This window comes from Chroicocephalus ridibundus, chromosome 1 (assembly GCF_963924245.1).
Source record: "Chroicocephalus ridibundus chromosome 1, bChrRid1.1, whole genome shotgun sequence".
Lineage (NCBI taxonomy): Eukaryota > Metazoa > Chordata > Aves > Charadriiformes > Laridae > Chroicocephalus > Chroicocephalus ridibundus.
Window position 1 is genome coordinate 193,715,148 of NC_086284.1, and position 144,179 is coordinate 193,859,326.

General features: G+C 41.6%; 2 protein-coding genes across 10 annotated transcripts; one reads left to right on the forward strand and one right to left on the reverse strand.

Moving 5' to 3' along the window:
- The first annotated feature begins 13,767 nt into the window (after positions 1-13,767).
- Positions 13,768-24,363, forward strand: LSM8 (LSM8 homolog, U6 small nuclear RNA associated). Of its 2 annotated transcripts, XM_063323244.1 has the most exons (5): positions 13,768-13,777; positions 19,059-19,116; positions 20,187-20,227; positions 20,761-20,888; positions 24,109-24,363. In XM_063323244.1, the coding sequence occupies exons 2-5, from the start codon at positions 19,086-19,088 to the stop codon at positions 24,197-24,199; spliced, it is 291 nt and encodes a 96-aa protein (XP_063179314.1). In that variant the 5' UTR covers positions 13,768-13,777; positions 19,059-19,085; the 3' UTR covers positions 24,200-24,363. The 2 variants fall into 2 exon arrangements, with proteins under 2 accessions (XP_063179314.1, XP_063179313.1); XM_063323243.1 differs by lacking the exon at positions 13,768-13,777 and having other exon boundaries at positions 19,000-19,116.
- A 10,652-nt stretch (positions 24,364-35,015) lies between these two features.
- ANKRD26 (ankyrin repeat domain containing 26) lies at positions 35,016-94,466 on the reverse strand. 8 transcript variants are annotated; one of them, XM_063323246.1, is made up of 40 exons: positions 94,063-94,466; positions 89,427-89,541; positions 88,982-89,155; positions 88,764-88,870; positions 88,117-88,254; positions 87,216-87,364; positions 83,516-83,566; positions 80,725-80,758; positions 80,573-80,642; positions 79,238-79,298; positions 77,898-78,928; positions 77,024-77,174; positions 75,936-75,997; positions 75,584-75,695; positions 73,782-73,810; positions 73,611-73,677; positions 73,475-73,519; positions 69,873-69,958; positions 67,252-68,241; positions 66,183-66,415; positions 65,212-65,352; positions 64,229-64,262; positions 63,860-63,998; positions 62,171-62,384; positions 60,836-61,019; positions 60,223-60,369; positions 58,084-59,037; positions 55,506-55,658; positions 54,467-54,642; positions 54,175-54,268; positions 52,514-52,591; positions 51,229-51,363; positions 50,050-50,162; positions 49,494-49,635; positions 47,372-47,653; positions 46,481-46,716; positions 45,507-45,753; positions 40,734-40,790; positions 38,108-38,153; positions 35,016-36,617 (listed from the first exon to the last, which is right to left on the reverse strand). In XM_063323246.1, exons 1-40 carry the CDS (start codon positions 94,263-94,265, stop codon positions 36,469-36,471), a joined length of 7,629 nt encoding a protein of 2,542 aa, XP_063179316.1. In that variant the 5' UTR covers positions 94,266-94,466; the 3' UTR covers positions 35,016-36,468. The 8 variants fall into 8 exon arrangements, 7 of the variants coding, with proteins under 7 accessions (XP_063179316.1, XP_063179320.1, XP_063179315.1 ...); XM_063323250.1 differs by having other exon boundaries at positions 58,375-59,037; positions 80,573-80,645; XM_063323245.1 differs by having other exon boundaries at positions 80,573-80,645.
- Between the last annotated feature and the right edge of the window lie 49,713 nt (positions 94,467-144,179).

Below are 144,179 nucleotides of genomic sequence, written 5' to 3' on the forward strand. Positions count from 1 at the left end.
TTTTTCTGAAAGCAGACTGTTATTTTCTTTCTAATAATTCTAAATGCAAGCTTTCAGAGAAATGTTCAAATTGTTCAAACTTTAAGCACCTAAACAGCTCATCTTCTTTATTTCCCTTTACAGTCCATTAAAGTTGGTTATTTATTCTGAAGGCTTCTTGAATCAAGTACTTTTGACTCTCACCTGGACTCAACCTTTGGGAAAGTCTATTGCTTTATAGGCTATAGATGGAGCTCAGAGAGATAAGCCTTCTCATAAAGCATCTTAATCAGATGCTCCTTCTACCAAGCAGTAGCTCTAAAGGTAGAAATACTGAATACAAAAACCTACAATGTTTTAGTCAGTACTTTAACTTTCCTAATTGTCTTTAAAAGGCAGGTGAAATAAATCAGTGACTGCATTTTTAACCTGAATCTTTATCGTCATTATTATCGTAAAGATATTGTATGAATCTAGAGATGCACTTGGACAATTCTGGTATTGGAACATCTATTCTGCTCTGATCCTACTAAAAGAATTCCCACAGATGATGGACATTTATATGCAGTGCACATTGGAGAGGAAAACTTTCCTTTAAGTGAGAAATAAGTTATTTGGTTAGTTAAGTTGTTCAAAGATTAATAGAAGCGGTTTACTCCAGAAGACGGCAACCAGTCAAGCTACTAAACTGGTAGATGATCTATTGAATGTGAAACTTAACCACTCTTTTTCTGTCTCTGACTCAAGCAATAAAAGCTTTGATATAATATTTGATCAAACAGATAATACTCTTAAAATTTCCAAGGAACTTTCTATGTCCTACCTAACTTAAGAGATGTTCACTTCAGAATGCAAGTTTAAATAGATTATGATTTAAGAATTGAAACCTAGGAGACCCAAACTTGCAGAAGTGTCTACTGATCTAGGATATTTCCATTTTTACAGACTGAACTCAAGCCAGTTAAAAAGTCTGATCTTTACAGTGTACTAAGTATGCATGCATAATGTCTCAAGGCTGGTTACTTAAATCATGAACCACTCCTTAAATTCTTTTTAAAATTTTGTTCAGACTACAATTGAAGTACATTATTGTTGGAAGTTGGTATACGCAGTTTATATATGTGTATGTGTATATATACTTATTTTATATACAAAACATATATGCACATACTATATATGACCTTTTTAATATATAAATGAACAATTTCTCCAGGTGCAAGATAAATGAATTGTGAGAAGGTTCAGGTCCACCTTTCATTTCCAAGTAATGGTAGGATAGTCAGAACATTTTGAAAGACTGGTCCAAATATCACTCCTGCTGTAAGGTTGGAACTAGTAGTATAAAAGGAGAAAAACAGCCCCCAACATAAGCATTTCACCACTAGCACTCTAGCCACTGATTTGATCACGAAGTTTCTTGCTCATATTCTGATATAACCTATGCAGCACTAGTATTAATTATGCTAAGAGACAGGAAAATATCATGCAGTTATCCACAGGCTCTGGATAATAAATATTTTTGGACAAACAAGTGTGGACATAATTTTATATTAACAAAGACAGAAAAGAAAGGAATGGGAGTGCAAAGGGAGAGGCAAAAAGGAGGTCTGCAAAAGGCTGTGGTTATGCATAATTGACCTCAAGAGGCACCTTACTGATGGATGCGTCTTCTAAAGGCTCTGCAATGAACTGAGTTTCACTGAAAGCGCTTAACATGTTTCCTTTCACCGGCACTGCTACTGTAGGACTATCTTAATTCCAGCATGACCCTGCCGAAGTCACTGCCGTCAGACAGAGCTCAAAGCTCCACGGTGAGTTTTGTGGCTCTAAAGGTGAAAGCCTACACGAGAAGGAAGTAATGGTCTTGCTTGGTCTGAGCTGTAGGACAGAAAGGGCCGCATACTTTCTTGCTTACCACCTTGCCTTTGGCTTTGTTTCAAGCTGAGAAGACACCAACAGTCAGTCTCTCATGTCTTGGTCTGAAAGGAGGAGACAGATTTAACCAAACTGAAGCCTTCAGGGACCTTTGTTTCAGTTTTGTGGGCTGTGTTTCTATGAGCAGAGGAAGCCACTTACACAGCACAGAAATATAGGACAAGTGATTACCGTGTGCCAGATCTGTGGAGGGCGGGTGGGAAGTGTTCATCTGCATATGCTATAACAGTTCATTAAACACAGTAAACTGCCTGCAAAATTTGCATAGTGGAAAGAGGGCATTTCATTTTTCCCTCTCTGTTTGAGAGAAACAGACACCACTGAATACATCTCAGCAGTCATCCTCTTAAGAGGATTCTGTTCACTACAGGGGAAGTACCTGGTAACACTTCAGTGGGGGTAGGCTTTTGCCTTGTGCTCATCAGCTGCCCTCGGGCTCTTAATTCCAGACATCAAAAAAATATATTCCTAGAGTAGAAGAAAATTTCCTTCAACATTTTATGCAGCAAATCTTCACTGCTACATTGGCTCTACAGAAGTTTAACATTTGTAGAGTCATGTAAGTGCAAGAGAAAATATCAGAACAGAGACCTTCAACATGGCTATGAAAGAAATGTTTTAATTCAATTGTCAAGATGCAGGATTTCATTGTCAGACAGTATCATACAATAAAGCTTTGCCATGTAGTTTGGGTGATCCTAGGTTATCTGTCATTTAACATTTAAACTATGTCAGGAAACTGACAGACATTCATATTGCCACCAAGTTATTTCTTCCAAGAGAGTCCTTAAGTGATTTGCCTTCTCTTGCACGTATTTGCAGTATGTAATTATTTTAAAGCAGAAAGAACGCTACGCCTTTGTACATCTCCTCTTGACAGTAGTCATCTTGGATTTCAGTAGAAATTACTCAGATTGAAAGGGATGTGTTATTGTAATTGACTCCTATTTATATGCCCTAAAATATCATTCGCTGTGGGTGGCGGGGGAACCTCCACCAACATGCTGATTTGTTCTGTTACTACATGTTCTTTGAGATTCTCAACAGCCTGAAAAAATGAATCTGCCATATGTCTATACTCAGCCATTCTCGATTTGGTTGAATGTACAATTTCTATTTTATAGAGCTCTGGCTTTTACTCTCTTGAATCATGCTGAATGGAGAGACTTAGTGCTCAGGTAAATCCAATGATTTAAAGCCAAGCAGGACAATTATGATCATCCATCTGACCTTCTGCACCACATATAATTCTATCTAGTCCAAGCCCAATCAATTTGTGGTTGAAGCAGGCTATCTATTTTAGGAAGATATCCACCATTTTAGTCAGCTGCAGAGAGCCTGAAAGAGTGGGGCAGAGCATCAAACCTTTATCTAAAGAAAATGGAATCAAGCAGCAGACAGAGCTACGGAATCTCACCCATAGAAAATTACACTTTAGGGAATGCTGAGATAAATCAGTTTTCGCAGCGATGTACCAGGTTTGGAGTATATCCTTAAATACCACGCAACGCTGCTGGAGAATTTCAGGTCCTCTGTGTATCCTCTTCCTTTCTCTCTCCTGCAGTCACTCGAAGACATAGCATTTTCTATCATGTAAAGGAAGTACAAGGAAAGTGTGGCATGTCGACTAGTCTGGCGTGTCAACCGAGGGCAGTCAGATCAGCTGCCTGCAGGAGTATTTCTGGTCCATTCATTAATTTGTTGGGGAGCAGAATCCCTATAGCCAGGGTGAATACCTTTTCTGGTTTGACGTATTACATCAAGGCACAAATACAACTGTGACTTTGTTACCAACAACTACAGGATACATCACATTAACTCTATTTCCTACCAGATAAGAAAAGCTATAGCCAAGTAAGATTTGACCTGATCTCAAAACACCTGGTGGGAAGTCCAGGTTCTGGCAGCATTTCTCAGGTTTTGGTGCCGTTCTTTGATGACATGAGGTGGGAATCTCCTTTTCCACCGTTTTTTTCTCTCTTCTCTTGTATCCCATCCATCACCACATGCTATGCAGAATTAGTTTCTTCTATCAAATCAGGACTTTATCACAGTCTGCCACAGAAAACTGTCGCTTTGCAATCCCTGCTGCTCTCTATGGTGTTCAGAACCACCTCGCTCCAGTCTGTATTATCACTAGACCATTTTCATGGTAAATAATATTCTTTGTTGCATCAGCTTCTCTTCAGTTCCACAATCGTGAACTTCCTTAGCCTTCAATATTACCTGAATAGCAATTCCTGTCCTTGATTCTACAAAGTGCTTTTGTAATCCACAAAGTGCTGCAAAACCTTTCATGAATCTCCACCTACAGTAACAGACATGTGGACTGAAGGCTGCACCTTGGTATGGGCCACGAGAACAGTGTCTGCTATTTACTGGTGCAAAGTTTACCTTCAATTTTCTCCATACAAGAGACAACCAGAAGACACAAAGCAGCCTACACCAGCCCCACCAGCAGAGCTTCCTCCTGGCTGCCCAGTAATAAGATGAGGGGAGCCAGGAGCCCGGGAAGAGAGAGGCGATTCCCCTGGGGAATGCCAATGTGCACACCAAAGCACAGAAGCAGGGCTCTGCAGGGGGGGCAATGGCACCTGGAGGACAGGGAACTTGTGGGAGCAGGACTGTGGGTGCAAAGAGTCGGTCAGGCAGTGACAAGCATAAGCAAGTGACAGCTGAGTACAGGACTGTGGAGGGGAAAATTTAGAACTTCTACACCTGGATTGACTGGAGTGGAAGTAATTTTTGATGGGAAGAGGGAAGGGAAGCATTTTGGCAGAGAGCTTGAAGATAGAGAATGAAGGCTTGGTGCAGGCCAAGGCATACGTCTGTCTAAACTATCACAGCAACGTAAGAGTAAGCCAAATCTAAGGAAACTTGGGAACAGCTAGCTCAGTGAAAGGACCACAGAGTAAGACTGAACTCCAATCTTCGCTTAAATATTGATTCAATGTATTGCCTTGGGGAAGGAATCGGTTAGATGGGATTAATTATGTCTATCTACCTATTTCAAAGGGGTGCTGCAAGGATTAATTAGTCATTGTTTGTAGATTTCTTTGAAGACGAAAATGTAGAACTGTATAATGAAATGAAGGCATTAGACATAAGGTTATATGACTTTGATGTTTTAAAAAAATGCATAAATTAATACCATAACATCTACTTCCATTTTATTCTGAGGCGTATTTGTAATCCTGGATAAGGAATTAACCTGGATAAGGTGCCTGTAAAACATTCTTACACAGTGGCTACATGAATTAAATCCATTTTATAAATAAGGCTATATGAAAATTATAAAGATTAAAGCAATAAAACTTAGGTTTGTATACCAAGCTTCCTGTTGATATTCAAAGATTCAGTGAATCTGAAATAGACCACTGCTGTTTTAAAGTATTGTTTTATCTATAGAAACCAAATTTCTGGTTGCTTTCCAACACTTAGGAATTGTAGCCAATGTTCCTCACAGCAGCAGTGAAATTCCACTGGAGAGAAAGGAATTACCTATGTACACATATTAAGGATTACAGTCTAGCACTGGAGCTGTGCCTGTTGGGGTGATGTGCTAGACAATGCCCACACATTTCACTGTCTTCTCCAGGACAGGCTTGGGCCAGAATACAGGGGAAGGGTGATGGATCTTACCCACCTCCTGCTTAAATGAACTGCAAGATGGTGATATTCTAGTTGGCACACAGCTTCAGAAAGCATAAACTGTCAAAGACATACTAAATCAAAAGACATTACACAATTTTATGTCATCATTTCAGACCAAATGGGTTAATACCTAGGACAGAATCATGTCTTTGAAGTTCACTAGTTTTTTTGGTTCTGCACACCTACTCACACGAGTGTAACACAGGTTTCTGTGTCTTTTTTCACCATGATATAACACTGAGTAACTTCATACCTATGGCAGGAACAGTTTCTGGTGATAATGAAGAATTTGTCATCATAAAGTACTCTGAAACCACCATGGAAAGCTGCTGTGGAAAGTTTCTAGACTATATAAAAGACTTATTTTCCCTCTATTTTAAATGGAACTCTATTAAATGTTTCTGAAAGGACACAATAGCTCCACCACCACCCAGTTTGCTTCTTTGTAGCCGTTGCAACACAAATTAAGTTTTGTTTTGAATCGGTTGTTTTCCAATTAGCTTTTGTGCACTGATTTATTGAGCTTGGTGGGGAGGGGGTAGTGAGAAGGAGTGTTAGATTCCTTCGGGGTCCAATCATCCCACCTAATTTTTCATGGCTCCTAAGATCCATACCACCCCCTGGTAGGACCCATCTGCTGGTAGGAAATGGTGCCTAGAGCACTATATTTCCCACTTAAAGTTCCTGAATAGAAACAGAAGTCAGTAAAGTGGCTGAAATAAAAATTGACTGTGTTTGTATTTACCTATTTTTAGATCACATGCAGAAAGCTTCCTATACTCTAGTATAGTGAAACCAGTGCCTTGATCATGGAGCTCAGAATGCGGTCCTTGAGCAAGTCCGTCATATCCTGTGGAAGCGAACCTAAAGAAGACCTCAGCCAGGGAACATGTGCTTCCTCCCTCCATTACCATCTGTTTGGATTAATTCTCACCTCTACAGCCTTTTTTGCTTTGTCCTCATCTCCACCTTGACTCCTGCTCCCCATCAAGAGACTTACTGATTCTTGATTTATTTTGGAGACAATGTCAACACTCTGTCCCCAAAAATTTTCACTGCTTTCACCTCCTCAAACAGCTGGTACGACTGTTAAGGCCAGGTGCAAGCATCCCTCTCCTTCCTGCAAGCAGCGCCTGTTAATGAGGGACACTCCCCAGACTTCATTAAATGTTAAATCATTTGCACACAGTAAGGCAAAATGTTTTCTATCACTTTGTAAGGGACTGTTCAAACCTCATCATGAAGCCTTACCAAATATTGAAATTTGTATTACATACAAGCATATACATCTATCTATATGCTTTGCCACGCCTTACACAAATATCTCCATGCATTACTGGCTCTTGCTTGAGCCTGGACTTGGCAGTAATTAATCATGGGGAAGTGGTGAGGTTTGGTGTGACAGAACCCTGAATCAATCTTTGAGGGACACTGTGACAGGCTTATTATTTGCGAGACATGTCAACAGGCAGCACATATTTCATACAGCTCTTTACGAAGGGGGTTTTCCTCAGGAGCATGAGGAAAGAGCATGTAGAGTACTTCCTCCCCTCATCTGGGCTGCTTAGTTACAATTCACAGGCCTGACTGCCTAACTCAGTGCATTCACAGACACTCTCGGTCCAGAGATTTCTTGGGTAAACAACTACAGCACTTGAACTGGATGGGGTGCTGAGCATTCCGGACACCAGGTCTGGTTTTCTAGCACTCTCTACCTGTGTAGAGTGAGAACAAATGGCTGTAAAAAGCAGGAAGATCACAATTCTCTATGCACTTGCGCATCATGTGCAACCTCTGCATCTCACTCTCTACACCATCACTGCAAATATAGAGCACAGAAACACGTCTCTATGGAAGCTGAGAAAAAAGGAGGGGTAAATTGAAACACTCTGATTTTATAGGATCAGAATGAGGCCTATCCTGCATAGATGTAAATTGCCAAGAAAAATGTGAAGACTTAGCTTTAGCTGCCTTCAGTACCTGGGCTTTGACACTTGCCTCACGCATATAGAGAGAGAGAAAGAGAGAGAGAGAGAGAGGCGCGCACACACACACAAACATACATGGACACATGTCTGCTCTTTCAGTCAACCCCAGACCCTACGTGGTCTCTGCCACGTGCCCGGGACCCCTACTCCCTCCCGCAGCCAGCTCCTCCAGTTGTCTCACTCTCAGAGACATGTCCGCACACCTGGCTCTCAGGTCACTTCAGCTACTTTGCAAGCCCAGGCTGATATTCAGGAGTGATCACACACTGACTTATATACCCTGACCCACTCCAGCTGCCATGCTCCACCACAGAGACAGAGGCCCTTGTGATCCCGTGGTCCCACTCCAGTTGCTGGACTCTCAGACCTCCACACACACAGAAGAGAGCCCTGCACCCAGGAAAACAAAAATGGGGTTTAATTAGAAGACAGGAGAGACTGTGCTGATCAAGCGCAGAGCATGGCCACACATGCCTACTGACCAGCTGCCTGTTTACATTCAACTGCCCCCTTTTAGCCCCTTATTTCTCTGTTTTCCCAAGATTTTTCCTCCCCAGCCACCTCTATCCCTCCCTTTCCCTGCTTGTAGTTCTCTCCCCTAAACATTTTATGATAAGTTTTGCGCAATCCTCAAATTATCTTCCCCAGTAACACATAATGTGTCTGGTACTCCCAGGCAGGGACCCCCCTCAGTCTGTGAGGTGCTACAGAGACACACTCCCATCTTCCAGACAACACTTTCTCTCTGTGTAACACAGCAGACCCGCATCCTGACAAAACTCATCAGGAAATGTCCCTTACAGATTCCTCTGAGTATAGAGTCATCTCAACACCCAAGATGCTGTATCCATGTTCTCAGCTGCTCTAGAGCTCTTGGATCTTGCTTGCACCTGACACACAGCGATAGCTTGCTTTGCATTCCGTGGTGACCATGTAGAAGGAAAAAAGGTAAAGACATGCATGAGAAAAAAATACCCAATATGAAACAATACGCCAGGGTTTTAACCCACCCATCCCCTAAATCCAATGCACTAGCATTGTTCAAAATCTGTTTATTAGAGCATTAGCTGGCATAATCTTGTTGCCAGCTTCCTCCATGCTCTTTTTATTTCTATGTTCAAACATTTGCCTTTGGAATCCTCGCACTGTATAGAGGCCCCTTGCTGGACAATGTCTAAACCCAGAGCAGCAATTGTACCCTTCTGAACTGAGGCTTTGTTCAGCTGGAACATTACTGATTAATCATCAATTCGGCACAACAATGCTTGAAACTAAAAAACAGACCTGCTTCAGAAAACCTGGCATTATACTTGGCATTGTGTGTTGCAATATGTACACACATGGTGCCGTGACATACAGTTTTTAAAGCTGAGCATTTTCCTGGAAAAATTATAACCCTGAGATGTAAGGGATACGTGTTTCAGGAGCTTTTCCTACCTTGAGACAACTTTCATCTAGATATGTATATCCTGGACACAATGCCTCCTGAAAAAACAACTTCTCTCTGTGCAAGAGTGGTGCAGCAGATAAAAAAAGCCTGCATTCAATAAGCGTCTAAACAAATTTGCTAGCAGTGACTGGAGATAAGTTACCAGCTCTGCTTCGTCTGGAAACTGAAGATAATTACGTGTCCGTCACCAAACACATTTTCATAATACAATCATGTCACGCTTGTATTTCAAGATTTTCAGAAAGTCTGGAAATGCATTTCAAAAATCACTGCCAGGCACACTCTTTGAAAGGGATTTTCTTAACCGAGGGCAATGCGCTTCTTTATCACAATAAACGCATTTTGGATATTAACAATATGATGGAGTTTTATAAAAAGATCTCCTTTATTTACAATAGTTGCTATTCGAGTGACATTGTTCATTTCATCTAAGTAATCACAGCTCTTAGGCTGAAATTGGGGAGCAATATTATACAGCAGCTAGAGAAGAAATAGATGAGACTATATATATGTTAGAGCTTTCCAATTTAATGTCATACTTGCATTTCTAACACAATGATAATGCTCCCTAGGTACAGACTAAAAATCAGATTTAAATCACCATGGGTTTGTACATGAACATAATGAACACTAGGTATATTCTTTGAAAAATAATCATAACACCCTCTTGCCAAAAAATAGCAACACTTTTAAAAATTATTTCCTCTATAACACAGCCCCTTTTCCCTGTGCAGAACAGATCACCTCCTGTTTAAATACCACAATCGTGACTACAAAATACCAGAGTCAGCCAATACTAAAAACATTTCTGTGCTGTATATGTTCATAATAAAGAACAAAAATATGAAAGCACTTGCGAAAACAGATTGTGCACATTAGCTTCGGGGCAGCAGCGACTTGCACAATGACAGTCTTATCTTGATACTGTGCTTCGATTTGCAGCGGCCTGTTTTGCCTAGGAGACACACCTGCCTCATCACTTATCTGACATAAAAGAAGACAGACCATTTTTTGAAATATATATAAACACTGTAATATGTCATGTCAGTGTCATCAGCAATGGCAATGAATATTATTTCCATTCTAATGATCTTCTTTCAGATGTATTTAATTCTTTATTTTTCTCTTTCTCTCTTCTTTTTTTTTAATTTAAAAGACAGACAAGCAGGTGAGGCAGATGATAACAGTGCTTTACGTCATGTGTGGCATACTGCGGTCCATATCCCACTCTGGAAATTCTCCTCCTAAGGCTGAAAGAGAATGAAGGTGATTAGTAAAGTATTGGAGTCTCTGGGAAGGAGAAGAGAAGGGGCAAGATGGGGAATGCTCATACATGCTCTGTATCAAATTACATGCGGAGGTGAGAAGCAAAGGAACCTTCCTCAAGAACCAAAAGGGTGTTGTAAAATAAACTATGAAAAATTGCCTATAGTTCAGGAATCCAAATTTGGTTTCTACTGGTGGTACACAGCAGCCTTAGGCAAATCACCTTTCTTTGCATACTGTCTGTAAGACGGAGACATTAATACCTCCTTCCTTCTACACTTTCTCGTGGCTATTCACTGTCTAAATTCCTTGTAGCCAAGACTTTTTGTCTCTCTTCCCATGCTCATATAGAGGGTTTAGCATAATCAGGCCCTAATGTTGACTGATGCCTTCTGGTGTCATTGGAATACCAGAATCTAAAAATTAGCTAACTTCTATTTACAGTTCCACCACTGACTTCAAAAGAAATTCTGCTATTTCAGTGAATGTCTGTGATTCAACTTACAGATTCAGTAAATAATTAGAATAATATATACCAATCATCCTGAGATATGGCAATGCTTAACCAAGATGTACAGAACACTTTTAGTCCCTACAGTGAGTGCAGCATGCAAGTCTCCAGAACACTAGTAGTCGCAGCATATCTAGCACAACTTGAGTAAAATATAAAAAAATAGCATTATATTTGGAAATTTGGTGCTTTCAGGATGGTTTGAATATTCAATGACATACATATTTTTGCCAATGACTGTAAAGGGAGGTAGTGCTTATGAATGACACTTCACTCATTCCTCTTGCTATTCAGTTAGATGTAGCTGATATGTTAAGTGGTTTTCAGTAAGAACATAAGGGACCAGCAGGAATGGCTTTCAACAGCATTAATCAATAATGCAATAGCACAGTGGTTGATAATGAAAAGGCAGCAGTTACTAATGGTTAGCACTGTGCTCTCCAGGACACTGCTCTTCTCCCATGTGAGATACGGTGGAGTGACGGTAACCCTTCTACACCACAGCCAGGCAAGCACGCACTCCAACAGAAGGACATTTCTCAATGCCTTTTATCATTCCCCTCCCAACTACTAGAGCACTATAGAGTTACACAACTAACTTGCACTTTCAGGCATTGGATGTACCCATCCAAATAGCCCAGAAATTTCAGGGCATGAGTTTCTCTGTGACATTCATCACTCCAGAGCGGCAACTAGGCCTTGAACACATGATCTGTTAATCTAAGGAGACGAAATTTTGTCTGAGATTTAAAGGAAAAAAAAACCCTGTGAACACAATGCAACTTCTTGCTGTGAGGTACATCTGCCTCAAACGAAAAGCTTCACCCGTGGGGATACCTCTTCAAACAAGGAATACATCTTGTCATGACCCAAAGCCCTGCGTTTTTTTTCTTTACAAAGGTGTTCCCCAATTTAGACCAACAGTGCAAGCACTAAGTCAACAGAAAGACTTTCTTTTGCTGCCAATCATTCTTACTCCTATTAATCTCTATGATCGCGATCCCTCCCTCCCCTCCAGACACCCTTTTGCTGGCTGCAGCCCAGATTCCAGGGTGCAGGATAAACCGTTACCTTCTTCGCACCAAGGGCCTCAATGCTGAGCCCAGTGTTGGTGCCAGCTGCCTGCCTGAGTGAATCATGAGCTACCACAGCTGGAACAAGCTCACCAAAGCTATTTCTTCTCCCCATAAGTTGACTGACCTTGGTATCAGAACACTAACAGCTAAAAAGACTCATCGTTAGAAGGAATCTAGAGTGCCAGCAGAAATACGAACCAGAGGATGTGACGAGAGTACCTGAAAGTACCCAGTGAAAGAGCTAACACATGCTCTGATGGTAAATGAAGATGCCAGTTGCAATTATCAAGGAGATTCTGGGGGTTGTAAGAGAAAATATCCAGTTGGTGCAGTAGCTTGCAAAATCCTAGGCTAGAGATAACGACAAAACAGACAGCCCTCTTCAAGGCTGTGAAGAAAGTATAGCATCGGTCATCCTCATGTGCCCCCTCTCTTCATTGCTGTTGTTGGTGCAATTCTGTTTGCTTGTTCTTCAAGTTTTGCCTTTCACAGCATAGCCTATTGATTACAAAAAATGGCCTCCTCCTTGCCCTTTGGTCTTATGCCTTCTATTAGACAAAACAGTGCAGTGCCTGTTAAAGGAAAGGCAGATTCTCCTGTTTGTCTTCCTCTCCTGTTGATCATCTTTCATTGACATGTTTCTAACAGGAAAGATTTTGGCACCTCTTCTGGGCAGGACAGTATATTCTGTCTCCGCTTCTGCAATTGCTTTAAAGGCTCTGGTGCCAAAAGATTGCTCTGTGGTACAACGAATAACCTACTTCACAAAATAATGATGCCATGTAAGTTATAAAGCAGAATTATATTGATTTTTTAGTGCAATCTACATTACACCTGGCAGCAGGCAGCGTGTAAGTCACCTCTGAAAAGAGCCCTTTGACCATGCGCTATTCCTTTTACACGGTGATCGTGTGCTGCAGAGCAAAATGAAACAAGAAGTGGAACAGGGTCAAATGGGCATCCCTGCAGAGAGTATTAAGATAAAGGACCTTATATTTAAAACTGGAAGATCTAGTCATCTTAACACAGGCTAAAGATTAGGATCAGTGCTTTTACAGGAAGATGAATTATACTTTGAGAAGTAGGGAATCTATTAGAATGAAAAGCCTGCTTCATGAGAGCAATTTAGCAATTGCAATTTCAACTATTACTGTAAAAAATGATGAACCTGACATGCTAGTAAATGTCAGTTACACGAAGCTTATTATTCATTTTATGTACAACAGAAATGTCTTAACACTTTACTTAGAGCAGCTGAAAACAAGAATCCATTTGCTTTGTAATTCTGTAGTTGCAGGTACACGACCCATTAGCAATGACATTTTTCCTACCAATAGTTCATAACATCCCCTAGAATTATTATCTAAAAGGATAATGGTACTACACTTCTACAGCTGTTTTCAGTTTCTTATGGTAAAAAAAAAAAAAAAAAAGAAAGAGGAAAATGGAAAACAGTTTGTTTTCCTGCAAACAGAAACATGCATGTTATTTTTTATGCTAACACTTAAAATAGGGATGTAGTCATTAAGATCGCTATCGTATTTTGCACATTTTAGCAAAAATTGCTGGAAAAAATATACACTTTCTCATATAAAGGAGCTCTTTGAGTAAAATTAGTTTTTTTGTAATGTTTCCCATGATAGCAGCAGTTGCTATCATAACAAACAAAATCTACATCAGGTGTTTGTTAACACTGAGTTTCTAAAGATAAATAAAAAGCACTTGGGACTACTCATGCAACAGATTTGTTTCTAATGCATTGTAACTTATATTCAGAGTCTACAAGCAATTTTCAAGCTGTTAAACTTTTATATTTTCCAGTTGTTTCATTGCAAACCCCTGTCATTTTATATAATAATATACTACACGAAACACATCTCAACTTAGACTGCAGCTAGTCATGCATGAGGGGAGTGAGACCTTTCTACTTTTCTGCAGCTACTAGATAAAATCTGTGTCCTTGCGTTGCTGATAATGGATCCCTTGAGCCTCCACAGACCCAGAGGAACAAAGCAGAGGTGAAGGGATGTTTCTGTTTTTCCTGAATACATAAACAGAAATCAATCGTGTTTAGTTAGCTTGGGTGTGTATAAACTAAAGATGAGCTAAAGCGCGAGGCTCTTTTTACGGAGTGACATTCTGGGAAGGTAGGTAAAAATCAGAGAGATTTAAATCTTTGAGTCCCAGAAAGTATGAGAAAGGCTGTAGGAAGGATTAAGTAAATGAAATGTGTGCGATTTGGGGGTGCTTAGCTCTCTTCCGGAGTATGTACTGTCTGATTCTTCTTCTTCAGTACGTACCACTCCATTATTCCCTACCTCAGGCACTACTTTTTCTTGAGCAGCAACCAGGGGATCCAATTCTTGTGGAGCAGGCTGACAGATGTTACCAATTCTGGGGGTTTTGTTACACGAAATTTCTTATAGCTGCCATTCCAACAGTTAGGTGATCACATTAGAGTTTCAGCTTTCAAGGAAGCCTGAGGAGTAGGTCTTGAACGTTTCTCCATCTGATCTGACAGGGACATGGCTTGACATGCCACGGCACAGCAGAACTGGTCAGGCCTCTCCTCTTGCGAGAACTCCGCAGTCATTTCACCCTTCAGCATGGCTGGATCTATAACACCTGGCTACTTCTTAATAACCAAGGCAAGCAAAGCCACCAGAAGCTAGCGCGTTTTGGGAGATGTAAAACCGATAAGCAATATACAGTGACAGCAGCAACAGACCGTTCACTCATGCATTCCACCAGCCCTGGGCTAGATAACAAGTTTACACGCAGTAACTCCTTGCACATACACCCTACAACTACTACCGCAGGGTTTCCTTCCTAACCTGGCAGAAAGCAAGGAAGCAGGAAAGCGTGCAGGGACACTCCAGGGCGTGATTAGTTGGTTATATATTCTGCGGAAGGCATAACATACAGCAATACTTGCCACACCAACCTCAACGTACGGAGAATCAATTGCAGAAATAAACTGTTTTTAATTACAGAAGTACATGTCATTAGCAACTAAGCTATGTCTAGACAATGTGAAAGAAAGGGAAAGCCTTTTTAAAAAGGTGTTTTGTTTCTTCAGTTAATTGAGAGCTTAATGGGCATCATGCTCATATTCAGTTATTTAGCATATACTCACATTGTTATTTAGTGTGTCCTCACGAGCCGCTCTGCAGCAACTGAAGGGAAGAAACAGGCAAAAGGGTACCTAGCTGCAAGTTTCTGATCCTAAAAATGTTACATTGGCAACTATGGTCACGAGGAATAAAATTTGCTTGGCCTAATATACGTGTGAACCTGTGAAGTGCCCGTGTCTAGAGTGTGTCAGCCTTAGGCTTGCTTTATAGGTATTGGAGAAACAGGGACAGCGTTAGAGGAAATGCAACCTATAGTAGAAAACTAATGATTTTTCTCTGTAAAGAAGACGAGGGTGACATGCTCAGACTTTAATACTGAACTGAATTTCTACATCTAAAGTTAGGACTTAAGTGATCCTAACCAGCTACAGAGAAACGACCGGCAAGGCTGCTTATTCATTTAATCTAAAATGCCACTATATTTCTGCACTGAAAGAGACCTTGTAATAGCAACCAGAAGCTAAGATTTCCCTCTACTGGAGAAGTCGTTTAACCACAGTTTTAGACTCTTGGTGCTCTCTCTCTAGTACCAATGTTTTCTCCGCACATGCCACAGCTTCAACAAAAGGGGAAATTATGGCCCCAGGTTATAACGTAGTGTACCAAACCTTGCTACTGAGGGGGACAGGCATGCAATATCTTTTTTTTTTTTTTCCTCCTCAAAAAGATGCAGGGATTAGAGTTTCCCACTTCCTATGTGGAGGTTTAATAAATCAGAGAATAACAGCAGTGGTGGCTTCAAACAGGAGCCTGAACCTCGATTGGGACTGTGAGAAGAAGGGCACAGCTGCTTGCCTTCAGGAAAGCGCAGAGCGCAGCTGCATAGATGAAGCCAGAAATTATCTTTTCAGGGTTCATTTATATTGAAAGTGCTAACACCCATTAAGCACCTAGTTTGGAAAAGCCTGGGCACCTGACTTCTCTTTGGGTCTACTCTTTGGGTCCTAGTCCTTCTTATCAAATAAAAACAGTCCTTTGCTGCTTTGAAAGGACACTGTTAAATAAACAGGTAGATCAGAGATTCTCAGGGTATCGGATATTGAGGTAACGTTGCCATGCAAGTATTTTAAGATTTTATCCTACCTCCTTGTATCCTAATGATCTCATATTCTTGGCCTTTGAAAATGTCTATCTTTATAGAGAGAAGGAACAGTATGAAAAGGAAAATGTCAAACCACACACCAAAAAAAAAAATCTTCAGCCTCTTACATGGAATATACAATAATTACTTCCAATCCTGGTATAAGTTTTAGTGGCAGTTTTTAAGCTTTTTATAAAGAACTTAAAAGGATAGGCATTATGTAATGCCCAATTCCAAAAGTACCTTATGTTCTCTGACATCTATCTCTCGTCATGTTTTTGATAAAGGCTGAGCCATTAGACAAATTCCTGAGAGACTACTTTAGTGTAGTTACCTTCAGAGGTGCTCGGAAATGTCTATCCATTTTTTCTGGCTAATTCGTCTTTAAAAAACTTCATTTTGCTTGCTCTGTAGTTGTGATGGCTACAATGTGAAAGGAAACAACTGACACACTGGAAGGGGGTGAAAAAACAGCATTCTGCTGTCCAGAAATGGTATTCCCCACGGGAATTAAACCATGGGCTGGACACCAAGTTCCGATTTGCAACTCTTCCCAATTTGTCCCTGGAGTCTTTATTGAAATAAAAGGAAGTTGCATTAGTACTAAACTCTAAGTAGCACCTATATAGTAAAATTAAAAAAAAAAAAAAAACCAAACAAAATATTTTTACGGTTGAAAGGCAGACATGTGAAAGTCAGGGAATGCAGAACCGAGATGTTTTAAGCAGCGTCAGTTTGACCTCATTTGTGTCTTCATCTTTTGCTACATGATCTGAGACTTCTTTTTATAGGATTCCATCAGTTAAAGAGAACAAAGGCTGGTACCTCATCCCTGTTGAATTAGTCAGTGTTTCTTTTACAAAACTGGGAGTAAAGTAGATGACTTTGAATTTTCAGCTTGTATCAAACACCTGATTGTACCTTCTAGTTATTAAAAATGCATTCTCAGTATTTCAATGTATGAAGATTTATGAAGTTTACAGGTGAAAGCCCTGGAAATCAAGATAATAAGAAAAAAAATCTGAAAGTTAATTTCCTCACATTTTTTTCAAAGAATTATTTGTGAGAGCTTTCTCCTATGAAGGTCTTCTCAGTGCTTCTGCACATCTAATCTCCTGATCATACACGGATCTAATGTTATTTCAGACCATTTTATGAAGCCCATCACAATCACTTTTTTCACTCACAGACTGGAAAACTTCCCAGATATTCATTTTCTCAGTGTCATCCAAAAACTGACAGAAAGGAGAATTCCATATTCTAAGCTAATTTTCTATCTACTGAAGGTCATGAACTTACAATATTCAATCCAGAATTTATATAACATTTCATTTCATAATATGCTGGACTGGAAATGGCTCACTTTATTTTTATACTTTGAAAGAGTATTTCCCACACAGAATTCCATCTGAAAAGGTTGTCATCCAGTGCAATAAATAGCCAATACTGTCAAAAAAGTAGGTGGAAGAAAATTTATTTTAATGTGACTCCATGAAGACTATTTGAGCAGTGGTGCTGAAACAACAGCATCGAGCTTCTGCTTTGAGAAGCCTGATAGATAAGACTGTTGTAAGAGGTCATACATCTGTTTAGGTATCACCAACAGTGATATATTATTAAATACCATTAGAGGGATGCATTCATGACGTTGAATATATTGCAATGCAGAGGATGTCTGGATGTACAACACATTACAGTATGCTTCTGAAAGCCTGTTGCACAGTAACTGATTATATTATCTCCCACAAAGATGGCTAAAGCACCAGGATTAGTTTTGTAGCTTAACTTGGTTCTATTACTGAATGTCTGAACTTAATCTTCCCGAGATACTTCTTCTTGTGTGAAGTACGTCTGGCTCCCTACATGCCTGAAAATTGTCTTCCAGCACCACCATTGAATCCAGCAGATTTTATACACTCCTCTATTTCACAGGACTCTCAGGAAACACAGTGTGCATCATGTAGACTGACCAGAAGGAATAGCAGGCAGTAATAATCAGGAACCATCTGAAGAAATAATGGGCCACCAGAAGGGAAAGGGAAGAATGCTTGTGACAAGTAAAGTTGTACAATGAAAAAGCAGTTCTTCAGGACATCCCTATTTGCCATTCCCATATTTAAATGTAAACATAACGTCCAAACTTCTGCAGAACAATAATCACTTACTTAACAGTGCACATCTTTTTAAACAGATGTATAGTTCTGCTTGGATTGCATTTCCCCATTAAAAAATGGCACAACTCTCCACTTGTAGACCACAGCCAGGGCCCAAGCGGGTGGCTTGCTGCTATGCTCATTTCAGTGTGGGACCTGGGTGCAAAAAAACCACCTTCCCCAAGTCTCTCATCTCAGCCACACCCAGACACCCACTATTTCCTAGAGAAAGCGCCTCTGCTTGGGACTCCAACAGACAGCACTGCAAGTCTGGCCCCGGGCACCCACCCCACAGCTGCGCTTCGAGGCTCCCCGCTTCCAGCCAGGGCGGAGGGGCACCAGCCAGGCCTCCTTCCTGTCCGCCTCACACCGGTGGCCCGCAGGAAAACAAAGGAGGGTTGTGCAGCTCCCGCGTTAGCAAGGAAGTCGCTACGCCCGGGCAGCAAGGACTTCAAGATCCACCCTCAAGCTGGGCACGGCAACAGCCTCCCCTTCTCCCCTCCAAACATCCTCCCACCAAGATGGCGGCTGAGGGGGGGCTCTGTGAGAGGCGTCTCTATGGATGGTGCCATTTGCCGCGGGGAGGGGGGGGCCAGCATAACAACAACCACCACCACCCCCGGGCGACCCCCGGCGATGGCTACTTGGTACAGCCCACCCGCCTCTCCTCGCCGCCGCCGGCCTCTCCGCGCATGCGCAGCCTCAGCACGACCTTCCCCGCGGGGCAGCGCGTCACTGGTGCGCGCCGGAAGTGGTCGCGAAGGTCTTGCCGCCGCTTCCGTCTCCGTCTCGCGGGAGGTGGTTGTCGGCGGGGGAGTGAGGAGAAGTGAAGAGAAGTGAAGCGCGGGAGCCGTCGCCATGACCTCGGCTTTGGAGAATTACATCAACCGTATCCTTCCGTCGGGCGGAAACGTTCCGGGGCAGCCTTCGGGGCCGGGGGAACGGGCCTTCGCTCTGCTTGGCGCCCGGGGGCGTGAGGGGAGGCCGGGTGCGGCGGGCCCGGCGGGTCGGTGCCGCTGAAAGCTGGGCGGCTGCAGCATGGCGCGGGGTTGGGTGCTGCGGGCATCGGGTACCTGCGGGCCCGGCAAGGTGTGAGCTGCCAGGAGATGCCCAGCCCTAGGCCGGCTGCTGAAGGGCCTGTGAAAGCATGTCGGCCAGGGCCTCTGGCCTCCTACATCCCGCTCCCGCGGCTGGTTGTCTTGCCTGGGGCCTTCCTGCTTGGCAAATTCGGTTTATCTTTACATAAGGCTGGCTTACAGAAGTCCCCTGTAGCCTCCAGTGCTGTAAACCTGATTTTTGCTTGGATCTGTGATGAGATTCACAATGGGCCTGGCCCCTTAAATGGCTCTTAACATGTGTTTAGTTATCAGTTTTACATCATTTGCTCAAAAGCTGTGAGTTTCTGTTTGTGGAACCCTTTTCTTTTTAGTTTTTTGTACCCATAATAACCTATGGGCATTTTTAATTTTATTTACAAACAGTAAGATACTAACCCAAAACCATTCAGAATGATGTATGTATGATCATCAAATCGGGATAGTCAGACCTTCAGAGTGAGGGGATGTAGGATCCCAAACTCAGGATCCCTGCTGCTAAGCTGTTTTTAAAGAATTAGCTTGAAGTGCTTCTAAAACTGTTTATGCTGTTTCAATTTTGGGGTAGTGCGGTTAGTAATGGGAAGAGAAATGAACTCAAATCTTTAGTCTGCTTTCAGTGGTGTTCATGTTTGTGTATGACTCCCCACAATTGGGTGAAGTGAAACTTTAAAACAGATTGTCATAAAAATACTGTGTTGTTAAATGTTACTATGAACTATGCTGCGTTTTTTAAAAAAAGAAATGGTGGTAGACTTTTCTGGCTCTTAATGACTCCTAAAACTTACATTACATATAGATGTTTCATAAAATGTTAATGGTTCTATTTCAGATATCTGTAAACATTTCCTTAATGAACTATCAGGTACTGTTGCAGTAATTACTTCTGATGGAAGAATGATTGTGGTGAGACTTGTATTTTTTAAAATTTTATTTTCTCCCCTAAATATTCCCCCAAATTCCATCATGGCAGTGAAGAACTATGCTAGGATATTATCACTTACATGTTCATGTCTAAGAATGGTTTCAGTGGTTTTGACCACAAGGATCTTAATTTTTCTGTTCATTGATTGATTAATTATTTCTTTGATTTCTGGAAACTTCTGTATGAGGAAGACTAAAATAGCATAGAAATAGTAAAATTAGTTGTCTAGAGGGCCATCGTTGGTAAAAGGGAAACTTTACTTCTTTTAATGCTAAAGATTACTGTAGATTTTAGCATGAACGCTCAGTAGTAAATATAAATACTTTTCTTAAATTGATTATTGCTTTTAGAGTTTCATTCTCCAGCTGTTTGTGTTTAAGCCTGACAATAAAACCTAAAGAGACATCTGTTGTCTAGTACCTTAGTATTGCCACCTTGTTTAAGATATCCTTCATAGCAAAGATCATAAATTTAAAACATTATTGGAGTGCTTTATTTTTGTGTGTTTTTTCAGGGAACCCTCAAAGGTTTTGATCAAACCATTAACTTGATTTTGGATGAAAGCCACGAACGAGTGTTCAGTTCTTCACAAGGAGTTGAGCAAGTAGTGCTGGGATTATACATTGTAAGAGGTGATAACGTGTAAGTATAGCATATTCTTGCTTAAATCAAATTAATAAAAATTTATTGTTCGTGTATATATATGTAATGCATCTGTATACATCTTGATGGCCCCAGACATCTCATATCTCTGTGGGTAGCACTGATAGTACTGTCAAAGCTGAGGTGTATTAAATATAAATAGCAAATATCTATGTTTCTGTTACAGAAGTGATTGCATGTTAAGATTTACTGAGCTGTAAATTAACCAGCTCATGTACTGATAGCGACCTAGGAACGGTCAGTATAAAGCTCAGCATTTTCCTTTGATGAGTCTAGAGGCATCGTAGATGTTCTTTATGCGAGTCTGTGAAAGGCAGGATCCATCGATGGAGGAAAAGGTAGAAGAATGAACAAAAGATGGGACAAAACTTGTGTGCAAAAAGTCAGCAATTTGTTATATCAGGTTGACTTCTAACAGGATATTTTTTTAGATGAGATTTTCACAGAGAACACTTCATACTGTAAAACCCATGAAGATTCTGTCTTGACAGTGTAACAGCTGTTGAAGCCGATGTAGTGACAGGTTGAATGAATGAGTTGATAATTGATGAAAAATGCCCTGACAAAATAAGAGTAAAAACTCATTAAATACAGAGAAAAGTAGCTCATGTACCGAACAGTCGTGAGAGTTATAAGAGAAGTGGAAAGAAGGCTGCTAAGTAAGTGGGCCTGCTAGGAAGATCACTTTTGCAGCAGCATTCTGAAACTGATGACAAAAAAATGAGATTACTTTTTACCACAACCAGAAAAAGAGCATGTCGCAGTGACCAACATGTGAGCCTGGATAGGAATTTTAATCTTCTAATTCTACCGAATATTTCTGTACAAAGAAATGTCAAGAGTTAGATTTTTATCTAGGTGTGTTTATGTAATATCATTGAGGAAATGGATCATTTTGGAAGGCTTTCATCACTTTTGACTTAAGCTTTTAAGCGAAAATAAATTAATTGATAAATGGACAAAGGTAAGACTAAGCATGCTACTCTACCAGTAACTTTTCATTCAAATAGTACAAATCTGTCTAAAAGGCAAATAATTTACTACTACACTTTTTCACCATGCCAGGCTGCCTCATTACTCAAATACACTCAAAACGTTCTTTTATTGAAATTATTCTATTTTTTGTAACCTAACTCAGAAATGTATTCGTTAGAAGGAATAATTGTGTATTAATGCAACTCTTAATATACTGAAATTCAGCATCCTTATAGGAAGAAGATCAACGAAAGAACAGCTAAGTAACAGTAACTTCAAGATAGGGGACTCTCAGAAAGTTGAGAAGCTCTTGAAAAATAAAATAAAAGATGAAGTCATGGGATAAAATGCTTCCAGACACTCCATTGTGCATTGCTAGAAGCTTGCAGTGAATATGCAGCATCAATCAGAAAAACTCAGTATGGTTCGAAAGCAAATAAAGGTTGTTAGGAGGAAAAAGACAACTTCTGTTTTAGAAGCGTGTGGTGGATTATGAAAACCAGAAAAGATATTAGTGCTAGAAAGTTATGTGTAAAACTGTAATAAAAATGGTGAAGAAAAGCTGGTTAAAACCCCCAAACCTCTTAAATACATGTGTGTTTGTTTTGCTGTGTGAGAAGCAGAAAGCCTATCAAAGAGACATCAGGAGTGGCAGATATTGTTTGTTCCTTTTACATCTAGGAGAATGAGATCTCTGATAAAAAGCTGTATTTCTTGATGTGAACTGAAGAGAAACTTATGCTTTGATATCATAGGCAATCTTTAATCTAAGGAAGTGTTTTAAATTGAAGTGTCACTTTGAAAAAAGCTGACAAATGAAATAGTAATGAGCATCCAGGATCAAGTTCTTTTCATGCGAGAATTCTGAAGGGACTCAAATTTCAAATGGGGTTTTATGCTGGTGAATACTTGAATGTTCACTTGGCAGAAGCAGTTTACATTTGTGTTGTCTGAGCTCCTGACGTAGTGAGGATGTAGACAGTGATAGAACTAAGCAAGCTACTCAGCTGACCAGATTTCTGTGTCAGGGCAAGCTAAGTTCCTCTTTAGTTTCCACTGACTGTCATTGGAACCTAGACACCTGTATTGGGATGTCTTAAGCTCAGTGTCACCCTCGTCTCTGGCTGGTTTTTTGTTTTCTTTGGTTTTTTTTTTTTTTTTTTGTAAATAGCAATTCGCTGTGAAGGAACAATATTAGGAAGAAAGCTAAACCAGCAGACATCGTCATGTCATTGCATAAACACCTAGTATGCTACTACCTTTAGAGGGGTGCAGTATGAAAATGCATGAAGACCGCAAGTGAGAATAAGTAGAGGTATGAAATGTTTTCTGTCAAGGAAAGGCTGAATAGGCAAGGGCTCTTCAGTTTGGAAAAGCACGACTATAGTGGTTATTGGTTGCTGTGAAATCAGGAGGAGTAGAAGGAGATGGGAAGATAATTACTTCATTTAAATTCCTCTAGTTTTTTCTGTTACTGAAAATGGAAGATACTCTGACAATGAGTTATATATAAAGGTATTTCATTGCACACTGTAAAAAATAATTGTGTAACTCACTACAGCAGGATTGTAGCAAACGCAAAAACCAGAAATGTATTCAGAAAGGTATTGAGTGGATTAATATAGCATAGTTTCCGGTGGCTGTTAATTAATTTTGTGGATACAGCCACTAGCTGGCAAGTCTCTGAAGTGGTAAATAGAAGGGTATGCCTGAAGGATTAGATTCTTTGCTCTTATGTTCCCATCCTGAGCTAGTATGACTTCTGTTACCTTCATCTTCTTTTCTCTTTAAAGAAGTTCTACTGGTGACACTAGTGTTTTAGTCCAGGTAAGTCTTAACATAGCACAGGTGATGGATAAAGTAGTAATATTTTATTAGGGAGATTGCAGGAAGTTGTCTTGCTTATCTGATGCCATATGGACTTAAAAATTGCCGTGGTTAGATGTTACTCTTGAAAAGCTCTTCTCTCTAAAAGGTTTCCAGCTCTTGTTTCAGAGGCTAACTTACTGCCTAAAACAGACCAGTAGTATTTGGTTCTTATAACCTATACTTAAAAAAAACCCACCAAACTTCCTTTATACTCTACTTATAGCTATCAAAATTTGAAGGTCAAAGGACAGAGCTCTACAACTTAAAAAAAAAAAAAAGTTCACTAGTTAATTTTGTGGTTTTCTAGATTTGTACCAAGGTATTTCAACAACTGATAACCTGTTTTTTATTGCAGTGCTGTCATTGGTGAAATTGATGAAGAGACAGATTCAGCTCTTGACTTGGGGAACATTCGAGCAGAACCTTTAAACTCAGTTGTGCATTGAAAAGATGAAAATGCACAGGGACTTTGTAAATCTTTGGTTGTACAGACCTATTTAACAATGTGGACAATTTTTACAAATTGTGTTTAATTTGTTTAGTCACCAGTTTTTTATTATGAATATGTTGTAGTTTTGCATGTAAATTAAAGTTTCTACATTTTACTAAAGACGCTTTCACTGAATTTCCTTTGGGTTTCATGCTGCATAATTCCACTGTAAATTATGTACTGGTAATTGCAAGCAATATCAGTGATAGTCCTGATATTGTGTATGTATACCTTGTTCTTAAAAATAAGATCTCTTTCCTAAAGATAAACCAAGGCTTTTTATGTTAACTCAGGATTATTTGGAGGTAGATTGTGTAACAGTCAATTTAACCATCTCTAAATGTAATTCTGGCTGTAAGTAGAAAACTGTTTTTTTGTGGGCGTTTTTTGTGTAGTGTAGAAAGCAAGAATGTTAAAAGCTTTCACAGTCAAATTAATGACTTATGCATGTAATAGGGTTTTTTTTTTGTTTTTTATCAAACATTGTTCTCTAAGTCCCCAAGACTACACTGGAGGTGCAGGAGTTCTTAGTGCCTTAATGCTTGTAAACAAATTAAATTGGAGAAAGACAGACTTTTGAGCAGGAGCACAGAACCTAAACCAAATATACACATTTATTTGAAGCCCATTAAGTTCCAGACCAACTCATTCTCTAGCTTCTCTCAGCAGCTGTCAAGTTGCTCAAAATTTGTGTAGGGGTTATAGAAAGAGAATTGTGTGTTTGCTAATGTGTAACCGTTGTCTTGCTAGAGTAGTTCAGAAGACACAGGAGTACTTTAGATAGAGAAATTATTTCTTTTAAATTAAATTTGGCGTACTTTTGAACATCAGGATCACATGTAACCATAATAGGCCTCTCCTTATCAGCCACTGACAAACTAAGTGGGACAAGCTCTGTGTGGTATCCTGTGTTATAGGCCACATCCTATTTACTACCCAGCAGAAATACTGCCTTGGTGGCAGCAAGGGGGAGTTGGTACTATTGGACAAAGCTGTTTTCCTTGTCCTCTAGTGTGCCAACAGGCCCCATATAGAAGTGTGCTGTTGAAATATTCGTTTTTTTAATACTGACTTTAATATTAAGTGGGATTTGATATTTTTCATTGCAAGTATGCTGATTGGAAACAAAGTACATTGAACTGAAGGTATTTGTTCCCATGAAATCTGTCTCAATTCTTGCAGCTTCCAGCTTGTTTTCTGAGATTGTTCTTGGTGGAGCACGTGAAGCCCAGCAAACCTTTTTTGCCTTTATCCATCTTGTGACCTAGTAAAAGTAATGTCTTACAGTTTTCTGTCCACACTTCTGCAGGGAATTGCTGAGCAGACGTTGAATAAGACAAATCAGGGTTTTTCTGTAATTACTGAAAGTCAGTGAAGTCTGGCTATAATTAATTACGTCAAAAGAATTGATCAGTTTTATTAAAGAGTGAACAAAATTGTGTATAGTGAAAGGCCCTTTTGCTACTGAAACACTGATATCGGCACAAGAGAAAAGAAAGAATAGAAAGTGAATTGTATTGATAAAGAACAAATGAAGCAGATGATGTAAATTAGCTACTTTAGGGTTCAGCAGAAAAAAATGCAGAGGCAAAGAGTAGAATCAGCATGAGCTGATTTTAAATGCACTACGTGGCCTTGGCTGTATTAGGAGAGTTATAGTTGAAATACATAGGTTGGGTATTTGTAGAAGCACTGGAATGACTAAAGAAATCAGTTGCTTTATAGCTGAGGAATTATGTTTGAAGTTGAGTTATGGAACGTTAATGCATATGGAGACCATCGGCCTTGAGCACGTCGTTTCCAATGCAACTCCTTGGTCCTGTGCTTGGTTGAGGGCATAAAGTATGATGAGCTGCTGATGTTAGTTGAAACTTTTCTCTGTCCTTGAAGTGATGATTTCAGGTGCAAAACTGTGGAACCAAGGTGGTGAAGATGATCAGTAAAATCCGGGGGCTGACCAAGTGAGAATTCAGAGTAGTTCAGGAATTGTCGGAGCAGTAAAAACATGATCTGGGAAGTAGCTGTACACAGGTGTTTAAAAGAGAGATGGCAAACCCTGTCCTCTTCCCTTCAGGTGAGTGACCTCAGGTCTTGTGTGCACTTTTTCTGGACCTGTGAAATTGTGTGTGCGGGGTGGGGGGGGTTGGTTACAGCTCAAAGAAGTTAAGAAGTGTCTCTGCTGACAGGCTGACCTAAACTTCAGGTGTTCTCCAAGGGGTTGAGAAAGATAAGTTTAAACTCCCTTTCAGAAAAGAATCCTAACAAAAACTGGCTGCACAAAGCCCAAGTGGGTTGATGCCTAGTGCGCTGTCAAATGGATTCTTCTGCAATGAGGTAGGCAAAGGATGGCCAGCTCACAGGTCTGATTGGCATTGTGGGCAGTAACATCCCTGCCAAGACGTAGCCTGCTCAGAAGCAAAGTTCTGTCTAAAACCTTAAAACTGGCAGCTGTGGAGGTTGCTTACCTTCGTGCATAGACAGCCTCAATGTAAAGCTTTTCAGAGTTGTGATTTCTGGCTTACACACAAACTTTGTTTCAATTTCTGCACCAAATTTTGCTTCAATTTGATGCCATTGGTTTTGGTCTGGATTTGACCAAAGCATCTTCTGGATGCAGTCATGAAGGGATCAAAACCAGGAGAGCCAGTCAGAAAGGGTTTCTTGAAATTGAATCTAGGGCCCAGTATGCTTTTAAAAATTGTAAAACAAAATTATAGCCTTGTGAATTTATAGGACCTCTAATCTATAGTTGATAACTAGGTCCCTGTAAGTATATGGTGGAGAGAAAGCACTCAGGAAAACAGTATTTGATGCAGGAAGTTGAATTACAACCAGTCTGAAATAGCATTTTTATTGAATCAAACCTGTAGTGCAGTCCAGCTAAAAAGATAGGTCACCAATGAAAGCCAATAATTTTTTTATAACATTAATTTACTCTCATAAAATGAATCAAAGTAGGAAAAATAAATGGGATTGAAACAAGAAAGCGGATGTAGAGTGATGGCCTTGTATTGGTCATTCTAAAAGAAGAAAGCTAGAGAATGTTAGTCCCCGGAGGAGGAGGAAGTCAAGGGTGGACGCTCAGCAAGGTAAAGGCTGTGTTTGTATCTTGACTCCAGGTGAACCCACACTGCAGCCAGTGTAGCAAAAGTGTTGAAAGTAGCGGAGAGCTAAAACACAGAGGAAATGAAGTAGAGCTGTTTTTTTGAGAGGAAAAGTTATCTCCTCAGATGCGGAGGAGGTCTGAAAGAGACCTGGAATGGAAAAAGAGCAGCACAGAGCATTCCTGTGTGTGGAGCAGGGGGTAATGCCAGTCGGTGTGTGCCAGCTGGCTGGGGCAAAGGTTCTCCTTGCCATTTTTCCCACTCATTGTAGAGATGTAGCAAAGCAAGTGTCTCCTAGGAGATGAGGAGTAGCATTGTCTGCAAAATGCCTCTGCTTTATTCTTACTGGAGGGAAAAGTACTCTCAACAAAAAAAAAAGAGTAGCTCCCTTTTCAGACTTGAAGGCATGCCCAGTGAGTGTCATGGTCAGCTGGTTTCTCAAGGTACATGAAGAGCCCTACTGAGATGATAGGAAAAAGGGGTCGTAGTCCATGGTGTTCTTGGAAACTGTCTTTTCCTGTTGAGAGCCTAGATTAAAGATCCAATGAATAACAGGTGATGTTCAGTAACATCCAGCGAGTCCTTGCAGAGTAACAAACCAATTTTACAGAACTGAGCGGGGCAGAGAAAGGTGATGCTAAGGACAAAAGGAAGTAACGCTGAATTGGAGGTAATCGTCATATTCCATTAAGTTTCCTGCATTGCCCTAGGCTGGTCACTTCCTCCTTTTGTTTGTTTAATAGAGATCTTGGAGTGAAAGAACAAGTCTTCACTAGTACTGGAAAAGGATGCCTCCAGTGAAATAACTGAGCTGGCTTATAAAGAGATTAATTATATTCATCTGGTGTGCGTGAAGCAATGCAGAAGCCATCTTCTGTGGTCCAAGGGCAACTTCCCTAGTTGCAACCCATGTGAAGTGCCTCCATGTCCACTTTGCATATTTGTAATCAAAGTTCTTCAAATATTATGTGGCCCATGGGCAGGTTAGTGGGTTGAAAGAACAGGGATTCTGTTTCGAAGACTTATTCTGACAGTGGAGAATTTCTGTGCGACTCAAGCATTGTTATCAACTGTAGCCTGTTATCCTTAGTCCCTGGAGTTAGTGCTTGTTCTTCAGTCCGTCCATTTTAGAAGTAAAGCAGCTGAGAGACATGTCAAACACGCTGTGCTAGAGTTGAAGATAAAATCTGGGTGGTTTGTATGATAGATTTATCTCACGGCCATCGCCCTACTACTTTCATAGCAAATGTACCAGATCTGTACGCTTGAGGAGGTGCTGTGTACACATGATAACGTAATTCCACCTCTTAGTCTCTGCTGCGTGAGGCTGCACTCTGCTAAGAATTTTATTGTGCAGATTCATGCAGAAACGATCCTAAATACCAGGGGGGTGTTCTCCGTGCATTGGTAAGAAAGGATTTAATTTATTTCACAATTAACATGACAAATACCAAGCCATGAGCTGTTGTTCTTTAGGAATTAAATGACAACGACCGTGAAGGCACTTCTCGAGAAGGTAGAAGCCTCAGTTTGAAGAGACTCGGAAACTATGAACACGAGTCATGCCAGTGAAACATCAAGATGGTTTGTGCTTGCTGGTTACATTTGGTCTATGGTACATTTTGGCACCTGTGTATGCAACTCCACTAATTTTTACTGATTATGTTCTTATTTCTGCTTTCCAGTTGGGGAAACTGTGGTTTATTGATGAAATGATGCCTGTGGATTATTTTTTTTTTAACTGAAAGGAGTTCTTCAGTTGCAGTAAAGATCCAGAAAAGCTGCATCATATCGATCAGCCTTAGCTTCCCTATTGCTTACTTCATGTATCAGGTATTCACAGATAAAAAAACCACGAAACCCAGATGTGCCAGAAGGTGATGTCTGTGCAGACCAAGCCTTGACCTCAGGGAGGGAGAGCTTGTACCAGGCTTAGGTTAAAAACATATGACAGAAGATAGTAAAGAGCTAGGCATTTGTCCTGGCAATCCTTTTCCTGATAGCTTCTTCCAGTGTGCTATCTTCTGTCTTGGGGTCCTTTTCAGGGGCCTTTTTTTTTTTTTACACCAATTTTTACAGTAATGGCAGCAATGCTGACATTTCTTCCAGTAGCAGCATTTTCACTGAAGAAAATAAAAGCTCCACTGACGAAGGTGGAAATCAAAGCTGAAAACACAATAGCATTCAGACCTTTGCCAAGAACTACTTGCTAGCGCTAAAAGCCTGACCTTATCTAGGCGGTAATATCTTCCTTCCTGGAGCTTCGCAGCACGTTCCCGGAACTCTGGAACTTGCGTTGGAGAACGTGCTGCTGCCGTTCAGCCTTACATCAGTAACGGTGCCACCGAATGCCAAGAAATTTCACTCAGTGCTGAAGTTCTTGACTGCTGCTTGCACTTCTAGATAAAAGGTGTGTGTTACTCAAGGGAGCACAGGGGCACATGCATGTACTGGTTTTGTCCATGAAAACATCTTTAATGCTCGTCCTGCCATCTACCTTTTGTTTTATGCTCTAGATTTATCTTGTCTTTTATCTAGTGTTGTTTTCAGCACTGCCAATTCCAGTGCTCTGCATGGAAACGGGAGTGGAAATTTTACACGTGGAGAAACAGAAGAAGCCGGATTTGAAGTAGTGAAATCCTTAAAAAATAGAAGTAAGCAGGATCGAAACCTGTGGAATGTGGACAAAGTTAGGTTTTGCAGCAGTGCTCATTATAGCAAAGTTCTCTTTAACACGGATACCATTGTTGTGCATGTCATTCATGTTACGAGAAATACTGAGAAATTGTGAGAAAACATTCTCTACTCAGAAATATTTTAAGGCACTAGAATTTCATATGGAAGGTTCCTATCCTAAAATGTTATTTTTCAATTATGGTTCTTGCTTTGGACTTTTGTGCTGAAGTCTCTGGGAATTCTTACTTGTATAATTTCAGACTTCAACTCTGCTTGTGATGCAGATGGAAACCTGCGTGCAGATGAACGCTGTGACGTTTCTGCAAACTGGGCTGAGCTGCTGGTGGTGCATGGCAAGGATCTGCAGTGTTTGCACTGATGGAACACGCAGGTGACGTAGTGTCCTCAGATACAGGGAACAGAATGTCAAATTTGTATTAAAAGCAACATGCGTGCAAAAGATCAGGAAAAAACACACAGCAATAAAAACCCTAGCTATTTACAACCAGTTCAAACTCAGTTTATAGCATTTCTGGTAAATAAAAACAATTCTTGCCAACTACCACCTAAAACCCCCTTCATCCATACCATTTCATGTACACAGGCTGGAGTCACGGGGGTTCTGTTTTGCAGCGAGTTGCAAGGCTGAACAGAGGCCAAGGCAGGAAGCGATAATGGCTGAGGAGCTGATGCCGATTGAAAATGTGTGATGCTGCGGAGGAAATATCACACAATAGAACCTCAGCTAGATTGGAAATAGATTTCAAAAACAGGGCACATTAAGATGTAAACAGTCAATAGGACTGGGGCCCGCCTTTCTCCTAACAATCAGATCATTAGCAGTAGGAGCGTGCAGGGTGATTCCCATGATTAAGCTGCAAGTGCAGAATGCGTGAAAGCGTGTGCTCATCAACGCCGAACGGAAACAGCCTTCTTGCTTTTTGCTGTGTTTCTTCTACTGCTTGTCCTAACTTATCCTGGATACAAGAGTCAGGCATAAGTGCAGCTAAATCTAGGAAATGCAAATGCTCAAGGTCTTTGAAAAGTTAAACTTCAGTTTCTTTTGTGTAACTATGATGGGGTAGGATCGCCCTCTGGAATTGTGCTTCTGATTTTCAAGATTGTCTCCCTGAAGAGTCATCAGCTGACAATTGTCAGGATGCGAGTGGAAATGGTCTCTGATGAAAAATGGAACAGAATACGAATATTTGGTGGAGTTAGCTATTGTTATAATTTCAGTGATGATTGTTATGTAGGTGAAGGGGACGGCTCCCTGTTTTATCTAGAGACTAGTTTGACATCTTGCATACTTTATAACATCCATCAAGTAATTTTGAGTTTTATGCTCTGGCCAGTGCAGAAAGCAGTAAGACAGTCAGACTTCAATCTGGGAGTAATATATTTTATTTGTGATAAGATATGTATGATGCTGCACAACCACGTTGTGTATGTCAGCACTTTTGGGTTTGGTTCTAATTATGCTTTTTCTGAGTTTCAACAGCCAAGCGCAGATGCCAGCAGAATTGTCCTTTGCTGAAGGGGAATTCCAGGCTACCCCCCTGCTCATGCCACGCTTCAACACACAGATGGGCTCAGAGCAATTCCCTTCATCATCCTGTGCCTTTAAGCTGCTGAGCATTATTTATGAAAGCACTGAAGTTTCCATTTGCTCGGCCACCTGAGCCGTAGTAACTTAATGAAGTGAGAAACTTCTAAGATGACAAAGGCTCTACTACAGCACCAAGAAAGGCTTAAACAGTGAAGATAATCTAGACATAAGGAAGTATAGATAGGTTGCGAAAGCCAGTGATCCATCATTTTTCCCTGCACTTCTGGTGCATATTTTTCTCTGTTCGCTTCTGTCTGTGTGCCCAGAACATCTACGCATCTTGTCTTCCATGTCCAGAATGAAAGCTGATTTTTCTCACAGTGACTTGGGCCCCCTCATATGACAGATGGCAAAATGCAGGTGCAGGATTTTCTTTCAGGAGTAAAGTTGGAAAGTAATACAGCCAGTCATTTATAGAGAGGAGATTAAATTCAGGCCATGCTTAAAGTAACTTCTTACTTGCCCCAAAATAGACGGGCCAAAAAGCCCCCCAAATATGTCATTTTCTGGATGGAAGGAGGCTCAGCTCCATTGTGGATGCCAAGAAACCAGGTTTTAAAGCCCAGCTTCTTCAAAATACTGGTGTGTTTCCAGGATACAGCCCTGCAACTCTTCAAAGTTAGGACAGCATAAAACAATTGGAGTTTATTAACGGTAAACAGAAAGGCACATTGTTGATTAGGGTTAAAGACGAGTGTTTGAGTCAGGTAATAACTTGTCATTCTTGCAACAGGGAATCCACTTGTGTAGACAGGATTTTGGTAATATAACTGGAGATAAAAAGTGACTTTTCTCTAAGGCTGTGGCAATTGGCAGTTCATTAGCAAGAAGGTGGCTGGAAGCAGTGTTCATGTAGATGCCATTATTGTTTATAAGTATGGAGGAGACATTTTTGTTTGTTTACAAAGATGCCTAGAGCTCCATTCTACATAAAGGCACTGCTATAGAACTCTGGGGATGGGCCTGTGAGGTGGGAGCAGAATTTGTACTCTGTTTCTACAGTTAAAACAGAAATGGCAAGAGAAGATTAAAAAGTGAAAATCGTCATTTGTGATACACAGCTTTGTTCGTAAGATCTAACTAATATGTGGTCCAAATTATCCTGAATAAAACGTGGACTGTGTTTTTTGCCTGTGTAACAGGCGCTGTCCTTGTTGTGCTTATAGCAGTGATTAATTTAATAGTAATGGTTAATAGGTAGTAGAATGGTCAACTATGACAGTAACCTCCACTAAAGTAGTGCTTAAGCTTAGGGAAAGGTGGTGCCATCAATGAAAAGCAATTTGCATATTCAGGGTGGACAGTGTCAAGAAATATAGTTATCAACTTGATTTGCAGGTGCAAACAGTGAACACCATCTGCTACTGGCAATATGTTACCAAAGGGTGAGAGGAGGCATAAGTCAGACCGACGGAACAGTAACAGCCGAGTAACTGCTTGTCAGCCCCTTCTCCCCGGGGCCCTTTCTAGCTATCCTGATACCTCCCAGCACCTGCAGGTTGTGCTGGGTGCTTCTGGCTCTCGTTTAGAAGAGGTCTATTACAGTGATGATTTCCATTGTCTTCTCAAACTAGCTGTACTAGGAAAAGGCAAGCAAAGACATTATAATTATAAGCGGATTACGAAGAAGTCTTTCTCACTGCTATTTCTTTAAGCATTCTGCATTGTTAATCTGTTTTAGAAGTTAAATCAGTGAGCAAACAGCAACATTAACAGGCACTGGTACGAGGAAAGACTGGGACAGCCACAAAGAGTGTAAATTGACACCAGCCAAAGGTCTTCTTGTCAATTACTTGGGGTTTTATGGGTAAGTAACAGAGTGTTGAGAAACCTGACCCACATGCATGCTGGAAGCTGTTGAGGTACTGAGTAATTGAGTGTTGGGTTACAAGCTCTTCTGCTTGTGCCCCACAAAGGAGGCAGAGAGACCATGGTGGGGAGGGATACTGGAATAATACCCTGCTCCAGCTGTACCCAGACCCATCACAGGAGCCATCAGCCCTTTGAAGGCCCATCTGCACCAGCCCGGGGGAGCAAAGTGGCCCAAGGGAGGGCAGGAACCCAAATTAGGGACTCAGAGGAACTGGCTGTCCAGGTCCCGCCTATGGCTGTCTCTGGAGAGCCTCAGCCCCATGGTTGAGGTGTGAAACCATCAAGACGGGTTGACAGCTCAGCTACAGGGCAGACTGTCTGTGCTCGGCTGCTGGAGGGATCCACATTGTTCGTACCTATATCTAGATATCTATCTAGAGCTATATCCGCATATGTATCTTTCTATCTATAGGTATCTTTGTACCATCCCATCAGGCTACTGGATTTGGCAGCTTGCTCACAGTAGGTACTGAGTAGCCGGATTGCCCTGTTAGGATGAACTGTAAACAAAATGATCTTCCACATTAAAGAACAAGAGCTGCTAACAGGGCTGCAGCTGTGCTTGATCCTCTTGTAGAATGGAATACCTGAATCAAGAGTTCAAGGCAATAAGAAATGAGGTTTGTGACAGGAATGCTGGGTGACAAGCAGCAAGAACCAGCCACCCACTTTTGAGAATAGGTTTTTCACTAGCGACAAGAAAACATACACAGCAACTTTGAAGTTAATGAATTGACTAGACTTTCCTTTACTTGCTACCCTGATGGTAATAGTTAGGAACAACTGTTAATGCAAGATGTTAACGCAGGCTTTCAGTTCGGTTTGTCCAGCAGCCAATAACCTTCGCTTCTCACTGCCAGCCAGGAGTAAAGAGGCATTTACATTTGGCTTTTCCAGGCAAACAGGACTTGTAGCTTGTTTGGTTTTAGTCACAGGTGGTTTATCTCCATATCCAGATAAGGGTGGTAAGGGGTACTTCTAAGGTGAGGAAAACAGGACAAAGTTGGTCAGTATGGCTATTATAGGACACGAGATTTATATTCCCTCTGCAAAGCATCTGAAGCAGTTAAAGCTGTAGAGGTCAGCAATGAATTATAAGCTGGTGCCTGGATATTTCAGAAGTCAAGGCTTACTGGGTGGACATATTAGTACTATGGTAGCACTACTCATGATTTCCCCTTTTGCAAATCTATGCTGACTCCTCCCCGTCACCCACTATCTCCTGCCCAGACCACAAGAAGGATTGCCCTAAAATATAGGAAGAGTTCGGGAACTAATTATTAGCAATACCTCGACTCTAGTTCAAGATCTTAACACAATTGTGCTTCAAGCCTCCCTGGAGGAAAAGGACATGGATGCGTGCTGGCCTTTTGCCTGGCTTCCAGGACATGCTGAAGATGCAGCCATGAACAGAGCTGAAGTGAGCAGAGGAGAGCTCTGGAGAGTTATACGGGCAGGGAACAGGCTGGAAGGCAAAGTCAAGAAGGAGAACAATGAAACAAAGACATGTACTAGATTACAAAGTTTATTAAATATCAAGTTGAAACGGAATATCTGGAATTAAATACAGTGTATTAACTTCACAAAAATGTATTAATATATAAAAAAAATAATAGTGTCACAGCAGCATTCCTTGCTTTCCTCACTGCCTGTTAACTCAAGTCCTTGAATAATGGGTAAAATTCACAAATTTTTCCAGTCGTAATTCATCTCAGTACAACCATTCTTACTTTTCCAGAATTGGGACTTTGTTCCATAATCTTCTGATCGCTAGTGACTTTTGCAGACAGGAAATGATGACTGCAGATCTTCAGTAACAACAGGTAACTCCCTGAAATAAGTAGAACTGTTTGTTTTATTGACACAAATGCCCCACAGCATTGTCTAACATCTGGGCTACAGCCACTGTATCATCAGCTGCTAGCAGCAATAAAAAAATTGGCTGTCCTATTGCACGAGTACTGAGGAGACTGAAAGTTGAGATATTAACATTCCTTCTTTCACACACACCCCCCATCCCCAATATGAAGTGTTTCAGGCCCACCACAGGTGTTGATGTAGGAACTGTGAATGTCTAAAGCTGCAGCAATTTTTAATACAAAAATCAACATGAATACCATGAGAGGCAATGGGCAGAAACTGAAACACAGAAGGTGCCGTCTGAACATCAGGAAACGCTTCTTTACTGTGAGGGTAACTGAGTACTGGCACAGGTTGCCCAGGGAGGCTGTGGAGTCTCCGTCCTTGGAGATACTCAAAAACCAACATAGTCCTGGGCAACTGGCTCGAGGTGGTCCTCCTTGAACCAGAGGGCTAGACCAGATGACCTCCAGAGGCCCCTTCCAACCTCACCCGTTCTGTGGTTCTGTGATACAAAACAAACATACCAAAAAGACCACATAACAACTTTCTTGGCACTACTATACACTCACAGTAATTTTAAACCTAAGGCGCATAAATTGACAGCAATGTAAAGTGCCCTATTCTCCAGCTTGAACACTGGTAAAACTTTATCAGCAGAAATATTCACTGCATCAGGACTGAAGCAGCAGGCTCAAAGCACATAAAATAATGTCCTAAGCGTTAAAATGACACTGGAAACATTAAAAGCACATAGACCGAAAGGATGAAACAGAACAAAGGGAATGCTTTTGTTAGAACACAGAATGTGAGTGGAGCAAAATAATGCATCTACCCTAATAAGAAACATTCTAACAGCTCTGTCAAGCTCAAGAATCAAGACTAGTCAATCTGCTAGTCAGAAAAAATAGATATGGTTCTTATTGTGAGTGCAAAATAAAACCATGCATCAGTAAACAGGTAAGTGCAATGTGCTTGACATCCATTTAATAGAGTTAGAACTTATATTCAGACTGCAATAAACACATCTGAACTGTGGGATGGGAAACCATGGATGCACTATGTAAACAAAATGATTTCCAGAGCCTTTCCCTAGCATTTTGTTCAAATCAAATAATTTTTGGTTAAAACATCACGGTACTCCTGTATTGCCCTGCAAAGGGGATCCTGGTCAACATGGACATTTTTTGAAGATCCATCAGTAGATACCATGGGAGAAGCTCCAGCAGATCCAGTTTCAAGTTCAGCAGTGGCTAGGGAGAAGAGAGAAGTTTCCTGGTGTTACTTTTACAGTAGACGGGGCCAAATAAGTCACTGTAAAAACATTATGGGTAACTGCAGAGACTGCAATCCAGAAAGAGATTTAAAAACTTCCAAGAGAACATAACATTGAAAGGGCTAGACACAATGAAAGAAACACATTTTCCCATGTTTGCTTATCAGTCAACAGTATTTCTAAAGCTAGTGAAAGAAATTCCAGAGGCTACACACTGACCATCTTCAGGAAATCCACAAATGGCTCCTGCTTACACCAGTGTTAAATTTAGCCTCCTACAGACCTCTTCAACCTCAAGTGTCTGTTTTCCTTAAACATTCAAACCAGTGATTTATTGGAACACTAGTGCTAAAAACCAGTGTCTGCATTCACTGTGACAAACTTTGAGAGAATTTGCCTGTGAAAATGCAAACACCTTTGCACTGCAGTCAGGCCAGCACAAGTTTCCCAGCCTGGCGCCTCTTCTCTGAGGGACGTTTTTGTAGCTTGTCCTGGCAAAACCCTCTTTCCCCCATGAAAACACATACTCAATGAAAGCAAACCCACATTTGCTGTCTTTCCCCAGCCACATCTTTAAGACAAGGTCCCCAAACCAAACATACTCTATGGCTCCTAGCAGATGCGCAATTATGTCCAAAATGCACATGGATGCAATGCAGTGGCTTTGAGTCCATTCAGACACATGGCAAGAGCTATGGAGCTACAGATGGTCACTCTCTGCACGATTAAGAGCATACAGGAACAGAAGGAAATGCTCTCAGGGGACACCTGCTTTGAAATAGCACCAGTGACTCCAAAGTGGTGACTCTGGAGGAACAATTATCATGAAATAGGTGGAATTCCTCTTTGGACATCTGGCCTCATATTATAGAGTGTGTTTTATGCTGTGTATTACAAGCATTCAACTCACCTTATGTTTGCCTAAACATTACTGAATGATCTTTCCCTAAACAAAAGATATCTTTTGTCACTGATTATATTCTTCTTGCTCATTCAATAAGACTGCAACATATAAATTACAAATACAGGCACCGAATAAGAGACACAGCAAAAATCAAGAACTAACAGCAGAGAACGTGTATGGTTTAGTGCTGAATGCAGTCTATGTACATGGAAGGAGAAGTGATGGCTGAAGTCCATAAAAATCTTATCTCGGGGCTTCTTTTATGTTTTTACGTTCATGCTTGAGGATCAACTCTAGTGAAAGGGGACTTCAGCTTAAGCCAAGTGTATCTGTGTGGGAGAAACGGGTTTTCTTTGCGCTTGTTTTTTTTCAGGTAACTGTTTAACATTCTACACAATATTTTGATAAGCAGGAATTTTTCACATTCAAGCCTAAACTGGCAAGCTAGCATAAAAATCCCTGTGTTTAGCACAAGAACTTGACAGCTTTCAAACCATTATTTTCTAGAGTTAAGAACAGTCATCTTTTTCCTTAAAAACATTCCTAATGTATTGACACATTACCCTGTTCAAGTTCTTTATTGATTTTTTCATCCAGTTCCCGCCGTACCTAGAATTATACAGAAAATGTACAGTTAATATTGTAACGGTTACATTTTTGTAATATTAATCTTCTATGACATTTTTAAAACCCACGCATAACATGTCATAAAACCTAAAAATATCCACCCAAAGAGAGACATCTTGGTTTGGGGTTTGATTTTTAATGAAGAGAACCTCTTGGTGAGCCAGGCTGTTGCAATGTTAAGTATTGCACAAAACAATCTGTAACTCACCAGCTGGTTTATAACTGGGCATTTAAAAAATATACAGGAAAAAAGCCCAGTGGAGTTATTACAGTGAAGGTATGGCTAAATTCCATCATCAAATACATGAGCAGAATGTTAGCTAAATGCTGAGATATGCACAAACGCCATCCATAGGGACAAATTCAGTTGAGGCTGGCTTCTGCAACTTCATAAGAGAAGAGGTGCAAGAGCAGCTGCTGCTGACATACACCACTATATAGAAAAAAGCATGTGCCAATATTCTTCTTTTCTCCAACTTAAGATGGAAAATTGAAAGAGCTCCTACAGATCATGCCAAGATTTTTCTTTATTGTTATTACAAATACCATGACACACATACATAAAAATATACGTGACTCCTCCATTTTTTCCACCAAGTCTGTGACACACAGAAGTGACTTCCAAAACAGATACCATACAGCTTCCAGGCCTACGACAGCCATGAAGATGCTGAAGGGCTTGGACCACGTGAACTATGGAGAGGCTGACAGCTGAGACTCTTTCTTTACTGGAGTAGAGAAAGCTCAGAGGACCTTATCTATGTGTATGAATACCTGGTGGGGGGAGTAAAGAAGACAGAGCCAGATTCTTCTTAGTGGTGCCAAGTAAAAGAACAAGAGGAACAGGCACAAATCGAAAGAGAGGAAATTTCATTTTGACATATGACATTTATTTTTTGTTTTTTTAACTGTAAGCGTGGTCAAACACTGGAACAAGTTGCCCAGCAAAGACTGTGGAGTGTCCATCCTTGAAGATGTACAAAACCTGGCTGGACGTAACCCTAACAACTTGCTATGGCTGACCCTGCTTTAAGCAGGAAAGGGGTTAGACTAGATGATCTTCAGAGGCCCCTTCCACCCTCACCCATTCTCTGATTCTCGGATTTTAGTACTGAATCCCCTGGGGAATAAGTATTTATTTTATGAAATGAGCAGACTCACCTAGCAGCACACCAACAAAAAAAAAAGAACTGAAACACTGCACAATGTGCTCAAGAGGCCATACAGAGCAAGAGCCTCAGGAAGGGAAGCACTCTGCATGCCCTCACAAGAGGAGCAGTAACAGGCAGTAACTCCACGGGCCAAAGAAGTGGGGCCATAAACCAGCAAAGTGGAGGGAAGAGCCCTCTCTCCAGGACTACAGGGATAGCTGTGACCAAATTCACCAGCTCCTCCAGGAGAACCACCACTCTGCAGTACTTTGTTGAACAGGCTGTGCCTTCACAGCTGGAAGAGGGGAGCACAGAGTTGAAAGAGCAGAAAAGGAGCCCCCTAAATCCCCAAACCTCTAATTGTTTTCAAGCAGGTACAAGCAGCAGTAAAATCCTGGGGAGAAGGTAACATAAAAAAGTAGATAGGTAACATAAATAGCAGGTAACATAAAAAGCCGGAAAACTAATTAATGCCTAGACCAAAAGATGAACCAAACCCAGGACCACTTCTAAGCAAAGCTGTAGTAGTTGAGGTGTTAGAAGAAACCACTTTCCTTGGTTTCTAGAGCTTTAACAATGACCAGAAGGTCCACAGGACCCTCTGCAACATGTGTGGATGAATCAAGAGAAGAACAAGATCTTGTTTTCCTCTTATTCATTCCTCTTTTCCTCTTATTCATCTTTGTGATTCTCATCCATGCCTAAGGAAAGAGAAATAGGTGGAAATAAAGCCAACACAATGATTTCTGAAAGGGGAATGAAGAGCCAAGCAAAATACACGTTTGAGGACTATAACTTGCCTCCACTCTTCTCCTTCCCCCCAAGCCCCTAGAAAAGGCATCACAGCTGACTATCACAAACTTCCTGAATAGGTACTTTTCACCTCAATGCACATCTCTTCAGGCAGTAACATACTGGCTTCCCTTGCAGCAGTCACCTTCTCAGTAATTCTTTTTCAGAAGCTGGTGTTGACTTACTACTTACCCACATGGGTTGCTTGAGCACAGAGTAAGTCAGATCCTCTAAGACTCCACGAGATGACACTTAGAGTCTAGGAACTCAACTTCAGCACAGTACTGGTTCTCCAGACACAACCACTCTTATTACCAAGAACTTTTTGATTATCAGAACTGGCAAGGAGGGTAAACCAGCCTACTCCTATAGTTTAAAGACATTCCATTTTTACAGATAGTTAACTACCACAGAAGCCATAACATTACAAATATATAAAACATGAAGTACTTGGTAGCAGTCATTCTTTCACTTGGACAAACTAATAAGTTCAAAATATTTGCAGTACTAGGAAAACGTGAATACATCAGTATGGTTTAATCAAAACCTAAAAGCATAAATAGACAAAACATTTCCAGTATAAAATGCCATCCATCATTAAATAACACTGGCTACAAACCTTGTCATGTATCTGGCTGCAGAGAAGAGAGAGAAGAACAGATTTTTGATTAAGAAGCTGAAGAAGAAAGAAAAACAGCCTTAAGTTCAAAGGTCTTCAGTGAGAAATAAGAACATGGCCTATATGTAAATGAAGCAAGTAAAAAAGCTAACAATACAAAGACTGCTACAATACAAGAGTGCAGATGGAAAACGAAATCAGAAAAGGAACAGAAATTGAGAGATACAGTAGGAAGCAGACATTCCCTTTCTCACATTATGTAGGAAAACTGGTTTCATAAAACCACTAACTCACACTAGTTGCAGCTAGCAGAGTTCACTATTATTTTCTGTGTCAAGGCACCCGCCTTCATTTTCACTATCCTTTGGCACAGCTGTTGGGATTTAAGCTTCACATTTGTTAAACCTAACAACAGGACTCCAGTCCCAAAATCTCCCTGCAGCACTTGCAGTAGACATTCTCCCCTTAGCCTATGGACTAAGGCAGCAGTTCCCAAATTATGATACGCAGACCACTAACAGTGGTCTCATATTTTTGTTTCATCTGCTTGATTCAATCTAGTTCTTGATGGTGACATGCTAATTCATAAGCAGTTTGGGAGTCACTAGACCAGATTATAAAAAGACAGAAAGACCTTGTCAAAGATGTCTTTACTCCCATAAAGGACAGGCAATACAGATGTACATCCTTCTTATGACACAAGTCCTACCGTATTTCAGCCAACCTCCTTCCAGAACATAATGAACTGCTAGTTGCTACAGTCACTGTTTGTAATTACATGCACGGTTTTTTCAAGTATTTGTAGTTTATTCCTCATTACTGGAGCTCTAATAAAAATAAAAACAACCAAAAAACCCCAAAGACATTTGCATGTGATTGGGATTTTACTAGTTAATGAGCTTGTGTCAATATGAACTTTTTTGTATTTTTCAAGATGCTTTTGCACTTCCATTTCAAGGTTAGTAATTTCTGTAGCATAGATATTTGATAAGGAGGAAGGGGCTATACTGTAATGGAAAACATTTCTTTATGCTTTTTTAAAGAAGAAACTGCTCATTTTTTGATGATCTTGCAACATGACATCTTCAAAATTTAAGGCTATATGCATAATGACTGACATTCGCCTCTCATGTTAAGTAGTGGTTTAGGGAAACAGTGAAATAGTTCAAGCCTTTAAACTCCCAGTTCCTTAACACTTCTTCTTGTTTGCAATCAGCACCACATACCAATGTTTCTTCCAACAGTTGCATGGACAAAGAATTAATACCAGTGTTTTGAATAATAGCAGCGTGAAGTATATTCACCTTCTTGCCCTTGAAGCTATTTAAAAGCTTTTGCACAAACCACGTTTACATAAACATCCTCGTCTTCAGAATGGCATGTCCTCTACTTCTAATAGCCTTTCTCACCTTGAGGAAGCGACTGCGAGAACCGCCAAATCTGCACAGGGCGCTTTGACTAAAAAAAGAAGTGAAAGAGGACTACCTGAGGCACACTGCAATTTAAGCTCCTTAACTCCCTGTCATTATGAGCTTTAGTGGCAGGAGCATTTGTAATCTCCAGCCGAGAAGGCACTGCTCAGCTTGAATTTAAAGGCAAGACAAATTCCGTAGAAGGGAACCGGGTTACTGGAAAAAATCTGAGGCATAAATGAAGCAAACAGTGACATGAAGAAAAGGCTTAGAGCCAGAGAAACTCTTCTGTCTTTAAATAATCTGCTGAAGAGGCAGAGTACTAAGCAGCAAAAATGGAAAAGTACTTCAAAACCCACTAAAACTGTTATCTCTGAATTCTTTCCTCATGACCCAAGTTGTCTACTGAATGACACAGAACTCCCGCAAAATGACAGCACAGACCGTGCATCTGGTAATTTCGCATTTGCAAACTGATAAGACATTCACCACCCCCCACCCCTGCGGAGGGATACATGCAGTTTTCCCTTTTATTACCTCCTGACTTGAAGTCTTATATTCTAATTCAATCCTCTTTTTAAGACACACATGTCGGGAACCCCGTACGTACAGTTTCTCAGAGATACGGTATGGCTACAAACACTGTTAATGACAGACCGCACCCAGCTGAGGAAACGTAAGCCAGCAGTTCTAAGTGAAATACCCACTTAGATGCATGTCCTCTAGTAAGTACTGCACCTCTGAGAACCCTGTTCCTTTTTTCTGAAGGACTCCTTCAGGGAAGATCAGGTCTTAAGACTTTCCTGAATACATTGAACACTGGGTGACTTGAGGCTACAGGCAGTGCCATTACAATTAATCTCATTTGTTCCCTAACGGGTGATTACAGGAAGAAATATCATGAAAGGATGTGCAGCTGGATTTAGTAACTGGGAGGATAAATTCACACAGGCAGTTCTGAGTCCCAGAGATCAGCCTTCTGCTTTGATTGAGAGAAAACAGGCATGCTGAGATTTCCAGCTTTTTCTTAAGAGAACCTGTCAGAAATGGTAAGAAATGGGTAAGTTCTCTGAGGACTTAGCAATAGTCGTACTCGCCCCCATGCAGGGAAGAAAATGTTAGAATTTAAAACTATATTAGAATTAAAAGCTAATCACAAGAAGACAAACTGTGTATAGTAAAAGCCAATTATCTTCAGCTCCCCTTTTGACAACAAAGTAAAAGTCTCTGTAGGTTGCAAATAAGATCAGAGAGAACTTAGGGGACTAAGTCCTACTAACAAAACTGCACTAGGAAGGAGACATTTAGGTATATAAGAAAGCCCTCAGGCTAATAAACAGAACCCCCCACCTGACATCAGTAATTGCAGACTGGGGAAACCTGACACATAATTGTTCAACTTCCTTGAGAGTCTGCTCAAGGCTGATGGGGTTTTCTGGTTCTCTTTTTTAAACCTCCAAAACAAACCCTCAAAAAACAGCCTCAAAACCTTAAAGCATTCTGCAGCATGGCAATCCATCACAAAATGCAAGAGACATATGCTGTGAAAAGAAACTTTATGGTTGCTGTTGAAGTCTGGACACTGAGTGAGAACAGTATCACCGTTCTCAGATCTAATGCAAGCTTTTCATGGAATCAGCTCAAACATTTTTCACATGTAGATTTGGGAACCATTTTTCACAAACATTGAAGCAGCCTATTTAACTATTTGAAATATATATCTGCATATATTAGCAACTGGATAAAAACAACGAGCTATGAAATAGACTTTTAAAATACTTAATTTCTGGAATATACTTAATGGAAGCTAGTAAGCCAGTAAAGGTATCTGTCTTGATAATGACAAAACTTTGAGATGCCCAGAGAGTTCCAATTTCTTCTGGAAAATTAAAATTGAAAGGACTACCTAAAGAATGTTGCTGTAATTCAGTTAAGAATTTCTTCTTCAAAAAAAGGCACAACTGTTAACCCTTTTCTTTTAAACTAGGGCAGCTTTTTTCCTAGAAGTGGGATGGTTTCTTCCTTTGCCTTTTTCTTCCTTTAACATCTTGCTCCCATCTCTCTGTCCTTTCTTTTCCTCACTTGTTCCTCACTCCCTACCCATCTTGTTCCCTTGTCCTGGCCTTCTCCTTATTCCACTTTTGCAGTGGGTGCCTGAATTTTGCCTCCTTTCCACTGCTTTTGTGCAGAACAGCCCTGCAGGTGGTCCAGTACTAATCGCCTCCTGAGTTCTTTCTGTAATGAATGTCCACCCCTCTGACCGGAAAAACATGTTCATAGCCATACACAAAAGGTCACCTCTGCAACTGACACTGCTACCCATCACCTATACTGCTTTGTCCATTTTTTGTGTTTGTTTTGGTTTTTAACCCAGATGCCATATGTAGACACATTGTTTAAATGGGTTCTTTCCAATGCGGGTGGGACCACTGGACTGAGATGCACTACAAGTGAATGAACACGTCTCACATTCATTCGACAAGAGAATACGCGAGGGACAGAGCACTGACTGAATAGGGAAGCTTGTCCATGCCTCAGTCCTATGCTAGGTGGGAAACTGATTACAACTACTGACATCTGGTTTCCATATCTCACGATACAGTGTTCACCATTCTGTGAGAGATATAATATCACACTGACTGCTAATTACAGAGCATGCTTTGACCAGAGGTATTGCAGAGGTTGCAGCATTGCTGCAAAATTAGAAAGCTGTGAAGACTTCCTGAGTAGTTAACTTTACCTTTTCATGTAATAACACATAGCAGGAACTACAAAAACAAATACCTGCTACACATAGCGTACATCCCGCACTGAAATATAAAGTGAAAGTTATGCGATCCCATTCATATCATCCTATTTTTGAAGCATCCCTTTGTTGGTATTAATGTACTAAAACACATTGCTGTGAAGAAACTGCTAGAATGAAGATCAGTGGAGAAGGAAAAGGTGTCTCAAAGATGCCTGTTGAGATTTTGCATCCATCATGAAGTTAGCTGTTTTGAATACGTCATACATACTATACATTAAAATTTAATTAAAAGCTTCACTGGGAACTCCCTATGCCACAGCATTCTTCATCACAGTTTCTCTTGTAAAAGAATGTAGTTATACAGTTCATTATTTAGATGTCAGTATTCTTTTGGTCTTTGAGCACTCTTGGAAATTTGAACAACCCTGATGAGCAGATGTCTTCACCCCTACCACATATAGTTGTGTACTGTTTTGATGATCAGCAGTTATTGTGGCATATTAGACCACATGGTTTGGAATTATAAATGGATTCTAACTTTAGGCTAAAAATCATAACCTTCCTTATGGATACTCTTTACAGTAGTTGAGGACAGTGTTTCAAAATGCTTACCTTAGCCACATAGGCTTCAACCCTGTTTCTTGATGATAACGCGTTCCCAGTTGAGCTTAGGAAGCTTCCTCCTAGACTTAGACTTCTGTTCAGTGCCAAGTTGTTGCCAAGATGTCCCAGTTCAGTTGAATACAGAACTGGACTTGCAGCCAGACCTCCAGTGACAATGCTGCTTGCGATTAAAGATTTGCTTCTATGGCGCTCCTGAAGGAGCTTAGCGTTGGCTTCTGCTAGTTTCTCATTAGCTCTGAAACATTCAGAAGCATACAAAGAATTATTTTTGGTGGTAACACTTTCGCAAAGTTACCCTCCAGGTCTTTGACTATTATTCGACTTCTGAAAGTGGAAGGGATTAAGAGCATTCAAAGCAAGAACATCATCTGATCTGAGGATTTTTGGAGAACCTAAGAATTCACACTACCTGCAAGGAGCAGCAGGAGTTACCAACACTTAGGAATGTGTGAATGCCATGTGTTCACATAGCTTCTTCTGAAAGGTACATCACCTGTGTAAGAACTCTGGGCTACTCTCCCTTTCCCAAGGAAAGCTCGAAACTCAGATACACTGCTAAAATGGAAGCCAAAAATGATTTATCTTTTTGCTTCACAGAATCAAATTCTGTTCTCTGAAGGGACTATCCTTATTCAAGCACTATAGGACATGAAATTTATCTTTTCTGCCATATACAGAATAAGAGGAGGAGTATTAGAGATTGGCAAAAAGGTTGCCTGTTAAAACACAATCAACTTAAAAAATCCCTACTAATGCCACGATCAGTGGTGTTATTGCTGGAATACTGAAGACAAATGAAGGCAGTTCTAATGAAGGGGAAGGGTCTTAAGGTACTTTCCTCACAAATACGCCATCTTATGCTTACATACATAATGCTGACCAGACACACGAGGAATTTCAGGAGGAAAATGCATGAGGAAAAAGTAGTATCTTATTACCACTCCAAAAAAATGCGGGCTTACCTTTCAAGTTTATTTGCTAGGCATCTTCTAATTTTTACTTCCTCCAGATACAGCTCTTTGTACCTTTCCACTTCTGCCTGTGTGGATTCTTTTTGAAAAATACTGTCTTGTTGGGTATTTTTTATCCTGTCCAATTCACATTCGAGATCTCTAATTCTGTGTTTTAGCTGGTTTCTCAGTGAAGCATGATGACTGGCTCTGATTTGTTCTAATCTGTCCTGGGAGGCTGCCTGCGTCTGAAGCAGATAATGCACTTTCAACCACGGCAAAGAAAAAGAGAACTTTCCCCGCCAGTCAATTGCACGTACCTAATTTCAAGGACCCAGTCTTACTGTGCCTCCTCACTGCCATAAACAATCAAGGTATAATTCTTTTAATTCAGAAAGAACCCCCCCTCTTAGCACTATTAGTCATCAAAGCTACTAATGAAAGAACACTGCCTCTGTAGGACAGGACATACAGAAAAGGATTCCTCAAAGACATTATGAGGATCCCTCACGTCCACCCTCGCCCACCCCCCAACTTTGGTGACTTCCTTTCTGAGCACTTTTCCCTGTACAATGACAAAGCAGGACCTGTATGTCTGGCCATGACAACTGTAAGTCACAATATCCATCCAAGGATGAACAGCAAGAACAAGACCAGGGGACAGCGATACCCCCCTCCCCCCAAGAACTGCAAAATGGAAATCTACCTTGGACAAGCGTTTGATTCAGGAACCTGCAGGCACATTATACACACATGAAAGCACTCTTGCCCGACCATATTCCCTTCAGGAAAGACAGCACTAACACATAGAATCAGGCACCAAAAAAAAACACCTCTAAAAAATGATGACCACAACTAAAGTATATAATAGAGACTACAGAAACGTATGAGAAATTCACTTACCTGCAGAAATAGATTGACTTCTTGTAGCTTTTGTCTTATTTCTTGTCCAGCACGTTCTTCCATCTCCCTTTTATATTGTTCTATTTGGCTGTGATCCACCATGTTAGTCTCCAAACGGTGTTTGAGGTTAGCTACCTCTTCTTTCAGCTGGCATTTGCTCTTCTCCAATTTTTCATGGTTCCCACGCATGGTGGTCAACTCTTCTCGCAAATCCTGATTTTGTGCTTCTAGCTGCATGCATTTTTTAGACTCTGTCTCCAGCTGCTGTGAAAGTTCACCAACCTGTAGACAGAAAAAAAAAATAAAGGAACTCAAAGGGATATAAAATTAGTCAATGCTGTGAAAACTGGTAAAGTGGTTGGCCATCAAGACAGTATTTATCATCGGCTCACCCAGTATTACAACCGAAGTTAAACTAGGCTCTTCTTTTAAAACAATAATAGCTTTCAGATAATTTCAGTTAGGATTCCTCAGGCTCCCATCTTTTCTCAGGTCTTCTGCAGTAGGTCACAGAACAAGAGGTACCAAACTAGCAGCATTTCACCCATAGGGCTAGGCTGAAAAGCACTAGGGCTATTCTTCTGTGAGATGCTCATATGCTCATGGGAAATCAAACACACCCGTACCTAGCCACCTTATAGTTTGAGCAGAAACAACATGTATTATGCTTTAGAGGAATTTTTACATGTTGTCAACACAGTCAAAGCTTCATTACAGAACTGACGAGACAAAAACCAGATACTCCATTTTCTTCCATTACACTGCAAGATTTGTAAATCGTGGTTCAGAACACAGCTTTTACAGCAGCTGTGGAGGAAAACGTAGTCTCTTTAGCTCAAAGCTGCAGTTTATTTCAAAAATTTGCAAGAAATACCAAACTTTCAATAGGTCCCTGAGGTGAACTACAGCTCTGTCCTCCTCTTTCCCACTCCAGAAACATGCCTTTCTATACCGATTGAATATAAAACATGATGTCCTGTCTTTTGTTGAAAAACAGTGTGGAGGAAACTAGCACAGTAAACACTTGAAAGAGACTCTAACAGGAAGTAGAAACTTCAGACTTATTAAAAACCAGCTTAACGTAATGCCTTTCCCTGTCATTCAAAATAAGTCTTCCAAGAGAAATACAAAATTGCTACTAACTTTTGGACTAAAAATGAGCCACTGCAAAGGCAGTTGACTCAGTCTACAATACCTTCTAAATATGAACACAGCTCTGAAACACAGCTGCTTCAGCAACAAATCTGAGTAATCAGCAGAGAGGCGGACAAAAGGTCACATGCTACTAAACAGCCAGAACGACCTCAAAAGCACTTCTGGAAACTCTACTTCTGGGTCCCCATGACAAGGGAAAGACAGGCTGAGAGAGCTACTAGCGAGCAGGAAGTTACAGAACTTTTTCTGCATCACTTCACCGACAGTGTTTAGAAAAGCAAACCCTGAACTGCCTCCTGCTCAACTCGTGCTTAAGACAGGACTCAGGGGCTGATCTTGAGCAAACCCAGCTTCTTTAGTTGTTCCGAGTTATAGTGGTGTTACTTCCCTCTCTTCCAGAGAAGGAATTAATCCTAGACCTAGAAGATGCTGCCATGGCCTCAAGCTGCAGCCAGGCCTGTGCCAGGCCTCACTGCTCTCAGCCCTGGCCCTCACCCATGGACATGATGTCCTGGTTGGACTGCAGGCCTGCCCGTCCCTATGGACTGGCCTGGTGATGTGCACTCTTGGCTGACCCTGCTTACTGTCCCCAGACCTGCTCTGCTCTTCTTGGTGAGCACCTGTGGGACTGTTCCCTGGCCCGTGAGGTCACGGACCGTGACAGCCTTGCTGTGACTCTTGGCTCACCCTTGCTCTACAGAACAGCCCGCCCTTGATGTGGCCTTGCAGATACTGCTTTGCACATAACATTTTCACCTTCACCCATAATGATAAATACATCAGTATTAGTTACAGTCATCTACTACTCTAACTGTAGAAAGGGCATCAAGAAAAGTCAATCAATTCCCAAATACAGCCAAGAAAAAAAAAAAATCAACAACATGAAAAGAAGTACAGAGAATGAAGGCCACGGGTTTCAAAAGAAAAAATACCACCACCAAAAAACCCAAAACAAAGCAGAGCTCACCTTTGTTCTTAATCTACCAACTTCATTGACCATTTCAGAATATCTGTTCTTCATTTCTCCCTGCAAATTAAGCTGGGACTCTCTCTCTCTCTCCTCATACACCCTTAGTTTCTTCATAGCTCTGCTCAGAAGCCTCTTCAACCTACACAACAAATTAGTTGAGAAAACAATGAAGCAAAGAACAACCAGCCTTTTTCATGTACTCTTACATAAACAGTGCAGACATGGCTTGCTTCATCTTTAACATGCTTGACACATCAGGAAGTACAGAGAAAAAAACAGCATTCCCATGCCACAAATCACTTGGGGTCCAAATTTCACCTGAAAAGAGGAACAAAAGATTTCCTTCCCTCCCAGGAGAACTGCAGGGCAACCTGCATTGGCAGTTCTTTTGGCAGCTATTGAAAACTATAGGCTCGTTACAGAAGTGCCTTGCAAGAACTAACATGAGGCTTGAATTTGCTCAGAAAGTTACGTACACCTATTTTTATGTTAAAGTTCAATAAAGCTTGACTTCTACTCAGCAATACCTCTTCACCATACTAAAAAGCCATACCTCTTACAGTCTTTCTGCAGTTCAATGTTTCTTTTCATTTCTTGGTCCAGACGCAGTTCGACTGGGCGTTTCAACTCTACCAGCTTCTTCACTTTCTTTCTTTCACTCTCACACTTTCAAAATAGAAAAGATACATGACACACGCATAGGAACAGTATCTACATGCAGTATGTGCATTTAGCGTTCTCCAAGGAGAGGCATCAGTATGTCTCTGTTAGCCAAGTTCCACAGAGTGTCAAGGGACAGAATTCCTGAGAACATTTAATCACTTCAGGTTTCGCATCAAACAGGCCAATACCTAACAAAAGAAACAAATGCCCCCACTGAAGTAAAGGCCACCCTCTTCTAGTGCTTCCAGGCAAAAAACTGGAAAAGATACTGGAGAATATTTTCGGCAGTTCCCCTGCTCATAGAAGGGTTTACGTAGGTATGCACATCATGGGAGAACATAGATCAATCTAAAGCTTTCATGGGATCTTCAATGACCAGCAGGCAGGGTCTTGTGGAAGAATTTGATCTTTTGGAATTCTTCAATGTTTTATTCCCCGCTGCCATTACCTCCATCTCTTCTTTGTGGGTATTTAATTATTCACATGTTGTTTTTCCTCTTGGTGTTTTCTTAGCCAACCCAGAGGAGAGTTGGCAGCTGTTTTGAATTTGTACTTCCATTTTTCCTCTACAGTAAAGAAGAAAAAGGAAAGACTGCCCCTTGGAAACTGGCAGCCACTTCTTGTTTCCCGAGCACTAGATCGTTTGCCCAGAATTCCTTTAGTACATTCTTCTGCAAGGCTTTTAAGCTGCTGCTACCCTGAAAACATGCAGCAGCTCCTCCATATACTGCACTGGAAACATGAAGCATTTTAACCCTGCCCAGAAACCAAGGGGTCAGAAGATGACCAGAAGGAATCCAACAAAGTATCGGGGAACTGCAGCTTCACTTGACGTGCTCAACTGATAGCAAATCACACTGGGAACTCTTCCCAAGAGAACCACTCTAGAATTTACACCAGGATACCCAGCTAGCTCTTTTTGCTTCCTGGATGATCACCAAATCACAAGATACTCAGAGCCTGAATGGCAGGGATAACAGAAAAAGCTGAGTATGTAGGAACTCGACAAAAAGGTGAACACAGTTCTCCTAGGTATTGGCTAAGTGCCTGGAGAATTTTCTGGGCTCACCTGTTCCAAGAGTTCAGCTTTTTCCCTGTCAAGCTGAGCGACACGCTCTTGAAGGTGGAATTTTGACTTCAATTGCTCTTCCCACATGCTGTGCGAGTCCTTTGATGTCAGACCCAGCACATTCTGCATTTGCATCTGTGAAAGCAACAGTGGCAAAAGAATAAACTAAGGTGACTGGAAAGACAACACTGCCATAGAAAGCAGTAACTTAAATGGAAACAGGCCTAAGCTCTCCTCTCCCCATCCAAGATCTACGGTTGAGCTTAATGTGGAGTGTAAAATCCACCTCAGGAAACATGATCAAGAACAGCAATTGGTGCTGGTGGCAGAAGTGACAAGATGAGGTTACAACTTTGGGGGATAAGAAGACGCACGCGCGCGCACACACACACGCACACACAAAATCACCCTACAACTTTCTTCCAAAGGTCCTCCAGAGTTCATAACAATACATGCTTTATAATATAATAATTCCTCTAGTGCCCACCACAGAAAATACCCTACCCTCACTGTCTGTAAAACTGTACATCTTCTGAGAGCAAGAAAATGTTTTCAAATTGGCAATGCTATTTATGCTTCTATCCAAAGACAAAGATTTGCCTAACAGATGCATTTGAGTGGAACAGAACTTGCTGATTCAGTTCAAGTATAAGAATGCAAGTTGACTAGATAGTTTTAGCGGCATTTTGTAAGGGGGGAAAAAAAATGTTGTCTACTGATCTACAGAAAGTTATGAAAACCTTAGCACAAAGGCTTAGATAAAAAATCCCTATGGTGTACAACTTTCTCAAGTGTCTTTACAGAGTAGGTGAAATGCTGGGTCTTACGACAGAAGCCTACATGGTCTCACAAGGTCTCTGACAAAGCTGCAAAGATAATATGGATCTCCCAAGTCCAGTCTCTTCTCTCATCTTTCAACCACAGATGTCCCCCCTGCCCACAACATCCGTCTTATCCATCATCTGCCATGGTTTAACACCAGTAGGCAGATAAGCACCACACAGCCACTTGCTCACTTTCCCCTGGTGGGACAGGGGAGAGAATTCATCAGATGAATCATGCTGATGAATGCAAGTACCTTGCACACCATAACACAGCTACAAAACACAGCAGCAGGGGAATAAGGAAATTACAGCCTTTCTCCTTGAGAGTGCTTTGCCCTAAAACCAGAGGGGTATTTGTCGGCTGAACTGTGCCTACACAGCCCACCTGATCTTTTCATCAATTACCTGCGCACAAAAAATTCAAAGACTGAAAAAGTCATTCACAGAAGCCAGTCACATACCTGCTGATGGTGGTGGTCCTCGGCAGCTGCCTGTGTTGTCTGTATGCTAGTTATCAAGTCTTCCAGGCGGTTGTGAACCTACAGAAGCAAGAAGACACACTATGACTTTCCAGACTGAAGTTTACATCTCATTACCAAAAATAAATATTACATACACCTCTTCACCTCTTTATCCCTATAGTATTTACACACAGCACTGATGCCTTAGTTTGATGCCACTGGAACATTTTTAGCAATCATCACCTCTGCTGTTTGCTTCAGGGAGAGAGAACACCATGCGGGAGAGAAAGAGTCTTCAATGAAAACAGACAGGAGTAGCTTTTCCCATGCACCGTACGTTTGAAAACCATGCCCTGCTAACCAAAGGGGAAGGACCAGCACCGCGACTGCCTTTCCTCTTCTCTTGTCAGTATAAGTACATATCACAAAGTTCAACTTTCACATGTAGTTATTTTGAAAATCTTTTCAGCACTAGTTAACAACTACAGTTGTAACAAGAACCCTAGTTCACTGGTTACAACTAAAAAATAATTTGCTTCATACAGGCTACAGATGAAAGCACCTTATCTGAGTTTAAATTAATCACTGCATAGAAGCAGTGGGAAATTCCAAGACTCTCACTGAGTTCTGCAAACGATACCACAGGAATTCCTCTTCACTGTTTCATGAAAATAAACACACACCAAGTGGCTAAAGGAAAAGCAATTCTGCACAGCAAAAGCTCTGGGGAGTATAATTTTTGTTCCAGTCTGATGACACCAGTCAGCCTCTGGCACAAAGTGCTTTGCATCAGTATCCCCCGTGGAATTTTCACAAGTTAACTCGATGAATAACTTTAATGATACGCATTGCAACAAGTGTCTGAAGCAGCATCTAATGTCACAAGGAGTCTAAAGCAGAGAATAGTTACAACAGCATTATTAGTGTCAAATCCTTACCCTTTAGAGTGTTAAGTAGGACTTGCTATAGCAGCATGGGAAAACTCTCAAAACCAGAATGCTGGGGAATGAACCAGGCTGCTTTCCAAGCAGCCTTTATTCAGAAGAACACAGGAATCAAGCTCCCCTAGGTTCTTCGGGAAAACCTCATCTTAAAATTTCCTCACAGCATGCTGGTTTCAGCCGGGAAAGTTAATTTTCTTTCTAGTGATTGCCATGAAAGGAATGTCAATAATACATTTCAAGGTGATCTTTATGCTTTTTAAGTACTCTTTGCAGCTTCCCATAGAAGCTGAGAAGGAATGTAGACAGAACAATCGAATGGCCAATAGAATATTCCGTACCACAGATGTCATGCTCAGTATATACATGGGGTTGGCTGGGTGGGGATCCACTATCATTGCTTGGGATGGTGACAATTCATCGGGCGGTGAGAGTAACTTGTGTCATTATTATTATTGTTATTTTCCTTTTCCTTTATTGTTCTATTAAACTGTCTTTATCTCAACCCACAAGTTTTTGCATTTTTTTCCCTTTTCTTTCCTTTTTTCCCCTCTTCTCCCTGACCTTCTTGCAGGGGGGGCGGGGTGTGTGTGTGTGTGTGTGGAAAGTTGGGGAGTGAGCTGCATGATCCTAGTTGCTGGCTGGGGTTAAACCACAACACACAGAAATGGGTAACTAGGCTTAGGAGCTTACAAAAAGGAAAGTTTATGACCAGCTTACTGAGGTAGAGGCTCGCAGGTCTCTCTGAAGGGCTTCAATCCTATTGCTTTGTTGCTGGACTGTGGCTTCCAATCTGGCATTTTCAATTTCAAGGCTTAAAAAGAAATACAGGTCGTCTTATGGAAATCTACCAGAGCATCAATTCTGGAAGAATGGTGTGAAATAACATAATCTAAAGGAAAAGCATCCTTCATAATCATGTATTAGCTTGCTGTGATTGCAACAAGGCTACCCTGTTGTTTTCACACAATCCCACAAAAGCGACAAATGCCTTGCTTCACTATTCTCTTACCGCTGCACGTGTTCTTCCAGTTGTTTTATAGTTGTATTCGTCCCAGAAGATGCCAACAGGAGGTCCTGCAGCTTCTGGGAAGAAGCTATTACTTCTCTTTCCTTATTATCCAAGGCAGTCTTCAAGTCATGAACACAATGTTCAGACTGAAGATGCTGTTCTTCCAACTCCCGCAGCTGTAAAATCACAGTAAGAATCCACAGTATTCAGGTGAGCTTTTACAGAGAGGAGTCAACTGCTGCTCAAGAATTCAGGTACTGCATATATCTGCGAACACAGTCTTACTTCATCATCTTTTATACTGGCCTCTCCCATCCCTACATTGATTTCCTATAGCACGGTTCTGAGCACCGACACTGCCCCTCCTACCCTTTCAGTGACTCATGACACTCTTTGTATCCATTTGTTTGCTCCTCCATTGAAAATAGGAATTTAAAAGTTCAACCTTCTCCTAAAGTGACTTCAGAACTCCCTCGTAAGGATATTAATATTATTTCTCCTTCAGAAGTCCGAGGCCTCTATACTTCAGTTTCCATAAGAGCACTGCAAAAGGTGGTCCCCACCTCAGAAAGTAGCTTGCAATTCCCTTGAAGGAAGGGATTACAGCAGGGCCAAAGAAGGGGTGGGGGGATGGAAATATATATGTTTATGCAGAATAAGTTACAAAAACATTCAGAATTGACAACATGTTACCCAGGGGGGAGGGGGAAGCATAGACAGCATAAGGAAGGCCAAATGCAGCCGCCGAGTGTTTCTACTGTTCTTCGGAAATCAGACAACCTGCTTTGCCAAACCAAATGCAAAAAGCTATAGACACATCAGGTTATTTTGCAAAGCACCTTAGCAAATGCAAATCTTTGTCCAAGTAATGACATAGAGTCCTCACATCAAAGACACCAAGTTTATAAAACAGTGCAACTCATTCACACATCATTAAATCTATCCTGTTGAAGGTTTTTCTAGGGTTTTAGGACAACATTCGATCCTACTTCCAACAGCCACCCTCAGATGTATTCGTATAGTTACAGACATTATGTACCTTCGTTTTGACCTTTTCCAATTCCTTCTGTAAGCGCAGCTTGTCTTCCTCCAGGTCACTGCGGTAGCGCGTAGTAACTTCCAGTGAAGCTTCTGACATAGATTGCTTTTTAAGAGCATCGGCAAGCTCCTGCTGCAGCTGTCTGACCATGCCCTAATGAAACAATTAAATAAGCATGAAGAAAGTTGTAAGAACATGAAATATGCCTTTACTTTAACTTATTTGATTATACAATTGGCCCTGTATTCGGATTGAACTCAAAGGTATAAAATTTTGCCTGCCACCAGCAGGCATCTGCACAGACAATGACCTCTCTTCATCTTTCTCAGCTGAGCATCTCCAAACTATCAGCAGCTGTTCACAAGGATTTCTGTTTCCTAATACATAAAAAAGGCTCAAGTATTATTCTTCACGGGACAATACATAAGCACACACTGCAAATCCTGTTTTTTTCTAGCAAAACCCATAGAAATCTGTTGTGATGTAAGAGCCATAGTTTTACCACAGATATTACTCTGATGACTAAAGGCACAGCTTTGTATTAGACTGTTCTTTGTACTATTCTTCCATTATACAAATACAATAAAATGAATGCATATGTCTGAAAGCTCTTTTGAGGTACACTTTAAGTATGTGTTGAATCACATCCTCTTGTAGTCTTCTTACAGAGTTCATTTTAGAATAACAACTGCCTTTACACTGACAGATTAGGTTTACAAAAATCTGGAGACTTCATATATATATATACATATACATATATATATATACACACACATGAGAGAGTTCATATATACTATATATATAGTATCTTCAAAAGGAACCTGTTATTTTGATAGTAAGAATACAAAACAATTCACAGATTAAAATAATTGGCAGCACTGCTGGGGTTGCCCTCCCTCCCCCCCAAAGTAATTGACAAATGAAGACTCGGACCCACGCAGATATTTACCTCACTCAAAGATTCTCAATTTGTTATGAAGAATGAAAAATAATTTTAAAATCACTATTCAAATCACTAAGGTAGAAAAACCTTACACTTGAGTGTTTAAATACTGAATGTGATTAGTTACTATTTTCCAGAAAGCAAAAGAAAATTAAACAAAATGGGTAAGGCAACTTTTAAATCATTGCTCTACCTGGACTTGGTAGAGCAATGGTAGACTATCAATAGAGAAGGTAGACTTGGTAGACTTCTCTATGAATAGAGAAGACCCTACCTACTCTGTGGGAAAGTAACAGAAGATCGGTGAGGAGGACTGTAAATACGCTCAAGTGACTCGCATATGCGGTATCAGAAAACACATATATCACACTAATTGTTGTTTAGTCTTGTGTACTTGACAAACAGAACATCTGCACTTGCATAACATCAGCCTGTGATAGAGGCACCTTATCGAATATGCTTGAGATTCCTGCCCTGCTGTCGGAGAAGATCAAAGCACAGTGGAAAACTATGCCTGCTTGAATCCCTGATATACAGGTGAGAACAGCAGGTTTGGTGTCTGTGTTCCTGCTTGTGTGCCTCTGTCTGGGTGCTGCTTCGGAGATCCCCTGGTTCGTGAGGTATCGAGATTAAATTTACTTTTTGCATTTCATCTGTGGTTTTGGGGTTCTTCCTGCATCCTGCCTGTGTCAGCTCACACACACTCTTAGGAACTCATATAACAATGCATTCTCCCATTATCTATAGCTTTTTCAATTGTCTACCTATTCCTCACTCCTACCCCTGCCTTTATTCTTTTCCACCCTTTTTCTTTACAAAAAATACCTATATGCAGAAATGGGAGCAACACTTGGTTCATGCGTGTTTGAGTGACATAAAATTATGCTAGTGCTCTGTATAGGAGCATTTTTCGTACTCAGGTACTGTGTGAATTTGAAAAAAGACAGTTTAACTGATGTCCTAATGAGTCTTCTTTCCAGTCAATAAGTCAGTCACAGCACCACAAAGAAAGAACACATTTAAATAGGGCTACACATCATAAAATAGAGAAGAGAAAGCTTAGGTCAGTGTCTGAAATGAACTTCTTGAGGAACAAGAAGGCCCCTCAGAAACCCCAAAACAAATACATAAATTAACACCTAGACACTACTAACACTAATAGCAACTTATGGAGAAGCGATTTTTTTTTCCTCTGTAGGAACTTAATATAAATCCATTCCCCATCACTTCATTTCTCAGCCCTCGCATATTGGATGATTCTTCCTTTTATACCACTCTTATTTGTATCATTAGTGTAATACATATATAGAAACAATCAAACGCAAACCCCCATTCTATAGGGCATAAAACAGACTAAGAAAGAGAGCTAAAAGATTTCTAGAGAAGAATCACCTTTCCTGATCAAAGCTTAGACTTGGACACCTTTTTTCCGTTCTCTCTGTTCTGTTACTGCTGAGCAGTAACATCCTTTTTCAGCTAAAACCTTCCACAATTCCAAGAGAAACATGACAAACCAGAACAAATCAGCGTTATTTGCTCCCATGCATATAACTTATACCTAGTTCATTTTAGAAACATAAAATAATTGCAAGAACTGACAAACTTTAAATTGTTCTTTCTAGGTGTGTACTTTACCTCTCTTTCTACTTTGTCAGTCTCATATTTAAAAACTTGTTCTCTTAAATCAGTACACTTGGCATTTAACTCCTTGTTCCTCTCTTCCACTAGGTAAACTTGCTTTTCAGTATCTGCTCTGAGTTTGTTGAAAATATCATTAAACCGGTCCTGCACATCATTCACTACTTTTTCTTTGATGATCCCCTTGTTCTGCATATCTTCCAGTTGCTGACGGAGTAAAAGGTTTTCACTCTGCAGCTGGGCCAATCGCTCCTGCATGGATTCCTGCTTTATTATAAATTTGCTTACTTGATCTTTCTCAAGTTGTCGAGCATGATCACATTCTTTTGCTTGACACTGGGCTTGACTTAGTTCTTTCTGTGTCATTTCTAAAAGCAATGTTTTTTCTCTGAGCGTTTGTTTCGACTGGTGAAGCTCATTTTCTAGACTGTTAGCTTTGCTTTCCGCTTTGCTCAGCTGCTGAGACAAGCTCTTGTTGGTTTCTCGCACATCAGAGAGGTCATGATGGAGCTTGTCTTGCAAGCGAAGCCATTCATCACGTTCTCTCTGAAATGTTCGTTCGATGTCACTTTTTGACGACTGATGACGTTCAAGTTCTTGAACAGTAGTGTTCAGGCGGGAACGAAATGATTCAATTTCTATTTCTAGTCTGTCTTTGCTTTCTTTTGTCTGCTCAAGTTTGGAAGTCAGCACTGCAGATTCCGTCTTTAGTAAGTTCAGCTGCCCATTGTACTGAAAAACTGTTTGTGTTAAGGCTTCCTCGTTCAGTTTAAGTTCCTTTTTGAGATCTTCATTTTTTTCTTTCAAGGTCTCATTTTCCTCTAAATATTTTCCTTCTTCCTCCTGGTGCCTAAGTCTTACTTGATCAAGTTCTACTTTTAGCATAGCAATCTCATCTTGCAGTAACTGATTTTTGTACAACAGATCCTTTTCTCTCTCAGTGTCGGATTCCTGAATGACAAAGAACATGAATAAATAACCAGATGGGAAACAAATCTACAGAAACACTTCAGCACTAAAATGCATTCCAACATTTCTAATACCGAAACATGACTTCAAAGATGAGAGTGAAATTTCAGGTAATACATAAGCTACTCTAGGAACCCATGCACGTGTACAACATATGCACACAACCCAAGTGTAACACACCCATAAGACCTAAATAAACATCCCAAATATACAGCGCCTTTTTTTTTTGGTTCTTAAACCAGCAACCAAATAATAAAATTATTTAAAATAACTCAAGTATAAAGCTTTTAAAATGACAGTGCTTTCTTGTATGTGCATGCCTTTAAGGTTAATTTTGCTGCATTACAAATATGGTAAAAACAAGGCTAAAAAGGGTATTTTCCTTCTCAAGTGTCATCTTAACACATCCTTTTGTACATACTGAAAGTTAACTATACAACTCAATCACCCCTGGAATGCAAGTATTGTATATTTGCTGTACGTTATACATATATATAACTTTTTTCCACAAAAATATATTCACCCTACATTTATTGGGCAGCACAGCCAAGAACAAATGATTCCTCCAAGCGCTGCTTATTCTTAGTAAACTCAGTAAAATATTTTCAAGATTTTTTTATACAGTGTTTACGATTGCTTTTTCTCTTCCAATTATTCTAACTCCTACAGAGAGTTTAATTCATTGCTAATATTCTTCATAAAATGTTAGTATGTGGAGGTGGAAAAGAAAGGCATACTTGAAATAAGTAAGTTTGATAAGGGAATAACTAATTAAAAAAACATGTACGGGAACACCAAGAGTCAGTGTTAAACAACTTCCTGGTCAACCTTAACATAGGTGCTAGGTGTTTCACTGCTATACATCTTAAAAAGTGAGGATAAAATGTCCATGAAATGAAAAACAGACAGCTTAAGAAAATGGTGTAAATAGTGTTTTCTATTAGCTTCCTACTTGCACGTGCAATTCAGGTACAGACAGGGGGGATGCTGCTTTCCAGAACTTTTAAAGACATAAGGGAAAACAGAAAAGGTATTTACTTAGTTAAGTTACACTGATGAACTGTAAATAATTAATCAAGAAGCAGAAAAAAGTTATATAAGATTTATTATGACTTTAGAACAAACATGGTGAAATTTAGTTAATTAGAAAAAAAAAAATCTGCTTACCTCTGAATTTTTTTCTATAGTTCTTCTTGTCTCTTCTTCTAGTTCCTTTTGTCTCCAAAGGTGGTTGTTCAAAATTCCTTCTTGCAGGGCTCTGGCACTTTTTTCCTGAGACAGTTGTCTCTGTGTTTCATCACGCTCTTCTTCAACCTACAGTAATACAATTAAACTACTTGCATCTTAAGAAAAATCAGAGCTAGAAATATCTTCCCATTCTCCGTATTCTTGCAAATATTTTTTCTTCCCCACAGTTATTATAATCCACCCATAAATGATAGTTTCATTTCAGAATAGTTTCAGTATTTCAGAAGAAATACAGAATGTTTTGTAGTAATTTAGAAAAAATAACTCAAAGTCAGGCCTTGCCTGAAATACAAATGAAACCTAAATTTTGAAAAAGGAGAAAAGGAATCATGAACTTGCAAAGAAGGGGGGGGGGGAAGAACAGACCACCTGTGAACCAACTGTTCTCAACTGTCCTCAAAATTTCACAATAGTTATGCAATGCCTCTTCCATGAATGAAGTATCTCCTTCTTTAGACATACTGGAATACAATGCCAATTAAAAAGAAGCAGAAAATAAGAAGACAAGTGTTTAACTTGTTATTTAATATACCTGTTTCAAGAGCTTTCTCAGTGCTATTAACTCCATTTCTAAATTCCTTGAGCGTAACTCAAGTTGCTGTTTCTCCTCCACCTCTTTACAATATTGATCATCTTTTCCTCTGAGTTTTTCTCTTGTTTTCTCATATAGTGTTTCTACTCTGAGCCTCTTTTCCTCTTCTTGTTTCAAAGTAAATCTGAGAATTAACAGAATATTTGAGAGACTAAAGCACTGATATAAAAAGTAGATATTTCTCATTATGAACTTGCAGACAAGTCAAACCATAAAAAAGTTAAATCTTTTCAGATTTAATGTTTTTACTGTTACTTTTTTTAAGAATTCTAACTTCCTTCCATTATCCATGGTATCAGTTGTACAAGATACAGAAATAAACTGCTGAGTGATTTATCATTTTTTCGTAGGTTAGTTTACTTAGGTAAATGCACAGTAGTATGCACATTTCTATAATTAAAAAAAAAATAAAAATCATCTTCATATTACTAACACTTCATTCAAAAGGATTTTGTTGTCTTATCAGATCAAAGCATCATAAACTTTTACTATGATTAATATACATTTTCATAATTGCTAAGCATTGCCTACATATTATGGATTCAGTGACTGCAATAGTGATGAAGCAGCACACCACTTATCTGTGACACACCCAACAATTTTTAAGCAAGCCTTCTATAAATCTAAAACAACCGCCAACCATAAGAAGAGCAAGCAGTTTCTATTTATTGAAGAATGAGGTCAGTGTTCCAAAATAGATTTAGAAATGCATCGGGTTTAAGCTTAATACAATTAAAAATAGTTTTAAACCTCAATGGATCTACATCTGGGAGAAACAACAACATCTAATTTTGAAGCTAATTTATAATGAAAGCTGTAGGGAATGTCAACTTCGTTACTAACTGAAACAATCAGCAATAAGCACCAACATGGTAAAAAACGCTCCATGCTGTGTCCACAGTACCCAAACAAGAAAGCAGTTTTATGTTTGAGAATTCTTTTGAATATTTTTTCTGATATACTTGCAATGGTCAAAAAAAAAAACCCAAACCAAATATTAACATAAGGAAAGAGCTGCCAATTGAAAATCTGCTTTAGAAATTCTGCAAAAAAAGTATCAGGAACCACTAATAAATTATTTGAAAGACTGACAGTAGCATTTGTATGTGAATTTCCCCCTGACATTATGTCCTTTATAGTATAACTTGCCCATGGGATTCAAAAAACCCAAACGCAAAAGATGGGTAACTTCTCATTCTATTGCTTGTACCATCACCATCTTCTGAACATGAACACTGACAAGATAAGGTGTTATCAGAATGCAAGGTTACATACTTAAGGCTTTCAATATCACTTTTCCATTCCACTTCTTGATGAGCCAATATGGATTTCAAATCTTGAGTCTCTTCTGCTATTAATTGTGACTCCGCCTTTTCACTTTCTAATTTCTTTACTTCTCTCCAGACAGCTGTATACCGATTTCTTTCACGTTCTATTATCTGCTCATATTCAAGTAGTATGTTTTGAATTTTCAACAAAACAGCAGAACCTATTTTGAGATAGAAAAGAAACAAAGCTGCACATATGGACAAATACTTTCCAGTGTATAAATTAGTTAATGCTTTCCTGTATTGGGTGTACGTGGCAAGGTTTTGGTAGCGGGAAGGCTGCAGGTAGTGGGAGGTCTGTGAGAAGACACCAGGGCTTGCCCCTTGATGGACACAGCCAGTTCCAATAGACGCACCACAGGGCACAGATGAGCCCCTCAGCCATGCTGGCGGCACCTCAGGGAAAAGGTATTTAGGAGAGGGCAAAAAAACCATACAGGCAGAGGAGAAGGGGCAAAGAATGTGAAAAACAGCCCAGTGAACACTCAGGCGGTGAAGAAGGAGGGGGAGGAGGTGCTCCAAGTGCCAGAGCAGAGATTCCCCTGCAGCCCATCTAGACACCATGGTGGAGCAGGTATTTCTCTGCAGCCCCTGGAGAGGACCATGCTGAAGCAGATATCCACAGTGATGTGCTGTGGAAGACCCCCATGCCAGAGCAGGTGGATATTTCCTGAAGGACCTGTGGCCCAAGGAGAATCCAGGCTGAAGCAGATTTTCCCTGAAGGACTGCAGGCCATGGAAGGACTCACACTGGAGCAGGGGAAAAATGTGAGGAAGAAGGAGCAGCAGAGGGAAACTGCCATGTCCTGACTGCAGACCCCAGCCTCCCTGTGCTGCTTGGGGAGGGGTGGGGAGTCGGGAATGAAGGAATGAAGTTGAACTTGAGAAAGGGGGAGTGGGGGGCAGTTCTTTTAATTTTATGTCTTTGTTTCTCACTATTCAAATCTATTTTAATTGGTAAGAAATTAAGTGAAGTTTCCCCAGCTGGAGTCTGTTTTGCCTATGACAGTAACTGGTAAGTAATAGCCCCGCCTTTGTATTGATCCTCGAGCTTTTTCATCCTATTTTGTCCTGTTGAGGAGGGCTGGTGAGAGAGCAGCTGGGTGGGACTTCGGCCTTTAGCCAAGGTTAACCATTGTCTAATGAAATCGTAAATTTGTAGAAATTAATAGACACAGTAAGTGATACTTATGTTTATATAATGCTATGTGTATATATGTAAGCATCTTATGACAGCTGATTTTATATATATATTTTTATATATATATTCAAGCAAAACCATTATTTCGCTGCATTATTTGTCATTAGCTATTGAGGGGATATAAAGAGGAAAAAGAAGCTCTTGCTAACTTTTGCTGACTGCATTAGACGGAGCTGAACTGTACTTTCCAAGAACCTGCTTCTCCAGCTCTGACAAGACAGAGAACCAAAGGTAAAGTGAGGCATGTTTGCTGACAATACAGGCAGACATCTAAGATTAGGTGAGATAATTTCACATCTTTTGAGGAGGATCTCTAATCATAAAGAAACATTAGATAGAACTATAAAACTAAAATACCTAGCAGTGCAAACAAAGAAATTATGTCTTAAAAGAGGAACTTATAACAGGTGAAGACAAACAGACTTGTAAACATACCCGTATGATCCACACTAAGCTGTTCTAACAGCAACATAGCCTCTTTATAGGTTGATGTGGGTAATTCAACATCCTCCGAAGTTGTGTCAGATGAGTGAGTTAAATCAAGGTCATCAGTTACATCCATTTGTATCCTGACCTATAAACGATACAGTATTTTCTATATACAACTATATAGTATTACAGATCATTACAAATCCATGAATGATTCATTCTTTCATTCACAGCCCATAGATTTGTCTGAAATATGATGAAGCTCCATACTAATGGCAATTTGTGCATCTGGTTGATCACTACATAAATGCTGTTCCCATCTAAGCGATTAAAAGCTGATACAAATTGTTTATCAAGAAACTAGTTTTACAGTACCTTGTTCTTTTCACTCCCTGTTTTTGCTGCAGGTCTGGAAAACAGAAATATATTTCAGTACTGGAATGCTTACATTGCATTATGATCAATATCTAAAGTTGCTCTGAAAACTTAGTTTCATAAGTGAATTAAACTCAAATTTAATATAAGAATCTTGGTAGGTGTAGTTGAAGACTGAAAAATTTATGTTCTATAGTATCTATTGCAAGGCTATTTTTTCTCCACAAGATATTAAGCAAATAGTTGAAATAACTGTTCTGTGCACATCACTCACAGTCTTAGAGCTACAGATATGTAGATATACAGATACACAGTTATGTGCATTCCCTGTTTAAATACTAAAGATTTAGCTCTTTTCAGTATCGAGAATCTTTCTCTTATAGGTCAAAGAACCATAATTTTGGATTCTCTAGTGTACTGGGTCTGGCTGGGATTGAATTAATTTTCTTCATAGCATCCCACACAGTGCTGCGTGTTACATTTCTGACCAAACCAGTGTTGATAACATAGCAATGTTTTAGCTGTTGTTGAATAGTGCTTGTACAGTGTCAACACCTTCTGTTTCTCACTTTGCCTCCCACACAAGCAAGTCTGGGTGGGCAAGAAGCCAGTAGGAGGCACAGCTGGAAAAAAAAGGCAGAAAAAACTGAGATGCCTGCAGTGAACGCGTAATTTTGCTCTAATTATAAGTCTCTCCTCTCCCTTTTAAAAACACCTAAATATATATATTTACGCATGTGCACACACTCAGGTAATTATTGAGAATTTGTGCACATCTGACCTTTTCATTAACTTTGCTAGTATGTTCAAAGCACTATAAGCAAAAAAGAAGTGTTTTTGAATACCAAGGCCATCAGATAGTGTTGTCACATGAAAGAACAAGAATCATTGTTCACATCAGGTTTACAAAACTTACCTTTAGCTTTCAGGTCAGTTTTTATCATTAAGCAAGTTTTATTTATAACATTGCTTATATTCAGTACCTTGCTTCATCTTGAGAGGTTTCACTGAAAGTGCTATCATCCAGCGCTTGAAAATGATTCCCACTGGAAGAGCTCATTTGCTTCTGCTTTGAAGTTTGTCTTTTATTTTTCTTTGCAACTTTGGCATTCAGGGCAAATTTACTACATTAAACAGAAAGAAAAAAAAAATCACCAGTTGAGTAGCTTTACAGAAAGTATTTCTGTGAAATAGACATATTTAAGATGATATCCAGAAAAAACTAAGATGAAAAATATCTATGATAAAACACAGACTTGACTCCAAAGATTGTGGAAGATACCCCAGTATTTAAAAATCCTTCCTGGAGGAACGAAGGGGAAATGCAGAATCTGAGCTAGATTCAGGTAAGCTGGAACACATCTAATATCCCCATTAGAGGAAGTATCTAGAGCAGAGATTCCTTTGAAGAACAGACAGGAAAAAAACCTCCTGCTTAGGGCTATATAAAAATATCTGTGCCTTCTTCAAACTTCTGAGATTGGTTTGGTAATATCATCTTTTCCCTTTTCCTGACAAAGAGCATCTAAACTTAATGAAAACACCAAGTGCATGGAGATCACTAAAAATCACCTCAAGAAGGGAGAAAGCAAAGTAAACTGCAAGTTCCTACTTTTCTTTTCTGGATGGCCATTTCCTACAAAAATAACTGTTTTTTCTAGTCTTGAACTCTTTGAAGACAAGTTTTGCCTTAGTACTGACAAGGAAATCCTCAGGAATTTGTTTCTTTTTTTTTTTTCTTTCTTTTTTTTTAAAAGCAGGTAATAAATTTTAACCTCTGTTATGATCTTATTTTTTTATAAAATTTTTTTTTCTTAAATATTTGAGAAGCAGTGCACTACTCAGTATGGCTTTCAGCATTGAGGAAACTACTTCAACTACTACAATATCAGAAAGCCTAAAAAATACTTAAGTATCTTACAAATAAGAATTAGAGATTATTTCCTTAGTTTACCCTTTCATCGGCATTTTAATCAATTTTGATCTCTCCTCAGATGAAAAATTCTTATTGTCTTTTTCTTCTATAGTGTTTTCATTCTCCAAACAGTCATTCTTCTTTAGAGTAAGCTTTTGTTTCATTTGCTGGTCAGTAACGTTGCCTGGCAGTGTATTTAATTTATCAAGATCTTCCTGTATTGCCACCTCCTGCGTCTTGAAACATCTTTGTTTGCTTTTTTCCTTCTCAACCTACAAAAAGAAAGTTAAGCTTCATATATTTATCAGTATTTCTAGAAGTCAGAAAACACAATATCGAAGATTGAATAATTCAGGGTTTACTTCTGAAATAATGTAAAATGAAAAAAACAATCAACATAGAGAAACATTTTCACAAAATTACACTACAAAGTGTATTAAGTCATCAAAAGTACTTTGAATTCATTCATGATTAAAGATCTAACAAAAACATAGCCCTTAGAAAGAAAACAATAGTGTATCTTAAAACGTGAATGGCAAAAAAGTGAAAGCATTACTGATGGACAAAGAGTTAGAAGGGCTGCACAATGTTAGTTGTAAAAACACAGAAAAAAAAATCATATGAAAGTTTCCGGGGTGGGGGGGAGAAGAGAAAATAAAAAAATAAAAGATCCCAAACCCACAAGCAGAAATTGTTTCACAGCAAACAGGAATTTTAGTGAAGGGCAATGATGACACACCATGCAGAAATCATGGCAAATGAATAGATCAGTCAAGACCCTGTTCAGAAGCTATTTTCATTCTTTGATTCAGAATCAGAAATGATGTAATTGTGTGCATTTCTTTTTATGGCAATGAAGTGATAACTACTTATACTGGAGCTGAGTGCCACCTATTGTTAAAGTAGAAGAACAATGCATTCTGTATTTTCCAAAAATGGGGAAAAGGACAACTCTCCACTGCTCTCTTTATTCATAAGTAATGTATTTCCTTTAAAATAAAAACCAATTTGGACAAAGCATCTTCACTTAATGATGAATAGCTAAAGTGAACAGGACCATTGATATGGAGAAAGACTAAAGAATAAGGAGTAGCAGGTGAACTTCTACCTCTTTTTGCAGCTGCACCTTCTCTTTCTCCAAAGCCAGGAATACTGTTTGCAGCATTCCTACCTTACTCTTAAATCTTTCCAAATCTTGTTCTAGTTCTTCATCAAGGTTTCTTTTCAGCATGCCACACGATTGCTGAGCATTTGCAAAAAGACATTCAATTTCTGTTTCTCCTATTTTATTACTGTCGATAAGGCAGTCCCTGGGAACATCACCATTAAATCCAGAGTCTTTTCCAGATTTCCTTTCTGTTACAAGAAGTGCATTTTCATTGCTTGTAGAAACGGGTCTTATCTTAGGAAAAATATTAGAAATGTCATCCAAAATTCTTGTTTTTAAGCTACTTCTCAGGGAGCATTCAGGACTTCTCTCTACTTTTCTACTAGCATTTTCATTCTCTTCCATTTCCATAGTAGGCATTTTCTTTTTCTCTCCTTTTGCTAGAGGCACCTTTGTATTATCTGTATCGTTTGTGCTATTTTCTTCATCTGTATTCCAGGTATCTTCCATGTTTGCATTTAAGTTATTTTTATCAGGAAGGACACCAAGACTCGGAATTACAATTTCCATTTTGGGTACTTTTCCACCTAGCACAGGTTTAATATCTCCAAATTCACCTTTACTTTCTAACTTATTACTTGATTCTGTCGCATGAGATGAAACACGACAACTCTTCAACTGTTCACTGAAGCCATCTTCTAACATTTCTCCCACAAGGGAATTAGTTTTCCCAGTTTCATTAATTTCACCAAACAGCTGCTTCAGCTCTGCTGTAATGTTTTTAAAATTTGTTTTCAATTCCCTTTTCTCATTTTCAACCCACATTCTTTCATATCTTTCTTCCCAAGGTTTTGGACATAACTGTTTGTCACCACTGTGCGATTCCTCATTTTCTGCTAGGGCTTCCTGATGTGAAATTTCTGCTTTGTCAGTCTGATTTTCATGTGCTGTTTTTTCTATCAAGGTGGTAGTTTCTAAAATATATTTATCCTTAAGTAAACAGGTACAGACAGAAAGATTACCAAGAAAAAGGAAGTTACAATTAATCTAGGCAATTTCTATTGCAAATTCATCCTATCATATAAAATAAATAATAGAGATAAGACATTTTGAAAGCAATTTTTATAATAAATATCAAGGGATACTAAATTGAAGGATCACCGAGCCATCATTTCCTTAAAAATAGAAGGACTTATTTAGAGACAACAGTTTTTCCTGGGTTAGATTTGTCTGGACGTTAGGGTCACTTTTAGCCTGCCTGCTTTCTGTAACTGGGGTTACAGTGACAAGGCAATTTATTTTTTCACGTTTTATTGCTTTAATACCCTTTTTCATTACAACTGCCTACGTTTTCTCACCCTCTTTCCTCCATCATTCTCTACTGTCTGGCATTTTACAGTCCCCTGACAGCTAAGCTAATACAATGTGAATGAACATGACAAGCTTTTTACTGTCTGCCACATGGAGAATTGGCTAAGTTAGGACTATTCACCCAAGATTCAGAAATATTAAATTCCACTTCAGGCTCCAAAGAAAAGCATTTATTAGGGAAACCTGTCCATTCCTTCCCTCATCTCAAAAATCAGGAACCTAAGCTTGTATGAAAACCGTACCATGCCTCAAACCCAACCGGTCTCTCACGTCCCTGACCCCCTGGTCTGTTCCTCAACAGTTCCGACTGCTCCTATCATGCGTCACACGCCTCCCAATATGCTCCCTCCCCACATGCCTCCCTAGCACGTGGTGCCTTCTAAATAGGGCCTGCAGCCTTGGTGTCCCAATGGGCTACGACCATCCAACTCCTTGCTCTCTTTTCTTGTTAGCCCTCTGCAAAAATTCCTACATTCAGACCAGGGAAGGAGCACGTCAGCCAGCCACCATCTGTCTCCACCTCTCCATTCCCAAGTGCATTGCCCAGCTACTACCACCTTCCAATAGGTTTAAATTCTGTGCTCTGCGTGTTAAAATTAAGCATGTCCCTTTTTCATGGTGCCCAAGTGTGGAGTGGAAATAATTTTCTCCACTGTCCCTTGAGGTGTTATAGAAGACTCCAGACCCCTCTGTTCAGCCCTGTCCTGTATGCCCAACACAAACAGGATGCCTGCCTTATTCTCCTCTGGAATGCCCTCTGAAAAAAAGCCCTTTTCAAACACTTACTAACATGGCCAAACAAGTGCATATTTTGCAGAGGCAGAGAAAGCATCAGAAAGGTCACCAAACGTCAAGGTTTTTTGTTTGATCTTTCTCTTACAAAGAGGAAGACCAGGCGTGTTTAATCAAAAAGCTCAGCATATTATAGACAAATCTTCCTCTTCACTTGAATGTGCATTTTGCATAGCGAAAAAAATGCATTTGACTGTAATGTTTCTCAGCTCCATACAAAAGGAAAAAACATCGGTCAAAATTAAGCAAGCCAGCTGGAAACAAATTAGTATAGCAGCAAGTATCCAGAATAGCGACAAGGATTTTACCCCACCATAAGAAGATTGTGTCCATCATTACTTCAGACTATAATACAACCTTCATCTAAAGGACTCTCCCTTCAGCCTTACTCACTGGTAAGTTTTCTCTACCTTAGTGTATAATTCAGATTCTAATTCAAAATATTTGGTTTTACATACCTGCATCCCAATATTTTCAATGGCATCCTTCATGTCTTCTTTTTCAGCTGATGATGACATATGAAAGGTAGATCCTGAGTACTCACCTACAGTGAAAACCACATATTTTTATAACCAGCATGACATAATACTACTTATTTATACCTAAAGTGCATCTTGAATCATCATATTTGTGAGAAAAATCTTAACACAAAATACCATATCCCCTCAAATTTGTAAGTTCCTAGAGAGAAAATTATCATAACACAGATTTAAGATGCATCTGCACGAATTCCTTTCTTCCAGAGCATTTTACTTTTTAATGTGTAAAACAGATTTGCTGAAAATCACTATAAATGGTCACAAGTAAACTATTCCTGTTTCCTAAAGGTGCACAATCTCTCTCTGTTTCTGACACAGTGTGCCATGCAGTAACTAGCTACATTCCTCCATCGATTTTAATTTCCCTACGTGTTGTGCACATCAAGGCACCACCAACAAAAATCACAGGCTTGAAATGTTTCAGTCCCCAGCTTTAATCCATGCATGAAACAAATCTGTCTCCAGAAATGGATCTGGATTAAGTATTTCAGTAAAACTGCTGCCCCAGGCGTTGCAGAAGAGACAGATGGGACGCTGGATGAGAGGCAGGCTTGTGAAGTGTTAAGAAACAACCCATGATCCAGACGTTTCATTTGTACTCTTTAAAACCGGATTCTACCTTTTCCTCTCTGTCACTTCATCAATGTTCATTCAGGTCACAAACCACAACGTGCATGCAGTGTCCTACCAGATAACTTCCTATGTGTGATCACTCCCACCATGTAACACAGACACCACAGTTTTGCTTAAAAGATAGACTAAGTATTTTGTGGATGCAGGAGAGCTGCGACACCTTTCCTGAAGAATACTGCACAACACAGACTGAAAAGGCTTTTCTGGTCAAGTGTATCTGCCTGAAAGCTGGATAAAAGCAGACCTGCAAGCGCACAGAGTTTGGTAATGACCTTCTAAAATTGTAATTCACATTCTCTGTTCAGAGTATGCAGGTGTCTTTAAAATTGGGTGCCATATTGCTATCATCAAAAGCAACCCGAACTCCTATTCAGTCTTGCCCATCATGGTCAACAGTAAAGTATTCAGTAGCAGCTATTTGAGTCTGAAGTCTCAGTCTTTAGATAAGATCTTAGGATCTTTGGAGCCCGTAAGATTTCTTTTCCATAGGGTATAATCAATCTTGAAATTTCTATACAATGGGGACAGAACAAGGAAAAAGGCAGGAAAGATGAAGGGCAACAAAGTTCTTCCATCTGCAAAATTCCAGTTCTCATGGTCTCAGTAACTCTAGTCAGTTATTATTTTTCCAGACGCTGGAAAAATAATTCAAAAACATAAAAAAAAATAGTAATTCTCCCATTAGCTGTTGCAAGTAAAATTTCTTCTCTTCTTGGAGCAGTAATTAATGAATTTACTTTCTGTCTTATTGGCTTCTGTCAACATTGTGAAAAGGGGATGACTCCTCATTGTCAAGACTTTTTCACTTTTAGCACAGGGATAAATTTTTAGTTAAAACACTAGTTTGAAGACTAAGGTTCAAAAATTCACAGAGTAAATTAAATTTCAGTATTTTTGCCGGTCATTTATTACTAGCATGCATTTTTATTAATGCATACCTGCAGTGGGGTTAGATGAATCTGGCTTCGTGCCTAACATAAATACACAGAAATCCCTGTGCATACAAAAGACCTTTTACTCTGCCTGTTCTCTAGCTAGCATCGCAAGATAACTTTTAGTGTTCTTTCCAGATAGGCTTTATCTCTCCTCTCTTCTGAGATAAATTGTCCAACATAATGACTTTTCCAGATTACAGTGCAAAGCAGCTACTCTTCTTTACAGAAAAAATGAGAACACCACTACTTAATTTGGACCCCAAAATAGGTTTTAAGAAGTTACCACTATGAGTCAGTAACAAAGTAAGCAGAATGGGAAATTTAATCTCTCATTCGACATTTAATTGTGCAAGATACTGTACCTGTTTTCCAGATTTATGAAAAAAACTTGTGAAGGGTGGCATTCAACCCTTTTAGAGTTAGAAATATTTATGCCACAGGAATCATGATGCTTTTCTGAAGCAATCTAAATTGCTTACACCCAAATCCAAACATAAAACTTTGAAAGAAATTTTCATATATACTTTCTAACACCTGATCTTCAAGATAACACATGGGTAAAAAAAAGCATGACATAAATGAATAAAGGAAAAAGACCTAACATGAAATAAGCTACGAAAAGGCAGTCTTTCCTTTCTGTGTTCATAATATTATAACATACTGGTCCACTATGGGGCTTTATTTCACATTACCGTGCAATACAGACAAAAACCAAACCTCATGTTTTAACTGAACAACTTTTAACAAACCTCTATGCATGTTACAAAAACACTGTCACCGCAAAATAAAGGCCAAAGAAGATCTCTTGTTGCTCACCCATTGCAAATACATGAGAGAGAGGAGAAGGGCGAGAGGACAAGGCGAGATATTTTTCCTAGAGAGAAGTTTAATCTCTATTATTGTCACGAGAACAATGGTGGGGGTTTTTTTCCCCTAAAACAATGATGCCAAAGAACTTGGAACTATTTGTATTCCATACTTAGAAGTATATATATTATTTTATATATATATATAATATATATATAAATATATATATTATAATTTTAAAAATTATTTCCAATTACCTACTTTGCTTACTTGCCTACATATCTGTTCACCTCTACTTCCTTTATAATTTCAATAGCTGACTGTAGAAACTCTAAAACCTGAACGGGGAATTGTTTATCATCTCATTAACAAACATGCAAATCAATACAAGCTAGAAAAAAGAAAGTAAAAAACCATTAAGGTCATATATCCTCTCTCCAATCTACAGTGGAACAGCTAGTTGCTTCACTTTTAGCCTTTTCCAAAGGCTTTCCAAAAGCTTTTCCAAAGTTTCCAAAGAAAAGAGAATTCCAGACAACATGCTGACACTGTCATTTCCTCCCACCTTGTCTCTCTTCCCCACTTCCTTCCACCTTGTCTCTCTTCCCCACTTCCTTCCCCTACCTCTGAACCTGCCGGTCTGTTTCTGTAAAACAAGAGAGGGACGCCTCAGAAGAATGTATTTGCTACATGTTTCAAAACAACTGCCAGATAGGCAAAGTCAGGCAAGCAATAATTACTGCTAAGTGCAGCTACAACATGAGCCCGAGAATTACCCTTTCTATCTCACCTGCAGCTCCTGGACAGCTTAGCTTCCAGATTGCTAGCCTGGAATCAGCCACAGCACATGCTCAGAGAACCCAAAATATCCGGAAGGTTTTTTTTGAGAAACTGGAAGGAAAGCAAGCTTGAGGACTGCCTGAAAAGGGGAGATAACGGCAGGTATGGTGGAAGAAGCCAGCATACTGGAAGGGTATTTGCAGTGTTGAATGGCAGACTACAGGAGGGAGCATACACATGCATAGAGGCAAATTTCAGTAGACCTGCTCCCAGAACACCTTGCTAGAACCATTAATTTAGGACAAAATTTGCAAGTACAATGTGTCTGTCCATAAAAGAACAGTACAAATAGACCGTTATGAATACCTTCAATATCCTCTGCATCTCCTAAACCAAATTCCTCCAACAGATCTGCAAAACAAATAAGTCATATGCTTTATTAAATACTCCTATCCAGAAAGATTATGAAGCTAAACCCAGAACCACATGAAGTGAACGTTACCTGATTTCTGCTGCCTTCTTTTAGGAGAGGTTTCATTCATTTCCAAAACAGATTCACGAGTCTTCAGCTATGAAAGACACAATCCAACAATAAAAAAAAACAAATTCGAAGTAACTACATACTATTTAATAATCGCAACAAGTAGTTAGTCTGACATGAACAAATACTTACCTGGGAATTGTTGGGTTTCTCTGAAAGCCCTGGAGGTGAAAAATGTTTTGGAAAGTGTTATTTTATTTCATCGAAGGTATCTTTTACTCCATTCAACATCAGTAGTTTCTACAACTAAGTATCAGTTGCAAGCATTATTTCATCGAGAGTACGATACCTAACATTCAATTTACCTCATCATACAGCATTTGCATTAGTATATAAGAAATGGACAATGCATACTTCCCCACCATGCACCTTGGATTTAAAAAATAATCATCACAGAACTTGGATAATTCATGTGAAGCAATAAGGTCATGCTCATTAACAGAATGAGATCGAAATATTTAGTCCTTTTGAGGAGCTGAATCCTGCTTTCTAAAAGGACTATTTAAAAAGTCAAATCTGGTCTGCTTTAATGACTGATCATAAAACAGTCCAACAGCACCATGACTGTGATTACCCCACAAGTGCTTAATGTTGAGGAGCATTTCCTTTCTATTGATGAGACAGAGAAATCATGGGTGCAGACACAGAAACCTCATACACATGTCATTCAGTGAGGTAAAATCAAGCTAGTTCTCAACAGATTGTTATGGTTTAGCTTGCAAGGAAACAAAATCAACAAATGTTTGGTTGTAATCTCCATTTATAGCATAGTTTCAAACACTTTTTTTTTTTTTTAATTCTTTTGTCCAACATTAAAACATTTCCAAACCCACACAATCTACTGGCCCCCCTATATTTCTCAAATCCTCTGCTTTAGTCATCTTACAGTTTGAGTCCTCTTATGAAAGAAGTATATGAAATGTTACTAAGAATGGCTCCACAGCAAATTTTTTATATTTAAAAGAAAATCATTAAAAAACAAACAGTATTTGATCTCAGTAAAATTGGTGGTCTAGCAGTATGGAAATACCTTAGAAAGAATACCATAATCACCTTTTACCCCCTTTTCACGCTGACTTTAAATGTATCTTAGTAGAATCACAGAATGGTTTGGGTTGGAAGGGACCTTAAAGATCATCTAGTCCCAGCCCCCCTGCCATGGCCAGGGACACCTTCCACTAGACCAGGCTGCTCAAAGGCCCATCCAGCCTGGCCTTGAACATTTCCAGGGAGGGGGAGAACCACACAAAGTAGACTTCCATGACAACTACTCAAAAAGCAGACACACAAGCTCCAGGAGCTTGTAAAGTTTCGCATCCAGCTTACTAAACTAAAACTGGATGAGCTTCTTCAGCTATTCTATTGTACCTATGCTACAAGCAAGACTGACAAATCATTTGCTAAAGGTGAAATCCTTCAGAAAAGACTTCTGCCCCAATAGCAAAACTTCCCTGCCACCCTATGCTCAAGATGCTCAAGAGGCAGTGGCACAAACTACAGGCAGAAACCCCTAGCAACCAAACCTGAACTTTTAGTCACATTTTAGCTCCTACTCAAAGCACAACAGAAAGCTATCAAAAATTAAGCTAGGGAAAAAAAATTGCTTAGCCAGATTATAGCCTTCTGCTGCTGCATTATCATCCAAGAATGTTTAAATGTTCAGACACATCAGTCCTAAATGACATATACTTTTATCACTATACAACAAGAACCTGAATCCTAAAAAATACAAACACGTCCAAAGAACACACATAATGCAAACAAGACAACTTCCTTTACACACTGGCCAGCAAGCACTGTGATAACTGGTGTTAATTAACAATTGCTATAGTGCACACCCACATCACAACAGCATTCCTAAGACAGACACTGATAAAAGTTCACGTTAGCCTATAAATGCTTACAGACAAACATTTAGTCCACCATGAAGTTACCATTGTCGCGTTCCCCTGAAACAATCTGCGAGCATGCTCCATGTCTGTCTGCAGCTGGGAGCAACACACCGGACGGTACTTTTCTCAGACTTTCAGAATCAGTCTGTATGATCTAAAACACATGTATGAGAATTGGTACAAATGCATTTTCAACTCATTTCTATGCAAAAAGCTTCTGCTAAGCCAACTTGCTTAGCATGGTATCAAGTATATTAGAGATACAAAAACCTTTGATAAGACCCTTGGAAAGGACACATCAAGATATAGTATATTGGAAAATCACAGCAGTTACTCATACTCTCCCCCCCTCACCTCCTCTGGTGGGAACCCCTGTGTTCTTCACAGAAAGTACCTCAGAATCCCAGGGAGATTCAGCATCTTCCTCTTCCTCTGCTCCCACTGCTGGCAGGGCACCTACGAACCAGGTTAGAAGTGAGACACTGGGTGTTTATATTTCACTCTGCTTTTCCCCATCAATCAAGTCCTGCATCCAAAACATGTGCTGTGATTCTATTGCTGAGGAATAAGAAGTGAGTGTTATTCAAGGTTTCTTCACACCCAGCCACATCACAGTACTTCCTTTACATGGGTACCTCCTCGCACACAAAGAACTGGGAAGGAGCTGGAGACCAGTGAGGGCACCCACCCCAGAAGAGGGGAACTGCTGGTTCCAGCTTGGACTCTGACTTCTTACAGTATGCCAAATGCATGTTTATGGTAAAATGTATAGAGACAGAAGAGCATGTATAGGTGCAATACTTGAATACAGCAGGTTCTGCCGGGCCCCCTGTGTAGCATTTGGTCAGCAGCTACACATGCTGTGGTAACATCTACCACACCAAGCTACTCTCTGGAGACAGACAATAGAAATGGTGCCTTCTCCTCCTGCTCTGAGACGAGTACCAAAGTGCTCAACTCTGACTGAGCTGGTAATGCTTTCAAGCACACACAAGTGTGGCACTGAAAAGACCTTCTACATTTTAAAACTGGACAAGGTGAGGCACTGGAAGAGAAGAGCTTTGTCTCAACTTGACTCAAATCTTTCCCAGCTTCAGCCAAGAGCAATCACAGCTTTTCAATCCAACAGGATGGGCCAGAAAGGGGCATATTACTGTCTCACCCAAGAGACTCTAGGCCTCCTTCTCTTTTTTGTCTGTGGATTTTATTCAGATTGCTTCAGGGAGAACACAGCAACAAAAGCAAGAATGGCACTTGTTTCATATAGCATCATTTGGAATCCAATGCCACAATTTCAGTTCTTCAAGAATGAATGAAAAGGAACAAAAGCTGCTTTCCTTCTCTGCCAATGCCCCCTATGATTCACAGGCAAGGGAAAAATTTGCTATCTCAGAAGTCAGTCACCATTTTAGTTCATTTACTGTGAATGAATATTTATAGAGAAAGAACTGGGATCAGTATTTACTAACTCATTTCTCTCACCAGCACTGTCTTTTGAAGCACTGTGGATTTGATGACTATCATTACAAATAGAATTTTTCAGACCCTCAACAACTGCAGTTTGTAGCTCTTCACCAGTGTCTTCCTTCTCCTGCTCCTCCTCCTCCTCCTCTTCCCATTCAGGTGATTCTTCCTAAAAGAGAGAACACCAAAACAGCTGGAAGGAGCAGAAACAAACAACTTCTTTGCCATCCATCGACAACTTCAAAAATACTTTTCTTGTGTAAGATAAAAGGGAAACTTTGTCAAGCTCTGTTTTACAAGGCCTTCAGTTTTTCCATGGGAATCTGTGTGAGTAGACAGCAATGCCTAATGTCATAAGTCTCACCCTTGGTTCTGCAAAGCCCCTGAGAAGCACTTCCTCATGTCAGTCTAACTCTTGCTTCATTTAAGTTACATCACTCTGGAACACATTCCTTCTTTTACCCTACTTTGCTCCAAGGAAAATCAGTAGCTTCCTGCTCTCTATCTTACTCAAACTTCTTTTTGTTTCCTCACTTTCAGATATCGCACCTTGAATTTTACTAAATGGCAGTAAATCTTCACAGATAACATCTGTACATACAACTGAGAAAATTTTAATTGATTCCAGAAAAAGTCTACTGGCTATTCTTTTTCCTGCAAAATCACTGTAGCCAATAGAAAAAAATATTGAAAACACTGCCTGATATTATTCTTATACCTGAGAAATCGCTTTGTCAAGGCATACAACATTTTCTAATATCCAAAAAGAATGACCAAAAGATGGATATATATGTAGAATAAGTATTAACAGGAATCCAGTTTACCATCTATTTCTTACCTCTATTACCCTTAGAAAAATACCCTTGTGATTGAATCATCCCTATATACTTACTTTGGTGCTTGAGTGAAATGCTGCTCTTAAATTTTCCTCATGCCTCTTTAAGCGCAAGTTTTCACTTTCTTCTTTCAGTGCTTCACAGACTTTATCATCTACTTCATATTGCTCTTTGTCAGTATCTTCATCATCCACATGTTCAAGAAAGACAGAGTTTGGTCTTTGACTTTCAAGTCTTGGGTTTTTTGCTGCTGACAAAGAATTATTACCACTTTCAAAGCCATCACTGAAGCTTGACTTTTTCTCCTTAAGACCACAACTATCTGGGAGAGGCTGAGGTATCTCTTTTTTCCAGTCTGGCATTTCAGAGTCTGCAAAACAGGAGTCAGCATTTCTGTGAAAGTTCTCCTGAATCAAGCTTTTCCTGTTCCAGCTTTCACATGTATCTTGCAAATTATTTAGATTTTGAAAGACAGCTTGTTTCGGTACTGACTTGTAAGATACTTCATTATTCATTCTCTTTGGAGACATGGCAGTTATATTTTCTTGCAACCTTTCATAACACCCAGCTATAAAAGACACAGGAGTATCAACAGATTCCTCCACTTTTTTATCAAGTTCTTTACTTATTTTATCATCATCATTGCAGACATCTCCAGTTCCACACCGAGCTTCCCCTTCATACTTAGTGTTACTAAAATACTTCAATTTCTGGTTAATTTCCCCTTTAGGGTCTGTTTTCTCCCCCTGCTCCTCCTCCAGTATGTCATTAGACTGAGTTTCTTCATCTTCCACATCTTCCTCCTCTTTTTCATCTTGAGTAAGATCTTCATCCTCCTCTTCTTCTTCTTCTTCTTCCTCTTCCTCCTCAGAATCTTCATCATCATCTCCATTGTCATTTTCATCCTCCTCCTCCTCCTCCTCCTCCTCCTCCAATTCTTCTTCCTCCAGGTTGCTTGCGTCTGAGGCATCTCGATTCACCAATTCTCCACGTTCTCCTTTGTTCTGGTTTGCATCTGATGGGGTTCCTTTTTTGAGGGTTTTCTTTGGTGACTTAGGACTTTCAATTCTAGAACCATCACCATCATCTTAAAGCACAAGAAAAAGGAGTTATGTAAATGCACAGCAGAGGAGTCATCTGGGAATGTCTGGAAAAGGAGCCAGGTAAGGAATGGGTAGGACGGAGGAAGGACTTAACCAGGGACAAAGGCTTAGGAAGGGATTAATATCTGCATTTTAACGATATGACTTAGTAATTTCAGAAAAAAATAAATGCTGTGTTTTCAAAATACTACTTCTGTCATTTACTATAGAAAAAAAAAGTATAAAAAAAAATCTATTTATCAAGTCTACTTTTATATATCAGTATATCATGCAATCTTTTCCAAATAGCTTACTGTTTTTCCTGAACTGCTGGGAAGCATTCATTAACAGTGTCAAGTTTGGCTTCTGCAGCTTCTGTAAATAAAGATTTATTTAAGCAAAAAAATATTTTTTTTTAAAAACAGTAACAACAAATCCTTTGTTCACATCAAATCTTTACCAGTAAATAAAATCAAGCTGTCCTTTTGATAGTGCTCAGGTGCTGGCTCCATCCTACAGTTCTAACTAGACAAACACTTCTCACATATGCAATTCAGTGAGCATTTTGGCCCAAAACACTGTGCAGGCACCCTTCTGCAAACTGTTGACAAAACTACATGCATACCAGTTCTAAAAATCTGTTTTTAATATTTGTAATACTTAAGTAAAATTCAGATATATTTAAGATTGCAGTTTCAGGATGCTTACTTGCAAATATACACAATGCAAATAACTGTTAAGACTCCTAGACTTAATGCATAATTAGTCCCTGCAAGTACACTTGCTAAAATATCCCTAAGTTTCAAAACCATGCCAGAAAAATGCATCTTTTCTATTTAAATCAGTGCAAGAAAATGAAACAGTGTTAAAACTAAACATGCTTGCATCTCGAGCTTTATGGAGTGGGTTTAACTACCGCACTCAGGTTCCTTATCACTGCATAATCCCAATGCAACAGAATAGATGCTCCCGACATCACTGCAGAAGGTGATAATCCTTCAAAACATTAGTAAAAACAGTAGGCGCGAGAGGTAGGCGCGAGAGCTTGTATCTGACAAAAAGAATACTACCTGAGCATTCAAAAAAAAAAAAAAAAAGAGGGAAAACATGCAGTGTGAGATTACATGCAAGCAAGGAATGCCATCTCATAGAAGAAAAAAGACGACCCATTTGAGTAACTCATCCATTGAGTGCTCTTGAGGAACCTGACGAGGAGGAAAGGAGAACTAGGTGATGAAGGATTTCAGTAGAACTTGATAAATAAATACCCTTTTTATTTATCAGTTAGGATTCTATCACCAAATTTAGAGGAAACAATGTTTGGAGAACAGAATATGTTATAATAGTAACTTATAAACTTTCAGGGTCTGCAAATCTGACTCAAATGAATGAGAACAAATAAAATAATGTTGCTGTTTATCTCGTCACCTACTGCTCTTTTGCCCCAAACCACAAATCTACTGCATGCTCTGCCACAGCTACAGGTCTTTTAGGAAAAACTCACAGCAGAAGAAAGCCTGGCAGGCCAGAGACTGCTTCTAAGGAGAAAACAATATTGGCTGGAACTGCAGTTTCTTTCAATCCCAGAGAAAACTTTCCATCAAATCACTTATTTTTACAGGATATTTTTTCCTGTAAAGGCACCATACCTTGGGAGTAAAATCGAGTTCTTCTTCCTCAGAAGTATGCCAACTGTCATCACTCCCCTCTTTCTCAGAGCTTCTTAAAAAGCAAAGCAAAATGAGTACTGTCTCTCTCAAACAATTCCTCAGGTAAGTGTTAGGTATTTTTAAAGTCTCACCTTATTGAGTCTCCTTGGGAAAAGTCATCTATTGCTGTTCAAACATTAATTGACATGTTGAAATTAGTTTTGGCATACTAAAAATTAACCAGTACATATAAACATTTAACACGGACAATTCTACAGGTCATTACAGCATGAAACTTTGTGTAGTCAATTCAACACAAGACAGCATGAATGAATCCATTTCCAAAACAACTGCTTTTTCAAGCCATATTGAATTTAAAAAAAGAAAACAAAGACCAGCATTATATCTCCTTTGTACTCTTATACCTAGAAGTTTAAGAAACATCTTTAAGCTAAAAAAAAAATAGCACAGCATGATATGCTATATTAGTAAACAGTTAACAAAAAAATGGTGGTGGTTTAGCAAGACAGCAAGTAAACGAACCTCTGAAGTACTCGTATTACACGTACAAACCACATGCAGAGATTTTACTATTTTATGTAACATTATGTATAACATTATGCTATATACTATACTATCTGCTGCTCTAACCAGTTACAGATTCTTCTGAAAAGGTAAATAAAATCAAAAAGCATAATCAAGATCTAAAGCTTATCTTCAGGTAGAAGAATCACCAGCAGTTCTCTACATTGCACCAAGAAGGGTATTCAACAGACAAAAGAGGCATAACCAAGGCATTCTATACTACAAGCTTTCATCAGTGTTATGAAGGCAATTTGCACATAGGATCATAGGATAAATCAGGTCAGAAGGGACCTCAGGAAGTCTCCTAGCCAACCACCGCCTCAAAGCAGGCTCAGCTAAGGTCAGGTAAGGTTGCTTAGGGCTTTATCCAGCCCGGCCTTGAACACCTCCGAGGAAGGAGACTGTACAGCTTCTCTGTGAAGCTTCTCACATCCAATTAGAAACTCTTGTTTCCATTTATGCCTCTTGTATCTCCGCCTGCTGTCATGCACCTGGCTTTGTCTTTTCCTCGTATGTACTTGAAACTGCTGCTAGGTCCCCTTCAAAGCTGCCTCTTCTCTAGGTTGAACAAGCCCAGTTTCCTCAATCTCTCCTCAAAGAGCAAGTACTCCTGCCCCTGATGAGTTTGGTGGCCCTCCACTGAACTTGCTCACTGTTGAATCTCTCTTGCACTGGAGGTTCAAAATTATACCCAGGGAGCTGGACACAATCCAGCGAATGCCCAGTAGAGGTGGACAACCACTTTTCCCAATCTCTTGGCTATGCTGCTTTTAATACAGCCCAGGACACCGCTGACCTCCTCAGTTGCCAGGGTACCCTGCTGCCTCGTTCTCAGCTCCTTCTCTGACAAGACCCTCTGGGCCTTCTCAGCAAAGCAGCTCCCCAGCCAGGCAGTCCCAGCATGTTTTGTAGCAAGTGGTTGTTCCTTTCCATGTGCAGGACTTACCATTTGCCCTTGCTGAATTTTGTAAGACAGGCCCGACTGTCCATTTACCCAGCTTGCCAAGGTCCTTCTGAACGGCAGCGCTGTGCTGAAGCATATTTACTGATCCCTCCAATTTGGGGCCATTTGCAAACTCAATGAGAGTGCACTCTAGCACATCACTGATATACTAATGAAATCCAAACGCTAGAATCCACCCTGAACAGTGCTAAACCCTCTCAGCTATCAAAAATTATTAAGATGAAATAAAAGGGCTCTTCAATTCCCAAGACAGAAGGGAAAAAAACAACAAATACAACCTCCACATAGTGGCTATTTCAGTGTTCCTCAAATTCTCAATAACTGATTTTTTTAAACTATCATAATAAAATGAAATTGCTTATAAACAGGAGATTGGTGACCTTCCATAAAGTCGCACAACTAAACTGAGGTCTTGGTCAAAATCATTAAAGGGAAAAGGAAACAAAGGCTTATCACACCTGAAGACATCTCCTATACTATCAGTAAACCACTAACGAGCATGGAAATTTTGTCTGTCCTAAAGACAGTGTTTATGTGGGAACTTTGATGAGTACATCTCCTGACATGAACAGGGCTTTCAGACAATGAAATACAGTGTACGTGTTCAGTGTTGACATGTCATGTAGACAAAACTTAAAGAGGCTGAAACTTCCAGTGCGAGGACAAGCTAAAATCATTAAAATACCAACACAGTCTCTGATTTTTAATGTTTCCTGTTACAAACACATAATATTTTAAAATATTAATTAGCTCTACATAGTACAGTTTTCTTTTCTTTTAACTCACTTGGTACCAGCAGTCTAATCTACCTACTAACCTCCCAACCTGAATAAAAATCTGTCTCTCAGATCTGGGTTGATAGTGTGGAACAGTTGGTTATGACTTCAGTTATATTTTCAATGAGTACAGTTATAATTTATCAAACCAGTTAAGTAAGTTATCTGAACTTTTGCTTTCAATGTATAGTAACTTTAAGCAATGATTAAAACCAGGTCACACTGTCCTTTAGCAGGCAAGATAGGAAGTTCATGAGCTAGCTTTCAGACAGACCTTGATGCCCTACCATAGAAATGGGATCTAGAAAAGTAGTCTCTGGGGATTGCTTGTTTCCACTTTAACTTAAGTCCATTTAAATTTTGGAGTAACAGAAGAACATATTTTAAAAAAATTATTTACTAGCACTAACGACACAAAGCAAACACTCAGTTCTGTAATAAAGGACTCATGCAAAACATGCAAACAAACAAAAAGCCCTCAAAGCCTGCTCTCAAATCTAATTTATAAAATCAAAACTATCAAAATAGGGACATCCAAGATAATAAACATCATAGATGTGTTAATATTTGTATATCATACAACATGTTTCATATTTGAAATGCTACTGTACAGAATACCTTTCCTTGATTTTCCTGTTCTTGATGACTGGTTAGGAGATTGTTGCATTCCTATATCCATTTAGGAAAAGGCATGGAAAGGACAGATGAAACAATGACATCAGAATAAATTTGAATTCCCAGAAATTTGGAAAACATAAGCAGTACATCAACAAAGCTATAGCAATGGGACTGTCAGCTACTGTGACTATCAGCCTACTCTACAGTTATACGTGCTACAAACAAAACCAATCACAGTCTACAGAACTCTACTCTTAAGGGACAGTGTCAGTGTAACTAAAATTTACTTGCTCCATGTAAAATACCCATACTCCAGTATTCTGAAATACTGAAAGAGATTACCAGAAATTTACTCTACTGCCAACTTTGTATTTTCCTCAACCTGACTAGTCCTTGTCTAGCACAGACTGCAAATGCAATTCCTTCATATTTGTAGAGTGATTTATACATACAGCACACTTAAAATCCCTGCCCTAGGCATCCCAAAAATCCTTAGGTGTCAACAACTAAACTTTGGAGATATACTATTCAGAAATTTTGAAGGAAATACTGGCTCTCAGTACTCACATCACCACACAACTTCTAGACATTATGTTATTTACATTCACTCAAGTTATAGTTTTAGTATGTTTTTTATCCCTTGCTAAAAAAGGCAACCCAGAAACGTGTCGCCTTAAACCATCCCACTTTAAAAGTTGTGTCAGTTGGTACCTGATGCAAACATGGGACCTTTCTACCTCAGCTTGAAGATAAGAGTCCTGCTTATATTGATTTGACCTTGCTGAACTGTTCACATACAGAAGCTATGCCACCAGAAAAAGCCAGAAAAAAGATGCCACAAGCCATCAGAATGAATATGCTGTTCCCCCAGCGCTATATGGCAGGCCACAGCTGGACCAAAACGGGTGTATTGACTGGTGTGAGTGTCATGCATGTGTGTTTGTGTGCATATACACACAAACGTGCTGTGGAACAGAAGTTTTAGAATAGAAATCACTATCCACCTACTCTACCCATTCTACTTAGTAGAATTTTATATTTTAAGTCAACAAATGGTGTGGTTCTGTTATTGCAGCTACCCCACACCAAATTTCTCCTTGGCAAGGCTATAACATTTGTCTCAGAGCATAAGGGAGTCCTGCTTATATTGATTTTACCACAAATACAAGGAATGGATGGGACAAAAGGACTTCTATCAAAAAACATACACTTAAAGAGTTAAGAAAGGAACTCAAGATGGTTTCTCATCTTTTCTCCACTTCTCAGATTTCTAAAAGGTGTTACAGGACAACTTTTCCTGACCTCAGGTGATGTAACTCACACTGAAGCCCTCGTTTCTCTTCATCTTTTTTTACGATAAAAACCCAACAGTTTCTGTAGGAACTCAGGGAAACACTGAAGGAATAATACAACAATATGCAGTGGAATAGCTAAAAAAAAGCTGCTACTGCAGACATACTAGAAATCTGAATCCTTGCCTTTAGAAAAATTGTATAATTACTATGTTTTGCCAAAGAAATTCTAACTTCAAATCTAAAAAGTCTGTCATTCAATATGTCAGAGCTGGAAGCCATTCTTTTGGAGGTTTTTGCAAACCTGTCTGTGATTATTAAAAAGGTTCATGTTCTGACAAAAAGTAAACATTTAAATAAGCATGAGCCAACTTCTTAAATATGCTGACTTGCTTATTAGAGGAGAATATTTTGGAGACTGTTCAACAAGTGCAAAAGCAGCAAAAGGAATAAGAAAACATTGAAGATCCCACAAAAATAGCACAGAAGAGCAAAAGAAAAGAATTCCAAAGCGGGTGTTTCTCTGGTCTCTCAAGATCATCCCAGCTTCTCCTCTAACGGAAGCTTCAAAGCCTGTTACTACAGCATATCAAAGGGACTCTCATGATGCACCTGTGCTTTTTGGGTGCAAGCCAGAGACTGCAGAATTAATGCCAATAAATGTCCCCTATATGCTACTAATCTCCCTCGCTCAACATGCTGGGGTCATCTTTTAAGAGAATGAGCACAAGGAGAAAAGGATTCATACTACTTAGAAGAAAATCAAGCCCTACTAGAAACAGACTGAGAAGTGAGCATACTCTTCTCCCAAGCCCTTAACCCGTGTAACATGCTCTTCACACTTACTATGCCTCTTCAAATGAAGACAAGAAGTAAAGATTTCCCATCATATTGGGGATTTACATTAGTGGTATTATAATTTTCAAGGAATGGGGCAAATAATTTTGTTCAAGAACCCACATTTCCCTGAGAGGATGTCAGTTTTGGAATCATATTATTCTTCAAGCCACATAGTTTAAAATAACCCAGGCCTGTCAGACATTACGTGGTAGCACAGCCATTATCTTCATGCATGGGAGGTAGTAACAGACAGTGCTCTTCGAGTGAAAGCAACATTTCGCTACCTATACCAAGTCCTTTCCAAAAAAAACCCACCACCAACAGCAACCAAAGCCACCAAAACCAACCAACCAACCAAAAATTCCTCCTTCAATCTATCAAGAAACTTTACAAATCTCCAATTAGATCAAAGCAACTATTCCCAAGTCAAAGGAACAAAGTTTGGCTCTAAATTAAATTCCCATATCTGGGAAAAGTCAGTGAGTAAAAATATCCCATGTTTTGCTCATATTTCTTGACATATTTAAAAAAGGAGTAGTGAACTGTGTTTGAACACTGTCTGCTGCCCATTTGCCACACAGTTCTGATATAACACCCTTAAAAAAACAGATAGAATAAAACCTCCCACTGTAGGGCGTGAGATGCAAAGTACAAGACAAACAATTCCATTTATATTAAAATATTGATTTTACAAGATTCCTCTAGGGCTATGTGAGCTCATAAGCATAGCCTAGATTTTAAAAACTCACTGAAGAAGTTAATTTTTTGATCAAAAGGCAATTTATTTTTTTTTCTGGACCACAAGGTAATATGGATTTTTTTAAAATTTATTTCATAAAATTTCTGGAACCGGAAGATAAGCATTATTTTTATTGTAAATCAAACTACGTCCAAGAAGATATGGTATATGCAGACACTACATTGCTGTTGCTAACACAGTTACTTTTCCAAGACTGTTTTTCCTAAATATGTCTCTACAGCACCTACACTGAAACAATTGTAACTGATGCCAAGAAACAAAATGACTCACTAGAAGGAGCTTAGTGCAGGTGAAACTATTAATCTTAAAACAAAGACACACAAACTCAGTGGAAATCAACAAGACATGTATCTATCTGCTAACTCATCTGTTGCTTCCCAACTACAGAAAGCTGAACAACTACTCAGAATGAACCTACTGCTTTTGCAATTGGATTTTTACAATCTGAATAGCCATCTATAGGTAAAAAGTACACACCTGAAAAACAAAACCACTATTGTCTAGTTCCTTTCCTGTGCCCCTTCTCTGTCTCTACGGGAACACCTATATAGATGGACAATCTGATGGGCAGAAGGCAACAACCCTATAAGTGGACACGTAGCACACAAATCACAACTGCCTTCACAGTCTGACAAGAAGCACCTCCACCTAGCAACAAATAAGCACATGCACAGAACTTCCTGTGCTACTGCATCTGATGCCTCTGCTAAAGTCAACGGTAAACACAATAAGCTTAACAATACAAACCACCTAAAGAAAAGGCCACAGTGATTTTCCTCATGAGCTTCTCCATGGTTAAGGATCCTACCTCCTCTGTCCACAGCAGGTGCACCCAACGTAAAGCCAGCAGCTCCCACCCGGCGAGGAGTGCTTGGTACCATGATGCCTTGTGCACCACCTGCAGAAGCTTCTCCTGTGTTTTCCCAGTCTGCGTACTCTGCCAGTTGTGTACTAAGGCTAAATAGAGAAAGAAACGAAATATATTTGGTAAAAATAACCACATACTTGCATCCACCATTTAGCAGTATAGTTAACAGCCACTTCTTATCCATCCTATACATATTCATAGCCATATGAAGTCATATACTCATATGTATTCACTAAAGGTAATACACACAGCACTTACTGCATGACTGTTACATACTTCAATAATCACTCCAGTGATGTTCATACTATAGATGTATATTTATACCTACAAAGTTATTAACTCCTGCGTGGCACATCTTTTTCAGCCTAGCTTTTAAGCACACATAACCACCTTAAAGAAGGAACAGCCACAGGTTCAAAGCTATGCGTAAGAAGAGTAGAACTGCTCAAGATTTTAACAAAAGGGGTATCGGTCAGTAGTTGCTGGTCATTGTAGTGGAAGTCAGTAAGGATAACGGTGCTGGTCTGGAGAGAGGGTTTACATGCATTTCAGTTTGCCAAGTTCCACCTCTGGATAACTGTAGGATACTGGCCCTTTTTAGAGATTATATTGGGCAGATGTGAGCTTAGCAACAAAACTTGAAACCTCACTGAGAATTCTGGGTGTAAATTTTCCTCAACTTCCAAATTAGCACTGGACACAGGAATGATACATATCAGAAGACATCACTGAGCACTGACAGGTCCCAACACACCATTAAACCTTGGTGCTGTTACCAAAAAGGTTCAAAAGCCACGCTGACAACTGACAACTTATTCTAACAATAAAGTAAAAAATTCACCTAGAATATCCATGAATAACAGCATAATCCTCAGCTGTCCATCCATTAGTGTCTTTATGGGAAACGTCAGCACCATACCGAAGAAGAATTTTTATCAAATTAAGTTCCCCACCAGAGGCAGCAGTCATAAGTGGGGTTCTGAAACATCCAAAACATGATATGAAATAGATTATTTTACACAGATACTGTAATTATTTTTATTCCTACTTGTTCTCAAAAAAAGTGTTTTCCTCCATTACTTTAAAATGAATGAAAGACAAAGCAGTTCACATTAGGTATTAAGAGCAACAATAAAAAGGGAGAGGAGTCAAAACAACTAAGCTTCCACATAGGCAACACTTACATACAAACTACGCTGCTATGCAGGAGAGGGTTTTTCAAATTGAGGCAATGGTGCTGAGCTAATGGCACACTTCCTGCCAGAAAGGCCACCACGGGCAATGCCTTTTTGCAATCCCTAATGCGAAAAGCATCCACTGAGGCATGACAGCAATCAAGTGCAGACCTGCTTTCACAAGTCACACAGAAATAGCTCCTTCTGTGTGGCTCCCTATTGTTTTTTTTTCAAAGCTCATTCCCATGCCTCTCATCAATCCAACCTAAAGAATACTGGAAACACCTATGCAGAGTTTTGACAAACTTCTCACCTTTCACACTGATCTCGGGCATGCACATCAGCTCCTTTTTTAAGGAGAAAGTCTACCATCTCTTCGTGGTGTTCAGAGACAGCAAGAATAAGCGGGGTATATCCCTCCTGAAAGCACAGATAAATAAATCAAGTTAAAAATCAAAGTCAAAAAACACTTCAAGAGAAATATTAATGCAACTTTTTGAAATAACTTCCTTAATAAATGTAAAAAATTACCTTATTCTGGGCATCGATGTTGGCATTATGCTCAAGTAACAGTCCTGCTACAGATGTATTAGGAGATATGACAGCCAGGTGAAGGGCAGTGTTGCCATCAGCATCTGCCAGATTCAGGTCAGCACCATGCTCTAGCAGAATAGCCACACATTTTTCTTGCTGGCACTGTACTGCCTGGGAACAACACAGAAAAAAAAAGCAAAAACTTCCAGCACTTATATTTCACTCTGTTACAATTCCCCCAGCCTCACAATGCTAAAAAATAAGAGCACCTTCAAAGATTAGGTAACATACTCCTACTCCACCCTAACTACAATATGCATGTTTCTACACAGATGTATGTAAAGAATCCTGCAAGATACATATTATTTCATGCATAATCAATAAGCCTCACTTGCAAGAACAGAACATAACATTTTCCACATACATAACATATTCCACATACCTTCATCAGTGGTGATCTGTTATCATTGTCAAAAAGATTTAGCTTACACTTGTTTTCTACAAGATATGCAACAACATCCACATGGCCACTTGCACAAGCGAGATGCAAAGGTGTCCTAAAAATTAAATATATTATATTAGCACAGACAGACAACTAAAGAAATTGATTCAGACTGAGATAAATGGATATGGCCATAAGTTTCACTTTGCAAAAAGTAAGCTTAAGAAAAGACTTCTCATTCCACCACCATTAACAGAAGTTGCACACCAAATGCCTGAGGCTGGCTAGCAAAAGCTTTCCATGGTGTCTGCTTAGTAAGGTGACTTTTCCTTCACTGAAGAACTGAATCTGCACAAGCAGATTCCTGTGCCAGACATTGGTCACTGCCTCCAGCAGGACTACACACATGCCACAGCAACAGAGACCAAAGCCTGGAAATCTGAGGACTGTGGCAAGTAAATCCCTAAGTTTTTTTTATGATCATTCACATGCCAGAAGTGTATCAGAGATGGAGGAGATGGGTTTTATAGCAAGAATATCAGTGTTTTCCTGAACTTGGAGAACTTCGGCTTTTTCTCTCTTGTGTACTACTGCAGCAAACACAAGAACACGCTTGCACCAAAGTGCCTCTGATAACATGTAGCAAACTGGACAGCACACTGTAATCCTCACTACAGGAAAGTAATTGACCTTCCTGACACATATAACTATCATAGTCATAAAAAGCCTACTACAGAGGAAGTCCTCTTCAAGGAGGGAATACCGTATTTCCACAATACATGACCAGCATAAGAAAAGGAAACTTTTTTTTTCAAGTTAAAGCCTTGCCAGAAAGAAAAGGGCTCCTTCAAATCACACAACATCTTAGGTCTGATAGCAATTCAACCAGCCTGCTTGTACTCAAAGACGCAATCACCCAGAAAGTCCTTGCATGCATTTCCCCCTAAACCATAGGCAAAAAAGCAGCACAAGATTTGCTCTGCGCAGAAGGCAAAGTGCCTGCTGGTCTGCAGGACACCTGAACCCAACAGAGCAGGAAACAAGCTAGAAAACAGCCGGGACCTTCCTCCCTTGAAGGTGATGCAATAAAAATCCTGCAGTTCCTCAAGAACTGAGGGGGATGCCAGCACTAGTTTTGAACTGCATCACTGTGGGTAGGTCCTTCTCTGTATTTAGGAATGCTCAACTAAACTTGCAATTATTTTGGTACCTTGCTGTGAGACAGTGGCTCACTGGCTAGGTGGGAACAGAAAAGCAGAGGTACACAAATGTATGCGGAAACACAGCCATTCGTAATGCAGATACTTCTTGTTACAGGGCAGTTGATGAGCCTCCTCCATGGCAACAAGGACAACATAACCACACAAAACTTCAAAGAACTTGTGATGTCTTGCTACAAACAGGGAACAGACCGAAGCATTAACAGAAGAGTACCTCAAAGGTGACTACTGTTACTTTTTGAGAAATTCCCACATAAGTATGCAGGATCCTTCACCTCTGAAGAAATGACTGACTGAGATTATCTGAAAGCTAACAGAACTGGTTATGACAGAGTCCACTATCATCTAAAACATGCTACTGCCAAGCACTAGGAAACACGACAAACCTGAAGAATCACTATCAGCTTTGCAAATGGAAAAGCCTTCAGAAAACCTGTGGACTCACTGCTGCCCTCCTCAACCAAGCCTCTCAGTCTGTCAACGGGAAAGGAGATGGTTCTGCTTGGAGCAAGGCCTGCTGAGCTCCACAGAAGATTAATTTCAGGAAACAAGCTCACAGAGAATATCAAAGTGTTCACAGTTGCCTGTAGGTGCAAGAGGCCTCCAGCAACACCAAAGCTGTTCTGCCACCCAGCCCAGACTCTGCTTCTCCTGCTGCTGCAATCCTATGCTGATCACCCATGGGGTAGAATATGATTGCTGATGCCTGAGCAGCTGCAACACAACCCCACTGGAGACCACAGGGAAACAGCAGGTTGGTGGCACGCACTTCCAACAGCACTTGAGCCGATGACCCAGCAGCTCCAAGCTAAGCAATGAAAAGCTCTAGAGTTCACTCTGACAGGGAGCTGACAGCGTAAATCTCTCTTAGTGATTAGCTTTGACCCAGGATTCATGACGAGCTGGCATCATGCCTACAGTGCTTCCAACTCTGTGCTGAGTTTTGCCCATCTCTTCCAGTAAGCTGAAAGCTTTGCTAGACCACCTCTGTAAAGCTGCCTGCTCCTAACTGGTGCTGTTACAAGTGCACTTTTTTGGAGGTCCTGGGGGGGCTACAGGACCCACTTTATGGAAGGAGCCTGTAGGTGTGACACTTGCCATGTGCAGGATTTTGCTTTTGGAAGTCCTGAGGAGCAGAACTGAGATATTATATGAACAATGCACACATTTAGCCATTACCACTCACATTTCCTATTCTTTACATCTATTTCCAATTATGTCAACTCTTACCAGTCTCTGGATGACACAATGAAGCTCTGAAACACAACTGCATCGGTGGTCACTCACAACACTATCACACCCACAAGCACTAAGAGGCATAAGTGGGCCTGCAACCCTCATAGCTGCTGTAGCGTACAGGGCTGCAGCAAGCATGCAGACTCTGTCCACCGAATCACTCTCAGGTCAGCTTTTCAGCAGCTCTTCAGCACTGGGCATTGTCATGCCAAAACCATCGCAGTGCTCTATCGTACACAAACTGCCTTGTCTCTTGTTTCTTTTACAGTGTGTTACTTTATTTGCCCAGATATAACACTGATAATAGCATGACACACAGAAGGAAATCTTTTCAGGGGAAACAAAGCTTTCTAGACCAAATTTCTAGACAAGATGAACTCAAAATGCAAAAACTAACCAAATTCATTCCAGGGTCTGCTAAGACCTGATGACTGACTGAACCAGACACAGTGAAAGAGAAGGTAGTAAGAAGGAAAAAAGAAAAACAGAAAAACAATCAGCAGCTATTTCCATAAATGTCATTGGGCACCTTGACTCAGGCAGATGGAGTATGCACAAAACGCACTCAACCTTAAACTGCATCCCGTATCTCCAGCTGCATAAGAAAATACTGATTGGCAACACTCAGGCATGCAACCCACATTATTAAAGTGCATGTTTACTGTGCTTTTCCTTGCTTCTCCTACAAATCTAGGTGGCTTTAGGTGTTTCCAGGGCAATAAGCTAGTGGTCTGGCAAAAGTCCGGTCTTCAGGACAGACAGCCTAGGAATCTGAGCTGCTCTGATAAAACCAGCATCTTTTCAGTACACCATGAAGGTTTTGACTCTGAGTCTTTCCAGAAAAGGCATTAAAGGGTTGACGCACACAAGACCTGAAAACTTCATCTGATTCCCTTGTGCTTACGATGGATCACTAGGATCTATGCTGCAGCCCAGGGCTTCTCCTTGAGATGTAATTGACAAGTATTTGCTGTGCTTGACTAAAAAACCCACACAATAACACCTGCCAGAAGAAGCAGCTTCTCCTGCAAGTCGCTGCACTGATCTTCCAATCCAAGGTACCGATCAGCTGTCTCAAAGCCTCAGAGCAAACAACTAAGTAACTGCCACCTAAAATCAGACTGTTGCTTTGGCTGCCACATCACAGTTGCAAAAGGCACATCAGGCAACTGTGAATGCAGCATCAAGAAAAAATAGTTCAAGAAGGACAGGGAACTACTGGAGAGAGTCCAGGGGAGGGCTACAAAGATGATCAAGGGAATGAAGCGCCTTTCTTATGAGGAAAGGCTGAGACACCTGGGTCTGTTTAGCCTGGAGAAGACAAGACTGAGAGGGGACTTCATCAATGCTCATAAATATCTAAAGGACGGGTGTCTAGAGGATGAGGCCAGACTCTTCTCAGTGGTGCCTGGTGACAGGACAAGGGGCAATGGGCACAAGCCGGAACACAGGAAATTCCATCTCAACATGAGGAAAAACTTCTTTCCTTTGAGGGTGGCAGAGCACTGGAACAGGCTGCCCAGAGAGCTTGTGGAGCATCCTTCTCTGGAGATATTAAAAACCCGCATAGATGTGTTCCTGTACAGCCTGCTTTAGATGACCCTGCTTTGGCAGGGGGATTGGACTAGATGATCTCCGAAGATCCCTTCCAACCACTACCATTCTGTGATGCTGTGATTCTGTGCTGTAACTCTTTCCTAACTGCAGAGCACCTCTCCTTAAGTTACTCCTGGCTGAGGCAGCGCAGCTTTCTCGGCTCGACTACTGAAGCCACATGCCAAGCCCTCAAAGATGCACAGCAATGGATGCCATCGCACTTTGACTTCAAAATGTGGCTGGGAGGAATGGTCCTAAGGCTTCTTCTGCCACCCACCTCTGTTAGGGTGCTGCCAGATCCCCTCCACTCCTGCAGCCCTAGGCAAGGAAATACAACTCCGGGAATGAGGCCGGGACAAAAAAGGGTCAGGCGACAGTTGCGTGTTAGGCCACGCTCGAGGGTTTCGGGCACCACAAGCCTGATTCCCGCACCCAGCCGAGGGCCGAGCTCGGCTGCGGAGCCAGCGCTCCCGCTCCCAGCGGCGAGGCGGCCGTTCGCCCCCAGCCCCGCTGAGCTGCGCCCGAGGCTCCTGGCTGTACCGGGACCCCCCAACCCGCCTCAGCGCCGCTGCTTGCCCCCTTACCGCTCCGCTTTGTCCCGCCCGTCGATGCCGGACTTCTTCAGTCCCTGCCGCACCTGGGCCAGGTCGCCGCTGGCGGCCGCGCGATGCAGCTTACCCAGGTCCTTCTGCCGGAGCTCGTAGGCACCGGCGGGGCTGGGCAGGGAGGCGCTGCCGGGCGGCGGCTGCCCCTTCCTCTTCCTCCCGAACCCGAAGATTCTCTTCATCCCGCGGCGGGGACACGGGCACTGTCCCGCCTCAGGGGAGCGACGGCGGGAGGCAGCCGGCGGGCTGTGCCGGGCCCCGGGCAGGGGAGCGGAGCCGCCGGCAGCGGCCTCGGCCCGCTACGGCTGCTGCGGATCGAACCGCCGGCGGGCCGAGACTCCGAGGGCCGGGTCGCACCCCTCGGTGACAGCGGCAGCCCCCCGGCCGCAGCCACACAGGACGGCGCGTCCCGCGCAGGCGCGGTCAGGAGGCGAGGGGAGGGCGAAGGCCCACTCCGCCGGCGGGTCCGCGCATGCGCGGCGGGGGCGTTAGCGGGGCGCTCAAATATCGGGCGGGATGCCAGCGTACACAGCTTTAGAGTTAATTGCTGGTTTCCCAGTGTGGGTCGTTTGTGTAGCAAACGGTGAGTGATGTCGCTTTCTCCCCCTCAGGCTACGACGGCGGGTGAGGGGAAGGAGGCGTCTGGACGCGGCCCTGCCGAGCGCGGCGGGGGCAACGAGGGGCCTGTCGTGGCCCGGTGGGTTCCTGGGGGGTTTGTGCGCCCCACGGAGCGCTCGGGGACCGCCGCTGCGGGGTTCCTGGGGGCGTTAGCGTACCTGGCAGCAGCAGTTCCCCGCTGGCCCCCAGCAGGGTGTGGGCCACCAGCCCACGGGCCAGCTCTGCCTGGTTTGTTTTGGAAGCAAATTGTGCCGGGGGGGTTTTTGGATGAGAAGCTCAACGTGACCCTGTAATGTGCCCTTGCAGCCCAGGCAGCCAACTGCATCCTGGGTTGACCTGGGGCCAGCAGGTCGAGGGAAGTGATTCTGCCCCTCTGCTCTGCTCACATGAGACCCCACCTAGAGTATTGTGTCCAGCCCCGGAGTCCTCAGCACAAGAAGGACATGGACCTATTGGAGCAGGTCCAGAGAAGGGCCACAAAGATGATCAGAGGGCTGGAGCATCTCTCCCCTGAGGACAGGCTGAGAGAGTTGGGGTTGTTCAGCCTGGAGAAGAGAAGGCTCCGGGGAGACCTTATAATGGCCTTCCAGTACCTAAAGGGGGCCTACAGGGAAGATGGGGAGGGTCTCTTTATCAGGGAGTGGAGTGATAGGACAAAGGATAATGGTTTTAAACTGGAAAAGGGTAAATTTAGATCAGATATTAGGAAGAAATTCTTTCCTGTGAAGGTGGTGAGGCACTGGAACAGGTTGCCCAGAGAAGCTGCCCCATCCCTGGAAGTGTTCAAGGCCAGGCTGGATGGGGCTTTGAGTAATGTGGTCTAGTGGGAGGTGTCCCTGCCCATGGCAGGGGGATTGGAACGGGATGAGCTTTAAGGTCCCTTCTAACCCACTAAGATGTTTTCCAGGTATCTTAGAAGAAAGGCAGGATTTCATTTATAAGATGGCAATATAGAGTAAACACAGTCCATCTCTGTGCTCTTCCAAGGAGAAAGTACTTCTTCTCCAGTCTTTTTTCAAGAGGACACTTGCTAAGCCACAAACTCTTTTCTTTTACAGGTCATTTGTGAACCAAGACCCAGGAGACCCTACAGTCCCTGTCAAATGTCAAATGCTTCAGAAGGGTATCAATAAAACCCTCTGTGATTAGGAGTCAGCTTTAGTTGGTAGGGGCTTTGGTAACTGATTGGGCTGAAATTCAGCTTCATGCTTTGAACATAAGGGAATGCCAAAAAAGATGCAAAATGAGTAGCTAGAATCTATCACTAAACCAATTATCAGCTGTTTGTATTAATTTTTGCCAGCTTTTTGATCTTTGTTTGTACCATTTCTTTAATTTCTTTGGAAGATACCCGAGCTTTTGTTTTTAGTTTTCATCCATTCCTCTTTTTAGTTTCTTTTTAATAGTTTCTTTTTTTTTTGGTTGGTTGGGTTTTTTTTTTAAGATGTTGGTATTTCCTATTGTGTTGCTTTTCCTTTCAATGTGTTCTATGCAGCTTATCTGTAGCTTTCTTAGTACCATCTAGTAACTGTTCCTTCTATTCCTGTCTGCATGAAACGTTTCATTCCTGTTCTGATACCCTGCACAAGACCCATGTATCCCAGGAAGATTTCCAAATAGGGCTTAAGTGTAGCTTAAGTATTCATAAGTGTTGGTATTTGAGTTCGTCTGCTAAAGGTACACCTTTCCTTCGACGTGATTAGCTGTAGCTGGATTATTTAGCTTACAGTCTTTGTACCTCTGAAGTATGAAGTGTCAGGCTAAAATTTCCTTTCCCCCTGTTTTTGCCCCTGTTAAATGACTCTATGTATTTTGTTTGTCAAGAAGAAAAAAAAAAAAATCAGTAAATACTTCTTGGGCTGATAACCCTATGCTGCTAATCATCTGGTTTAGTACACCTGCTTTGCTATTTATAGGAGGGGTGGTACAACTCAGAAAAGCTGCCTAGGAAGATTGCATTTCTTGGCATTGCTTGCTTTGAGGCTTTCAAGAGAATTGTGTAGTTACGTGCATCCTGCAGGCACTGACTGTAACAGCTTTTGCTATGTCTAGATGGAGAGCTTGAGCTGTGGTGGCGCTTCTGGTGTGTCACTTGTGGAGCCCTGTACAGTCAGTGGGCATGCTGAGTCTAGTGGTGGCAGTTTTACTTGTCCCCAGTCCAGTCTGACACTCACACCATATCCCATGCACACGTGTCCCCACAGTAGGGTTAACAGCTAGCTTTCTATTGAGAATTTTGAACGGATTTCTTTTGGCTTCCTTTAAGTGATGAACAAGTAATGTTATTTTCTTTGCAATACAGTAAAAGAGTTACTGTCTAACAGATGAGACTTACTAGCTGTCCTGGTTTGAGGATTTTTACTTTTAAGTAAGGTCTCTTCTAATGCTTGGGAAAACTGCATTTTTGGAAGACACTAGTGTCTGAATTTGTGAAAATATTTACTTTTTAGCCAGCTATGGTATGTCAGTTTCAAGGTCTCAGTGTTCTTGAGCTAGCCAGGTGCAGGGTGAGACCGGGCGCTTGACCCACGCTGGCCAACAGGATTATTTCGTACCATGAACGTCACATTCAATGTAAATTAGAAAGTTTGATGTGAAACTCTCTCTCTTCCTTGGTGGCTGTGATCCTGAGAACTTATAGCCCCGGTGCTGGACCCATGGGGCGTTCACTTCCTCCCAAAGCCTTAGCGCTCGCAGTGTCTGACATTTGCTGTCTGCTGCTGGGAGTACACAGCTTCCTGCTGATAGAATAGTCTGAGTACAATCCTTGTGTATTTTATATTTGTATCAGGATCAATAATGTTTCTTTAGTCTTATTAATGTTAATGTTAATTATTTAGTTTTATTCTATTAAATCTGTTCATATTTCAACTCTCAGGTTTCCTTGTTTTTTCCCAGATTCCCCTTCCTGGGTGGGGAGGGGTCATCGAGTAACAGAATAATTGTCTAAACGACAACAAATTGTTGTGGGTTCTTCAAACTAGCATATTCAGAACCACGTAGATTCACTGGTTCACACTTTTTGGGTGAGCACATGCATCTTGTACCTATATACAGTAATCATTGAAATGGACTCTGAGTGTGTTATTGTGGAGCCAAGTAGAACATAATTGGATTGATTAGGTTTGGTTACGTTTTAGTTAATAACAAAGCAAAATAAAACTTTTGTGTTCCTTCTTTTAATTAAACTACTTTCAAATTACAAACCATAAGAAAGTGAGAAATGCCTGCTAAAAGTATGACTGTAATGCATTGAGACTTGATTTCAATTCCCAGAGGAATAGAGAGCAGCATTCCTACTTAACATGGTTATTCTCAACATTTTTAAAAAATCATGCCCTCTGAGTGTATACCTGCTTCTAAAAATGGTGGTGAAATTATTTGAGCAACAGTGCTTTGTTGGGTCAGAGCTGTGGTTGGGTTTGGTGCATCCACACAGTTGATGTAACACATCGGTTGTTCTGAGTCCGCAGTGCTTGTCGTATCATAGCCCTGCCCAGAGGTGTTCATGAGTATGGAGAATTTGTGAGCAGCATTCTGCTGGAGAGGTATGGGCACCTCGTTCATTCAAGCAGTGGACCACTATAGCAAATAACAGACTAGGTAGAAAGTTAGTGATGTATTTATTTTTCACTTTGTTCACTGCTGAAATGCATAGTGTTTGTGCTTAGAGTTTGTGCCAGCTGTATTTCAGATGTTGATAAACTTGAGTTTGGAACAGGCTTAGATATACCTCAATTGGTGTTGACAGAAAGAACCATGATTGTTCCCAATAGAGTGCCCTGAAAGCTTCAGTTAGTAAATGGTTTCTCTGTGAGCCTCAAATACTGATTGCTTTCTTTTTAAAGTTCAAGCTAGCTTAAATTTCTTGAAAGGCTGAGACTTTCTGAAAGAATTTTGCACACTTGATGTTTAAAATCAAACCATCATCAGACAAAAAGAAACCAATGCCAAATCAAAATACAAATGCAAGCGATTTGCTCAGGTATTGCATAGTCTTTGATCAGACTGCTAAGCAGACAGATTTCATCGGCATACACATCGTCACAGAGCTTACTGCTGCTTCTTATGTCATTTGCCTTTATTGGGAGTTTACAGTACTGTTGCTCCTTAGCAGAGCTCTCTCTCAATTATGTGAAGAACAGGTGCAGTTTATTGTTTGAATAAATTTGCTGTATTCAAAAAGCTATTTTTGGTTCTACAGCCCATTCATTCACTAATATACATAACTGGGAAGGGTGATCACCTGGAGAAGAGGTAGAACACTATTTCAGTGTGTTTTATGTCAAGTGTGCTTTGGTGTACATGTGAAGAGTGATTTGTCAAAGTTGTAATGCCTATCTTCATGCATTTGAGCGGATGAAGACTGGTTAGGTGGACTTCCATAGCTCGCTGCTTCCCAGCCAGACCTGGAATGTGGTGGCTCTTCTCTACTTCCAGGCCTTGAACAGTGCTATAGGAAACAGCAGTCAAAAATTGTGAAAATGTGACTGTGTGTCAGATTGTGGCGAGCTGAATTAATCTAATTGAAAGCAGATCACTGTAGCTGTTAACAAAAACCACTGTGACAGGATAGAACACCTCCACCTAATTGACACTCAGGATTAAAAGAAGCTGGTGTCGCTTAGTGAACAACCAGTGTCCATTGTTGTCTACTGTCTGAACCTGTGGCATGATTTTTGGCAGTAGTTTGTGAAATTGCCACTCCTAGCTGCTTGTTGCTTCCCTCATGCTGCCTTCTGACAAGCTGAAGATGCAGCCGTGAACACAGCTGAAGTGAGCAAAGGAAAGCTCTCGCTTGGACTTACGGCGTTGCTTCTCTCTCACCCTTGAAGATGTCTGCATGACTAATTTTCATTAAGACCAAGGGCAGAGAGAGAACTCTTAACTGCCTGCCTCAAAAGAAAGCCTGAATAAGCCTTCAAAAATACAACTCTCCTCATCCATACCAGCTAGGTCCAAAGAACTCAAATTCTGTGACAAACCGCAGCAGTGCTCCTAGAATGTCACGACAGTTCTAGCAGCCAGCATCATTTTGCAGCAAACAGGTCCTTGTCTGTACCAGAGGCAGGCAGGGTGAATAAGAGGGTACAGCCATTTGAACAGGGGAGGGGAGAAGTAAAGCCAGCAGGAGGAACAGAAGAAAAGAAAGACACATACTAGATTACACAGATTATTAAATACCAAGTTGAAACAAAATACCTGGAATTAAATGCAAGGTGTTAGCAGCTGTTGTGGCTTCAGTTGCTGCCCTTTCAAAAAGGTGCAGAACTTGTCTGTGTTTTCCTAACTGGGATTATTTATCCTTTCAGGAGGGATATAGCCCCCTTAATCTTCCTGTTTCCAAACATCATGAGGAGATGGTAGAGCTTCTTCAACAAAAAGAAGCTGACAGGCATGCTCAAGATCAGTGTGAAAGGTGAGGGGTTTCTCAAAATGGCACATAGGTCTCCTTAATCATCTGCGAGTGTGATTGATGAGAAGCATGGGAATGAGCTTTGAAAAACAAGCCACACAGAAGGAGTTCCCTGTGTGACTGGTAAAAGCAGAGCTGCACTTGGCTGCTCTCATACTTTCTGCACTGAGGACTGCAAGAAAGCATTGTCTGTGGTGTCCCCTCCCCACCCAGACCCATCAGGAATCTTGCCATTAGCTCAGCAGCACTTCTGCTCTGCAGGGGAGGGTTTTTTAAGTGGAGACATAGTTGGTGCATAAGTGTTGTCAATAGAAGCTTTGAGAGAAAGAGAGGTGTCAGCTGGGATAGAGCTGACTTTCTTACTAGAACCTGGAATACTGCTATGTTTTGGATTTGGGATGTGAATAGTGTGATAGTGCAGTGGTGGTTTTGGTTGTTGCAAAGCAGTAAAGGCCTTTTCTGCTCCTTATACTGCCCCGACAGCGAGTAGGCTGGGAGTGCACAAAAAGTTGGGAGGAGACACAGCTGGGACAGCTGACCCTAACTGTCCAAAGGGATATTCCATGCCATATGACATCACACTCAGCTTGCGTGAGTGGCTTTTGCTTTACCTATTAAACTGTCTTTATCTCAACCCACGAGGGTTTTTTCTCACTTTTACTGTTCGGTTCTCTCCCCTATCCCAACCTGGAGGAGTAAGCGAGTGATTGTGTGGTTCTTGCTTCTAGCAGGGGTTAAACCATGACAGCAGCACAAAACTGTCCTCCTTCTGCCAATGCGGCAGTCACGGCTGCTCTTACTTAGTGCCTGGCAACTCCAGTCTCCGAATTAGTAGGTGGAAGGCAAATATTTTATCTCAGTATAACCACTCCATTTTTTTCTGGAATTGGGACTCTTCTGCTACAGCATCTTCTGATTGGTAATGACATTGTCTCTTCAGCTGTGAAAACAGGGAAAGGCAGTTGACTCATTTTACAATAATACCTTCTAAAAATGATCATAGCTCTGAAACATGGCTGCTGTAGCAAAAAATCTGAGTAGTGAGCGGAGAAGTAGGCAGAATGTTTCTGAATGAAATGACAAAATGCTACTGAACAACCAGAGAACCTTAAAAGCACTTCAGGGAATTCTACTTCTGGGTCCCCATGACAAGGGAAAGGTGGGCTAGACAACTACAAGTGAGCAATGTTACAGAATTTTTTCTGCATTACCTCAGTGCATTGTGCTCTGGGAAGCAGTGACACCATTTAGAAAAGCAAAACCTAATCTGCCTCTTGCTCAACTCAAGACAGGGCTCAAGCAGTGATCTTGGGGAAAGCTGACTTCATACAGTTGTTTCGAGTTATGGTGGCGTTACTTCCCTCTCTTCCAGAGAAGGAATTAATCCTAGACCTAGAAGATGCTGCCATGGCCTCAAGCTGCAGCCAGGCCTGTGCCAGGCCTCACTGCTCTCAGCCCTGGCCCTCACCCATGGACGTGATGTCCTGGTTGGACTGCAGGCCTGCCCGTCCCTATGGACTGGCCTGGTGATGTGCACTCTTGGCTGACCCTGCTTACTGTCCCCAGACCTGCTCTGCTCTTCTTGGTGAGCGCCTGTGGGACTGTTCCCTGGCCCGTGAGGTCACGGACCGTGACAGCCTTGCTGTGACTCTTGGCTCACCCTTGATGTGCCTTTGCAGATACTGCTCTGCACATTAATTTTTACCCATGATGACAACTACAGCAGCGTTTATCATCATCTGCTACTACTACAATAACAGAAGGAGCATCAAGAAGAGAAGAGATAATTGACTATACCGAAAAAGTATAGGAAAAGGGTAATACAGGTCTCAAAAACCCTAAAAACCAACCATCAAACAAAAGAAAATCACAAAGAAAACCCTAAACAAAGCAGAGCTCACCTTTGTTCTTAATCTACCACCTTCTTTGACCATTTCCGAGCAGTTGTTCTTTGTTTCTCCCTGTAAACTAAGCTGGGACTCATACACCCTTAGTTTCTTCATAGCTCTGCTCAGAAGCCTCTTCAACCTACACAACAAATTAAGCAAATGAAGCAAAGGAACAACTGGCCTTTTTCACATAGTCTTACATGAGCGATGCAGACATGGCTTGCTTCATCTTTAATGTGCTTGACACATCAGGAGTTACTGAGAAAAAAGCAGCGTTCCCATGCCACAGATCACTTGGAGGGTCCAAATTTCACCTGAAAAGAGGAACAAAAGACTTCCTTCCCTCCCAGGAGAACTGCAGGGCAACCTGCATTGGCAGTTCTTTTGGCAGCTATTGAAAACTATAGGCTCGTTACAGAAGTGCCTTGCAAGAACTAACATGAGGCTTGAATTTGCTCACAAACAGTTATATACACAGATTTTTACACTAAAGTTCAATAAAGCTTGACTTCTACTCAGGGATACCTCTTCGCCATACTAAAAAGCCATACCTCTTACAGTCTTTCTGCAGTTTGAAGTTTATTCTCAGTTTTTTGCACAGATGCACTTCATCTCTGCATATCTCTAGCAGCTTCTTCACTTGCAGTCCTTTACTTACATGCTTTCAGAACAGAAAAAATACATAACACACACAGCATAGGAACAGTATCTACATGCAGTATGTGCATCTAGTGTTCTCCACAGAGAAGCTGCAGTACATCTCTCTCTGTTGCTCCTGAATGACCCCCATATAAGATACTCAGTGCCTAAACAACAGGGACAAAAGCTGGGTATTTAAAAACTCGACAAAAAGGTGAACGTGGTTCTCCTAGGTATTGGCTAAGCGTATGGAGAATTTTCTGGGCTCACCTCTTCCAAGAGTTCAGCCTTTTCCCTGTCACTCTGACCAACATGCTCCTCAATGTGGGATCTTGACTTCAGTTCCTCCTTCCACATGCCGTGTGAGTCCTTTGATGTCAGACCCAGCACATTCTGCATTTGCATCTGTGAAAGCAACAGTGGCAAAAGAAAAAACTAAAGTGACTGGAAAGACAACACTGCAATACAAAGCAGGAACTTAAATGCAAGCAGGCCTAAGCTCATCACGCGTAATGGTTACTTGGAAAGACAAATGGCATATCCCCAAATGTCCCTTTCTTCCTCCTTCTTTCCCGCAGCTTTTATTGCTGAGCATGATGTCATATGGGATGGAATATCCCTTTGGTCATTTGGAGTCAGCTGTCCTGGCTGTGCCCCCCCATCCCAGCTTTCTGTGCACCTACAGCCTACTTGCTGGTGGGGCAGTGTGAGAAACAGAAAAGGCTTTGACACTATGCAAGCACTGTTCAGCAATAACTAAACCATCCCTCTGTTAATGCTGTTTTCATCACAAATTCAAAACATGGCATCAGACAAGCTAGTATGAAGAAAACAAACTACTGTCAAATCTTTACCTTTTAGAGCACTAAGTAGGACTTCCTATAGTAGCATGGGAAAACTCTCAAAACCAGAAAGTTGGCAAATGGACTAGGCTGCTTTCTGAGCAGCCTCTATTCAGTAGAATGCAGGAACTGAGTTCCCCTAGGCTCTCCAGGAAAACGTCATCTTAAAATTTCCCTGCAGAAATGGGTAACGAGGCTCACAAAAAGGGAAGTTTATGACCAGCTTACTGAGGTAGAGGCTCGCAGGTCTCTCTGAAGGGCTTCAATCCTATTGCTTTGTTGCTGGACTGTGGCTTCCAATCTGGCATTTTCCATTTCGAGGCTTAAAAAGAAATACAGGTCTTATTACAGAAATCTATCAGAGCATCTACCAGAGAGATGCCAAACTCAACAGGAAGGGCTTCTTCAAGTATATTGGAAGCAAAAGGAAAACTAGAGAAGTTGTGGGCCCGCTGTTGAATGAGACAGGAGCCATGGTGACGGAGGATGCAGAGAAGGTGGAGTTACTGAATGTCTTCTTTGCTTCGGTCTTTACTGCTCAGCCCAGCCCTCAGGAGTCCCAGACTTTGGAGAAAGTAATAGGGAAAGAGGAAGACTTCACCTTGGTTGAGGAGGATCAAGTGAGAGATCAATTAGGTCAATTAGCCATCCACAAGTCCATGGGCCCTGATGGGATGCACCCGAGAGTGCTGAGGGAGCTGGCAGAAGTCATTGCCAGGCTGCTCTCCATAATCTTTGAAAGGTCCTGGAGAACAGGCGAGGTGCCTGAGGACTAGAGGAAAGCCAGTGTCACTCCAGTCTTCAAAAAGAGCAAAAAGGAGGAACCAGGGAACTACAGGCCGGTCAGCCTCACCTCAATCCCTGGAAAGATGATGGAACAGCTCGTTCTGGGCGTCATCTCAAGGCATGTGGAGGAAAAGAAAGCTATCAGAAGTATTCAACATGGATTCACCAAGGGTAAATCATGTCTGACTAATCTGATAACCTTCTATGATGGCATGACTGGATGGATAGATGAGGGGAGGGCGGTGGATGTTGTCTGCCTTGACTTCAGCAAGGCATTCGACGTGGTCTCCCACAGCATCCTCATAGGGAGGCTTAGGAAGAGTGTGTTAAATGAATGGACACTAAGGTGGATAGATAACTGGTTGAAAAACAGAGCTCAGAGGGTCATGATTTGGGGCACACAGTCTACTTGGAGGTCAGTGACAAGTGGTGTTCCCCAGGGGTCAGTGCTGGGTCCAGTCCTCTTCAATGTATTCATCAATGACCTGGATGAGGGGATAGAGTGCACCCTCAGCAAGTTTGCTGATGACACAAAGCTGGGAAGGGTGGATGACACACCAGAAGGCTGTGCTGCCATACAGAGAGACCTGGACAGGCTGGAGAGTTGGGCAAAGAGGAACCTTATGAAATTCAATAAGGGCAAGTGTAGGGTGCTGCACCTGGGGAGGAATAACCCCATGCACCAGGACAGGTTGGGGGCTGACCTGCTGGAGAGCAGCTCAGCTGAAAGAGACCTGGGAGTCCTGGTGGACAACAGGATGGCCATGAGCCAGCAATGTGCCCTTGTGGCCAAGAAGGCCAATGGCATCCTGGGGTGCATCAAGAAGAGTGTGGCCAGCAGGTCGAGGGAGGTCATCCTCCCCGTCTACTCTGCCTTGGTGAGGCCGCATCTGGAGTACTGTGTCCAGTTCTGGGCTCCCCGGTTCAAGAAGGACAGGGAACTGCTGGAGAGGGTACAGCAAAGGGCTACCAAGATGATTAGGGGACCGGAACATCTCTCTTATGAAGAAAGGCTGAGGGATTTGGGTCTCTTCAGTCTGGAAAAAAGATGGCTGAGGGGGGATCTTATCAACACTTATAAATACTTAAAGGGTGGGTGTCAGGAGGATGGGGACAGGCTGTTTTCAGTGGTGCCCAATGACAGGACAAGAGGTAATGGGCACAAACTTGAGCATAGGGAGTTCCACCTAAACATGAGGAGGAACTTCTTTCCTTTGAGGGTGGCAGAGCACTGGAACAGGCTGCGCAGAGAGGTGATGGAGTCTCTGTCTCTGGAGACATTCAAAACTGCCTGGACACATTCCTGTGCAACCTGCTCTATGTGACCCTGCTTTGGCAAGGGGGGTTAGACTAGATGATCTCCAGAGGTCCCTTCCAACCCTACAATTCTGTGATTCTGTGATCAATTCTGAAAGAACAGTGTGAAATAACATAATCTAAAGGAAAAGCATCCTTCAAAATAATGTATTAGCTTGCTGTGACGCAACAAGGCTACCCTGGTGTTTTCACACAATCCCAGAAAGTGGCAAATGTCTTGCTTCACTATTCTCTTACCGCTGCACATGTTCTTCCAGTTGTTTTATAGTTGTATTAGTCCCAGAAGATGCCAACAGGAGGTCCTGCAGCTTCTGGGAAGAAGCTATTACTTCTCTTTCCTTATTATCCAAGGCAGTCTTCAAGTCATGAACACAATGTTCAGACTGAAGATGCTGTTCTTCCAACTCCCGCAGCTGTAAAATCACAGTAAGAATCCACAGTATTCAGGTGAGCTTTTACAGAGAGGTGTCAACTGCTGCTGAAGAATTCACGTACTGCATATATCTGTGCATACCCTTTACTCAAAGAACTGTAATCATTTCAAGTACATTCAAAGCTTCACTTCTACTAGCAAATGAACACAAACAGTCTTACTTCATGATCTTTTATACTGGCCTCTCCTATCCCTACATTGATTTCCTATAGCACGGTTCTGAGCACTGACACTGCTCCTCCTACCCTTTCAGTGACTCATGACACTCTTTGTATCCACTTGTTTGCTCCTCCATTGAAAATACAAATTAAAAAGTTCATTCTTCTCCAAAAATGAATTCACAACTCCCTCATAAGGAGATTTGAGATGATTTCTATTTCATAAGTCTGAGGCCTCTATACTTCAGCTTCCCTAAGAACACTGCAAAAGGTGGTCCTCACCTCAGAAAGCAGCTTACAATTCACTTGCAAGAAGGCTGCTTAAGGATGGCAGGCTAAAGAAGGGGGGGGAAAAGATGCTGAGATGCTGCTTTGCATATATAGTGCAAACAGCCCACCTAAAAACAAGCTCTGCTTCTTGCTTAGTTCAACCCACATGGTTCTGACACCTATACTATTAAAAAAAGCCCAAACCTAAAAGTTCCTTCAACTATGAAAAAGGTTCACATTCTTTTACGCACTGGGCACCCAAAACAAAGACAACAACCTTCACACATATTTAGTGATATTTAGCAGCTACAAATAAGAAACGTGTTGTATACAAATAGAAGAATATAAAGGAAGGGTGATATCCTGAACAGGGAAATAGTGTTTGTACCTAGCCACCAGAAGGCTGCTCCTAACACACAGTCTTGTCCCTCCAGCTTGCGAGGAGCTCCCCAGAGGGCCAGCTGCATTTATCACCAGGGGACGGGAGGAAGAAGCGAAGAGAAAGGACATTGCTGCAGTACTACCCCAGAGCCTGAACAAGAGGTTCTGCCGTGGGGTTGAGGAGCGAGATTGTCTCTTACTTGCAACAGAAACCAGTTGGCTTTTTGATGATTCAAGAAACACTATCTTGCACTCCGGAAGAGGAAGAGGAGGCCACCTGGCTAAAGGTTTCACTGGCTTCATGAATTATGACCGGGGATCATTGTTAATTTCCTTAGATCTTTCTAAGTTTCTCTATTGTTTATTCTCTTTTATTGTTTATTCTCTATTATTTATTCTCTATATAAGTTTCTCTATTATCTAAGTCTCTCTATTGTTCTGTCCTTTTTCATGACATATAGGAAGAAACTGCCACCCACAGGTTTATTCCTATAGTGACAGACTTTCTATACCTCAGCTTCAACCCTGTCCAATTCCTTTTGCAGGCGCAGCTTGTCTTCCTCCAGGTCACTGTGGTAGCGCATAGTAACTTCCAGTGAAGCTTCTGACATAGATTGCTTTTTAAGAGCATCGGCAAGCTCCTGCTGCAGCTGTGTGATCCAGTCCTAAAGAAATGTTGTTACATGAGCATAAAGAATTTGATAAGAACATAAGACTATGAGGTGTGCTTTTACTTCCTAGGTTATATAATTACGTCAGTCTTCAGAGTGAATTAAAAGATAAGAGATGTTGCCCGCTAGCAGCAGGCACCTGCAAAACTGATGATCTCTCTCCATCTTTCTCAGCTGAGCACCTCGAAGCTACCAGGGGAAAGCAGGGGGAAACTTCACTGCTTCTATGCTATGCTAGAAATAAAACTCAAAGGCCAGTTGCTATGACACCCATGTCATTAGCATGACCTGTCTTCATCCCAGTCCTAAATGAACAGCTGTCCTGCAGCACATGTATTTAAAGGGGGCCCTGCTACAAATGTGTGGTGGGAGCAGCAGAAGAGGTCAATGAGCCCAGAGGTAAATAAGCTCAAAAAGCAAGCAAACTAAGGGGGACCCTGCTGCATCCCTCACAGAAAGTACCTCGAAGTCCTCAGGAGATTCAGCATCTTCCTCTTGCTCTGCTCCTCCCACTGGTGGGGAACCTACAAATGAGGTAAGAAGTGACACACTGAGAGTGTTTATCTCACTCTGCTTTTTCCCATCATGCATGTCCAGCATCTGAAAGATGAGGAATGTTTCTACTGTAGGCCACAGTGATTTTCCTCATTGCCTCCTCCACAGTTAAGGATCCTACCACTGTCCTGAGCAAGTACAGCCCATGTAAAGTCAGCAGTCCTCACAGGGCAAGAAGCTGCCTTGTCTGCCACACCACCTGCAGAAGATTCTTCCATGTTGTCATCATCCACGTTTTCCACCAGTAGCTTACTAAGGATATATAGAGAAAGAGAGGAAATAGAGTTGGTAGAAACAACCACATCTTTGCATACACACTTGACTAGGACAGCAACAGCCATTCCTTACCCAGCCTGTATCTGTGAAGCACTTCAGCCCTGCTGGCTGTAATATAAACTGATAAACAACCACATCTAACTGCAAAGGTGCTATGTCCGCAGGATGCTAGACGAATACTGCAACTATCCAAGTCGAGCCAGCCTATGGTCTCATCAGACGTAGTCCTGACTTGGAAGGACTTCAGAAACCTTTGACTTGAGAGACTTTAGACCACTCCTAAGCGTAATCAAGAGGCCAAAAAAGACTTGAGGTTGCATTTTAAGCACTGCATGTGTTTAACTAAATTGAACAGGCATTCTCTTCTAACAACCCTGGGAGAGAGTAAATTGGGGCTCGTGAGAGAGACCACTTTCAGGTTTGCTTTTTAAGTGAAGCTTAACACACCACTCCCCCACACCCCCTAACAACAAAAAAAGCACTCTCTCAGACCAAGGCTTCTTTGAAAAACAATGTATTAGCACAACATTTATGCTATGCCAGAACACTGGAGGAAGGTCTTTTTCCTAGAGTAATGCCCATCAAACATGCTTTATTCTTAAAGCTGTTTAGATGCTAGTGTTTACCCAGATGCCCTTCTCTCTAGCTCCCCATAGATACAGGCTAACAGAAAGGGGCAGGGGGAGAAGAAATTAAGTCGGCATTCAGTGATAAGTGTTTTTGGCTCAGTGTTTATAGGCAAGACAAGGCATGCTCCTAAGGATAATGCAGTGCTTTCAGCTGCCTACCACCATGAGGAAGAAGGGCTATTTTCTTCAGCCTAGCTTTCAAGCATACATAACCGCCTTCAAGAAGGAACACCCAGGGGTGCAAAGCTATGCACAAACAGGGGAAAACCGCTTAAGGGCTTAACTAAAGGGCTATCAGTCAGATCCCCACGGAAACAAAAGGCAGGTAGTTCCTGGGTAGTAGTGTTGCATAGAGGTTAGCAACACACGCGGGAATTCTAAGACAGCATTGTGGGTGGAAGTTCTCCTTAATTTCCACATCCATTCCCTGCATGGGAAGGAGGTGTATCAGAAGGCATCGCTAAGCCTAGCTTCAACAAAGGTCTCAATGTCTTGATAAACCTCGGTGCCATTATCAAAAAGGTTCATAAATCAGTTCAGATGCTCTGACAACTCAGCTCCTCGAACGACAACATAAACCACTTACTCAAGATGTCTAGACATGTGTGCATAATCCACAGCCATGAAGCCAGAGTTATCTTTATAAGAATATCAGCACCATGCCAAATAAGAAGTTGGATTGCATTCATATCCCTTGCAAATGTGGCAACCGTAAGAGCAGTCCTAAATCATCTAAAAGGTGATATGAAATATATCCTCTTCTGCAGGCATGGCACTGTCATCATTTTAATCCCTGCTTGCTCCCCAAACAATTCTTTCCCCCTTTCCTACAATTACAGCAAAAGCAAAGCAAAATGCATGGAAGCATTGCAGAATTCAGGTTGTAAGGGACCTCCGGAGGTGTCCAGGCCAACCGCCTCCCCAAAGCAGACTCAGCTAAGAGGTCAGACCACACTGCTCAGGGCTCTTTCCATTCTGCTCTTCAAAGCCTCCACAGATGGAGGCTGCACAAACTCTTGGAGCAAGCTGTTCGACTGCCTGATCATCCTCACACTGAAAAGTTTTCTCCTTATGTGCAGTTGAATCCCTTCATGTTTCACTTTATGCCCCTTGTCCATTGAACGATGTTGCTTCTTATCATGGTTTAACCCCAGCCAGCAACTAAGTACCATGCAGCTGCTTGCTCACTCTCCCCCCGTGGGATGAGGGAGAGAATCAGAAAAGTGAGAAAACTTGTGGGTTGAGATAAAGACAGTTTAATAGGTAAAGCAAAAGCCACTCACGCAAGTAAAGCAAAACAAGGAATTCATTCACTACTTCCCATCGGCAGGCAGGTGTTCAGCTATCTCCAGGAAAGCAGGGCTCCATCACGTGTAATGGTTACTTGGAAAGATGAAACGCCATAACTCCGAAAGCCTCCCACTTCCTTCTTCTTCCTCCAGCTTTATATACTGAGTGTGATGTCATATGGCATGAAATATCCCTTTGGACAGTTGGGGTCAGCTGTACCAGCTGTGTCTCCTCCCAACTTTTTGTGCACTCCCAGCCTACTCGCTGGCAGGATGGTGTCAGGAGCAGAAAAGGCCTTGACTGCTTTGCAACAACCAAAACCACCACTGCACTATCCCAAATCCAAAACATAGCTAGTAAGAAAGTCAACTCTATCCCAGCTGACGCCTCTCTTTCTCTCAAAGGTTCCATTGACAACACTTATGCACCAACTACATCTCCACTTAAAAAACCCTCCCCTGCAGAGCAGAAGTGCTGCTGAGCTAATGGCAAGATTCCTGATGGGTCTGGGTGGGGAGGGGACACCATAGACAATGCTTTCTTGCAGTCCTCAGTGCAGAAAGTATGAGAGCAGCCAAGTGCAGCTCTGCTTTTACCAGTCACACAGGGAACTCCTTCTGTGTGGCTTGTTTTTCAAAGCTCATTCCCATGCTTCTCATCAATCACACTCGCAGATGATTAAGGAGACCTATGTGCCATTTTGAGAAACCCCTCACCTTTCACACTGATCTTGAGCATGCCTGTCAGCTTCTTTTTGTTGAAGAAGCTCTACCATCTCCTCATGATGTTTGGAAACAGGAAGATTAAGGGGGCTATATCCCTCCTGAAAGGATAAATAATCCCAGTTAGGAAAACACAGACAAGTTCTGCACCTTTTTGAAAGAGCATCTTTACCCAAATGCCAAGGTTACCTGGTTCTGTGCATCAATATTAGCATTATGCTTATGTAACACCCTCGCTATAGTTGTATTAGGAGACAGGACACCCTGGTGAAAGGCAGCACTGCTGTCGGCATCTGCCAGATTTGGGTCTGCACCGTGCTCTAGCAGAAGAGCTATACATTCTTCTTCCTGGCACTGTACTGCCTGGGAACAACACATAAAAATGGAAAGACTTCAACATTTACCTTTCACTCTGTCATCACTTGCATAGCTTCTGAAAGAAGAACGTCTTCAAAGATTAGCTAATATATGCCTATTCCATGATGATTACAACATAAAATCATAGAATCATAGAATGGTTAGAGTTGGAAGGGACCTTAAGAGATCATCCTGTTCCCACCCCCCTGCCATGGGCAGGGACACCTCCCACTAGACCAGGTTGCTCAAAGCCCCATCCAGCCTGGCCTTGAACACTTCCAGGGATGGGGCATCCACGGCCTCCCTGGGCAACCTGTTCCAGTGCCTCACCACCCTCACAGTAAAGAATTTCCTCCTAATATCTAATCTAAATCTCCCCTCTTTCAGTTTAAAACCATTACCCCTCGTCCTATCACTTCACTCCCTCATGAAGAGTCCCTCCCCATCTTTCCCATAGGCCCCCTTTAGGTACTGGAAGGCCATTATAAGGTCTCCCCGGAGCCTTCTCTTCTCCAGGCTGAACAAACCCAACTCTCTCAGCCTGTCCTCACAGGAGAGGTGCTCCAACCCTCGGATCATCTTTGTGGCCCTCCTCTGGACCCACTCCAACAGGTCCATGTCCCTCTTGTGCTGAGGGTTCCAGGGCTGGACACAGTATTGCAGGTGGGGTCTCACCAGAGGGGAGTAAAGGGGCACAATCGCCTCCCTTGACCTGCTGGCCATGCTTCTTTTGATGCAGCCCAGGATGTGGCTGGCTGCCTGGGCTGCGAGCGCACATTGCAGTGTCAAGTTGAGCTTCTCATCCACCAACACCCCCAAGTCCTTCTCCTCAGGGCTGCTCTCAATCCATTCTCTGCCCAGCCTGTATTTGTGCTTGGGAGTGCTCCATGCAGGACCTTGCACTTGGCCTTGTTGAATTTCATGAGATTCACACAGGCCCACCTCTCAAGCCTGTCCAGGTCCCTATGGATGGCATCCCTTCCCTCCAGCATGTTGGCCGCACCATACAGCTTGGTGTTATTGGCAAACTTGAGGGTGCACTCAATGCCACTGTCCATGTCACCAACAAAAATGTTAAACAGTACCAAACCCAGTACCAACCCTTGAGGAATGCCACTCATCACTGGTCTGCACTTGGACATTGAGCCATTGACTGCAACTCTTTGAATGCGACCATCCAGCCAATTCCTTATTCACTGAGTAGTCCATCCATCAAATCCATGTCTCTCCAATTTAGAAGCAAGGATGTTGTGCGGGACAGTGTCAAATGCCTTGCACAAGTCCAGGTAAATGATGTCAGTTGCTCTTCCCTTATCCACTAATGCTGTAATACTATCGTAGAAGGCCACCAAATTTGTCAGGCATGATTTGCCCTTAGTGAAGTCATGTCGGCTGTCACCAACCACCTCTTTATTTTCCATGTGCCTTAGCAGAGTTTCCAGGAAGATCTGCTCCATGATCTTGTCGGGCACAGAGGTGAGACTGACCAGCCTGTAGCTCCCCAGGTTTTCCTTTTTTCTCTTTTTGAAAATGGGCATTATTTTTCCCCTTTTCCAGTCAGCAGAAACTTCACCGAACTGCCACGACTTCTTAGATGTGATGGATAGTGGCTTGGCAACTTCATCCATCAGTTCCCTCAGGACCTGTGGATGAATCCCATCGGGTCCCATGGCACCTTCAAGTTCCCTAGATGGCCTCAAACCTGGTCTTCTCCTACAGTGGGTGGTTCCTCATTCTCCCAGTCCCTGTCTTTCCCTTCTGCAACCTGGGTGATGTGGCTAGAGCCTTTGCCGGTGAAGACCAAGGCAAAAAAGTCATTGAGTACCTCAGCCTTGTCCATGTCCCGGATGACCAGATCTCCTGTTTCCTTCTGGAGAGGGCCCACATTTTCCCTAGTCTTCCTTTTGTTAGCTTTCCTAACCTGATCCCTGGCTGCTTGGGCAATTTCTCTGTATTCCTCACAGGCTACCTGTCCTTGCTTCCACTCTTTGTAGCTTTCCTTTTTCTGTTGGAGATTGTCCAGGAGCTCCTTGTTCATCCATGCAGGCCTCCTGGCATCTTTTCTTGACTTCGTCTTTATTGGGATGCAACATGCATATTTCTACATAGGTCTGTGAAAAGAATCCTGCCAGATACCTCTCATTTAATGCACAGTCAATAAGCCCTGCTTACAAGAGCACTACATATTCCACATGCCTTCATCTGTGGCAATCTCTTCAAATTGTCAGGAAGGTTCAGGTGGCAGTTCTCTTTTACTAGAAATCTAACAACCTCCGCATGGCTGTTCACACAAGCATGATGCAGAGATGTCCTAAAAAGTAAACATATAAGCTAACATGGACAGACAACAAAAGAAACAAAGCTATGTCGCCACTCAGCCCTGGGGACCCTGCCCAGACTCTGTTCTCCCACTTGCTGCTGCTGCAATCCTGCACTGATCACCCACTGGGCAGAAGAGAATCGGTGATGCTGAGCAGCTGCAAAACAACCTCGCAGGGAGACCATGGCGAAGCAACAGGTCGGCAGCACCCACTTCCAACAGCACTCGAACCAACCCGGCAGCTACAAGCAATGGAAAGCTCTAGAGTTCACGTTCCCAGCTGACAGAGCAAATCTTGCTTTTCAAGCGATTAGCTTGAATGTGATCCCACACAAAGATTTAGCGGTGGACACTTCCACGTGGCACCCAAAAGCTGCCGGGGGGTTGGTTGTGCCATGCTGATGCTCCTGCTGGATCAGTAGGCTCTGCGTTGTAACGCACTCCTTGTGCTTGAGAGAGGGCTGAGGAGGACTAGTGGAGCTTGGCTCAGAACCTCCTGCAGCAATGCCCACCAGAAGCGGCCAAGGTGTCTATTAGCAGCCCACAGCTCCTCACCGCTTCTCCCCGTCTTGCCTGTCGATGCCGACTGTCTTCAGCCACCACAGCCACTGCCTCAGCCAGGCCAGGTTGCCATGGGCAGCCACGTGGTGCAGCCTGCCCAGGTCCTTCTCCTGGAGCTTGTATGCCCTTGGTGGCAGTGGTGGCAGTGCAGGGCTGCCTGGAAGCACTGCCAGAGACTGACTGCTGCTGCTTCTTGCTTAAGAGCCCCATGCTGTGGTGCATGGCATGGCCCTCCTGGGAGTGACCAGCAAGCAGCAGGAGGCACCCAGTGGCCTCCGCTAGGCTCCAGGCAAGGACGAGGGCAAGGACAAAGATGAGGACAAGGATGAGGGCAAGGGCAAGTGCAAGGACGAGGACAAGGATGAGGGCGAGGACAAGGACGAGGGCAAGGATAAAGATGAGGACAAGGACGAGGACAAGGACAAGGAGGAGGATGAGGAGAAGGACAGGCGCAAGGGAGATGAGCTCGCCCCGAGCAGTGGCCGCGGCCCGGCGCCCCCGAGGCGGCGGCAGGGCGGCACCGACGCTGCCCGCCCGGGACGCGGTGCCGCTGCCACCGCGCGGCGACACCGCCGAGCGCCCGCACCCTGCGCCAGCAGAGGGCGCGCCAGAGGCGTCGCGCGCGCTCAGGGGCGTCACAAGGGGGCGTCACAGAGGGCGCGGTGACGCCGCCGCGCGGGCCGCGCGGGCGCGTGCCGGCAGGGGCGGGTGTGAGGGCGGTGCAGAATCACAGGGAGGCCGAGGTGGCGTGGTCCGGGTCCTCTGCTGGAGCAGGGTCACGTAGAGCCCGTTGTCCAGGGCTGCGTCCAGCCGGCTTTTGAGTGTGTCCCAGCGTGGAGACTCCGCAGCCTCGCTGGGCAGCCTGTGCCAGTGCTCTGGCACCCTCACTGCCCAAAAAAAAAAGTGTTCCCTGATGGTCAGAGGGAACCCCTGTGTTCCAATTTGTGCCCATCACTTCTTGTCCTCTAGCTGTACGCAGCTGAAAAGAGCTTTAGACCCTCCTTTCAAGTATTCATATACATCGGTAAGATTCCCCCCGGGGTTTCTCTTCTCCAGACTGAACGGTCCCAGCTCTCTCAGCCTTGCCTTATGTGAGATGCGCCAGTCCCTTAATCAACTTAGTGGCCTTTTGTTGGCCTGTCTCCAGTATGTCTATGCCTGTCTTGTACTGAGGAGCACAGAACTGGACACAATACTCTCCTCGCCGGTGCTGAGTAGAGGGGAAGTATCACCTCCCTTGACTTGCTGGCACGCTTTGTCTAAGGCGGTCCAAGATACCATATTCTTTCTTTGCTGCAAGGGCACACTGCTGGCTTACAGTCACCTTGGTGTCCACCAGGACCCCTAAGTCCTGGTCTGCAAAGCTGCTTTCCAGGTGGTTGACCCCCATCTGGTGCCTGGGACTGTTCCTTGTAAGGTACAGGACATTAACTTGTTGAACTTCATGAGGTTCCAGTCAACCCATTCCTCCAGTCTGTTGAGGTCCCTCTGGATGGCAGCACAAGCCTCTGGTGTATCAGGCACTCCTCCCAGTTTTGTGTCATCTGCAAACTTGCTGTAGAGGGCCTGATTCACTTGTTCTTCCTGGTCAGGTGGCCTACAGCAGGCAGCCAATGCAATGTCACCTTTACCAGTTCTCTCTTTAATCCTAACCCATAAACTCTCAGTTGGCTCCTCATTCATCCCCAGGCAGAGCTCCATGCACTCCAGCTGCTCTCTCCCCTAAAGGGCAGCTTTTCCTCCTCGCCTACCCATCCTGTCCTTCCTAAAGAACCTGCATCCCTCCGTTGCAGCACTCCAGTCATGGGAGTGCTCCCACCGTGCCTCTGTGATCCCAACAAGATCATAGCCCTGCAACAGCACACAGATCTCTAACTCATCATGTTTATTCCCCCCAGGCTGTATGCATTATCATACAGGCAATTCAGGGAGGCACCGCAGCATGTTGACTTCCCGGAGAGGGGACTTCTCCATAATGGTGCCTTGTAGGCACTTCCTTGCTTACATGCAAGTACTGGAGGTGTCCTCACTTAAGCCCCATTTTGTTAATTTTGTAGTCCCTTACTGTCACATCACCCCATGCCCTTTGCTTAGTGATCCTGTCCATCACTCCCCCACAGGACTTCTGTTTACTCTCTCCCTCCCTCATCATTCTTAGTTTAAAGCCTTCCTTATGAGGTCAGACATTCTATTGGTGAAAATATCTTTGCCATGCTTAGTGAGGTGTATCTCATCTCTCTCAAGCAGACACTGATCTGCAAACAGGGTCCCATGGTCACAGAACCCAAAATACTATCACCACACCAGGTCTGCAGGCAGTTACTGACTTAGCCTCACCAGAAGGATTGAAGATAACACTGTCTGGGCTCTCTTGCCCTTGACTACTGCTCCCAGAGCTCTGTAGTCACTTTTGATACGGTCCAGGTTTCCCGTTGGGAAACTGGCGTATCTGCAGGGAATGAGGTTGCAGGAGCAGAGCCGTGAGAGCTCGTTGCCTTTTCAGTCCCCTGCGCTGTGAGGGAGTGTCTCTGTCACCTTCTCTCTTGCCTTCCTGATCATTCTTCTCTCATTAAGAATGTTTTCTTTAACCCAAACTATTCACCATGAAGAGGAGAAGAACAGTGTGTGTTGTTTTCACATGTTCCTTTCCATGTGTGCTCTAGTGTATGTGCCCAGACAGGTTTGTCAAAGTTGTAATGTTTATGTATCTTCTTTCATTTGAAGAGACGGGGACTGATTAGGTGGACCTTGGTAGTTGGCTGCTGCTACTGCTACCCAGCCAGACCTGGAACATGACCAACCCTCTCTAGTCCCAGGTGGTTAAATGCACAGTAGGATACAGAAGGTGCCAAGGTATGAAAATGCAGCAGCATGTGAAATTACGTCATGATGAACGAGTATAACTCTAAGTGGATCAGTACAGCTATGAGTAGAAAAAATAGTGAGAGACTAGAACGGTTCCCTAATTGATAGTCAAGGGTTATGATACAGGTGGTGTTTGTGAAGCGATGCTATAAGGGGCTGCCACCTCCAGCAGCTCCTGTGTCCTCCACCTCAGCTGTACGGCGGAAAGCTCAGAACTGAACTTTTGTGTTGGTACAGGGGTCAGCACAAGGAAAGCGCGATTTAGTCCTTGACAGTTGTGGAGGACAAAAATGTATTATTTAGCATCTAGCTTCACGTAAGCTGTCTTTCCTTTGACATGCCTGTAATTGCCCTAGCATGGCCTTAGTGCATGTGGGAGCGGGACCTTGTCAATCTGCTTTTTCTTGTGTCATTCTGCTTTGCAAGGTGTTGCAAAGGCTGTTAGAACCAAGAAGTATGGAAATGGCATTTCGTTGTGAAGAAAGTTAGCAGGTACGAAAAGAGTATGAATATGCTCTGTCTGTAGCACTGTGCCAGATGAAATGAAGCTTACCAGTAACACGGTCCTTTGTAGCACACCTGCTGGGATGTATAGCACCCTCGCTGCCACGTAACTTGTGAACCTTGCAATCATTCAGCCCCCAAGGACAGCTCGTTTTGTGTTCACACAGATGCAATGGCAGTAGGAAGCACTGCCCAGCCTAGTGTTCAAAGGAGATGGTGGTGTATAGATGGGGAGATAGGTTGGGAAATTTGTTCCCCAGTATGTTTGGGAAAGAAATCTATAACACCGTCGCTGTGGTAGTTAGTATTTGGTGCCAGTGTTTTCCCAGGTGACCCCCACAGTGCAGTCTGTCCCCAGGTTTAGGGTGGGTGAGGTGGTTTTGTGTTAGCTAAGTCTCTGTCCACATCACATGGTGCATCCCATAATCACACCACAAGACAACAAGGAGTCTTGCGGAGTAAATCCTTCCGAATGGCTAAGGATTTCCCCCTGCCCCCGTCTTTTGTGCTATCCCCAGAGCTTCACAGTCTCTTGCAGACAGACTCCTGAACTCTGTTGAGCCCTGTCTTCAAAGCTCACCCCTGTCCCCTGGGGAGGCTCCAGCTGTAGTCTTTTTTTATATTATAATTTTTTTTTTTTTTGGTAGCTAGCTTTACAACACAGCTCAATGCAGAGGGAGGTGGATAATTAAGCAGCGTTGGGACCCAATGCAGCTTTTCCAAAGGCACAGTGCATGCTTGGACAGGGCTTTTGTGCTACCCTGTTGCCTTCCTGCCTGTGCAGCCCGAGGAAGGAATAAACTCCCCTGAGTGAAGAGACAAGTAGTTGTCCTCTCAGAAACGTGTTGCTGCTTTCCATGTGCGCTTTTTGCCATCTAGTGGCAGCAACATATTGGTGTGCTGTTTGCCTCTGTTAATCGCACTTTCTAGGCGTGGTACAAAATTGTGCTGTAGGACTCCTCCATCAAGCAGCAAGGTGCAACTGTCTGTCCACGCTACTGGCTGTACTGCTGCGATGAAGGGCCAGGAGACTAGCTTTTAGTGGGATGCTCAGACTGGGGGAAGTATCCACTGTCAAGTAAAAACAAAGGAATGCTCAAAATTGGTGCTTTTCTGAAGCTTACTGGAGTTTTGAGTTATTTAAGCAAATACTCATTATGTGAACCTATGAATGCCTTGTTGTTGATTCGGGGATGAATCCTGCAAGGTAACATTGAGGGACCTCTAAAATTAAAAGTCCTGTTTTGATGGGAATGTTTGTTCCATCGGCACAATTAGGTATGCTGTATCTCTGAAGTGCAGCAGTCGTGTTGGAGATGCAGGTAGTTAAACCAGCTCCAGGACACTAATGCCAAATTGCTTCAGAGGAATTTCCCTCACTGAACGAACTACAGTCCTGCAGATCTGTAGGGACTGCATGTGGCCACATTCCTGAGCTTCAACCTGCTTTTGAAGCAGGCTGTGTCTTGGAAATGAGTTTGTCTTTATTGATGGCTTGTTCTAGCTCCTGACGTGAGGCTATGAAAAATGTCTCCTCGCATCCAGAAATTAGAGGCCTACTTTTGTTCACTCCACATCAGAAGGATGATACAATCCTATCAGTTTGCAAGTATAATAGGAATAATATCCATCCAAATTACTGCTGAGGTATTGGGACCTAAAGCAACCATTACCAATCTTCAGCATGGGTGGTATGTGCCAAATGGCCATAGCAGGTATGTCCTAGGTGCTTCAGGATAGATGTTGTGTGCAGGAGTAGACAAGACATAAAGTGTAGCTATTCATGGAGTGTTTCAGGGATGTCCTGTTGTCTCAAAAAGTGACCTTGGAGTGGTCCTTTACCTAAACAGCTTTAGTGGGGCAACCCACAGGAGCAATCTTGCAGAACAAAGCTGAAACAGCCAAATACTCTCCAGTAGGTTATAGTGTCTGAAGAGTACTACGCAATGTGTACCTTTGGTAAGGTACGACAAAACCACAGCACAAGCTTTTTTGACAATGCATTTTTCTTTGCTCCAAGAGAGGCATTACTTCCCAAGATAGAGAAACACTGTGCAGAATACAGTCCAGTCAAAGGCAATATTGAAATAGCAGCTCAAAGTAGCATTGCACTGGAGATGGGGAACTAAGGTAGATCTACATTCCATGGTAGGATGGATCTCTTAGCATAATCAGACTGCGTTGCCATAGCTATATTTGCTCCCATAAGCAAGTGAGCTTGTTTAGCAGTATCTTTACTCTGTTCACCAGGGTGCCATGAGGACAGACCCTTAATCCCACCTCATTTGGTGTGTGTCTACAGAGCTGTTTCCCCACTGGGCTCTAGTGGCTCACCTCTCCCATGTGTGAAACCTGCTAATTTGCTTTCCCCTATGGAAACTTCACAGATGGCTACTGCCCAATTACTGCACAGTTCCCACATGTCTAGTTGATAGATGTTTGTTTAGCAAGCATCTGTGGTGATTTAGGGTGATCTTGCCTCCAGCTGTTTGCTGCTGCCTTCCACTCATAAGGGAAGAGGTTGCCTTTCACCTCTGTGGTACATGTACGCATTCCCTGATGGGCTTTCCCTTTTAAAATAGTTGACTGGGTTCTGCCTGAAGCAGTTGAGGAAGTACTCAGCAAAACAATCCCCAGGCTCGAGGTAATAGCTTTAAATGGGGATATTTGCTGCTGTTTGCAAAATTACTCTCTGATTACACCCAGCTGTGGGATAGTAATTCTGATAGCGAGCCAGCAATCAACAGCTGGAAGTGGAAAAGTCCTTCACCACTCCAATTGCATCCAGGAGGGTGTGAACACTCATAGTTCAAATGCTGCACAGTATAAAGAATTCATGTCTTTTCCATGCTTCTTCTTGGGACAAGCGTTTTATTTCTAAAAATCTATTACTAAGAGACAAAATCTTAAGCTGAATTTTAAGAAGGCTAGCAAAGAAAGCAAGAAAAAGAACACCAGTAGCAAAGATATCTTGAATGTTGTCCTGGGTTGAGCGACACAGAACTAACTTCTCTTCTAATGCTTGGGAAAACTGCACTTTTAGAAGACTTTAGTGTCTGAATTTGTGAAAATATTTACTTTATAGCCAGCTAGGCTGTGTGGGATTCAAGGTCTCAGTGTTTCTGAGGCTTGCCAGGTGCAGGGATGACTAGGAGCGAGGCCTGGGCACTTGACCCAAGGTGGCCAACAGAATTATTTCATACCATGAACATCACATTCAATATAAATTAGAAACTTTGCTGTGTAGTCTCTGTCTCCCTTGACGGCGGCGGTCCAGAGAACTTCTTGCCCCAGTGCCGGACTCCTGGGGCGTTCCCTTTCTCCTAAAGCCTGAGTGCTCACAGTGTCCAACATTTGCTCCTCTGCTGGGAGTGCATAGCTTCCTGCTGATAGAATTGTCGGAATATAATTCTTGTATGTCTTGTATTTGTATTGGGATCAATACTGGTTCTCTATTATTATTGTTAATTATGTAGCCTTATTTTATTAAATCTTGTGTTTCCTTGTTTTCCCTGGTTCCCCTTCCCGGGTAGGGAGGGGTCATCAGGTGACAGAATAATTGTCTAGACAACAAAAAATTGTTATGGGTTTTCTCAAACCATAATAATTGTGTATTTTATTATTGATATACTAGATTTTTCATAGTCAAAGACTTAATGTGCTAATGCATAATGAGCCCAACAAACATAAATGTTACCTATTTACCCACAGAAATAGTCCCAGTAAGTAAACCAAATTACCTGCTGCCCTATTTTATTTACTGCAGGACATGGTTGCATAGTGTGCCAAGCTGGGGGCAGAGCCTTTTCCTTATCTTCAAGTGGTGTGATGTGATTAAGGAATGATGTTCTTTTACCTCCAGCTTACGTTTGGAAGTCTTCCTGTCCCACTGATGCATTATTCTGTTGTGTCAGAACATATATGTCTGAACGTATGTTTAGATTTTGGGTTTTTTTTGCGATTCAACTTCAGTTTCTTCTCCTGTCCAAGGAAATTGGTTTATAATACTCTTAAAATAATCTTCCCTTATAAATAATTTTCAAGGTGCTTAGTTTAAAATTCTAAGATCATAGAATGAAAGTAAAAGTCTCATTTAACTATTAAATCTTGTTTTGGTTTAAGCCTCAGCCTTCATTCATTGCCGTTGACTGTGATAATGGTCCTTTAAGTATCTGAGAGAAGCTGAGAAACTATCAGGTCCCTGTAGAAGTGATATGAAGAAGTGGCAAACTCTTTTCTGAGTGTGAGCTTCTGAAGTGAGGCTTTTTTATGACAAATTAAAACGAGTAGCTAGAAATGGTAAAAATAACCCTTCTTCTGTGGCTGGTGCTCAGCTGGCTGTATTCGGTATTCTCAGAGCTAGACAGTTACTCTGTTTTATTGGTGTTTGGGGTTTTTTTGGTATTCAATAAGGTGCTGAACGCAGTTAGCTCTTTGTTACCACCTTTCCCCATCTTTTCAGTTGTTATAACCAGTTGTTGTTCCTCATCTCATATTTAAATAGCAAACTGTCTTGCCATGTCTGTACAGAGCTCGCTGCAAAAGGCATTGAGCGTTCCACTGCTATGGTACAGTTATAATAATTTAGGTTTTTTCCCCAGACAAGTCTAACCCATAACTAGAGGAAAAATGGGCATTTGTAATTTTATTGGCCTACCAGTAATTACTGGAAACACAACTATCTTTTCAGTACCTAAAGTAAGAGGTAAATAAGCAATGAATACTAAGGTGTCTAGTGAAAGACAGTGCAATATTTCCCCAAATTGCAAGATTGCAATTGGCCATCACATTTTATCAACGAAATTAAAAGGCAGATAAGAAAGGAATCACCCATGTGGTATGCAAACTGGAAAGTGTAGGTTAAATTTATTTTTAAAACGTTGTTTAAAAACAGTTTTTTAAAAACATTGATTACTGTCTTTGCAGATAACTCTAAATAATGTTATGTTAATGAAAGACAGAAAATACAGGGTATGAATTTTACATGTAATGTAGTGAAAGGATTTCATTACATTACAGTAATGAAAGGATTACTTTTGGTAATGAAAATATTAATTGTCTAAGAAAAATATTTTTAAAATGATGTGAAATAACTGGGTGCATTTCTGTGTTCCGTCTCTGGGTACCACTGTTATGCCATGTATATACTTTTTTCTGGTTAGCTTCTACTAACAAGATTTTTAGGTGAGTAATCACGGATCAATCATTTTCTTCTTTGTTAGAAAGACTGGAGCTTTCCTTGTCTGTTGCTATACATTTCAAATTACAGTGGTCATTGCATACACCTTGCACTATTTGTGGCTTTCTTTCTATATGTAATACATATGCATATATATAGTGGAGTAAGTATGTATATAAAATACAATTGATAGGCTATTTAAAATGCCTAACTAGCTTTGGAATATAAACCTGGTTTGTTTTCAGAGGAATTGTGGTTGTAGACTACGTGGGAAAAATCTCCCCTCCTTTTTTGTTTATACAGAAAAAAAAAAAAACCAAACAAAAAGCAAACAAAAAAATTCCGTGTTGTAATAATTAATTCTAATTCAGCAAAGATCAAATGCAGAAAAGAATAATTTTTCTTCTTGTTCCAAGCTGGGGGGAAAGGGAGAGAGAAAGAAGGATTTTTTTTTTTTTATGTAAAAGTCAGAGAGGGTTAGTTGAAGTGCCTTGTTCATCACAGGTAACAACCGTCTTAGAGTAATACGACATGTCAAAAGGCTTTCCTCCACACCTAGCAGCTATGTGTGGCAGAGAGTGGGCCAGCAGTGACTCCTGGTGCTGTTCCAAGGGATCTGATGGCTATTGCCAGCCTCTTCACCCGGCTGCTTGTGTTTGTTCCCAAGGAAAGATGTTACGGATATGGTTTTTGTTTGGTTGGTTGTTGGTTTTTTTTTAAAGAAACAATAATATTTTCAGAGAAATGTGACACATTATACTTTCCTACCCTCAGGCTTGATCCTACTTGATCTCAGCAATGTGTCTCCAGGCTTGACCACAGTAAATAAAGAAAAATGTCACCATTATTGTCACTCTCCTCTAGGGAGAATTTGTCTGCCTTGTTCAGCACTTTGTCTACAAGAGGCTTTGCCTTAGTCACGTCCCACCCTAGCAACAGGAATACTAGCTAGGCAGCTGAATTTCTCTAGTTCCCACTGGAGATTTTTGATTGTATATTGTGCGTTAATTTGTTGTCTGAAGTTCTGGTGAGCTGCAGCTGTGGGTGAACCCCATGTCTGCTGAAGAACCACTAGTTTTCCATATTACTTAGTATCAGCTTACTGCATTTTAGTATTTCCTGGGTTTTCACTTGGCTGGTCACTTCTTTCTCACAGAAGCTCAATATGTAGGTCTCAGTAGAGTATACAAGTTTAATGATTTCTTCCTGATGCATTTTTTTGCACAGATCCCCAGTGACTATTACTACCACTGAACTACTAGTTGTGCTACATCTGTCAAACAGCTCTGGAGTAATCGTGTGTGGCTGTATCACTAGCTATACATCAGATTATTTAGGATTAGTAACACTGGACTCCATCTTTTATTGTGGATTATATGTTCAAGTTCAGCTGGGTGGCAACAGAAGTGATTTATCATGTGCACTGGTCTAAAGACAGCACAGAAAACCAGATATGAAGAGAGAGAAACTGGAAGATAGGAAATCAGATATGGGCGTACTCGAGAGAAATATGTTTAAAAGAGACCAATAAATACAGTCTGTAAAATGTTAGTCGTTTGGATCAGTCTTAATTGTAACGATGAGGAACAGTAAGTTTGTGTTTCCACCTCGGTCAGAACTGTTCTGAATTTTAAGGGAACAACAGCCTATCTTCTTCAAGGTTGGCCACTTTTGAAGTAAAATCCCAGGCAACTCAGACACAGAGCAATTGGGTGCAGGCTTTGAAACTCAGGGTGTCGGAGACAAATGGAAATTAAAATGCCCAGGCCAGTGAATAGCAGAATAAAAGCAGTCATTGTCCACAGAGCCAGGAGGGGAAACCAGTGGGGTTATTCTGGCCCCCACAGACTCTGGGACCTAGTAGGCAGGCCACCTGTCCTGTTTTCATTGGAGTAGTTTGGGAAATGGGTCCCTTTGTCCCTGCCTTGGTTTACAGGCAACCACACCACCTAGATACCAAATCCTCCAAATCAGCACTCCCCTCGTCTCTTTCTCCACGACCGCCTTCCTCAGATCTGCAGAGGGTACCTGCGATACACCCGCAGGAGAGCAATCTCCCTGGTCGCCTGGTGATGACTAAACTTTTCACTTGCCGTGGTCACCCCTCCTGCTTCCAGAAAGCGGTGCCACCCACAAACACCAGCGAGGCTCCACTTCCCCCTTCACTTCAGCAGCCTTTCTCTCCTCCTCCAAAAACCCTCAGTTCCATCACTGCACGTGTAATGTGTGACATCACTGAGCAAACCCCCGCTGGCATCACAGCCGTCTGTGTGACCTCTGATCTCCTCTGCCTTTTCTCTGGCTAAAAACAGGGGATGGAAGAGTTACAAGAACTCTTACGTCAGCACTGGAAGAATGGAGGTATTATTCTTATTGGTTTTATAATTATGAGGAAAAAGAGAGATAGAGCAGATCAGCCTAGGACATAGCACAGAACTGTCAGGGAAAGAGCATTGGCTTTGATACGAAACACTCAGTTACTGTAGAACACTTCACGATGATTTCCAGGATTCATTGGTCAAAATCTACAGAAGATTTGTAACAAAGATACCCATGTCTTTTTTTTTTTTGCATACAGAGAGAATTGTGTTGTCTTGAGAGGATTATTTGCAACACAAGTTTGAAACCAGTTCCATACCCGCTTTAATAAATAATGTTAAAAGGTGCTTAGAGGCAGATGGCTGTTCTGGGAGCTGCATCAGGCGTCATCTGTGAATAGCTATAAAGCTCTGCGGCTGGTTGACTAGAAGGGCAAACTTGCATTTGTTCAGACTGTTTAACTGGAGCACTGCAACAGAATTTCCACATGCAAAATACTTTACCGGCTAAGGGTTAAATCCTTCTAGAGCAGACTGTTGCCAGCAGGAGGCTGAGCTCTGTCACTGAGCTGGTCATTTCCCCTGGACATGTGATAGGGGCTGAGATCTCATCTCTGACCCTGTAGCTCAGCTTTTTGAACATCTCAGATAGTTAATTATAAGCTCTTTCTGCATCAGTAGATCTCATAATTTCCCATGCAGTGACCAGTGGTAAACTATAGGAAAGCTGTTTCACAAACCTATACTCCTAGCCAGAAAAAAGGGAGGATGGTCACAGCTGATCAATTGGAAGGGCAGAGAGGTTAATTATTTTTGCCTGTTTGCTCAGTACCAGTCTTCTCAGGCCTCTGGAAGGAGCGACTGTAGAAAAGTTAGTGACACAGACACAGAAAGTAATTTCCCTGGTGAGTTCATTTACTTACAGTCCGTGCATATGCCCCGTTTAGTAAAGAAGAGCAGGGGGTGAGGCTCGGGTGCACTAATTCATCTCTGCTGTGGAGCCCTGTCGTGTGTAGGAACTCTTTTCTCCAGCTGGGGAGCACCACTGGGTGAGCTGGCACCCCAGGCAAGGTGCTGCAGCTTTTGCTGACACGGTGCTGTCACCCAGCAGAGAAATCCCTGGCAGAAGGTACATGCCGAGCTGGGATGGGGTCCCATTCCTGTCTAGGGCGGCACAGCCGTGTCTGCTTCGGCTGCCCACAGCTCTGCATTTTACACATACAGCTGTGTGGTTCCTGGGGTGAGGCTGTTCATGGCTCAGTGATAGGGCATGGGAGAGAAGCCGTGAACAGTCCCTGTCCACCTGTGCGGACATCCTCCAGTTATCTTTCTGTTCAGCTTCCATGGGCACAACTTCCACTGTCCGTTTCCCTTTTTTTTTGGCTGTAAATCAACATAGGTTTATGATACAGCTGCTAGAAGAGCAGGTAAATTCAGTGATGCACTTCCTCTACACAGAGTTATACAGGGATTGTAACAACTCAACATTTGTATTTAATTATCAGCTTTTGTCTTGCTATTTTCCTATGTACAGTCTCTATTTTGCCTTTTCACTGTCATGCCAGATTGGCAATCATATCTTGGAAGAAGTGTTAACTAACTTGCACTTTGCATAAATAATAATTTTTACACAAAAGTGAATTTTCTTCTAAAGTCCTTTCACATTCAAATCCCTCTGGAAGATGTATTTCCAATAATTACCCTGTCTGAAAGGTAACACAGATGTCTTATGCCAGATGGGAGCTGTTGTGTGCTCCAATAGATCCTTTGCTGTCCAGCTGGTAAAGTTAGAGGCATTCCTAAGAGAGCAAATTTAGACCACAGGCATGTTAAGAAAATTCAGGTTTTCTACAATGGTAAGTTCTAGTTTGAATTTTAGGGCTTAGGTGTACTGTTATCTTTATAACTTACCATACACTGCAATTCCCAAAATTCTGTCATTTCAGGAATTAAAAAAAAAACAGATGGATTTTAAACAGTTGCTATGGAAAAAGAATTCTAAACTAAAATTTTGAGTTTAGAAAAATGGAAATTAGCTGTTTTACTAATTTTAGAGTGAGTGGAGCAGTCCAGATCAGCCCTGGGGACAATAGATGGGGCCAGCCTGGAGATGGGGGAATCCTGCCTTGCCTGTACGTACATACTTACAGCAACAGGATGCAGAAGGTGCACTTGGGCCTTCCTGAATCTCTGCTGGAGTCCTGAACTTGAGCTGCCAGGCTGCTGGTTGTCTCTGGGCATGCAACTGTGCATCACAGGGACATTCTGAGCCAGCCAGGTTGGGACCCCGAAGGACTTACGGGTATGGCACTCAGCATTGCCTGGGCTAACTCGCGTGAGCAGAGGCTTGTGGAAACATGGGGTGGTGGGTACTGCACCGGGGACTCAAGCTAATATCTGGGTAACACTGGATTCTGCTGCGTGGGAATGCCAGTTTTTCTGGAGATAGAACCAGTGTTTCTGCTTGACACTAGTTTGGAGTAGTTTGTAACCTTTGGTAGGATGCCAAAGAGCTGGGGAGCTGTATATTTTTTCTCCATAAATCTTTTTCTTGCATTCAGATGTTACTCGAGGTTGTCTCAGTTTTAATAAACTGGCATTTGCCACTTGTGAAAGTATTTTGCCAAGGTAATAAAAAAGAATTCTATTTGATTCTAATAATAAATCATTGCATAAGAAACGAAACTGTTCTCAACAAATAAATTAGCAAACAACTTTTGTTGTTACATTACCTTGCTTTGTTCATATATTTGTTCCATTATTCATTAATTTGATCTCTCTGATAATTGCTGTTAATTAATGAGGTTTGGCTGTTCCAGAATGTCAGTGAGAGATTTTAAGTATCTGTAATTGGTTAACTACTACAGGATATTTTCAGCAATACTGAAAATCTACTTTTATAGAATATCAGCAGAATATCACAGAATCCAGCATTTATAATAAAGATAGAATATAATTTCTTCTTTATATGCCAAAACACAGTGACACAAGTTATGCAGGCTTTTTACCACAGACAATGTGCGTGGGAGTGGTTTTTTTTTCTGGCTGTTAAGTCATTAAGAAGAGCAGTTTTATAACTTGATCACAGGTGATAGATGGGTTTTGAGACACAGAAGGAAAACAGAAGATAAGCACGACATCTTTCTCCATCTCTCTCTCAGGCTGCTTGGATATTAGCTGCTAATCTATAATAAGAAAAATTTTATGCTTCCTTTCCCACCTTCCTGGTACCCCCCTTTATAGTTTTCAATTGCGTTTTCATTACCTCAGGTAATGAAAAGCAGCTAAGATGAAAATGAAGACTCTTGTGTTAGTATTCCTGATGCTGTGAGCAAGTTGGGTGCACAAAGAAGACAATACCAAATTCTTTGCTATTGCAGGAGCACCCTTATCACAATTGAGTTCTTCAGATTTTCAGTCCCATTTCCAGCGGGTAAGTGAGTGGAAGTTCTCAGATTACCTGGTCGACTTCAGTAATGTCGCAAATGCCTCCTGAGGGTATTGTAGTGTCTTACACAAACACTTCACCATCCTGCACTTTCTCACTGTGCTGCTTTTTTTTTCCCCTTTGTTTGTTTACTTGCTGTCTGTTACTGCAAATCTGCCTATCCATAAATTTTCTTTTAGGCCTATGATGTTAAAGTGCTCTTGGGACAAAGCCTTCTGTTATTATCGCTTCCTCTTTTTTTTTTCCCCAGCCTTATTGACCTCCACTGCAGATTCTTGGGTGGTGTGAGTTGATCCTGCTTCAGAAGCATATCATTTTATATCAACTGCGGATCTACGGTAGGGTCGCATGTTTTCAAGAGGGTGAGTGGCTCCATTGGGAATGCTACCCCTAAGTCAGAGCCTTGTCTTTAACCTCATAGTCCTGCAGATCTTCAGAGATTTCTGATGAGCATGAAGGCTGTAGTCGTCAATTATCTGCAGATTTGAATGGGATCAGACCGTTGCACAGAAACCTCAGTCAACTGTTTTGAGATGTCCATACTTCCCCACAGGTTGTCCAACCCTTTTCTCTTTCCACTCTTGAGTTGTATTTTTTTCCCCTAAGACCCCATTCCTCAACCAGTTATTTTGCCCTTACTTCAGCTGTCACATGGAAAGGCATGCTTATTTCCTTAGCACTAATTTACAGTGCAATTCATAGCCCTGGTCTAGCAAAGCAGTTAAGTATTTCCGTATCTTTTCACTTGAAATTAATTGTTCCAGTCTCATGCTCAAAAATAAATGTGTGATTAAATACCTCGTTGGTTCAAAGCCAAAATAAGTGCAGGTATCTTTGCCTTGTATATGGCAATTACAAATGCCTTCCTGAAAATCCCATTTGGGTAGTACTTTGCACACTAGCACAGCATAACTTTGAAAGATGTGAGAGCACTATAACAGTGCCTGAGTGTGTCAGTACTCCCCAAACCTCCATCCTGCCGTAACCCCATTGCAGAAGAGGAGGCAGTGGGCTATCAGGCTGGAGGTGCAGAAGTTACATGCCTCTTCCAAGGCAAAGAGTGCCATCACCTTCAAAATATATGTTGTAATTTTCAATTATGGAATGTGAATGTTTCAGGATGTGTTTTCTTTTACTGCTGAGAAACAAGAAACATACATTAGTAACACTTCGATGCCTACACAGAGATAAATATCAGAGTAGCTGCAGGTCAGAGTCTTCCTCCCCCTTATGCATTGCGCCCTTCTTATCTGTCTCAAGTGCCAAATGAAACAATCCCGGTGTTACTTTACAAATGCAAAACATTGTGCTAAAGTACAGCGTACACTGACTTAGTGGCTCCATGGCAAAAACAATTTAGTGCAAAGGGACAGGAGAAATGCTGAGCTTTTGCTGAATTAGTGTAAACCGCAGCAAAGATGCTAACTTAAATAAGGAGGTAAGTATGTAGATGTGAGGGACTAGATTTTGAAAAGGCTGGGATGATAGCTGCATTCCTAAAAATCTAGCAGCATGTCTAGGGGAAAAAGAAAAAAATAGAGTTAACCTATTTGTAGCATTTTCAAAGCAAACTGTCCATATGGAAGAAAGTTACCAAGGTACAGTACGTGAAAAATCTTCGCTGGAGAGGCTAGGACCTTGAGGGGCACAGACACTGAACTCATGGTGGCATTACTCACTCCAGAACAGGATTCACTCTGGTTGCCAGATACAGTATATGATGGGGACCACTGTCACTATAATTGATGGATACAGGACACAAGGCAGGCTTTAGCAGAGGTCAAGAAAGTGCAACTGGGAAGACAGTAGGGGCCAGGAGATGCTGGCATCTGAGATTTCAGAAAGTTTCCCTTCAGAAAGTGATTTTTTTAAGGTGACAGAGTAATTTAATCAAGAACAGAGACACTTTAAGACTTGCTAATATTGGCAGTGATTCATCTTATTCACAATAAATTCTTCTATTCAGACTGCTTCTTACATGTATCTTCTTACATAGATGCAGTTGAATGTTTTGAATCTTATTAAATAGCTCTGTGCAGTATTAGCTGCCCGTTTTATTTGAAGCTATGGGAGCATAACCTGGAACATGTGCCCACTAGTGACAGCAAGTAAAACAACACAATTCCTGAAGACAGAGAACAAGACTATATTATGTACCTTTCAAAAATGCTGTAATTACGGTGACATGATCTATGATACAAATTAGATTATTTCTAGTATTCTAATGACGTGAGTCCTATTTTTACCCTCTAGAGAGCAACGTGTTTCTTCCTTTACGTATAAAATATTCTGCATGGATCAATTTTGTCTGACTTGGCAGACAAATAATATCATTCTGTTCCTTCTTCACTCCTACCGTGCATAAAATATTAACCCTAGCATTACACAAAGGCAGATTTTTTGCATTTAATTATTACTAAGTTGCAGCCAGGAGACAGTATGAATTAAGACAAAGTATGATGCCAGTCCTTCCCAATGTATGCATTTTGTCTGCTGAATTGCTGAGATTAGTATCATACTGGGATAGAGCTTCTCTATTAAATTCTTACTTTACATCATCTTCTATATTTCATGGGGTCATGAAGGAACTCACTGAGGCCAGGGAATCTTAAGAGAACAGGGTCCAGACATGATTCGCTGTGGGGCAGGAAGAATTTTCTCTCTCTTATTAGTCCTCACTTTTTGGTTTCCCTTTGCAGTGCTGACATCTGACCCAACCCTTGCTGCCCCCCAGGGAGCACCTTCTCTCTAGCTCCTCTGATGTGAAGGTGTGTAGGTAGAGGGCATGGCACTCTTGTGCTGCTTCTATCCCTGCATCCCTGTGAAAATGGCAGCTGAGAAGGGACCATGTCCAGTGAAAGACATGGGTACTTGGAGCAAGTCACAGGATTGGTGCACTTCTGTATGAAACAAGGACGAAAAGGGCATTCTTTGTTCCTTGTTAGAAGCCCAAGCGCATCCATGACCTCTGGGGTTTTTTTGGAGTTGGCTCAGTGCTGGCACTGATGTGGGGCAGCTGTGCATCCTTGGAGCACTTTTGGTTGACCCCACTTGCTGTCACCGGACCTGCTCTGCTCTTCTTGCTTGGGGCCTGTGGGACTGTATCCTGGCCTGTGAGGCCAGTGACCCCACTAGCCTTGCTGCGACTCACAGCTCCTGTCCAGCCAGCCCCAACACTCCTGGCACTTGCTATGTTGGCTTCAGCTGGGGGGTATTTCCAGACAGGTTCTCCTATAGCCAGAGAGCCGAGCTGCTCCTTCAGGGCAAGGGACAGGGATTTGGAACCCTTGAGGCTGCCAGAGGAGCTGATCCCAGTGCCCTGAGGCACAGAGGCTGAAGCCAGGCACTGCCCTGTGGACCCTGAGCAGACACCGCTCCTTCCTCATAAGGCCTGAGGAGGTGCATAATTTCAGATGCTGTCTGGTGGCCACCATTTCTTGCTGCTGGATAAAGCAGCTCTCTAAGCAATGCGCTGCCTGGTTTGGGTCCTACTTTGGAGGTATCTGACCTGCCATGACTCCTGTGGTAGGCTCTGAGGTTCCTCCTGCAGGGGACAGTTACATTGCTTTTGCTGGTGAGTGGTACACCAAATGCCAAGGCCAACGAAGGGACATTTACACGTTACAGAATGCCACAGGAGAAACACACACAAGAAGACGCTCTACAGCCGTGTAGACTCCAAGACAATGACACACCAACATGGTGAGAAGGTCTTAACAGCTTTCCAGGATGAGGTGTATGTGGTATTTGTAGATGAAGAAGCTTGGAAACAAGTAGAGTAGAGATTTTGGCAAGAATGCAGAAAGCAATGATCCATTTAACAAGTCACAGGTATACACTGGAGCCTAAAGAGGATTATCGTGTATTTCGAAGTTGTAAAATTGCTTATACCTCTGACATAAGCCTGTATAGAAGACTACTTCACTGAAACCTGCTCTGCTGAAAGTGATGCTTTTTCTAATCACTCTGAATCCTAAATTTATATAAATCCAAAGCAAAGGCTTTCCTTCACAGTGTTTAGATATAAGCTCCAGTTTAAGCATAAGCTTTGCCTTGCCTTCTCCAAAACTAATAGTGTGCTAAGGCTTAACCCCAACTAGGATTTCTACCTTGAGAGAACTGCAGAATACAAATGGAAAGGTGTGTTTTTTCCTCCTTTGCCTTCAGCATTTCCTCTTCAGTTTAATAAAACTACTAGAAATTCTCACCGAAACTAGGATTTTAATATGCTAGGCTCGGTAGAGGCGCAAGAGGTTAAATTTGGCTCCTAGATTTCTGTGTGTGCATGGGTAATATGTGTGAAGGTAAAGTTTTCCTCTTCTTTTCTGGAATGAGTTCAGGTCATAGTAATACCCTGTGGTAGGATCCATCTCACCTGACTGTATATATAGTTTCATTTCACCTATACCTTTTGTCTATCCCTTTCTAGTCAAGAAGAAACGGGCACTTCTAGAGCATGAATCACCAGACCTGTTTTAAATACCGGCTTTAAGGAGTGAGGAATCTCCACTGACTATCAAAGAAATCTTGAGTGATGTACTCAGATGTAGCATAAGATGATTTCCATCTATTGCCCCTTCTCTGGCAGACAGAAATGTTAAGGCAGACATTTATTGAAGCCTATTGCAATAGTTATGGTTTAAACTGCAGTTAAAAAAATAGGTGAGTGCCTAGATTTTGTGTGTGTGTACAAAATAAGAGGCTGAGATTCTTGCCTCAAATTTGCATTTCAATGAGTGCACATTTTACACTCTTCTTTAACAAAACTTTTAGTCAAGTTCCTGAATTAAGAAAAAGAAAAAACAAGAAGAAAAAAAGAAGATTGTTTTATTTATTTCCTCAGTCCAAAATGAATCTTTTGGGCAAACAGAATTGCAGAACCTACTGGTGCACCTTGGTGTTTTTATTGTTTTTATGTTAGACTCTTCTTCCTTTCTAGGGAACATATACTTCAGATCTAAGGGACAGGAAAAGCTTTGCTTAAGTGCACCCAGAAGAAGTGTTTCTTTCCCCAGATTTCCTGTGTAACATGCTACCACCAGTTGCTCAGTTGTGTCATGTTCCATCATGTGGACTAATACATGGTGACTGTGACAGCCAGCTGTGACATGTCCCTCAAGGAGACATTGCCTGAGGGAAAATGCTCGTTATTTTGAAACACATGACATTCTTCAGAAATGAAGTTATAAAAAACCCAACCATAATACCCAATAACAGCTTACCCCTCCTTGTTCAGAGAGATGTTGGCTGATTCTTCCTGGAAAGATCATAAGAGACCAGACACTGGCACACAATTAATCCATTCATCTAATAAATTTTAATGAGAACAAAAAGGGCTCAGAATTCCATCTGCCTGATAAAAAATGCAGTGAGAACAAAACCCAGCATTAATATTACTGTGTGAACAGAAAACGATTTCCGTTTGACTAAGGTTAGAATGAGAGTACCGGGATAAGTAAATGGTGTAAATTTAATCCGTTTTTTCGAAAGCATCAACATGGCAATTTGATTGTTCTCTGTAGATGCTGTGCCAGCTCTTGACAGGCACGGTATACTGTAGGCTAGGCTAAGTAAGGAAGACACAGACAAAGAAAGACTGAGAACAACATGTAGAGCAGCTTTTGTATGGAAAAGCAGAGCACACAAAGTTATTTAGGAAAGAAGGAAAGTAGTCAGTGAGATAAGGTGTGTGATAAAAATATGTATTTCCTTCACTGCCAAAAGAGTTGTGAGATGCATTCAGAAGAGTTACTGATGAGAAAAGTTGTTTCGTACCTAGTGAGCAAACAAGTAGCTAATGGGGGCAAGCACCTAATGTCAACTACTGTTCCTAGATATGATAAAGCATAGCTGAGGCTTTCTACTTAGTGGAAAAAACATGTTTAAATGAGTCATTCTTTTGTTCTGAGTTCATAGCCAAGATTCAGTCTAGCAAGGAAGGGGATGGTACTGAGATTAGCAGTTGTGTTTAATCTCAGAACAGGAGAGAAGTGTCTGCCTTACACAGAACACTTATGTACCATAGTGTCAAACTCATAAATGACAATGGTTTGGACAGATCAAGTAAATGATAATAACAAGTTTGTGGTTGCATTTGGTGTAGCTGCAATGAGTTTCTAGTTTTTAGCTGGAATCTAGTCAGAAAAAGACTCAGATCTGCACCCCCTCCCTCCAAGTTCTACCACCAGTCTATGAGAATGTGACCATATGGAAGAATAACACAAATGCAGGAACCTTTATAGGCCAGTCACCCTCTCTGATACATTATCTATCATCTTTTGAATTTCATACATCAACAGTGCCATTGCTGAGGGGACCAGTCTATCTCTTTGCTCTGACGTACTTAGTAGGTTACAAAATTTCACAAACAACCCCTGCCACCCCACCAGATGTTACTGCTGGGATCAGCCAGTTTGATCTCGTTTTCTTTAGAGACCATTAAAGGCCACTTTTATATTCCTTGTAGCCAGCCTGAGGAGTTTAGCACAACGCTTAGGACTATCTTAACTCCCAGTAGAGGTGAAAAAAAGGTGGGTCCCACCAAAACCTAAAGTCCTTGTGAAGGTAGGACCCAGTTCAAGGCGAGAACCCCAGGCTTGATATCATCTAATTCTCTTCTGAAAACACTAGATTTGGACCAAGAGCTCATCCCTGCAGAGACACTACCAGTAAAATGTTTGCGTCTGCCCATTAACAACTACTGTTAAAGATCAGTTAATGACCCAGTTTTTGATGAAAATGTAGTGTTACCTTATGCAGTGAGGGATTTTTATTTGAAGTATCATGTAGTAATAAGTGGTGCTTATTACTACAGTGGTTTATGAAAACATGGGAAAATATCATCAGCACAAGAGTCTTTATCAGTTGGCCCTGTAATTTTCTCAAGGAAAAAAGAAACAGTTTTGTATGACAAAACCTATCTTCTTTAAATCCTCATTTTGACTCACTATAATTGCATTTAGAACACTGCAATTACATATTGTAATATTATTTGGTAGTTGAATTTTTTGCTAACTGTGTTATAGTTTTACTTGCGAGCGATGTCAGACTAACCAGTTTATGTTTTGCTAGCTCATCCTTTTTAGTCTTTTTAAACAGAGAAACGGCATCTGCAGTTCTTCCGTCCTTTCAGTATTTCCCTTTATAAGAACCAAAAGACTACTCAATATCAGTGGTTCACCCACTAAGCATCTAACAGGGTGGGAGCCATCTCAACTGACTTTAACCGTGTAGATGTTACTGATTAGGCCTAAATTAAATTAGGCTTGTATACCCTATTCTATTGTATAGCCAGTAGAAGGAGAAAGGCTCCACCAAAGAATAATTAACACTACTTAACTTAGAATATGAGCTGTATTTTAAAGACTGTCCTCTCCTGAGAGGGAAAAGAGTTTCTATATGACTAGCTCAAACTTAATATCTAGGTTTGCTAAAATTAGGTGAGATGAATCTCATCCAAACTGAGCAAAAGTATCATGATCATTGCAACAACCAATCCTACTTTCCTGTTCTTTCTTCAAAATATTTACTCCCCCTGTTCTACCGCTTGAGATATGTACTTAGCAACAGGCATCCTTACTCTATATCACCTCTTCATAGCGCATCCTGCTGCTGCAGAAAAATATGCTCTTTAAAAGTATGGTAGTGGCTCACAGGATTTTGCTAGCAGATACTGTACAAGTACATAATCCTTCTTATTGCACTGGTAGTATTTAAAGCCTAAGCATAAACCTTAATCAAACTCAGTTTTCAAGAGAAATTATCCGTCAACTTAGAATAAATTGATTTTGCAAACAAAGAGGATCTTTCCCCACGCCCCCCCCCACCCCGTAAATTACACCTGTCTGCTCTTCATTCTCTGTCTCCACAACTGCAAATAAAATAACCAAACTTACACAGAAACGAAAATGTACAGACAAGGCTAGCTCTGTACTTATTTATATAGGTGTTTTGTTCTCTCCTCAGTGATTCCTGCTGAATTTTTTGCCTCTGCTTTCATAAAATGGGAATGATGGATGAGAGTGTGCTTTATTTGCTCTTATTCTTTAGCACTTAGTTCTCTGGTAGATTCATTTATTTTGATGAAACTACTAGGGAAACAGCATCCCACCCAAACTGATTAGGCAGCCAGAATCTGGTCATATGTTATGGAAGTAGAAATAGGCATGAAAGATAAACAGGAGATGATCTAGATATATGGAGGAGTACGATTATTGTTCAAATAATATGCCTATTTTCTTCATTCTGTGTAGGAAGAATAAGAATATTGACTTAGAGCTATGGCAAATCTCAAAACCTTGAATAGACAACTTCCTGTGCAATCAAAGAGGTCAGTGTATCAACTGTACATCAACTTTAGAATCTGTCCCCTAACATTAAGGGAAAAAAACATACCTATTACCATGCAAAAGATAAATGGAAGTTTTTTTGATGATAGTAACAGTTTTGATGTCATTTTTGGTAGCATCACAGTCAAATCCTTTCCTGACTCCATGGAACAAGCTTTCAGGAAATCTGGAAGAGCCAGGCTTGTGTTTTCTACTCGTATGTTTGGAACCACTGAAGCTCAGGGCTTACTTGTCAGGGTGGCTGAATGCTTAAGCCCAACATACAGAAATATTGCCTGTATACAGAAATACTCATATATACAAGCAAATGCTATGTACAGATCACATTAAAGAAAAACTAGCTTGGAGCTTAAGAAAGCGCAAATAATCATTGTGGAAAAGTCTGTATGTTTTAGAAATAATTTAGTAATAGCAATTGTCTCATTTTGTGACTTTGTATACATGAGATTGTAGCAACTTTTGGAAGATGAGTAGATATCGCAAGAGTCCATACCTCTTAGTCATGACAGGTTAAATGCATGGGACATATGCGAACTACAGGGCAGATGAATCATCTGTGTTGATTTTTTCGAGAAAATCCAAGTGACAACCAGACACAGATTTACCAGCAGTGATAAGGAGGCTTTATTCTTTCCATTAGCATCAGCTGACACAAAACATATTTCTACATTGATGTCTGTGCTGTACAGTTGAACGGCCGCACAGCCCTTCCTCCCCCTTCCCCCCGTCTCCCCCTGTTTGGACCAGCGCGCTCTCCATCCCCGTTAATGTGCTGCAGGTTGTCATGGCCTGTGCTGAAGGTAAGTACAGCCCGGCATCAAATGTGAGAAATCGCTGAGGATGCTGTCAGATGTATTTTTAATTTAAGACATTAGTATTCTCCATTGCTGTAATCAGTCTGGTGGGTTGGTGGTTTTTATGCTGCAGTTTTTTGCTGCTTCTATTGACTGGCCCTGCGCTGTCATGGATTCAGTGCAGTCGCAGAGCCCCGCTGCATCTCCCTCACTGCGCCACTCTGACCTAAAATGATGGATGGCTTGGATGACATTTAAACAGCAGTGAAAAGACAAGAGCTATTGCAGTTTAGGAGATGTAAATGGGAGACATGGGTCAAAATATGATATTCTTCTGCAAGAAGGGGGAGGAGAGGAGAAACTGTAAATTTAGTTGGAGAATATCAAAGAAAGACAGTGTTATTAGATACAGTATATTTAAGCTGGTAGACTGGTGTTAATAAAGAAGCTACTATAGTGGACGGCATGGGACAATTTAAAAGCTATTATAAAACATTATTTATCAAAAATGATAGAAATGAGGGAAGGCAAATATCTAAATACAGTATCAGACATCAGTGACAATTGCTAGGTTCAGCAAAACTCTTGCTGATTAACAAATTGGGCCACTGAGAAATTTGACTTCAATGATTTGTATGAACTGGAAATAGATAAACGGTAAATTGAGTGAGGTGATTTTTTGTTGTTGTTGACTCTTATAACTTAATCAGACAAATAAATGCATTGAAATAGGCAACTGAAAGAAATTAGATCGCCAAGTGATGTACAAGTAGGACTGTTTGGAGCTACCAGATTTAGAAAAAACTAGTTTTAATACTAAACACTGTCTTTCTTCCAGTAACAAAAGAAGCCATTTTGGCCCCTTGTAACAGGTTTTGGGGCTAGAAAGTGAGCACATTACCCTTCCACAGATTTTCATCTTGTAATTACAAGATGTTCATACATCTGAAACATCACAGACATGCATGGTAAAGCTACCGGCTACTTTCTCTTTGTGAAGCTTAAATGAGAGATGAGAAAAAAAAATCCTGGCACAATCTATCCACATAAAAAAATCAACACAGGTCTTCTTATTTCTAACATTCCCGCTCCTAAATTACAGACATCAACCCTGATCCTTCACTTGACACTCCGCTCTTCCTGGGAGCCAGGGACTGCAGGAAGGCTCAGCTAAATCTCCTCCCACTTGGGAACGGTTCCCTGAGCTACCTCTGAAAACCTGTGCTGGGATTTAGCACAAAGCCTCTCTCTGGCTTGATTTATGCTGTCAATGCTTACAGCAGTTTTGGATTTAAGCTGCACTTAGGAAGTTTACTAAGTGACGTTCTAGGTGACATATGTAATGGTTGGGGGCAAGTGCTCTCAAAAGTCAAAAGGAAACACTAAATTTCTCAGCTTCTTCATTAGAGACTGCCTGGATCTCAAGGAGAGCCAGAAAGCATGTATTTGCAATATTAAAAGGGGATGGGTTTACGTCTTCAGGGCAGAGAGGAGCCTTTTATCCAACACAGAGGACTGAGGATTCAAGCACATGGCCATGTGGCTTCTCTTCCCAGGGCCAATTGCAAATGTCATAACGAGACCTTGTGTCACTTTGACAAAACACCTTTTCAACCTGGTGTCCTTGTTATATCTAACGACTGGTCGTGTTCCTTATAAGAAGCCCCAGGGACGCTTCCTGGGGCACAAGAGGCCACTCTTCCCAACCAAAAGCATCAGGCCCAGCACCACATCAGCAAAGCACGACTGCGGTGCAGCCGCCTTGTCTTTTGTGCTGCAGTTTGTTTCCGTTGCCTGTAACAGCTCTAAGCTGTGTGCTCGCCGCACCAGCTGCAGCTGGGTGAAAGCCGCAAAAAGCTTGTGCTGAACCTGCCTTTCCCAGACGTGCTCAGGAAGGTGCCTGGCCACGTGCACTCGGCAGGTGCTTCAGAGTCCTTGTAGTCTTGCCCCGTTTTATTGTTGTGCAACTACCTTGATTGCAGGAGTTACATGGGTTTTACCCTGTCAGCCCTAGAATTTCTGTCCATGGGTGACGTATACGGCAGGGAGCTGTGCAGGAAGAGAAAAGACATGGTCAGCACGGGTTTCTGTAACCTCATTGCCAGTTGTTTGCTCGTTAACAGATGCGTGTGACCCGTCAGACTGATGGTACCAACATGCTGCTCTGCTTTGCCTGTTCATTAATGAGTTTGAGAGTTCAGAAGCCATTAAATTGACTACAGCTTTTGTAGCTCAGGCCTGCAGTGTAAAGGAGCAAGAATTCCCTCTGTGATTCTGGGCAAATAATTAAAAATCGTTGTGCCTCATTCCATCCACCTGTGCAAATGGGTACAATAGTACTTCTCAGACCCAAGGGGTTTAAGAATAAATACCATTTAGATTAGAAACTATATCCATAGGAGCCAATAAGTATGTTAAACAGATAATGAAAACAGCGGACTAAAATGCCAATGGACCTGACACCTGTTCTGGCAGCTCAGCACTTTTCTGTCATAAATATCATCTTCCTTCGCTGCAGGAGAATCAGTCCCAAGGCTTGCTGCTCAACGCGTGGCATATAAAGCAGTCAACGAATGAACCCAAACTACAAGCTTAGCTGCCATCAAACACAGTAGTGTATATTCATCAGGGCGTATAATCATCCCCACACGTTGATTTTTCTTTTTTTTTTTTAATGTACATTAGGACTGTTTTTTTCAATCCAGGTGATTTTCATATGTATATATTGACACATACACCCCCCACCCCCATAAAACGATCAGAAATATAAAATCAGTACTGTAAGTAGGAGTAACCACCCATAGGCCAAGATTAATTTTGCTGCTTGCCTCTGCATGATTAACTCAAACCTCAGAAACTGACATTTGTCAAGAAGACATTTGCCTGCCTAGCACTAAACAAGTGTACTTCAGGGACTGTAATGCTGTGTTCTTGTGTCATATAGCTCTGTATGCAGCCTTTTGCTATCCCACTGTCACTTTTTAATAACAAAACAGGGAACTATCAAGATTGCTGTAGTGTTGGATGCCATGCCGGAAAAACTGCAGTAAAACCAAGAAAAAATAAAAGTGTTCTTGATGAACAATATGTTGATGTAGGTGACCTGGATAAAAACAGAGGCAATACAGGTGTGATCACTGAAAACCCTGAGATACGGGTGCTTGCAAGCACCTTGAGGCAGAGTCAAAGCTCCCAGGGAAGAGCTACTACAGGGAGCTGCGGGAGGATGATGTGCCCCCTGTGCAGACACAAGTGACAGTGGGTGTCATGGCAGTGAGTGGATCCTTCAAAGTCCTTCTTCAGAGCAGAGACAGCACCTGGAGAGGCAGAAACGAGCCAGACAAAGGAAGGAGCCGGAAACCAGCCTCACTACCCATCTCCCTTGGCACCAGAGAGATGGAAGAGTTGAAGAAAACGTGATGAATCTATTGGCTTTCTTCAATCTTATCCCATAAAGCTGGGCAATTGGTAAAAGTTGTTTCAATCAGATGTGGACTCAACCTTTGCAAGATGAATGGAATACCAAGAGGCTTACAATACTGGAGAGATTTCTGACCTTTTCCTGGCTATCAAGCAGAAGAGGGAGAGAGGTTGAAAGAGGCCCAAGATCACAAGCAGAGCCAAGGGAAAAAGGATTATGACTGGAAAAAAAAACATTATGCAGTGTTGAGAACATTGAAGTCCTGGGTGTGAAATGTGACAAAAGTAAGTAAATAAACAATTAGATTTTAGGGGCACATGGAACAAATAAAAAAAATATTTAAGATTTGGATAAAATCAGTTAAAACAATTCTAAAATAATTGGCAGAGTAGATGTTTTATTCTGATTGATTTTATTTGGGTTTTGCCTGCAATTTCCTTGTAGCCTGACAAGAACGTAATGTAATGGTTGTAGCAGAACACCAACCCACACTTTAATGAGCAAATGCTCCTTTTTTGCTAATTCAATATCTATGCTCTTTGTGTTGGAAAATGTATTAGTGTCATGAGCAGAGGTGCTAGAATTGTTGTATATTTAGTGATTTTGTTGCGGTTGGTAAAGCCCAGGGCAAGCACTGATATCGTTATTGATATAAACCTGGTAAGTTCCATTACCTGAAATGAGCTTGTTGGGGAAAAAGGAATTTTGATGATTTGATGCCTCATTTCAGTCCAAAGCTGGAGCCTTGCCTTTTTTTTGGTGTACCTGCAAAACCCATAATAAGAGACAATAATGAAAGCAAAATTTTAATCAGTCAAAATATTAAAACTATTGCAGAGTCACTGCTTTATTTGAAGGAGATAGTATGGAAAAAACACTTGTCAGTGGCTTGTAGTGGTTTCTGTTCTAGGTCCACTTAGTTGAATGGCCTAGCTCAAGAGCTGATAACTGCTTTCCTTTTGAATCATAGTGGTGTCTGAAAGGAGAAAATAGAGGAGGGAATAACCTTTGAGATGTTTTCCATCCTCTTTCATTCTTCTTGTTTTCCCCAGATTAACATTTGTGGGCACCACTGTGAGAACAGCCCTACAGTGCTCAGCCTGTGGGCTCTGCACTGCAGAAATGCCCTTAATAGCACTGCTTGTGGCTGCCAGCTGACGTTCTCCCCCTCCTCTTTCTTTTTCCAACCTGACAAGAATGTGAAAGGAATGTTTATTTTTAAAACACCAAACCCACGTTTCAATAAGTGAGTATCCTAAGTGCTTCTTTTTGCCAATTCAACGCCCTTGCCTGTACTATTTCTTTAATAGCTCTAAGCCCTATGTTTTTAACAGGTTCTTAAGGCGTTTGTCATGTGCTGCCATTGGGGGTGGGAATGGGTAAATGAGCAACATCAAGTAAAAATATTTCAAAATCAGGAAGACAGAAATTTCAGTTTTCCAAAGCCTGTTTAAATTAGTGCTGCCAGTCGCTCCTGCGAGTAGTTGCAGCTTTCTAGCAGGTTTTCTGCTAGGCAGCCAAGAGGAAGTCTGGAGAACAGGCAGGGAACTCCCGCAGTCTCTAGGACAGAGAAAGGGAAATGAAGAGCTTAGGTATGTAGGAAAAGATATCTTTATGCTTAGAGTTTTCCTTCTAGCTACATACTAACTTAGCTGGACTGCATCTAGGTAGATAAACGGCTGAAAAAGAAGGGACCTTCCCCTGGGTGTTCTTATTCATGGACACCTGTGCAATCCAAGATCCCAACCCCACGTCGTATGGGGCTGCAGTCTTTCTTACAGGTCATCCCAGAAAAAAAATTAGCTTCAAGCCCTCACTGCAACAAATGTACCTCTTGTGAAATCAAGCTGTCCCTGCTCTTCTGCCAGAATAGTCTCTTTGCCATGAAGGCTGAATGTTTTAGCCTGTGGCTATGTGCATGGCAGCATCAGCGCAGCCAACCAGCTTTACCCAATTAACCCTAATTATCCAAAGATTTCATGTGTCCCAAGAGACCTTCAGGTAATTGAGATTCTACTGTCATTTGTTATACAGGAGGGACTTAACAATTACAAAAACCCACTCAAATTACTATCTCTGTTCATTTTATAAGGGTTTATGTTGGAGTTGACTCACAAAAAAGGCTGATCTACTCAACCTGTCCATGGTTAAGTACGTGAAACTCAGAGACATAAGCAAATAAATGTCCTGCTCAGTAGAGCATATACAGGATGAAAATATGTAGGATACATCCAGTATGTTTAATTCTTGTGTAAAAGTAGCTGAGTAGCTGAAGTCAGTTGCTAAAGCTAGTTCCAATGCAAATTATATTGGAATAAGTGAGTAAGAGTGATCAAACATCTTCTATTTTTTCCATCACACAGCCTATGATATATGTCCTACCTAAAATACTGAAAAGCCTGTTCATCAGCTACAATCAAAGCACTTACACAGCACACGTCAATATTACAAGTTGTAGACTCACCATAGAAGAACATGCTTACATCCAACTGGATGCTTTCTGAATAAGCCATAATTACCAAATCAGCTGTACTGATTTGAGTAATGCTGACCTGGGGGTGTGCATTAGTCCTACACATTTAATCTTGAGTTATCAAACTGTGTGTTTGCAGCGTACAGTATAAGTGGATGCTTATATCTTATTTTCTGTAGCTATGTCATCTGTCTGATTTCAGTAGGAATAGTTTTGAAAAAAATGGGCTCAGCTGTTGACAAGTACTGTGTGTAGATATAGCTAATAGAGTGTTTACTGTAGGAGAACAATGCTTTGGTATAGAGGACTGTGGCAGGAGTAGAATGATGCTAAAACGTTCTGAATACCATAAGAACTGTGATAGTTTAACAAAAGAGATATATAATTTATACAAGCATTTTATTTTAAGTAAAGCTGCACTATCATTAAGCAGAACATTAGGATTTCCTGAATGACTGTATCAGCATACTAGCCTACTGGAATTAAAAACTGGAAAGCACTGGAGCTATTTTGTGTATAACCTGTCACCACCACGCTACCAATACCAGCTCTAAAGGTCTTACCGCCTGTCTCTAACAGGTCGCAAGATTAGTTTCTCCAGCTTTTGATCTTAACA

Excerpts from the sequence above, each read along its gene's own strand:
- LSM8 (XM_063323244.1), top strand. The coding sequence starts at position 19,086 with ATGACCTCGGCTTTGGAGAATTACATCAACC. Across the intron at positions 20,228-20,760 it reads CTGATGGAAGAATGATTGTG|GGAACCCTCAAAGGTTTTGA; the intron begins GTGAGACTTGTA and ends GTGTTTTTTCAG. Across the intron at positions 20,889-24,108 it reads ATTGTAAGAGGTGATAACGT|TGCTGTCATTGGTGAAATTG; the intron begins GTAAGTATAGCA and ends TTTTTATTGCAG.
- ANKRD26 (XM_063323245.1), bottom strand. The coding sequence starts at position 94,265 with ATGAAGAGAATCTTCGGGTTCGGGAGGAAGAGGAAGGGGCAGCCGCCG. Across the intron at positions 65,353-66,182 it reads ATTAAAATGCCGATGAAAGG|TAAATTTGCCCTGAATGCCA; the intron begins GTAAACTAAGGA and ends TGTTTAATGTAG. Across the intron at positions 62,385-63,859 it reads GCTTAGTGTGGATCATACGG|GTTCTGCTGTTTTGTTGAAA; the intron begins GTATGTTTACAA and ends ATCTCAAAATAG.